This window comes from Choloepus didactylus, chromosome 2, assembly GCF_015220235.1.
Source record: "Choloepus didactylus isolate mChoDid1 chromosome 2, mChoDid1.pri, whole genome shotgun sequence".
Lineage (NCBI taxonomy): Eukaryota > Metazoa > Chordata > Mammalia > Pilosa > Megalonychidae > Choloepus > Choloepus didactylus.
In genome coordinates this window covers 125970091-126114269 of record NC_051308.1, presented here as the reverse complement: position 1 = coordinate 126114269, position 144179 = coordinate 125970091, and the positions used below count along the sequence as shown (strand labels likewise).

The 144179-nt window shown below is 45.7% G+C and overlaps 1 protein-coding gene across 3 annotated transcripts; it reads right to left on the bottom strand.

Annotated features, from left to right (window-relative positions):
* Positions 1–27905: 27905 nt before the first annotated feature.
* Positions 27906–90347, bottom strand: SYT6 (synaptotagmin 6). Of its 3 annotated transcripts, none has more exons than XM_037826315.1 (7): positions 90295–90347; positions 78904–79252; positions 77055–77613; positions 42357–42477; positions 37299–37470; positions 35995–36124; positions 27906–30645 (listed from the first exon to the last, which is right to left on the bottom strand). In XM_037826315.1, the coding sequence occupies exons 2-7, from the start codon at positions 79071–79073 to the stop codon at positions 30574–30576; spliced, it is 1224 nt and encodes a 407-aa protein (XP_037682243.1). In that variant the 5' UTR covers positions 79074–79252; positions 90295–90347; the 3' UTR covers positions 27906–30573. The 3 variants fall into 3 exon arrangements, with proteins under 3 accessions (XP_037682243.1, XP_037682244.1, XP_037682242.1); XM_037826316.1 differs by lacking the exon at positions 90295–90347 and adding an exon at positions 89807–90010 and having other exon boundaries at positions 35974–36124; XM_037826314.1 differs by lacking the exon at positions 27906–30645 and adding an exon at positions 34456–34745 and having other exon boundaries at positions 35974–36124.
* Between the last annotated feature and the right edge of the window lie 53832 nt (positions 90348–144179).

The following is a 144179-nucleotide window of genomic DNA, read 5'->3' as shown; positions in this document are numbered from 1 at the left end:
CATAGATAATCCTTTTTAGGTTTTAGTGTACTGGAACAGCTAGAAGTAAATACCTGAAACTATCAAACTGCAACCCAGTAGCCTTGATTCTTGAAGACAATTGTATAACTATGTAGCTTACATGGGGTGACAGTGTGATTGTGAAAACCCTTTATCCAGTGTATGGATGGATGAGTAGAAAAATGGGGACAAAAACTAAATGAAAAATTGGGTGGGATGGGAGGGTGGTGATTTGGGTGTTCTTTTTTACTTTTATTTTTTATTCTTTCTGGTGTAAATAAAATATTCAAAATAGATTGGGGTGATGATGGCACTCTGAACAGTTGATTGTACACCATGGCTGATTGTATGGTATGTGAACATATCTCAATAAAACTGAATTCAAAAAAATACCATGCAGTGTGTTGGTTTGAACAATGGGAATTTACTGGCTCACAGTTTTGAAGCTAGAAGTCCACAATCAAGGCATCATTAAGGTGATGCTTTCTCCTAGAAGACTGAACTGTTCTGGGGCTGGCTGCTGGCGATCTTTGGTCCTTGGCTTTTCTGTCACAATGCAATGCACACAGCAGCCTTTCCTGGCTTCTCTGGGTTCTGTTGACTTCCAGCGTCTTCCAAAGTCTTTCTCTCTGTGTCTGAATTTCATTCTGCTCATAAAGGATTCCAATAATAGGATTAAGATCCATCCTGACTCAGGTGGGCCACACCTTAAGTAAAGTAAGCTCATCAAATGGTCCTATTTACAATGGGGTCACACCAGCAGGAATGGATTAAGTTTAAGACCATGAGTTTTTCTGGGTTACATAGCTTCAAGCTACCACATAGCCTTTTTCTCATCAGATGATTGCCATGATGATGCAACAACAAAATGGTCAAGATCTTGCAATACAGTTGACTCTGAAGATGATTGTATAATCTCTGGACTGTGAAGATCCAGGATCTCTAGCTTTTCATTAATTAGTAAACCTCTCACAAGAGAGAGAATGACCAAAAGGAGGAACTGAGAGGCTGAATATACAAACAGACAACAACCAGAAAACTCTCACTCACATCAGCTGTAACCAGACCAGGAAAGTCTGGCCCACTACCTGCAACAATCAGTCCAGGAAGCTGGCCATTATCTACAGCAAACATTCCAGCAAGTCAAACCACAATCCTTGTAACAATCGACCCAAAATAGACAGAACTTGATTGATAACACAGCTTCCCTAATTTTTGCCCCTGCTTCAATTTCAGGACCAAATGGAGGAAGACAAATATTCTCCCCTAACCAATCAAGAAGGGAGGCCCCCTTCCAATTAACCTGCCTCCAGCTTCCCCAGGCCAGCAGACTCCAATCAGGACATACCTGAGGCCTCCCCTTTTTTTCAACTTTAAAGCTTTCCTACTCCTCTATTTTTTTTTTAATTTGTTTGCTTTTTTGGGCATAAACTTTATTCTATTTTCTGTATAACTTTAATGTACATAAATGTTTTATTTCCACAAGCCTCAGGAAATTAGAAGTCACAGGACAATCTCTCTCCCACTGAAAAAGTTTCTGCCTGCTTTTGAGTCTCTGCCAAATGCAAGTGATGGTGGCTGACTCCCTTGCTATAGCAAGCTCTGAATAAATAGACTTTGTTTGTTCTCTTTTGGGTGTTCTTCATATATTTACACAAATGTGTGGACCTAACCTGGATCCTGATTCAAACTAAACATAACTGTGAAAAGAGGTCTTTGGGATACGCTAGGAAATTTGAATATGGACTTAGTATTAGATGATGTTAAATAATTATTGTTAATTTTTAGTTGAGTGTGACAATAGCATGATTCTTAGGTTAAAAGAAAGTATAATAGTTAGAGATGCATAATGCAGAAGTGTTTATGGGTGGCATGCTATCATGTCTAGGTTTTGCTTTCAGATATTCCAGAAAAAAATAACTGGGAATTCATTATACTATGCTTCCTACTTTTGTGTATGTTTTTAAAAAATTGCATATTAAAGTTAGAAAAAATTAATCTGGCTGTTGTGTGGAGAATGGATTTCATGGGGCAAGAATGGGAGCAAAGAGACCAGTTAGGAGGACTTTGCAGTCATCTAGAGAGGAGAGAGATGATGGTGACTTGGAGTAGGGTGGAAGCATTGGGGATAGAGATGGAAATGAAGAGAGATATGTTTTAGAGATAAGGCTAACAGAGATTGCAGATTGGGTATGAGCAATGCGGTATCTTGGGTAAGACTAATATGAAAGTGGCTTTGGGGGCAATGTGGAAGCCCATTTTTCTACACCAGGGCTGGCATTCTCAAGTTAATTCCCACCAGACTGGGAAGAGGGAAATAGGGAGCAGAGGCTCTTCAAATTATGTATCAAGTCAAATTTATGTCCTTGCCATTGCAAATTGGCTGAGCCTTAGCAATGCAACTGTGGAAAGCTAGCAAGGAGGTAGAGGAGAACTAGAAGACTGGCTAAAGAGTTTGGAATAGCTGGAAATTCTGTAATTCTACAATGGGCACTTTCTACTAGGAGCTGCCTTTCCCAATCTTCAGACAAAACCTTTGATTGTTTTGGAATAAACTTTTTCTCATACTAGGTATATAACAGTGCATTTCAGCAATGGAGCCCAGAAACACAAATCTTAAATTTATTCTGGGTTAGATCAATTATGCAAACACCCATTTACCCGCTAGAACAACTGTGTCAGCATTTAGGGAGCTTTAATGCAGCACAGGAATTCCCAACTGCTTGAGATCTGCCCAGAGGCAATGGTTTTTGTTGGGAGCTGTTTTTTAGTGTTGCTATTTTCTTTTTCTTTCTGTACAACTGGTAATACAAATGGAGATGTGCACCTGTCACTATAGATCTATCAATGATTTGGGTTTGGGGGAAATAATCTAATTTTATGGAGTCAGGTCTTTTTTTTGCCTGAATTTTTTTTTTTTTTTTCCCTCTGTGTGAAGCATTCTTTGTTGCTAAAAGTGCTCTGATGTTCTGGCACTAAAAGTGTTCAAAATACAAAGTGCTCTTATCAATCATCAGGAGAGGAGGCTCTGGACGGTGGTTGGAATGCAGCTGGAATGAGCCATGGGAGATGGGCAGACCTCATCCCTCATCCCTCAGCCCTCATAGGGAGCAGCTGCTCAGTCTGTTCTGCATTCTGTCATTCTCCCTGACCCTAGATTTCCTCCCTCTGCTTGGCCTACCTTGTCATGTTGTTCTCCAGAAAATCAGGTCACTCTGTACCTAACTTCTCCCTGACCAATGATTTTTAGCAGCTTATTGAAGCTTGTTCTGTTGTAGCTAATCCTTGCTCAGTCCAGCCATGTGTGCTGCCATCAGGGAACACCATAAATCAGCACTTAAGGACCACAATATTAGCTGTGATGTTTGGAACACAAAATCACCCCCTCCCTTTTGTCCAAGTGGCAGTTGCAAGTTCCTAGAACAGGTCCCCCATTGTCTTCCCACCAGCTTCAGTATCTACTGAGTTTAGGGTCTCAGATCTCACTATTCATACCATATTTCTCTTTAGATCATTCTCTTTCTTGTGCTTTCTCTGCTATCAGAGACTGGCACCTGCTTCCCAGCTTCCGCTTATGGATTTCTACAACAGGAATCAGCCTACCCACTTGCCATTAGGCAAGTCACTTAATATATTTGAATCATACTTTCTTCTTAGGTAAATAAGAACAATAATCTTCCCTTTCTTCTTTCCTGATGTTGTCCCAAGTGCTGGAAGACTTTGTGGGGAGTTTGCTGGGATGATCAAATGACATGTGACTTGCAAGTGCCCTTTACAAAATATAAGGCTAGGAATCATTGTAACAACACAGAAGTATTTGTAGGAGGTGGGGAGATGAATCTATGGCAACAAACCTGTACTGAGTGTGTGCCAAGCACAACGATAAATAAGACAGAGTCCCTGCCTTTAAGGAACTTAAAATCTTGTGGTATATACAGATAATAAAACAGTCACTTACAATAGAGAGTGATAAGAACTATCATAATGCTAAGTCCCTTATGAGAGTATGTAGAAACACATCTAACCTAGATTAAAGGAGGCCACAGAAGAGGTGCTGGGCATGTGTAAAGGCTGAGCCAAAAGAGGGCTGGAAGATAGTGGTTTCTAGGAATCATTAATTGCTCAGTATGGCTTGCTCGAAGAGTGAAGACAAGCAGTGAGGCTGGAGAGGTAGGCAGAGGCCAGATTATGGAGGGTTTTGAAAATTTGGGGAACTATTGAAAAATTTTAAGCAGAGAGTGACAGGACCAGATTTGTCTGAATGCTGAGTGGGGAATGTTTTAGAGGGAGGAAAAACTGGATAAGGAAGATCAGTAAGAATGCTACTGGGGTAAACCAGGTTAGGGATTATTATCCATGATCTATGATAATGCTGGAGGGTTGAAAAGAAGCAGATGGATTCATGAGATATTTGGGAGGTAAAATCAATAAAAGTTGATTTTATGTTGGATATGGGGATGGAGGAAAAGAGATGGTCAAGGGTAATATCCTCATTTTTAGCTTGGAGAACTATATGGATAGTAGTGCCATTCACTGAGATCAGCAAGATGGAAGGAGGAGAACGGTTGGGGTGAAAAAAGATGATAATTTCAGTTTGGGTTGTGTGTTAGTCAGGGTTCTCCAGGGAAACAGAACCAACAGGAGATATCTGTAAATACTATGAGATTTTTGTAAGAATCGTCTCATGCAACTGCAGGGATGCACAAGTCCAAATTCTGTAGGGCAGGTCACAAGCTGGGAACTCCAGTGGAGGTTTTTGATGAATTCTCCAGAAGCAAGTGGCTGGTTGAAGTAGAGATGGAAATTCTCTCTTTGGACAGCTGAAATCTTCACTTCTCCTTTTAAAGCCTTCAAATGATTGGATGAGACTTCTCTCATTGTTGAAGGCCATCTCCTCAGTTGATTGTAGACATAATCAGCCATAGATGCAAGCAACTTGCTGATGATTTAAGTCTACAAAATATCCACACAGTAACAATCAGGCCAGTGCTTGCTTGACCAAACAACTGGATATCAAAACCTGGCCAAGTTGACACGTGAACTTAACCATCGTAGGTTGTGACTCATTTTCAGGGTCTATGGACTCCAGGTAGAGATGTACATACTACTTGGATAGTCTGCTATTTATGTTTCATGATGCTTGACTGCTCATGACTCCAGGAAGGGACAGAATTACAGACTATTTGATTCTCACATGATTGCCAATGCTGGAGGCAGGGCAAGATGGTGGAGTGGTGAGGTGTAGGTTTTAGTTACTTCTCCAGGGCAGTAGATAGAAAGCCAGGAACTGCATGGACCAGGCACCGGAAAGCAATTTGACTTTGGGCATACATCATACAACACTCACAAACATATGGAACAGTTGAGATCAGTGAAATCTTTAAGTTCTTGTGGCCAGGGGGCCCGCACCCTTCCCTGCCAGGCTCAGTCCCCTGGGAAGAGGGGCCATCAGTGCTGGGAACCAGGAGGGAAAACTGCAGTTGCAGCTCTGATTGAAAACTCACACTGCTGATCAAAAACTCCAAACATAGATAAACTAAGACCAGACACTGGAGAATCTGGGAGCAGTCAACCCAGCAGAGAGGAGATAGGGCTGGCAAAAACAGCAAAAAAAAGAAAAAAAACCCAAAAATAAAAACAGACTTTTTGGAGTTCTGGTGAACATAAAATGGAGAAGGGCAGGGCTCAAACAGAATCAGGCACATATGCAAATCCAGAGGGCGAGGACCCTTGTCTGAAGAGCTGGTTTCTCTGCATTCTTGATTGTTCTTTAATGGCCTAAACTCCCCGTCTCTTAGCATTTCAATAGCCCATTAGATATGCAAGGAGGGCCCTTCTTTTCCTTTTCTTTTTTTAAAATTTTTTTCTCTTTTTCTAAAACAATTACTCTAAGAAGCCCATTACAGAAAGCCTCAAAAACTTGCAATTTGGGTCCAGGCAGGAGCAGAGCTAAGATAGCTCTGAGGGACAAGGCAATAAGTCTAGTGGCTAAGAAAATTCGCTAAACACCATATCTTCCCAAGAAAAGGGAGGTCCTCCCATTACAGCCATCTTCCTGGTAGACTGGGAATGCTCCTACCCAGCAACAGCGCCACAGCCCAGAGTTGCCCCAAACAACCCAGTGCGATGGGAAGTGTTTCCAGCAACATGCGCACATGCCACAATATCTGGTGCGGACAATAGCCTTTCGCACACCTGCAGCTAATTGTCCTGGAGCTGGGAAGGTGAGGCTGTGTGAAAAGGGGGAAATTAACACACCCCATTCAGCCATCTTTTCAGCAGGCTAGGAACACCCCTACACAGCCCTGCAGCCCAGAACTTCCCTTGCGGGGTGGTGCTCACCTATGATGTAGCACAGTCTTCCCTCAGCAGAGGCCCCTAGGAGGGCACAACTTGGAAGAGGGACCCACGCACAAGTCCCAGGGACCATAGGCCAATACCAAGGACTTGAGGGTCAGCGGCAGAGACAAACTGTGGCAAGACTGAACTGAAGGATTAGACTATTGCAACAGCTTTAAATCTCCAGGAACACCTGGGAGATTTGATTATTAAAGCCACTCTCCCTCCCTAACCACTCAGACACACGCCCCACATTCAGGGCGGGCAGCACCAACTACACACGCAAACTTGGTGCACCAATTGGACCCCCACAAGACTCAGACCCCCAATCACCACAAAGACAAAGTTGGGGAGAACTGGCTTGAAGGGAATAGGTGGCTCGGGGATGCCACCTGCTAGTTAGTTAAAGTGTTCTCTACAAAGTTATAGATCTGACAAATTAGAAATAAGTGTTTGAATCAGTCTATATATCCTAAAAGAACCCTATCAAGTTAAGCAAATGCCAAGAGGCCAAAAACAACAGAAAATTTTAAAGCATGTGAAAAAACCAGGTGATATGGATAACCCAAACCCAAACACCCAAATCAAAAAATCAGAGGAGACACAGTACTTGGAGCAATTAATCAAAGAACTAAAGATAAACAACGAAAGCATGGCACAGGATATAAAGGACATGAAGAAGACCCTAGGAGAACATAAAGAAGAAATTTCGAGAGTAAATAAAAAAATAGACAACCTTATGGAAATAAAAGAAACTGTTGACCAAATTAAAAAGATTCTGGATACTCATAGTACAAGACTAGAGGAAGCTGAACAATGAGTCAGTGACCTTGAGGATGACAGAATGGAAAATGAAAGAACAAAAGAAAGAATGGGGGAAAAATTGAAAAAATCATAATGGACCTAGGGATATGATAGCTAATACCCAAATGTAAGAGTCATTGGTGTTCCAGAAGGGGAAGAGAAGGGTAAAGGTCTAGGAAGAGTATTCAAAAAAATTGTTGGGGGAAACTTCCCAAACCTTCTAGACAACATAAATACACAAATCACAAATGCCCAGTGAACTCCAAATAGAATAAATCCAAAGAAACCCTATCTGAGACATATTCTGATCAGATTGTCAAATACTGAAGAGAGGGAGCAAGTTCTGAAAGCAGCAAGAGAAAAGCAATTCACCACTTACAAAGGAAACAGCATAAGATTAAGTAGTGACTACTCAGCAGCCACCATGGAGGTGAGAAGGCAGTGGCATGACATATTTAAAATTCTGAGAGAGAAAAATTGCCAACCAAGAATTTTCTATCCAGCAAAACTCTCCTTCAAACTTCAGAGAGAGCTTAAATTTTTCACAGACAAACAAATGCTGAGAGAATTTGCTAACAAGAGACCCGCCCTACTTGAGGTCTAAAGGGAGCCCTACCGACAGAGAAACAAAGAAAGGAGAGAGATGGAGAAAGGTTCAGTACTAAAGAGATTCAGTATGGATTGCCAATGCTGACTAGACGTGGAATAGATACATGACACAAAGGTAGCAAATACGTTGGCTGGCCAGTGACTTTTCATGTATAGTCTGGCTCAAACAAATGAGTTATTCCAATCTGATCATGTCTCTGTAGAGTTTCAATCAAGCATTGAGTATTGTCAGTCAGTAATGGTCATTGGTGTGGGAAGTTTTTCCTGAAAGGCTGGGAAAGAGGGGAAGGTTGATGAAGAACTGGGAGACAATGTCACCACTCCTGAGAGAGTACAACCCATCGACAGAGACAGAGAAAGAGAAGATGCCTGGCTTATTCTCTAAATTTTCATTTCCAGTTTCCATGAGCCTGGCTGTACTTCCACTCTATCTACCCATATATCTGTACCTATATACTTATGTATTTATATTAAATTTTTCTTTTTGCTTTAGTTCTTTTGAATGTATAACCAAGAAAAGCCCTAATTAGGGTATCAATTGATACCAGGAGTGGGGTTTGACAGTATAGATCCTTAAAACCTGAGGCTAGCTTTGTTGTCATTGGGCTGAGAGACAATAAAAAAAAATTATTGCAGGATGGAAAAATTGCAGACTGTAATTTTTGGTGGAAATTAACTAATTAAGTAGTCATCTGCTATTCCTTGAGATCCAGACTATATCAGACCAATAATGAGGCTTTGGTAGGTTTTATGGCTGAATATAAGAATAGTAAAGCAGATTCTTTATTGTTTGTAACCTTAGATAAAGGCCAGCAGCAAAGAGGTAAGTTTCTATCCAGAATTTCCTGTCCATAAGCAAATAAGAAAGTCAGGGTGATTATGTAACTCTGGCATAGAAAGACTATTTTGCTTGCAGTTGGAGCTCTCTGATTACTTACAGTCAAGCCCAGAAACTAATGGGGCTTGGTAAATTATGGTCTCGTTTTAATTTTCTTTCTCATTGAGTTTGTAGTGTCAAAATTAAATCTTTGGTGGACCAAGATGGGGGAGAAGGAATTGGTGGGGAATATGACATTTGCACAAGCTTCTCTAAGGCATTTTTCTTTCTACCTTCCCCACGAAAGAAGAAATGCCTTCTCACTGAGAGGCAAGTCTCACAGCTAGGGTTGCAGTATGGATAAAGAAAGGCATTAGGAAAGACATAACTAAGACTTTCTCTACCATGAGAATCTCTTTATCAGCCATTAAGAGAAGACATATTGAAGGAACTAATCCTGAGTTCTGAACAACAGAAAATTTGTGGACCTGTCCTTCAGGATTGGCTGTCGCTTTTAAGGAAAGGCAGCCTCCCAAGCACACTGGCCTTACAGAGCCCACCAGGGCTCCCCTGTTGCTTCAGGATTTCATTCATGCTGGGACCAGGAGCCACTGCATGGCCGTATTCTTTCTTTCATCTCTTTTTCTAAGTAAATGATGCCCCCCCCCCCCCCGCTGCTGCCTGTTTTTTCCTCCATCATTGGATATCGGGGCTATGACAGAGATTAAATTTACCATTTAGTTTATAGATTGTAGGAAGGTGAGGAGCCACATTTGGACAGGATCTCACAGATCTAGCAGAAGAATGGACATAACCTGAATATTGTAGATTTTGGGGCAGGCAAGCAGTATCATTGAGATGGCCTCATGACACTGCCTCTGAATGAGGAGCAGAATATGAACTGTCAGCTGTTTTGTATGGGGAGATTATGTGTGATTTGTAGTTGTAAATGTGATCAAGTTAAGCGAGAATATCTTTGAAAATGTATGAACAGGAGAAAGGTTGTGTGTGCCAGACAGGCAAGCAGTAGAATAAAATCAACAGATTTTGTGATTTGCCCTATCTGGTGATGCTGGAAGATGTAGCTCTATGAGTCACGTGATCCCCTCTCTCTACAGGGCCGTAGCTGATTACACCTGGTGATCACCCAATTCTCGGCGGTCAGTTTTATGCTTTCTGTTCTCTGGTAGAGTGGACAGGCTTATCAATCAGACTCTTTCTTCCAAAATTTGAGCCCACTTGGAGTGGACTATGTAAATGGGACCTCTGTATTTGGGGCAGAGGAAGGTGGTGGGGTGAGAGGAGAACAGAGCAGACCCACGAAGCCAAACAATACAAGAGGTAGGTGGGTGGTCTCTGGGAAGGGGAGACAGAATTGCTGCTTCTGTTCTTAATGGGTTTCCCCGATTTAAATTTCGGCTCCACTCAGGTCTTATTTTATTTTCTGTCCTTGGAGTTAATTGGATTTCTGCCTTCTTACAATAAATCTTAAACTGTATCAGAAATCTAGAGTTCGGGAAAGATATCTGGGATGGATATCTGGTTTTTGGATCAACCTGCATTTCTAGGGAATTGAGACTCTGGGAGTGAATGAAATCACCCAAAGAGGATATAGAAGGAAGAAAAAAAAAAGTTGTTTTCTGATCATTATAAATACCTTACATTACACAGTGATTTACAAGACATCAAGTGTTTGTATACATTATTTTATTTACTCTTCCACTCAACTCTGTGGGGTAGCTATTATTCTTATCCTCATTTTACAATTAAGGAAAAGGTGACAAAAAGGGTTAAGTTGCTTTACCAAGGTCATCCAGTCTGTGGCAGTAACAGGGATGGGACCAGGACTTCTGTACTGAGTCTGTTTTCCAGCTCCATTAGGAAAGGATAGGCCTTGGAATCCACAGGGCAGAACTACCTGCCTGGACCAGAACCTGGGGGAAACAATTCTCCTCTTGGGGTGGGCACCATTTTGTAAACACAAAGATGAGTATTGGCTGATATTTGCAGAGAAGTTGGAAGGGCAGTAAACGAATGAACTGAGGGACATTTCTCCCCAGAGCCCCCTGTCTCCATTTGTGAGTTTTATCTGTCCCCCTCCCCCATGACTTGCCCTGCTGCTACAGCCACTGACTGTACAACAACTGACACCCCCATCCACCAGGCAGGGATGGACCTGGGAAGTTAGCCTCCCCAAGTGATATTCCCATCCCTCAGGGCTGTGTTTATTGCTCCAAATTTTACCAGTTGGGGGTAGAGTGTGGGGAGGGATGGTAAATGGTACTGTGTGGGAAAAGTATTGCATGAACAATCCAGTTTGGGAAATGCTGAGTTAAACACAAAAAGAGGTTTCTTTACCGCAGTTCTTCTCAGAGTATTAAACATGTTAATAACGTGCATCTCCCAGAGGAGAGCATTATGGGCAGAATATCCCAAACTTACTTGACCACAGAACAACTTCCCAACGTGGTAACATTTTAAGCAGTAACGGGGAAGGAGAGAAAGATACCGTGGCAGTGGGAGGTGGAGGCGGGAGGCTTACAAGAGCATCTCAAATCCACCTCAAGGGTTAGCAGCCACCTACTCTCTATTCTTAGCAACTGGCCTTGACTGAGAAGGCCTGTGTGTGTGCATGTGTGTCTGTGGTGTGAGCAATCATCTGTGTGCCCATGCACCCACGCACGTAGGCAAATTCCTGGCTATTAGCTCTAAGTCAGGGACCAGATTGATTTTTATCACTCAGCTCCTGAGGTCTCTCATCCCTTAATATTTGTTTGGGTGTCTTTGGGGACTCCCTGTTAAATAAGGCATCTCCTGGTTAAAGGCTGGGAAGGGCAAGGGTGGGGGTGGAGGGAGAACTGATTATCATTCTTAAAAGTCTAGCCAGGAGAAAGGAGACAAGTTAAGAGGATATTTGCGCCCTTGCTCCTGTCCCTGGACCCTTGAGGGCTTTCTCTCTCTGGCCTGCCCTATGTACTGAGGACTGCTAGAGGAGCCTTTGCAGGGAAACTTCTCTCAAATTGACATCCTTTGTTTATTTTTGCACCCTTAATTAGCCTTTCAATTTACACCGCAGTTTATTTTTAGAGGTTTCCCATCCACCTCATTATCAGCTTGTTAAAGCTCCTGTCTCATATTTCTACCATTTATACCCTTAATTAAACACAGTGGCCTTTGTTATATCAGAATACTGGTCTTGTTTGAATTTAAATGGGATGACTTAGCTATTGCCAAACTGAATTTTACTTATTCCTTCTCCTTCTTTGGATCCTTTTGTCTGCCACAGGGTTGTCTAGAGCCCTGGTCCCCCAGGGTTCTCTCTGCTCCCTTTGGTTCTCCTTTTCATAATCAAGAGCTGAGCATGTTGGGGAAGAAGGCTTAGGGTTCTGGCTGCTCTGTGTTTTGTTTTGTTGCTTTTTTGGCATCCCTGACCCCTTTCCTCCACCCACACCCAGATTTGCAAGGGGAGAGGTTGGTTGGGATATTTTTCTCAGCTTTGCCAATGTGTGAACAGAACAGTGGATACTTAATTATATGCTCACCAGGACTCAGATCCCTGATCTCACACCTGCTGATCCTCCCACCTCAACAGGAATACACTACCTAATTACCTCTCCCTGTTGGCCCAGTTTGTATTCAAACCTCCTTCGTGGGACTGGCCAAAATATTGAAAGCATCCATCATCAGAGGTGCCTGGTATCAGGTACCTGATGTCAGAGGGTGGAAGGCTGGCATGGGGCAGAAACAGCACCTATAGTCTGGTGACGCTTGGTGGCACGGGCCCAGGTTTCTAGGACAGCATAGAAAAACAAGGTCTAAACTCCCCCAAAGGAACCTGTGCAGTGTTTGGGGGGCCTGTGGGGTAACCTGCACTTCGGCCAGGACAGGGAAAGCTGCCAGTCGTGGTCTGGGCCCAATCTGCATTGTGGAGCTCACAGTCTCCCTGGCGAGGGATCAACCTGTCATCTGTGCTGATGTCTCAGAGAGAGCTGATGGGTATAGGCTGAGGTGGCCTGTGTGCTGTCCCTCCAAGGGCAGTTAGGGTTGGGCTCATCTAAGTTCGAATTGTGGCTCCTTCCCTTCTCTTAGCTTGTTTCTTCTGTATAATGAGATGTTACTAATAGAACTTGCCTTGTAGGGCAGATGTCAGCACTAAACCAGGTAATGCACGTAAAGAACCTGGTACAGTTCCTGGCACATCATAATCCTTTAATACATGATAGCTAGAAGTAATATTAATATTAGTATTATTGGAAGATAGTGGCCATTCTGGTCCTAAGTGGCAGGGGCAGTGGGAGAACTTAGAGAACCTTCCAAAGATGTATTCTCTTTAGCTTATTTCTCCCAGAAATGACCCTGTGCTCTGTGGATGGGGTAGGGTAATTCTGGGTCATGGCGATGGTGTTGATTTTAGCCTTCAGGAAAAGTCTTCTACTCATTCATTTACATTTCAATTTATCCAACAAACATTTATTGAGCACCTATTATGTGCTAGGCACTATGGAACATGTAGCGAGGACATCAGCTTTCAAGCAGCCTCTACTCTGGTCGGGGAGACCCTAACAATAAAATATAGCAGAATGAAATAGACACTAGAATAGAGATACAGGCATTGGACTTTCAGGAACAGAGAGGAAGGAGCCATTAATTTTGACCTAGGAGGTGCAAAACTTGGGGAAGACAAAGGAGGGACATTTGAGCAGGGCCATGAAGGAGGAGAAGGATTTCAAGGGGTAAGGGGGGAGAACTTAAGAACATTCCAGGAGAGGGAATAGCACTAGCAAAGTCATGGAGAAGTGAACATGCATAGGTGTTTGGGAAATGTAGCTTGTGTGGAGAGAGGATGTGAAAATGTGGGCCCAATAGCACCTGGGCTCAATCAGCACTTTAAGGAATCAGAGAGAATGGGGGCCCTTAGAAAAGTGATGTCAGACCAAGGTTTCAGAAACTGCAATGATAGGCTGGCAGGGGTCCACATCCCCTCCAGGAAGCCCCCTTCATTTCATTGCCCCATAGATCTCATAGTTTGATTTTGGCCATTTAAAAACCACATTTATTAATAGCCCATGTGGTTTTATTGAGGCAAATGTACAGTTTCCAGTAGTTCCTTTAAACACTGAAGACCCCTAGAGCCTTCAGAGTGCCAGGATGGGAGCCAAGTGGGTAGAAAGGTGGGAGAGCAGAGACCGGAGGACCCCCAGTTATCTGGGCCAGCAGTGATGAGAGCCTGAACTGAGGCAGGGGTGTGGTTTGGGAGAAGAGCTGTCAGTGTGAGACATTCTGTGGGTGGAATGGCCAGAACTCAGTGACTGACTGGCTGTGGGGGCTGAGGAGAGAGAGGAAGAGAAGATGATTCAGAGGCTCCGGGCCTGGGGACGGGAATATTAGTGTTGCCATCATTGAGAGGGGTCACAGGAGGACTGATGGTCTGGAGGAAGGAGAGGCCGTGGAGAGTGGGAGGCACTGAATTGGAGGACCCCACAACTGTCTACAGGGAGCTCTTCTGCAGGAAGTTGGGAGCTCAGGAGAGAGGTCGTTGCTTTTGGGCATCGCAGGCAGGGAAACGGAGTTCACTTGACCTTCCATCATCAGACTCAATGGACTGACGCCCTCCCAGGCATCCACCGCCTCTCTTCTTCTCTTCTTCTCCAATCACTCCCTAGTCATAGATGGCCTACTTCCTAAAATTCTCCTGTATCTTTCTATCAGAGCCTAGGCAATGCAAGTTGACGGTGAGAAGTAAAAGATTGGGAGCGGGGGTGGGTGAAGCGGCTCTGGACAGGGTTGCCCAGGGCTGCGGTCTGCCACTGCCTCCTGTCCCTGCTTGCCCCCAGCCTGTGGGCTGCCCGTTTTAGAGCAGATGCTCTCAGTCACGGTCAGCCTGTCTGCTCCTACTTTTGTTCTCTGGAGAACAGAGGCAGGGATGTGGTAATGGGGAGCAGACGACTTGTCCTGCTGTAGTGGGGACTGAATGACAATAGCTTTGGTTGGGGTGGGGGTGACCCATGGGGCACCAGGAAGAGTTTCCAGAGTGTGAACCAGAGTTTCCAGACTTGGCTTTTGCTGTCAACACTCCCTCTTGTTCAAGCTGACAGGGTGGGGCCCGTGGGGCTGCCAGACAGATGCCCAGGTATCCTCTGGGGGAACAGTCCCACCCCAAGACTGTCCATGAGCAGACCAGGGTAGCTCGGGGTAGATGCAGCCCTCCGTGACTTCCTGCTATGCAGAATTCAGAACGTATCACCCTATCAGTGGGCTGCAGGCTGGGGCCTTCTCTACTCGGGAATGTACCCAGGTAAAGCCAAAGCCCTAATTTAGAGACCAAATTAGAGACTGGACTTTACTGGGCACCAGAATCATCTACTAGCTTGGCTCCGACCCAGATCTAGAGCATCAGAATCTCTGTGGGTGGGCCCAGAAAGTTTGTATTTTTCATAGGCTCTCCAGGTGGTTCAAATGCATAGGCAAGTATGAGAGCCACTGCCAGAGATCGTCCTCAGTTACAGTAAGCTTGGTTTTCTACAACCCATTTTCTGAGACAGACATCTGGTATTCTGAACCCGGGCCCTTGACTCTGGTCTTGGCTTATGGGTCCTCCTCAACCCTGGCGGGAGACGGCAGACTCACCGTGATGGGGCAGTGGGAGGGAGCCGAGCAAGGAAAAGGCTCCTGTCCTGGTCGCTGGTGGAGGCCACAGCGTATGCACGAAAAGAAGAAATACAAGACAAGGCAGCGCATACCAGCATCTAATCAGGAAGAGTGCACAGCCGCTCCACGTCAGGAGTGCAGGGAGGGGAAATCCCTCTCTCCTTGCAGGGTCTGGGAAGGCTTTTCCAGGAGGAGAGGCTTGAGTTAGGCATTAAAGAATGGGTGGGATTTAGGTTTCCCAGGGAGGGGAGGGCACCTAAGGGTAGAGAATCAGCATAAGCAGTGCCTGATGGGAGGAGGGGATGGTGTTTGGCTATAATAACGGGTGATGAGATATCCGGGATGGTCAAGCGGCACAGCGTCTTGAATGTGTGGCTAATACACCATCAGTTTCATGTGAGGGAAAGTCCTCGGTAATTATCAAAGCTTTATGCAAAAACATTAATCATTCTTTTCCCCCTTGTGGGCAAAAGGGGAGTCAGCAAAATTTCTGAGTAATGATGGTTTGCATACGAAAGGTATTAGGGTGATTAAACTGCCAGGGAAGTGAAGAACGGCTTTTCAGGGATCATGAAGTAGTTGTCCAGGGGACAAATCTGATTAGTTTGCCCAACGCAGTTTTTTTTAAATTTTAGTTTGTATGTCTTTGGAGAGCATTTGCACCGCCCAGTTTCCATAATCTGCCACTCTACCTTTGTTTTACAGCCTCCCACATTTATGTTACCTGCTTGGCCCCTGAAGGTAGAATTTTCAACCCTTGGAATGGCATAGAAGGGGCTGTGGAGGTAGGAGTCTCAAGACAGAGAGACAACAGCCGTAGTCCAGGAAGGAAAGTAATGAGACAAAGGGCAGTGAGATTAAGAAGAAGAAGACAACAAAAAAGAAGAATAAATAAATATGGCAAATTGACTGAGGGAGAAACGGGAGTCAAAGATTAAACCAACGGGACAATGCTGCTGAAGCTCACTCAGGAGTCAGCTCTTGGAGGTGTTCCCTTTTGGACGTGTTGGGTTTAGCTGCAACTAAGGGCCTTGTCTAACAGCAGCTGGCAGATTGGCCTAGTGCTCAGGAGAACGGTGGGTGCTGGGGATGCAAACCAGCATGAACAGGGAAGCAGTTGGTGATGCGGAGAGGCATAAGATGTTCAGGGAGAGGATGGAGAGTTGGGGAAAGACCAAGGATGGGGCCTGGGAGCTGTCTTACTTCTAGAAGTGTGTGTATACGAGTTGGGGTGGCAGCCAAAGTGGATCCAAGGAAGGAGACCAGAGTCAGGTAAAGAGAAAACCTCAAGGAGGAGCTGATCAACTGCAGGAGGCACTCCAGGAGCCCTGAGGAAAATGGATTGGGGAAGCTTAGTTTAATAAGCCATAAGCTTTGTTTATTATTGGGAAGGTGGTGGAGGTGAGTGTTCTTGTAGTTTGGTGTTGCTTCTTAAATGGGGGCACACCTGGGTGGTAGAGCTCCTGGATATTGGGCTTCCCCTGGGGCTGGCACTGGACTCCCTGCACAAGCTGGCTATAAATTAGACAATGAAAGGATGGCCTCTCCCCTGACATGTCACTGTGTACTCTGTAAGCAGCTGTACTTGGACAAAGCTGAGCTGATAACATTTGTTCTGAGTTGGCTTACCCCGCCCTTCTCCCCCAGCAGCCTAGCACACCATGGTCCTTCTCAGTGCCTCAAACCAGAAGCTGCAGCCTGTAGATGAGCTGGAGTTGCTGGAACTTTGAAGACTGCCTGGGCGGCTTAGACTTCCAGGTTGGTTTGAACACTGCCAGGTTTTCATTTGGGCTTTAGCTGTTCCTCCTCCTTGCACCCCAGCATCCTGTAAAGTTGAAGAGAATGGCCAACTCAGCTGTGACTGAAAGTGGGGACACTCACTTCAGGGGGTAAGGAGTGGAGTTGGGAATGAAAACTGTTTGGTGCCGCTTGGCTTCACATTCTTCCCAGAAGTGAAAAGCCAGCTGGTTTTCCCCACCATTTTGCGTCTGAAGCTGTATCTGGTATTTATAGAGGACTGAACTAAGGTCCAATCAGCTCAGAGTGGAAAATCCTGAGCCTGGAGTTCTCTGGAGCAATCATCTCTTGGCTTTCTCTCTCCTGGAAGTTCAGCTAAGGTTTTCTCTTGAAATCTTGCAAGTTCTGAGAAGCTGGGAGAGGCACAAATGTGGAATCTACAATAAAACAAACTGACATTCTTTCTCTTGGTGTCTCTTGGTGTGTTTTTTATAGTTGATAGCAAGAAGATGGGTGAAGGACAAGGAGAACGTCTTCACAGGGGAGGCTGGAGGAGCAGCTGCAGCGTCCAGCTCTCTGCGGGTGAGGCTGGGAAGCCCACTGTCTCCTGTTCACAAAGCCCGAGGACCTTCCAAATTATGCGACCGTGCTAACCTACTGGTCGGAAACCAGAATTGGTGGTGGTTGTGAGCACAGGCCTTCCAGCTGCAAGGAAAAGGAACTGTGAAGTATTTCACATTTAAAAAGACAACTGGAATGAGTGAGATATCAACTGACACATTCATTAAATGTCAATGCTTTTGTTTCTTCTCAATGTTCAGTGCATAAGCTACTCTAAATTAATTACACAGCCACTTGATTTATTCCTTACACTGCCCTCCCTGCTCCCTTCCACCCTCTCCAGGCTTATTCCCTTTGTTCTCCAGTTGCCCAGCTGTGGAAGGTGAGCAGGGGCCTTCAAGGAAAGGGGAGCCTGTCCAGGCAGCTGCGCCACAGTATGTTTTCAGGGTGCAGGTCGGGAGCTGAGCCTGACCATTGCCTGTACAGATGAGGGAAACAAGGCTCAGAGAGGTTAAGTGGTCTGTCTGGGGGTGGACAGAAGTTTGGGCCGGAACTCAAACTTTGATCTTCTGGCTCTAAGTTCTTGGGTATACCAGATGTGTGGGTGTCAAAGAAATTATTCCATTCCCACATGGCAAATCTGGCAGGAATCAGCATCACGGGTCAGGTAGCCACTGGGGTTAAATAAGCCAGCAAATACATCCACCCCCAGTTTCATTGCCAGTGAGGGAGAGAGCCAGGAGCACTGGGGCAGCCACAGATGGAGTCCAGAAGAGACAGGAAGAATCTATCTGCATGGTAAGTCAGGCATATTTGGATCATCTGGGAAACGAACTTATTGGTAATTTAAAGAAGACTATCTGAAGCTTGTCTGGCTCTTTGATTTCACAATCCATTTTAACTGCTGTGTATCATTGCCGATAATTTCTCCAGGGAGATGAAAGACCAGGGTACAAAGGGCCATAGCCCTTTCAACTGTGATTAGCAAGTCCTCTGTCATCACAGAGACTCACATTTCCAAAAAACACTTAGAATTTCTAGCCACAGGTTTTCATTCCTATTGCCCCAGCCTGAAGCGTCCCCGCAAACTTGGCTCAGGCACAGACTGCAAAGGTGAAGTCACAGAGAAAAGAAGAAAGGTTGCATGCCTCAGGAAAGCCTGAGGCATCTGCCCACGGCAGTGCTCTGTGTCTCTCTGGATAATCCCTGATGTGTCACCAAACTTCCCCAATCTGTGCAGAAAAAAGAGCCACCTCATGGGAAAGAGTCAAATAGTCACACACACCCTTCTCTGTGAGTTTGTGGTCCTCAGCTGAGATCTCTGCAGGAGGAGATTCATGGCTCTGGTATTGAAAGAAAAGAAACACAAGAAGGCAAGAGAGCTGAGCTATCCAGTGTGAGTTCCTGAGCTTGTAGGTTTCCTCCGAGTCCTGTGAATTCTTCCCTCTGCCCTATCTGTTGGTGGCTCATCATCAGATTTCTATTTCCAAGTCTAATGGCACAAGCTTTGTTCGGAGTTGCATATTGTAGAGTGATGAGCCATCCTGCCTTCACTGAGCTTGACACTGGCTTTCCAGTTGAGCAGCTCAGTTGCAACAAGACTTCCACACTTCCTTGCTTTGCCCAGCATAGAACATGCCATGAGTGATTGGCTGGGGTCTGGTGCAATGGGTGTTCCTGGAGCAGTAACTCTGATGCAGGAGATCAAATTAGGATGCATCACAAGGAGACCATTGCAAAGCCGTCTCTGGGGAGGGATGAAACTCAGGTCTCAAAGAATACATTTTGGTGCACTTTAAGGAGGATATGCATAGATGGCTGGATTAGGTAACTCTTCTTAAAGGTGCTTTAAATCCCTGGCATATCTCTAGCATTGCCCTTGCCACATAATAATTCTTGGTTTATTTGTCTGTCTCCTTCTCAAATTATGAGCTCCTTGAAGAGATATGTTTTATTAAAAGGCAGTTTAATATGATGGTTAAGAATGTGAGCTCTGGGATCTAATTACTTGGGTTCAACTGTGTGACCTTGGACAAGTTCCTTATCTCTTAGAGTTGGAGGGAGAATTAAATGAGATAACATGTGTAAAAGTGCCTGGCATATGCTAAATGCTCAATGTATGTTAGTTACTGTTTTGGTTTGCTGAAGCTGCCAGAATGCAATATATTAGAAATGGGCTGGCTTTTAATAATGGGGATATATTAAGTTACAAGTTACATTTCTAAGGCTGTGGGCATCAATAAGAGGATACCTTCTCTGAAGAAAGGCTGCTGACATCCAGGGTTCCTCTGTCAGATAGCAAAGCACATGGTCGGCATCTGCTATTCCTTCACTCCCAGGTTTCATTGCTTTCAGCTTCTGATTCCAGTGGCTTTCTCTCTGAGCATCCTTGGGTCCTCTCTTAGCATCTCCAGGGCATTTCTCTCTAAGCTCTCTCTGATTATCTCTGTCTTTTATCCTCTCATAAAGGACCCCAATAAAGGATTAAGATCCACCTTGAATGGGCTAGGTCATATCTCAATTGAAACAAAGTAATCAAAAGGTCCCACCCACAATAGGTCTGCACTCACAAGAATGGATTAAAAGAACATGGCCTTTTCTGGGGTACATAACAGTTCCAAACTTCCACAGTGATTATTACTAATTTGTATATCTTCAGCCCTAGCATGTTACCTGGTATACACTAGGTGCTCAATACATGTTTGTTGAGTGAATTAATGAGTGACTACTTACGTGCATGCAGGAAAAGAGGTGAGCCTGTGTTTACAGGGCTAAGTCCAGCTGACGTTCTTGAGTGTGGTAGTAGTGATGGGGTGCTTTAAACTGGGGATAAGGCAGGGCAGGAAAGAGAAGAAGTTGAGATGCAGGGTGGAGTTTTGTTGACAGGTTGGGAGGTGGACCAGGAAATTTGCACTTGTGGGAAATGATTTTCAGAGGAAATTAGTGAGAACTGAGTTTGGTGTAAAAGGTCTGGTTAACTAGGTTTGATTTCCACTATGTGCTTGGTCCTGCCCTAAGAATCTCTAACACGTGTGTAGAGGAAGGGCCTCCAGGGATGAAGATGGGTTTATGGACAGAATGTCAGCAAATATACCTTGTGGGGTGATTATAGTGTCCTCAAGAGTTGGGCCCCTGCAAATGTGGATGAAAATAGACTTGTGAATCAAGTTATATATAAATAACTTGGATTAGCTTGTTATGAAGAATCATTTTATGAAGCCCCTGACTGATCTGTTTTTGTTAATCAGCATTTTCAGCAATCTACTTTGCTTGGGCACATTTCCATTATTATGCACACCACTTTCTTTTGCCTTGACCTCTACATGTTGATGGTTCCTGAAAAACTGCTCTTTGAGTCTCTCCTTGTCTACTTGCACCCAGTTAGAAGTGTCAGCCTCCTGTCTTCACATCTCATTTACTTTAGTTTTTAGCAATTTCATTGAGATATATTCACACACCATACAATCCATTCAGGGTGTACAATCAGTGGCTTTTAGTACAATTGCAGAGTTATGCATTCATCACCACAATCAATTTAAAACATTTTCATCGCTCCCCAAAGAAAAACTCCACACCCCTTAGCAGCCACCTTTCAATCCCTCTTTCCTTCCCCAGCCCTACATAACCACTAATCTAATTGTCTGTATAGATTTATTTATATTTAAAGAACACTAAAATACTACTGCTAACTATAGTCCATAGTTTGGATTAGGTGTATATTTTCCCATATACCAACCCTATTATTAACACCTTGTAATAATGATGTACATTTGTTCTAGTTCATGAAACAATATTCTTTCATTTGTACTACTCACCACAGATATCATCCAGCACAGGGTTCACTATGTTATACAATCCAATCCCATGTTTTATCCTCTAGTTTTTCTTCTAGTAACCTACACTACCTAAAACTACCCCTTTCATTCACATTCACACACATAATTCAGTGCTGTTAATTATACTCACAGTAATGTGCTATCATCACCTCTATCCATTTCCAAACATTAACAATCAGCCTAAATAGAAACTCTGCACAAATTAAGCATCAGCACCCCATTCTCTACCCCCATTCTATCTCCTAGAAACTTATATTCTAGATTCTAACTTTATGAGTTTGCTTATTGTACTTAGTTCATTGTCCTTTTGAGTCTGGCTTATTTTCCTCAACATAATGTCCTCAAGATTCACCCATGTTGTTGCATGCATCAAGACTTCATTCCTTCTTATTGTTGAATAATATTCCATAGTATGTATATAGCACATTTTGCTTCTCCCTTCATTGCTTGATGGATACGTGGGTTGCTTCCCTCTTTTGGAAATTGTGAATAATGCCACTATGAACATTGGTGTGCAAATGTCTGTTCATGACCCTGCTTTCCGTTGTTCTGGGTGTATACCTAGTAGCAGGATTGTCTGATCATATGGCAATTCCATACTTGGCTTCCTGAGGAACCACCAAACTCTTCAACAGTGGCTGTACCATTTTCCATTCCCACCAGCAGTGAATGAGTGTCCCTATTTCTCCACATCCTCTCCAACACTTGTAACTTTATAGTTTTTAAAATAGTAACCATTCTAGTAGATGTGAAATGATATCTCATTGTGGCTTTGATTTGCATTTTCCTAATAGCTAGTGATGTTGAGCATCTTTTTATGTGCTCTTCAGCCATTTGTATTTCCTCTTTGGAAAAATACCTACTCAAGACTTTTGCCCATTTTTTAATTGGGTTGTTTGTCTTTTTAATTGTTGAGCTGTAAGATTTCTTTAAATATTCTGGTTATTAAACCCTTATCAGATATGTGGTTTCCAAATATTTTCTCCCATTGAGTAGGCTGCCTTTTCACTTTCTTGACAAAGTCCTTTGAAGCACAGTTTTTAATTTTGAAGATGTCCCATTTATCTATTTTTTCTTTTGTTGCTTGTGCTTTGGGTGTAAAATCTAAGAAACCATTGCCTGCCACAAGATCTTAAAGATGTTTCCCTACATTTTCTTTTAAGAGTTGTATGCTCCTGGTTCTTAAAATTAAGTCTTTGATCCATTTTGAGTTAATTTTTGTATATAAGGTGTGAGGTAGGGGTCCTCTTTCATCCTTTTGGATATGGACATCCAGTTATCTCAGCACCATTTGTTGAAGAGACTATTCTGTTCCAGTTGAGTGGACTTGGCAGCCTTGTCAAAAATCAATTGGCCATAGACATGAGGGTCTATTTCTGAACTCTCAATTCAATTCCATTGGTCAGTATATTTATGTTTATGCCAATTCCATGCTGTTTGGACCACTGTAGCTTTGTGATATGCTTTACAGTCAGGAAGTGTGAGTCCTCTAAACTTGTTCTTCTTTTTCAATATGTTTTTGGCTATTTGGGGCTCCTTACCTTTCTAAATAAATTTGATAATTGGCTTTTCCAATTCTGCAGCGTAGGCTGTTGGAATTTTGATTAGGAATGCATTGAATCTGTAAATCAATTTGGGTAGAATTGACATCTTAACAATATTTAGTCTTCCAATCCATGAACAAGAAATGTCCTTCCATTTATTTAGGTCTTCTTTGATTTCTTTAAGCAATGTTTTGTAGTTTTCTGTGTACAGGTCCTTTACATCCTTGGTTAAATTTATTCCTAGATATTTTTTTCTTGATTTTCTCCTCAGATTGCTCATTACTAGTGTATAGAATCACTACTGATTTTTGCATGTTGATCTTGTATCCTGCCACTTTGCTGAACTCATTTATTAACTCCAGTAACTTAGTTGATGATTTTTCAGGATCATGTCATCTGCAAAGAGGGAAAGTTTTACTTCTTCCTTACTAATTTGGGTCTCTTTTATTTCTTTTTCTTGCCTAACTGTCTTAGCTAGAACTTCTAGCACAGTATTGAATAACAGCAGTGACATTGCGCATCCTTGTCTTGTTCCAGATCTTGGAGGGAAAGCTTTTAGTCTTTCACCATTGAGTACAACATTAGCTGTGGGTTTTTTATACATGCCTTCAACCATGTTGAGGAAACTTCCTTCTAGCCCTATCTTTCCAAGTGTTTTTATCAAGAAAAGATGCTGGATTTTGTCAAATGTCTTTTCTGCATCAACCAAGATGATCATGTGGTTTTTCCTCTTTGATTTGTTAATGGGATGTAGTATGTTAATTGAATTTCTTGTGTTGAAACATGCTTGCATGCCTGGGACAAAACTCACTTGATCATGGTGTACAATTCTTTTGATGTGTTGTGGTATTCGATTTGCAAGTACTTTGTTGAAGATTCTTGCATCTATATTTATTAGAGAAATTGGTCTGTAGTTTTCTTTTCTTGCAGTATATCTGGCTTTGGTATTAGGGTAATGTTGGCTTCATAGAATGAGTTAACTAGTGTTCCCTCCTCTTAAATTTTTGGGAAGAGTTTGAGCAGGATTGGTATTAATTCTTTTTGGAATGATTAGTAGAATTCATGTGTGAAGCCATTTGGTCCTGGGCTTTTCTTTCTTGGGAGGTTTTTGATGACTGATTCAATCTCTTTACTTGCAATTGGTCTACTGAGGTCTTCTGTTTCTTCTGGAGTCCATGTCGGTTGTTTGTGTGTTTCTAGAAATTTGTCCATTTCATCTAAGTTGTCTAATTTGTTGGTATACAGATGTTTATAGTATCCTCTTGTGATCCTTTTTATTTCCCCCTCTCATTTCTGATTTTATTTACTTGCATCTTCTCTCTTTTTTCTTTGTTTTATCTTCTTATTTACTGATCCTTTCTTCTGCCTGTTCAAATCGGCTGTTGTGTACTTCTAACGTATTTTTAATCTCTTTAATTGTGCCTTTCATTCCCATAAGTTCAGTTATGTTTCTTTGCATGCTTTCTAATTCTTCTTTATGCTAAACCAGTGTCTTCTTAATATCCTTTATCTCTTTATCCATATTTCCCTTCTTCTCTTTGAATTGATTTAGGAATTTTTTTTGAACATTTTTGATTAATTGTTCCAAATTTTGCATCTCCTATGACTTTTTAGATTTTCCTTTTACTGGGCCATATCTTCCTGGTCCTTAGCGTGGCTTGTAACTTTTTGCTGATGTCTAGGCATCTGATTATTTTGATGAGTTTACTATGATGGTCAGTTTTTCTCTTTTGCCTAGGGTTTTATTGTTGACTGACTTTGATTTAAGGCTTGTCTTTTACAACTTAGTCTAGATCTTTTGTAGTGCTCATGTTTAACTGATCAAAACATGGTCAGGGGCCCACAAAGGGGGCACAGACCAATTCCGAACGGCCCTGGGTAGAGGGTCAGGAAAGATGACAAAAAAGCCTTTTTTGTTGGCTCCCCAAAGCTGTGGTTTCCTGCCCTTCCCAGCAGATGGTGCTCTTCAGCAAACTATTCCCTTCAGCCTTAAGGAAAGAGTGTGTTTTCTCAAACTCCACAGGCTCCAACCCTGCTGGGGGTGCTGTTAGCACAATTATCACAAGAAACCCTGTTGGAGCAGGCTAGGACCCAGCATTCCCAATTTGCTGCTCAGAAGCCATTCTTTGCACTTGGCCTTGCCCCACCCCAACCCCAACCCCATTCCCACATCCCTCTCCATCTGCAGCGGCCAGCCACAGACCATACTGAAGTTGCATACCTTAAGGGTGGGGTATGGGCACCAGCCACTGCCACTGAGCAATTCACTCACAGTTTCTTTGCTGCAGCTTCTCAGTCTCCCTGTCCTGCTCTTTTCTGGATGCTGTACAGTGCTCCCCTGGCCCCTGGAGCCCTGGAACCTTTGTTTCAGATAGTGTCTGCTTGTCCACTAGCTGCTTGTAGAGGAGGAGTATGTCTTACAGATCCCTACTCCACATCTTCCCCAGTTCCCTCTTCACATCTCATTTTTGTGTATCAACTTTGTATAAGTTAACCTCTCATGCCCAACTCTCTGCTAAGCTACATCTTGAACTGCAGCTGTCTGCTAGGCATCCATCCAGCATCTCAAACTTAGTTTGGCCAAAACTGGACTCATCATTTTTATTTGTTCTGTTGAATTCCTGGTTTTTTATGGGAGGCATCATCACTCTTCTGGTTCCTCATATGTAAAACATACAACAGTTTTGAATCTTCCTTCACTCTCCTTGCCTTCCAGATCTGATCAGCAGCCAGCCCTGTTGCACTTTCCCTTTGTAATTGCCACCTCCGGTACAGGTACCCTATGCCCATGTGCACTGTCTGGGCCCTGGCTCAGGCTTCCCCTCTCTCGAGTGGATTACTGCAACCATCTACTGGCCTCTGCCTTTAGTCTTTCCTTGTGGCTCAGCCACAAGCCAGGCTGGCATTGCAGCTGTGAACTAGCTGAAGGAAAGGAAACAGGGAGAGGCAGGTCTTGTTCCCTCTTCTAGGGAATCAGACATCTGGATAGAAGAGAAGGGCATAGCACAAATCATAATGTCCCAAGAAGCTTCTGGCTGAGAAATAGCCTGGGGAGGTGAGGCTGGTTAAGTGAATGGGGTATGGTAGCTAGATGAATCCTCAAAATCAGACAAGTCTGCAGTTTCAGGTGATCAGCCCATTTTGGAACAGGAACCAAGCCAACAATGGAGGGAGGAGAAACAGGCCCAGTTCCCAGTGGAGGTGTTTGGCAAGAACTAGGCAGGGGCCAGGTCTATAACTTGGTGATATGGGGTTCAGGGCAGGGGAAATGGAGGGCTCTTTGGAGAGACCAGGCATTCTTCCTGGTCTGACCAGTAAGGGCAAGGTGGCAGTTGAGCTCAGAGGGTTCATTGTCTCCCTTAGATTCAGGGTACTTGACAGCCCCATAGAAATTCAAAACCCCGCCTCTGCTCTGAGCCTTCACTTGTAGGAATCCCTCGTCTTGGAATAGTCCTCTACTTGCAACTTCCACATATCCAAATGCCACCCATCTTCAAAGGCCTAAATCAAACCCCATCTCTTTTCTGAAGCCATCACTCAACCTGCCAAGCTGTGATATTCTTTCCTGGGCTTCTAAATCCTTTTATTTCACCTTCCTTTACTGCACTTTCTAACTTGGATTATTATTACTTATATTGCCATCTTATTTCCCTTATTAGACTAAAAGCTCTTTGTGGGTAAGATTCAAGTCTGAGTCATTTTCACAACCCCAGCACCTAGCACAGTGTCTGGCCCAGAGAGGGAGCTCATTATATAGTTCTTGATTTCATTCAACAATGAATAGAACATCTTGTTTTCCTGATTAGTTTCTCTGAATCAGCCATTCAGTAGCTCTAATAGTCATTAAAAGCACAGGTCTGTAGGTTCACTGAGGTCCTCATTAGTCCTATTAACCAACTATTTCCAGTGCTTCTTCTCCTGGACATGTGGTCTGATTGCACACCCTGAACCCCTTGGGTGTTGGGGAGACCATGTGAGTAGTAGCTCTTGGCGATGAACTGCGAAGGGACGTGATGTGATACTTCCAGCCTGAGCACTGATGCCGGTATGAGAGCATTCCGAGTGCTCTTTTCCCTTGGCCATGGAAACCAGCAGTGTTTGTGATGTTGGCCCGTCTTTCATCTTGGTCCCTGTGAGTAAATACAATGAGCAGAGTTCCCCCTGCTGACTTGTGGTGGACATTTGGCACAAATGAGAAATAAAAGCTTTTGTTGCTTCCAGACACTGAAGTCTGAAGGTTGGTTGGTTTGTTATTGCAGCAAAACATAGCCCATCCTGACAGATGCATTTACCCTGCTGGCTTATAGGCTCTAGATATGTCAGCATATCACTGAATCCTGCTGGCCGATCAGTGACCTGATGGAAAGGCACTAGCATAAGGAAGCCACATCTTCAGGCAGCAGAGTGCTTCTCTCAGCAGTTCAGTTCCCCCAGCATCTCACTGTGGAGTGTCGGTAATTTAGATGCAGATGTGCAGGAACGGCTAGTACCTTCTCCTCTCCTCTCTATGGGCTGCCTTCTAAATTAATTAAGAGCTGGGGGTGAGCAGAGAGGATATTCTATTAAGCTAGAATGTTCTTTTTTTAATTTTTGAGACTGCAATAGGATTTTCCCACCACTGTGCCAAGTTTTGTTTTATGAGAGCTAGCAGGTTTCCTCTCCTGGTGGGTGAAAGCATCATACTTTCCAGAGATAAGTGTGACCCACTTCCCTTGAGAAGCTTCAGCATCTGGAGGGGCTGCTCGTTGAGCTGAACAGCTGAGGAAACAGCCAAGCCATGCACACCAAATGCTGTGCAAGCCACGAGCCTGACAAAACACGGGTGGATTTGCAGCCTCCTGGGGCATGCAGGTATTCCTTCTTCAGAATGAAAAATAAACAAGCCCTTCTGTTGTACCTCTGATAGAAGGGAAGTCATCTGGGTGAAACAAAGATTACAAACAAAAGCTTTGCAGTGTCCGGTGCACGTGCTGACCGCTAAACCTCAGGAACATAAAATGACAAGAGAACTAAGCAAGAGACAGAGATTTAATTGAATAAAAACTCCAAGCTGTGACAGGGGTGGGAAGACAAGAAGCAGTAATTAACAACATAATATTTTAAATGACAATGCAATTAATTAACATCCTGGGTAAGCAGGGAGGAGGGAGGGCATCTTTCAGTCCAGAAACATAGCCGAGTAAAGAAGGAAACTTCGTGTCTTTTAAAAAACATCTATTGTGAGTAGTCCTAGTTATGGCGACTTGGGCAAAGCTCACAACGACCCCAGGGGCTTCTCATGCCAGAGGAAGCCAGCAAATGAATCACCTTTGTATGTCACTTTATTCTCATCTGGGAAGGAGAAATATTGGGCTAGATAATGAAGACGATTTCATTAGTGCTTCAGGCTGAGAACTAGCTTCCCGGTGGCTCCGGGGCTGCGGCGCCAGGAGCTAAAAGCCTCCCAAGGGTGGGCTCCCATGCCTGTAGAAATTTACCGAGACTGCAGGAGCTGCAATAGTGGCAGTTGGTTAGGGGGCTGACCATAATCTGCTCAGGAAACGATTTTCTGAAACCGTTTGGGCTACTTACTCACGGGAGATAGCTGCTTGGATATAAGGGGACTGTCGAGAGCAATAACCACCCTATGATTCAAACTGAGAACACTCCTTTCTCCAAAAGGTTGGGATGGCTCATCTCCACCTGCCGAAAGGTATAAAGATGACAGCTGGATGCTCATTCTGAGCTCACTTCCAGAAGGACCCCTCACACTAATGTCTGATCTCCTTGTGACTGAAGAAACTGAACTGGCCCCTTCGCAGTTGCAGGACCCCCAGCATCTGCTCAGTGACCGAGATGGCCAAGATGAGGCATCAAGCCAGAGTCAAGAAACAGAATGAAGTTCATCTCCTTGTGACCTCGGGTTTTTCCCTCATTCTCAAGTGAGCATCCAGCCGCAGGGCTGCCTGGCCATGCTCTATCAGCCACAAGACATTTGCAGAGAAAAATTACTTTTCACATCAGCCCCTGGCCTATGGCTCAGTCCAGGGTGAAGTTTTGGGGTTATCTACATATAATTTTCTGAGTTGAAAACTTCTTTTGCCACAATACCCTGTTACCTCGTGATAGATCTGGTCTGTTGTAAGACTAGAAAATACTACCCAAAGTTATATCAGTAGAGATTATCAGTGATAATCTGCCTGAAAATGAGAGTTTTTTTATGGAGTGGCTGCTCCTATAGAATGTGACACATATAAAGAAAAAGACACAAGATTGGTGAGTAGCTTTTATGTTCTTGACCCTCCACTGCTGAGAGAAAGGGTTCTTCAGCAGACACATCTCCTGGGAGTCATACACACACTTCTGGAAATTGACACTGTTTAGTCACAAGTTGAAGTGGAAACACACCTCCATGCACTTACCAGGGTTATACAAACTAAGACTGAGCAAATCAACCTTGTTATGGGGGTAGGTAGGAAGGCCACTATTAAGTCAACAGAATTGTGCTATTACAATACAGAATCGTTTAAACTTTTTCTTTTCCTAAGGTGAATTTGGCCTAAAGTAGAGATCTAAAGGAAAAAAAAAAGATCCACTAACACTGAAACAAAGAACACTGAAGTACTTAGTAATTATAGAACCAAAGTTCAAGGTGACTACTGTCCCAGAGTCAATAGGGCTGAAATAGGCGTAAGCTGCCTTGGTTGCAGTCAAGAAGATTCTCTTCATAAGCAAGATGGGCTCAAACTGTTACTTGGATTTTGAAACTACCCATTCTGAAAAGAACATTTTATCTAGGGTTTTGTTTGATTTGTTTAGGCATTTTAAACAGCTGCTTGATACTTCATGGAATTATAAAGCTATGTGTAACACAGAAATCATTTTGCAACATATGTGCCTCTCTTTCTTTACAATGGTTATTTTTGAGAACAAAGATCCTGTTTTCAAACAAATGTGATCATTAACGGTGGAGTGTCAGAAAACATACAGCATGTTTAGTTTCAGCAGAATCATTCCTAAAGAAAATGACTAAGTTCCCATGAGGAATCAATACATTTTCAATTCATGAGGAAAGCAAATGAGGAAAGGGAACAAGGAACCCTGCCCAACCAGCTGAAGGTTCACAAACAGCTCAAAGTGCTTGTGATTGCAACATGGGGCCAGGAGCCCACGTCTTGGTTTATGTCACACCAGTGAAGAGCTTCAAAGAGTCATAATCAGCCTCAGAAAGGCCCTTGGATTTGCACCATCCCTGCAGGACACTGGAAATGTAGCCAAAGCTCCATCCTCTTCCTTCTGCAGGATCAGGGAGCTTGGTAAAGACACAAAATTTCAGAAACTTGATCCACCTCCCCGGAAAAGTCTGCTATTTTACACTGTATTTTATAGAACCAACTTCTGGGCTCTCCACTCATCATTTTATCCTACTATATTTTTTTCCTCTTCTTTTCTTGACAGCAGATCCATAAAAAGTGAAAAACCACAAAAACATCACCTTGGGAGACAGAAAAGACTAAGACAGAACCAACTACATGACAAGTGTCTCGGCCTTAACCTACAGAGGATGGTTAAGACCCTGGAGTGAGAGACTTGCAGCTGCCGCTGCTGCCGCTGCTACTGCACGACATTGTGTTTAGACTGTTGAACAAGTGCGAAAAGAACGTTGCTGAGTCCCATTTGTGTTGCTCGGCCATGCGGCTCATGGTGTTGGAGGTGGTTTTGGAGAAGGGCACGAGCTTTCGCTGTCGAAGCTGGCAGCTCGGCCCTGCCACTGCGGAGAGGAGAAAGCCGATCATTGAATGCTGAGGGAATTTATATTACAACCTCCAAAACTTATCTGGCTCGTGCACTGAATTCACCTTTCCCAGCTTCTTGTAAGCTTTCTTGATTTTTGCTGTCAGCCATGCAAAAACTTAAGGAAAACATCTTTAGACTTTCCAGTTTTGGAATGTCTGATTTTTAAAGACCTACTCCAGAGATAAGTAAAGCTTTCTTCACTGAGTGGAGTGAGTGTGTGTGTGGGTGCATGTGCATGCATGCCTGTGTGTTTTAATGAGATGCTAAGGCTGGACCATTTCTGAGTGCTTCAGCCATTTTTCACACCGAAAATCAGATTACATTAGCAGTGAAAGAGGCAGTCTGCAGAGTGCACACTTACTGCCAAGAACCCATGATCATGAATTATTAGCAGTTTGTCTGGGAGCTGTTAGTACAGCTAAAAACCTGATATTGCTTTAGCTTTGGGCTCTCTTCCTCAATCTTAATGCTTCCTATGGGCTTTTGCACCCAACTTGTGAAGAGGTAGGGGGTGCAAGCAAGTGTCAGTCCCTTCCCCTTTCTGGCACCTCCAACCCCTTTCTTCTCTTCAGATCTCTTGGCTCACAGACTGTTTTCTCTCACTGTGATGGTAACCCTTCTGTGGGAGTGAGTGATGTCATGAGGCATAATGGACTGAAGGAGAGGATTGAGGATGAATGGACCTGTGTCTTGAGCAAGTCAACCCTTCTTAAATTGAAAAGCCAATCATAGCTAAAGTGGTGTCTTCTGGGCAAGTATCTGACCCACTGAATATTCTTGACTTGCCTGGGGGCTGTTTAACTTCAAAGCAAGTCAGTGTTCACTGCTCACCCATCCTTTTCGTGGGCTGAGGAGACCCAATACCCTCCCAGCTGCCTCCAGGAAAGGGCACCAGAGAGAGATTAGGTAAGTGGTTAGGATGACCTTCCTGAGCCCAAAGTGCAGCTCCTTCTGCTTCTCCTGAGCTTTAGGGGTCTCCATTGTGGAGTGATGGGGCCGAGCAGAGGCTGAAACAATGCAATTGTGTATAAATGGATGGGAGGACAGGTGGGGAGGATGCAGTCCCCCCTTAACACAGACATCTCTAGAGAGAGCTGAGCCACCTAAATAGACCATTTGCCAGCCAGCATCACCTATGGAATAGATGGGAAGCCCACAAAGCTGAGTAGAGACCCAGACCTACTGAACTAGCTTAACACTCCCAGTTCTGAGAGCCTGTGTTATCCTTCCCTTGGCTCCATAATTCATGGGATCCTTAGTACTTCCTGAACAACTTGAAGAGCTTTACCAATAACCAAGAGCTGGACAATCAGGGACAGTGATCACCATTGTGGGACGTAGACCTGAGCAATCTTAGCATGCCAGAACCTGATGAGAAAGCAAAGACTCAGAGAAGGCAAGCTATCGCTCAGTGTCACACAGCAAGCTGGGGGCAGAGCCAGGATCCAAAACCAAGTCTCCTAACTCTCAATTCAGTGCTCTTTCCATTCCATCCTGCTGTTATCTTAGCATCTGGCCACACTAGGGGAAGAAGAAGACACAAAATGTGATAACAAACCTAACCTCTGTGGGTCCACACCAGGTACTTACTCCTAACTCCGGGTGGCAGTCTCTCTGCTTGCAGCATCCACGAGAATGAAATCACAACCGAGGGTTTCCCTGGTGAAATATTTTAGATAAATAAATGCCTGGTTGCTGAGCCCATTGTGACTTCCGACTCAAGAGTTTCTTAACCAGAAGGTGACAGAAGACGATTACTAAGGCTTTTGTTTAACAGACCTTCATTTTCAGAGTTCTACTTTTTCTGTTACAACCTTTAATGTTGATGAAAGATACATTGTAATTACTGGCTCCTCCCCTGGGTAGGCATGCCACTTAAACAACCTGATTGATAGGCCAGGTCACAGAAGAGACAATGAAGTGGCAACACAGGGTACCTTCTTTTCCTTTATGTAACAGCCCAAAGTGTAGTCACACGGAGCTTAATTGTTTAGCAGGGACAAGGGAAGAAGGGACACTGGCTTCCCCGCTAGGCCCTGATTTCACCTATGAAGATAAACAAAGGGAGCAGATGGGGCTCGTGGACAATGGGAAGGAGAATGATGCCGGCAGGATTATCACAGTGGCTCTGACATAGCAGGGAACTGGTGCCGGGCACACAGGAAGATAATTGTTCCAGGGTGGCTGTGTTCCAGGAAAGGTCTTTTGTTGTTCTGAAACAGGTCACATTCCAACAGAGATCTCAAACCTCTGGTGGATGATCCAAACTTGGCCCTCCTAAGTAAAGACAGCTGGTCACTGGTCAACCTGGATTTTGTGTGTGTTGACGTCTATGACACACAACACCAGGCAGGAGTCCTGAGCGGGAAGAGGGCCGCAGCCACAGATGGGGAAGGGCACGAGCTATGGCTTAATTAATTTTTATTCAGGAGAAAATCCCAGCAGGGAAAAATGTCTTTTCAGTTAATTTGTTCCCCACAACCTCATTTTAAACTCCAAACAAGCAAGCAAGTATGGTGCTCTCTGTTCTCATTAATAAAAAAGGGATGATCACAGTGCTTGAAACTCCTCTTAGAAAGGTGCAGTATAAATACAGAGTGCTTTACAGATGCAAGGCCATTTATCTTCCTGGGAGCTGGAGAATAAGATTTTTCTCTGGATCAGACAAATGGGAGAAAAAAATTTCCAGGAGCAGAGCTCTTGCTCAATGTCCAGAACAGGACTGAAAAGAAGGCAGGTTGTGGGCTCTCAGGATGATTGAAAGGATATATGTTCAAGTATAATGCACCACATAAACACAAAGAGGGCTTAGATAATGTTATCTGCTTGGCGGTTAGACGCATTTTTTTTAAAGACACTTGAACTGTGGGTGTTCAGAATGTAGGCATTTTTTTTTTTTTTTTTTTTTTTTTTTACGAATTTGCACTGGTGAAATTCTAAGCTGCCAAGACGAATGTCATTTTCAGCTTCTTGATACAGAGAAATGATCAGCTGAGCAGCAAATGGTGGGAGAGTGAGTGGGGGAGGGAGTTGTCTCAGGCATTTGGTGTAAGAGGTCAAGAAAAGAGTAAACCCAAAGGATATGGATCAAGTTATTCTCTTTTTGTTTTCCATATACTGTAACTTTCCCTTTACTGTCTCATCAAATATTCATTTTCAAAAGCTTTACTTTATCTTTTATTCTTTTGCAGTCTAGAGGAGTGAGTTGGAGTTCTCAAAGAAATAGGACTTGAAATCAATTATTTGGCTTAATTAGTTGTATTCGTCATGAAGGAAAGTGATTCTGGGGCCAAGTCTCAACACCATCTCTGTGCTACTCAGCACTCCCAGTCCCAACTCCAGCCCCTGCTCTCTCATTTATTTCCAGTTTGCCATGGTCAGGCCAGTTTATTCAAGATTAGAAAGGCAGTCACAGTGCAAGGAGCAAGCAAATGCACCTAGTCATCATTTAGGGTCAGGGAGTCATAGAAAAGTAGAGAAGAGAAGGGATCATCTCACCTTAGAGATCATCTAGCCTACCCCCTCATGTTGCCAATGAGGAAACAGAAGACCAGAGTGGGACAGTGAATTGCCTGAGGACCCACAGCCTACCAGAGGGTCAGCCAGGTCTCTAGGCGTCTCCATTCCATGCCCTTGCCCCTACGCCATCCTAAACATTTTAGTATACTTATTCTACTCTTAAATATCACCAAAGGACTTAAAAAAAAAAAAAATAGAGGGTGGCACCCTTCCTGGGTGCTCAGTGAGGTGCCAGATGTTGTTTGCAGGTCCTCCAAGTCCTGCCAGTAGCTGCCTCCTGTGTAGGTGGAGGGTGGTCCGGTGTCCATCACCCACACGCTGCAGAGAGGGCCTCCTGGAAAAGAGCCTTTCCTACATGTGGGCAGAGGCACCCCAGCGGGAGGGGAGCCAGGGAGCTGAGAGACTGGTTCACTCATTAAAGCTCCACAGCTGTGGCAAAATCAAAGCAACCACCAGACAGAAACCTGAGGTCTCAGATCGACAGGAACTTTGCATCTGTGCCTTGGTCCTTGCTGCTGCCACACAGTATGAGAGCTCTGCGAAGCACACGTGCACCTGGGGAAGTGAGTCAATTAGCCTGGCTTCCCCAGGTGCTCTCTCTCTTGCCCCCACAAGATTCCATGTGTCCACCTCCTTCAGCTCTCCGTCTCTCCTGAGACCCCTGACACTGCTGGGAACAGGTGGAGATGGGCTCATCCACCCTGAGAAGGAAAGGGAGCCTGTGCTCCAATGGGTGTGCCGTCCACACCTCTTCTGCTTCACAGAGAGTGGGGAGGGGGTTGTTTTTAAGATGATTCTGCTCTACAGCTGAGGGCCATGTGGTGGAAGGGATGAAACTTTATTTTTCTTTTTAGTAGATTTTTCCAATATTACACAGCTATCTAGACTTACTAGGCTTGAAGGCTGTTAAAATGAGTGAACAATCTCAGGTTTTCTAAGCTATGGATGGGGGGATGAGATTGGTAAAAATGGGGTTTAAGGCTTGCCGGGTCACCCCCTCATCCCAATCCATTTGAGAAAAAGGAGTCCTGGGGACCACCAACGTGATAAATCACAGGATCCTAAAATGGTGGGGTTTGGGGGAGGGTAGGGCAGACTGTATATATCATTCACAGGATATTTTCTTTGCAATTGAGAAGAAAGAGATTGGCTCAAAGTTATGTAGCAAGTTGGGTGGGCCAGGATTGGAGCCCAAGTTCTTGGGACTCTAAACCCAGTGCTCTCTCTGTTTCATCTCTGTTAAACCAGTAAGTGTGTCACCGTGAGGCCACGCTACCTTCCCCAACAGTGGAAACCAACATTCATAAGAGGAGGCAACTTCTCTCTGTGCTCTGCACCCAAGCAGTGAAAACTAGCAAGTGGCTGACTGGCCTGAGCCTCAGAGAACTCACTGCTCCAACAGGGATAGAATTTCTTGCCAAGTTCTGATCTCACCCCACCTCTTGGGGCTTGCTCCTAAAGGAGGAACATGACCCAGGGGCTTTATGAAAGCACTCCGGGCTTGGTGTAGTGGAGCTGCTGGGCAGGCTTCTTCCAAGTTTCTTATTTTCCATTAAGGACTCAATTTTACTTTCAATATGCCCAACATCAGGGCTTTTTGTCAGGCAGCTCCCCACCTTCTCCCTCCATTTCCTGTCTGCTGGCCACACCCTGGGTGAGAAGCATGGGGCCTCCACTCCCCCCATCCCAGGAAAGGCTGAGAGTCTCGCAGAAGCCAATTGCCATTCTCCAGCCAACACAGCCATGCAGCAAACATGCTGGAGCCAAGCGTGACCTCACCCACCTCTTTGAAGGATTTCTTTACCTCCACCAAGGAGTGCCAGTGTGCGATGGGCTTCCGGGGGTACGCCAGCATCTCGTTCCAGTGGTCCCTGCCTAGGCCTTCGGCATTGATCCCCACGCGACAGACTCCTATGATCTCATTGTGGCCCACTCTGGGGGGAAACAGAGGGCCCAGCATTGGTGACCAGACATGTCTGCAGAAAGGGAGGTCCTGGGGCCCAGGACTCTACCCATTAGGTCCAAATCAGAACTCTGGGCTCTGAAGACGGATGCTTGGTAGGGCCTTGGAGGTCCAGCCTCCTTGGGTGGACATTGGACAGAGACAGATGAGCAAAAGGTTATAAACTTGCTTGGAATCTCAGGAAATGGTGGCCAGATGGCCTGACTTTGGGGGGTGGGAAAGTTTAAGTCTCTTCTTTTATTTCACTCAGCACATCACAAACTTGCTTAACACATCAGCCTTTGGAAATAAATCAACCTGCTTTGAGCAGCATTTCTCCATACCCCGGCGGCTGGGATGTGACTGAGTCACTCAGCAAGAACATCAATCATTACTCAAATACATTCACTAAGCACCTACTATGGCCAAGAACCTGTGCTAAAAGTCCAGGGTTAAAGCTCTACTGCATGGTTTCATTCTCTTTTACCTAAAGTGACAACTGGAGAGAAGGAGACATGGAGGCTGGAGTGGTTAGAGTGGTTGGAAAATGTTTTCGAGCCAGCCTTGATGGAGGAGCAAGATTTGGATATGCAGAAGAGAGGAAGTATATCTGAGGAAGCAGAAATCACGTTGGATGGATATGCCATGTCCAGGTAATAAAAGGCCTTGAGAGTCTGGGGGAAGAGCCCGGACAACAGGAGCCATTGCTGGTTCTTGAGGAGGGCAGGTCTTCTTGGAAGGTGTGTCCTTTGTATGTTGGCTGGATTGGGGCAGGGAGTGGCTGGAGGCAGGGAGCAGCTAAAAGGCTACATGGCCATCCCAGAGTGAGAATGACAGCAGCAGCAGAAATGGAGACAGATAGGCATTTTAAAGGACAGATCATAAGACTGAGTGCCAGGTGGAAGAATGAGGATCATCAGGGATGACTCCAGGGACTCCCATCCTGGGAGGCTAATGAGTGGATCAGCCCCTGATAGGAAATCGGCCAGCAGGGAAGGGAGCTTGAGCCCCTTTCTCCAACTCCTGTACCCTTCTTGGGTGGAGCCAGATTTGAGAACAATGTGCACCTGAGCTCTGAACCACACGGTCCAAGATCAAGGTATCCAGTACTGGATCGGAGTGGGGATGAGGCAGGGGAATCATGACCTTCTGCAACCCATACCTACCGGTCATAATCCATAACCGAGATGAGCAGGCTGACTTGATCCATGTTCTCCGGGGGAATGTCAAAGATGATGGCCTCATTGTAGACAGGATTGAGAGTGTTCTTCTTAATGGTGGTTTTCTTCTTCTTCAGCCTCCGCCCATCACAAAGCAGGGACACTTTGACATATGGATCTGTGCCAATGGGGGCATTGGAAAGGGAAGGGACTGTGTTAAATAGCTGTTCTCAAACATCATTTGCAGCAGAGGGACCGAAGCCCTAGATCTACTGTTGCTCATCAGATGGTATCAGTGGGTTGTTAAAATAACTAAATCACCTTGTATTTATGTAGCACACCTGTCTCTGAGGATGCTCAGGCTTAATAAACATAGAGTCTTTAGCTGCCTCAGTGTTCTTGGGAGAGAACTTAATGGACTTTCACTAATGGGGAAGCTGGCCCCAAATCAAACAGGACACCTGCCCATGGGTCCATGGCTTTAAATCTTGGCCCCTTGATGGCCGGCTGGCTCCAAAGGTGGTGAAGCTGAACAAAGGCTATTTCTTTCACCTACTTGGAATCTTTGCCTCTGGGTTGTTTTTTTTTTTTTTTTTTTTGCCCAGCATTATTAACCAAAGGATAAGGATGATAAAAATAGAACACAGTGATGCCCAAGGAGCAGCAATGTGCTGGGGTAAAATGAACAGTGACGATCATGCTGCTGTTCTTTGTCTTCCTCACCTGACAACATGATTACGAGGCTCATTGTCTCAACAAGCTCATTTCCACTTGGCATCAAGAAGGGGAGGAGTGACCCTGCTCTCTGCTTCCCTGGAAGCCATTTCTTCCCTGCTTCCAGGCAGTGGAGGAGGAAGGAGCTCTGGCCAGCGGGGAATGAAAGCAGATCTCATGAGATTCAGGGGCAGCTGGTTGACATTTCATTTCTCAGTGGGATCTTGGATTCTCTCCATCCAGAGAGACATTCAAAATAGGAGATGTCTTTTTACTGAACTCCCATATGCCTCCCCTCCTTGATTCTTCTTTAGTTTTCTGAACGGATATTTCATGGTCATCTTTCTACCCTGAAATTTTCTGCTCATCCAAGTGAACTGACACCTATTGTGCTCCATAGCACAGGTGTCTTGTTCACCACTGTAATTGCTATTTATGTTGTGCAGCTGAAGAAACGGGCGGGCAACTCACAGGTAATAATAGCTTTTGAGATGTTGATGGCCTGAGACACCTTCTTGCCCAGAAGCCAGGCCTCATGTGAATCTGTCAAAAGGTGCAGACTACAGCTGCCAGCTCCCCCCAGCTCTGTGATTCGGGGCAGATGGTTCTATTTCCTGGGCATTTGAGCCCCTCCTGACCCCTCATGCTCTCTGATCTTCATTCAGGTGGGGGATGAGGCACAGAAACTAGAGAGAACCACAGCACCTGATCAGAAACTCCATGCTGTAAAGGCTGTTTCATAGACATCTAAATGTGCTGCAGACTAACCAATGTGATGGTGGAAGCTGTGCCTGAACCATGGGGACACTTGGGTTTATGGGGAAACTGGGGAGATCGTCAGGTGTTTAATCAACCTGCTGTCTCTGACTGCACATTTGGAAGGGTGTTCTCTCAGGGGGATTTTCAGTGCAAAGAAAGGAGGATGTTTTTTGAGAACTGGTGTGAGACAGCTTTCTGGTTTTCCCACAGGCTCCATTCTCTGTGCATATACCCTAGGGCACTGCTCAGGTCCAAGCAGACAAGGGGGAGAAGCTAGCTCCAAGACCTGTCTTTAAGGTGGCAGCTTCTAAACTCCTTAAGGGTGTATGTTGCCTTGGAAAGCGTCTTCAAGCTTCAGGTTGCTCAAGTGCTACCTCATTCCCCCACCATGCCTATTTCCATACACTCCCACGTCAGAGCAAATTTTCATGTCATCAGGCTTGGAAAAATATAGGCAGAGGCGCCTGTCCTTTGGGTCACTGAGCAGATGCCTTATTACTGACTGGGAGATTCACAGCTTCCTTCTCCCACCTCCGTCCACCCCTGCAATACGGATCCAATTTATAAAGTTCAGGGGCTATGCTTCCCTTGCAGGAACTGAAGACATCACCATCATCCAAGAGGCTCAGCAAAGAGATGACTGTTCTCTAGGGTTCTCTGGGACAAAAGTTTGTGACTTCTGAGGCCCCTTCCCTCCCTAACAACCTGTGGTGCTCTATGCAGCTGGAGGCAGGGCACAAAGACCAGCAGCGTGTTTCATGAAAGCCATCAAAATTCATCATTTAGTATGTGCCAGGCAATATGCTAAGAGCTTTACATACATCATGCCGTTTAAACCTCACATCAACCCTAAAGAATATTTACTATAACCATCCCCATTTGATAGATGGGGAAAGTGAGGCTTAGAGAGATTTAAAAACTTGCCTAAGATTTGACTCCAGGTCTTTCTGACCCCACAGCTCACATTTCTAAACACTAGATTCAGTAGTGCAAACCAGATGTGACAGAAATGGATGGGTTTACTCATTCACCACCACTTTGTGGTATATTGATCCTTATTGTTATTTAGTATTATTTTTATTGCCATGTTTCCAGCAGAAAATCTTAGGGAGTTGATTCAGGGGTAGTTGAGACCAAGGAGAATAGGAAGGTTCTTGTTTTTAGAGGTCAGTGCTACATAAGCCAAGAACAGGCAATAAATAAGCTCCATTCACTCCCTAGTTTAGTCCAATGTCAAACCAGCCTGGGCTGAAGGTAACCTCCAAATCATTCTCAAAAACAGGAGATCCAGTGCAAGAGACCCAGAGCATGTCCATCCTCTGACCAGGTTCCTCTTGCTTCAAATTCATTCATTCTTTCTTCATTCAGTACATATTCATTGAGTGCCTGTCATGTGCCACACTGTTCCAGGCAAAATAGAAATCCCTGACAAAAATCCCTCACATTTTCAGAATCAAGCTAACATTTTACACCAGTTTTCAAACTCAGGTAGAAAAGAGGGGCAACCAGGAGAGGCAGGTTAGAACTTAACATGAAGAAAAGTCTCTCACCCCAAATCCTCTGATTTGGAGCAGCCTGTGATTACCTCAGTGACTTCACCATAAGCTCACTCTCTAGCACATCAATTTAATTACATCAGAGCAGATAGTGTGGGGACTTGGGCAGCAAAATCCTATTTCCCTCAGCATTCTTGAGAGTCCTCAGTGAGTTTCCATCCCTGGTACAAACTTATTTTGATATTAAAATGAAATCTACATTGGTTATATTTTGAGAGAAGCAGACTTGCTGCTGCATAAGAGCCTTTCACGTGTCAGAAGAGATTCTTTAAACTCTTCACCATGTCCCAGGGTGTGTTGGGAAGCTGCCCTGAGAGGAGAGGCATTAGGGAGGGCACGAGTTAGGGGAGGGCTTTTGGACTTGAAGGGGTGAGCATGACAGAGAGACAAAGGAGGTTGCGTGCAGAGGCTCCCAGGGACTCAAAGCTCAAATAAATATCTGTTGCTTCAGCATTTCCCAGCCACCTTTCCCTGAAACCTCAATTTCCAAGGCCTAATACCTCATCAGCTTCCAACTGCACCCAGTAGTGTCTGGGCCCAGATGTTTTCAGCTGGACCGTCACTTCTTTATGGCAACCGTGATTACACTAAGGAGCTTTTGAGAAAGTAAACAATTAATAAATAAAATGAAAAATCTCCAATATAATCCTATCCAAGTTCAGAGGCACTGCCTGGGTGGTTTTATTTTGATAATCTGAATGATCAGAAGAAGCTCTTGGAGCGAGGGGACTAGGGAAACTTTCCCCACATTTGCTATTCTGAATGCAGCCTAGACTGTTCTGTGCGCCTCTTCTTTGGGAGGCCTCACCTCATTTCACCTCTAGGGCAGTTTAAATCCCAGGACTCAGGCTATTTGTCTGCTATTTCCAAACTCAAATACCTTCTCCTACAATGACTTGCAGAATCCTAAGGGAGGGATCAGCCTCCAACAGCATGTCCAGCCTGCAGTTCTCTGTGCTGTACCCAAAGGAGCATTTCCTTTTTTGCTAGAATAGGAATACATTTCTCCTGCTGCACCCTACAGTCTTCTGGTGCTGAGGCTGAAACAAGGAGCCCTGCAGGAGATCTCAAATATGAGTACATTTGGCTTTTCAGAGAATTTGCTCCTTTGACTCAGCACACAGGCCTGCTGTAGGCTGCGTGGACTCACGTTTACACATTCAAAGCCGATATAACCCTGCTGGAGGTCTGGGGGCCTCCTATAAACTAGAGAGATTTTCTTTGCTTCTTATTCTCTTCTTCTTCTAAGAGAAAGGATGATAATGATAGCTGATATGTACAGAGGGCTTCTTACAGGTCAGACACAGTTCTAAGCACTTTACATGAATTAACTTGTTTACCCTTGTGATGGTTTGAAGCTGTACGGACCCCAGAAGGTTATGGTCTGAAAGCTGATCCATACCTATGGGTGTGGATTGTAAATAGGATCTTCCGGTGAGTAGGATCTTAACTTAAGCTAAGATAGGACCCACCTCATTCAGAGTGGGTCCTAATCTTCTTACTGGAGTCCTTTATAAGAGAATGAAATTCAGACAACGAAAAAGAAAGCCAGGGAAGCAGGAAGCTGAGGCAGCAAAACCCAGAAGAGAAGGGAGAGACCAGCAGACGTGCCTTGCCACATGGCAGAGGAGTCCAGGATCGCTGGCAGCCAGTCTTCGGGGAGAAAGCACCTTGATGGTGCTTTGATCTGGACATTTTCATGGCCACAGAACTGTACGCTTGTAAACTAATAAATTCCCACTGTTAAAAGCTGGCCTATTTCACAGTATCTGCATTTCAGCAGCCTAGCAAACTAGAACAACCTTAAAAACACCTGTGTAAAGAATTATCATTCCCATTTTTTTCAGATTGGGAATCCAAAGCATTTGCACAGCCAGGAAGGGGCAGAGCTAGAATTCAAATCCAGGCAGTTTACCTCCAGAGCTGGTATTCCTATCCTAAGAATTCTGCCCCCTTCTCTCCAAATGCCCCTCCAGATCCTAAAATCTAGGCTGCTGGGGGCCACCATGGGAGGGAGGTTGGGTGAGGGAGGTACCTGAATAGCCTGTGATGTCCATCGCCTTGAGGTTCCGACATTTGATCACTGTGAGGGTGAGCCTGCCTGCTGTGGGCAGGTAGCAGAGGGAGAACATGATCTCTCCCAAATCCACACTTTCCTGAAAAGAAGCAGACAAGAGGATGGATGACTCTTGCTCCCTGTGCAGCTGTCACAGGGGAAATCTGGGCCCGAGGAGAAGCTCTTTGAAGCCAAGAGCCATGTTTTTAAGACCCCAAGGTCTGGCCTCTGTTCTGGGAGTAACTGGGTAGAAAAGGCAAAGGTGGTAAAGTTGCCTCTTCAGTAGGATTTGTCTCCTTCAATATTTCCTCAGTTTTGCTCAGATTCTGGTCCTACTCCTCGCCACTCTGCATTGGCCTTGCTTGCCCTACATGCAGCCTTCAGATGACCATCCCCTTTTGTGGACCATTCCTGTTCCTCTCCAGCTCTCTCTTCTCAGTCGCTGACCCCTTTCCTTCCCTCTCCAGTCCTGGCATGAAAGCCATGCCAAAGTCCTGTACAAGACACATACTCTGGCCACTGGGTGTTCCCTCTCCTAGCAGATCTGCAATTCTTTTCTGCTTCTGTCCCTCAACTTAGTCATTTTTGGTCAATTTCTTTGCCTTGGTAACTTCCACACCTCAAGGTAGAAGCACAAGGAATCCATTACCTTGATCCGGACATGCTGCCAACCAAAGAGACATATGCTTCCCCTTCCCATGTTTGATGCCAGGTCTTGGATCCACTTTGTCCCTTTCCTTAAATGTGATCACCCTTCAAAAATAAACCAGCCTAACCTACACAGTGGGAGATGATATTTGGAAACCACGTATCAGATAAGGGTTTAATATCCCGAATATATAAAGGAATCCTGCATCTCACTAACAGAAAGACAAACAATTCAATTAAAAAATGGGCCAAGGACATGAACAGACATTTTTTCTGAAGAGGAAATACAAATGGCTCAAAAACATATGAAAAAATGCTCAACTTCACTGGCTATTAGGGAAATGCAAATCAAAACCACAATGAGATATCATCTCACACCTACCAGAATGGCCATTATCCAAAAAACAGAAAATGACAAGTGCTGGAGAGGATGTGGAGAAAGAGGCACACTTATTCATTGTTGGTGGGAATGTAGAATGGTGCAACCACTCTGGAAGACAGTGTGGAGGTTCCTCAGGAAGCTAAATATAGATTTGCCATATGACCCAGCTATTCCATTGCTAGGTATATACTCAGAGGAACTGAAACTTAAGACACAAACAGACATCTGTAAACCAATGTTTATTGCAGCATTATTCACAATTGCCAAGAGATGGAAACAGCCCAAATGTCCATCAAAGGACGAGTGGATAAACAAACTGTGGTATATACGCATGATGGAATATTATGCAGCTGTAAGACAGAACAAAGATATGGATCATGTAATAATGTGGATGAACCTTGAGGACATTATGTTGAGTGAAGTTAGCCAGAAACAAAAGGACAGATTCTGTATGGTCTCACTAATATGAACAGACATTAATGAACAAACTTTGGGAATTAAAAGCTGACAACACAAGCAACCAGGAGATAGAAAGAGGGCAGAGACCAGCCATTTGATGCTGAAGGACTACAGAATGTTTAGGATTGATTGCATAGATCCAGAAATAGATAGCATAATACTGTGTGATGGTAGCACAGTATTGTAAGTACACTGAACAAAGATGTCTGTGAGTAAAGCTGAAAGAGGTGGGATAGGAGAATGTATGACACCAGAGGTAAAGATAGATGATAAAGACTGGGACTGTATAACTTGGCAAAAACTGGAGTGGCCAATGACTGTTACTAAATATACAAATACAAAAATAAACCAGCCTGGAGCACACACTCTGCTGCTTTTCTGGCCCCCAAATCATCATGACCAGGAATTCCAAATCCCAGGAAGTTTCTGGGCAACAGAGAACAGGAAACCTTCAAAGATGGTGAGGATGTCCATCTGTTGTATTAAATAGCTCCTTGCCAGATTGCTTCCTCTCCCTCTTTCCGGCTCCCCACTTGGTGAAGGGGGTGCTGTCCTTGTGAAAGTTCCCTCTGCAGGCTTTGAGGTTGACTTGGGGCTCCAGAATATCAAGATGTTTCCTCCCAGGTTTAAGGAAGAAGAGGTCAGGGTCAAGGAGGCTCTTATTTCAGATTGAGCCATCAGCTCATTCATTCATTCAATCAGCCAGTCAACAAATATTGATTGAGCACCTGCTATGTGGTAGCAGATGTTTATCTGGTGCTGGGGATGTAGGAGAGAACAAAATAGACAAAAATCTATGCTCTCACAGAGATTAAATTTTACAAGGGAAATGGATAGTAAAAAATAAAATAAATTAAAAAAAAATATGTTAGATATTTTTACCAAGGAGTAAAAAGTATGGCAGGGGGAGGGATATGAAATGCCTGGGGAGGGCTATAGATATTCTCCCTGAGAAGGTGACTTCTGAGAAAGAAAGGAGTCAAGCATTTTTGTCCATTCTCCTTAGAAAGGACCACCATTTATGGCTGACTTCTAGAGATGTTCGGCCCATTAGGAGGGATAAGCCAAGGCTATCCCATTCCGCATCCCTCTGGAGCATGTGGTTCCAATGCTCTCCTCTAGATGGCGCTCATACCCATACTTTCCCTAATCCTAGATTTGTCTCTTTTATTCTCCCACCCCCACCCCCCCTTCACCCCACAATCAAATCCCAGAGGCAGCAGAAGTTGGACACCCCCAACCCCTACTCCCCAAGAAAGGGGTCTGGCTGGGGCCAGAGCTTGGCACTCTGTAAACCCCACCCCAACCCCCCATCCCAGCATGCAGAACCCCATGGCCTCCATGGAGCCAATGAGCCAAGATGAACATCTGTGGAGCTTCTGGGCTTTGCAAAATTCTTCCATCAACAGCATTTCCACCTCTGAGGCTCACAGCAACTCTGTGAGGCAGGGGTTCTTGTCATTATTCCCTCTGTTTCACGGAAGAAGAACTTGGGGCTGGCTCCTCGGCTGGCATAGCCAGTCGGAGAGGAAGCTGGCTCCCAACTCTTAGTAGAGTGCTCCTTGCTCTCCTTGGAGCAGCAGCTCTTCCAGCCACCACCCCCACCCCCCAACCGCAGACCACAGCTTCATCCATGTACTCATTTGTTTTCTGTTCGTATTCAGTGAGTGCCTACCAGAGGCACTGTTCTTTGTGTAATGGATGCAGTCAAAACACAGACAGGCAGTCTAGTGGGGCCAGAACCAGTTAAAAGAGACGAGAACAACAAAGAGCAGCAGGCGGCAGGCATTAGAATCCCCATCTCCTTCTAGTGCATCTTGGTCTTCCTAATGGATGATGTCAAGGGAGGGAGGCACAGGGAATTGCCCCAAGAGTTGGCATTGCAGGAGCCTGACTGCCCCTCCCACCCCCCACGCCACAGGGATCATATCAACTGTGCCTCTGCCTAAATCTCTGATAGAGGCGCCAAAGATGCAAGGGGAAGGCCAGCTCCTTTATTTCCCTTAATAACCGCCACAAGTTTCCATCATGCCCAAGGTTACAGAAACCCCTTCTGGGCTCTGTAAACGTAGCAATGAGGAGGGACACGTTGCATGTTACTATATGCTACTATACTCTGCTAAGTCCTTTGCTAATTTATCTCAGTGAGTTTTAACCACTACCCTGCAAGGTAGGTACTCATTATCCCCAGTGTACACAGCAGAAAAGTGAATGTTTAGTGAAGGTAAGTAATTTGCCCAAAGCTGCATGACTAGTGAGTGGCAAGGCCAGACTGTGAACCCCATGCTGCCAGGCTTTCATCCCTCACCTCTGCCAAAACACCCTCAGAGGCCTCCTGGCTTGGCTTCTGGAATCAAGGCCCATCTTCTTAGCTTGCATTCAGGGTGCTCAACTGTCGAGTCCCATCTTCCCTCCTCATCTGGTCCTCTCTCTGTCTCTGTTCCTCTCTGCCAACCCTCTTGTCCACAGGGTGGTAGATCTTTGGACCTTTTGCCAAAATGCCACTTCATCTTATTTTTGCTTGGACAATCCTACATATACTGTGGGGCCAGGGTCATGTCCCACCAGGGATGCTCACCCTGGGCCCAGCCCAGAGCACCTCTCCCCACATCCCTGAACACTTTCTGCCCTGGCACCACTCACAGCAGTTACCAAGTCCCCCTTTTGCTCTGCAGCGGTGCCTTTTCCATTGGAGTGTAGTGATGAGGTGAGAGGCCCCTTTGGCACAGGGGCTTTGCCTTGCACCTGCTTGTGTTTCAGAGGTGCCCAACAGTGCACAATAGAAGCTACACAAATCATGTAGAAAGAGATGATTACATTTTGGCCAAAAGGAATGGTTCTCAGTATTAGAATTATGATCAAGCCAGGGCCCCGGGGAAGGAAGGGTGAACAAAAGGCTGCAGTCACCTTTCCCCACTGGCAGGCTGGCATCCTGAGGGGGTGCTGAGGTCTGCAGTGCTGTGTGAAGCCCTGGCCCTGGCCCCCTGACACTGAATACCCAGACGGGGAAGGGACCCTTCCAGGAGCCCACCATGTCTTGGGGGCAGAGGGAAACCAGGAGCCAGGAAACCCGATACCCAGTCCCCGTGGCCTTCTGCTGAGGGCAAGTGGGTCTCATGGGGCTTGACAGCAAGTTGGCTGCTCTTGACCCAGTGGATGGAGGGTGATGTTGTTATTCCACCAACGCAGGCAGCAGAGGACTGGATTATTTGATAAAGGAAAATAAATAGGTTAATTTTGAGTAAATAGAGAGATGGGAGCTAAACAAACAGAAAGGGGCAGAATCTCCTGGTGACCACTCTCCCTCTCTGAAAAGCCTGACCCTGGCCTGACCCCTCGGCCTCCCCTGGCAGGTCATCTTTCTGCATTGCCCTCTTTCTCAGGAGGTCTTGGCCCCAGATCCCACATGCCTCCCTGATGCACTCACATGAGCCTTTTATCCTCATTAAGGATGCCTAAGACTTTGGGCTTTAATAAAACTGGGGGCTGCAGAGCAGTTGTGTGTTATTGCTTTCATCATCACCTGCTGTCGGGAGAGGCTGCCGTAGGGCCCCTGACTGGTAATGAGCTCCTTGCTGCTTGAGAGGTCACTCATGCCCAGAAAGTGGCAGGAACCAGCCTGGCATTCTCACCTCCTTTTAACCAAAGGACTGAGAGTGGATCCGAGCTCTGTAGCAGCTGGCTAAAAGAGTCTTGGCCAGTGCTTCAAGGGGCGTGTTGCTAGGGAAGGGGGAGCCAGGACATTGGCTGGATTTCCACCTGACCAGCTGACATTGCTGCCCAGGATATCAGTGCTCTCCACTGGCTGCAGTACCCAGTGCATCTGGGCCCATCCACTGCCCAGTGTGACTCTCTCTGGCTCTCCACTGGTCCATCTGCAACAGCTTGTTAAAGTGCTTTCCTTCCCTGATGCACTCACATAGCCCTAGGCAGAGAAAAGGAGCCCTATCTGTGGGCTGCCCAGGAAAGAGCAGTGACTCATAAGTCAGGAGACCCAGATTTTAGTCCCTCTCCCGCAACTGGCTGTGAGAACTTGAGCAAGTCATTTCCCAACTCTGGGCTTCAGCCTGTTAAACAAAGGAGTTGTACTAGATGATCTATCTTTAACGTCATGGCCAGGGACTCAAACGGGGAAAATCTGTCATCAGCTCTCACCCACTGAGACGGTCCAAGGATGCCCAACTGGTATCTATTGCCTGCCTCAAGCAATCTAGCAATTTCGTTTTGAAAACCAAATGTTCTCATTCCTTCAGCCCCCACTGCCCCAAAATGTTTTGTTCTTCTCCAGGGCCAGCCGTGCTTCCTCCTAAGTAGGCAATGAGTGGCATCGATGCCTCCATGACCGTCTTGGGAATCCAGGCTGAGTGGAGAAAGAACTATGCTGCCCCGTCTCTTAGAGGACACTTCTGGTCTCTTAATTGTGAAGTGGCTTGTCTGAATCTCTCATCATCAGCAAAGAAGCATCCGCTACACTTTCAGGAGAGCCATGGGAGACCTAAAAGGATCTCTGAAGAACTGGGCAGGAAGTACTATTAAGTTGCCCTGGGATAGGGGGGCCTGGATGAGAGAAGGGGATGAAGCCGATTTGGCACCAATGGGTAAAGAAACATCCAATGAGCAACCCCTCTGTGCAGGCCCAGGGCTTGGTATTGGAGGTGCAGAGACGAGTCAGACATGGAGACCTGACGGCTGGGGCTAGGTCAGCTCACCTGGTATCTGCTCCCCCAGCACCACTGACCTCGTCTTTGTAGCAGGTGCCACAGTCATAACTTTTACGTTGATTTGGAAGATTCTGTGATTAATGCTGGTGTTCCTTAAGAGATCATGGGCTCTTTAAGGGCAGGGAAGGGGTCTCGTTTCACTGCCATTATGGCTTCAACACCTAGCCCAGTGCTTGATGTATGGGAAGTGCTCAATAAAACCTTGCAGGTGAACAAATGGTTGAGAGCGTGGATTTTGGGTCAGGCAGCCCTGGGTCCAAGCTCCAGCTCTGACACTTATGAGTAGTGTGACTTTGGGCAAGTTATTTAACCTTTCATAGTCTCAGTTTCCTAACCTGTAAAATGAGGCTAATAATAGTTCCTAGCTCATAGGGTTGTTGCAAGGGTTACATGAAATAATTTGTGTAAAATGCTTAGCATAGTGCCTGGAAGTAAGTATTCGCTGCTATTATTATTACTATAGCTATTTTTATTGTTGTTATTAGAAAGAACTCACAGTCTTGGGGCAGGGGAGAGAAAGGCATATAAGTAAGAAATCTGGCTTGGCATGATTAGTGCTATAATGGAGGGGTGGATAAGATGTGGGAGAGAAGATGAGGAGACAACAAACTCTGCCAGGGGTTGCAGAGCAGGCTTCCTAGAGGAGGTAACATTTGAATAGGATTTAGAAAAACGAGTAAAAGGATGTGTGGCCAGAGGAATGGGGCAGGACGGTGGGGAGGGGAGGCTGGAGCAGCACAGATGAGGCAGGGAACAGGGGCAGGGCCAACCTGGCCTGCCTCGGGGCTCATCCTTAGGAGTTTGCCCTGATTCTGCAGGTGATGGGAGCCTCTCTCTATACCTGCCCTTCCTTCCTACTGCCCACTCAATCCACGGTGCCACCTTTTACCCAGACCCGAAGCCAGGGAACATCTCCATGTGTATCAGTCATTCATTAAGCATCTACTAAATGCTCAGGGATAAGAACAGATGGAGGTGAATAAGATAGATGAAATTCTAGTTCTCCAGGTGCTTGTATTTTAGGGCACGGGGACAAAAATAAACTAAGCAAGAGAGTGTCCCAGTGTGGTAAGTGAACCGGGGCCTGGAGAGAGGGCGACGAATGGGAAGGGGGGCACTTGAGACAGAGTGGTCAAGGAAGGCCACCTGAGACCTGAAGGTCAAAGATGAGTGTAGAAGAGCACTCGAGCAGAGTGGACGGCAAGGAGGAGACACAGGCCGGGCACACCTTCAGAGGGGACCTGAAAGGGGGCTGCTGTGGTTGGAGTGTGGCAGAAAAGTGTAAGAGAGTGGTCAAGGAAGGCAGGGCCAGATCTTGTAGGCCATGAAAGGCATCAGGACTTTATCCCAAGTATCAAGCAGAGCCATTGGAGGACTTGAAGCAGCTGGCTTACAAAGATAGTGAAAAGACAACCCACAGAATGGGAGAAAACATTTGGAAATCATATATCTGATAAGGGTTTAATATCCAGAATATATAAAGAACTCCTACAACTCAACAACAAAAAGACAAATCACCTTTGCCATTCCCTGCCCCCCCGCCCCCCAAAATGGGCAAAGGACTTGAATAGACACTTCCACAAAGGAGATACACAAACGGCCAAAATACACACAAAAAAGATGCTCAATATCAGTAGCATCTTTTTTACTACTCAAATCAAAACTACAATGACATACCACTTCACGCCAACTAGAATAACTTTATTTAATAAATGGAAAATAAGAAGTGCTGGAGAGGATATGGAAAAATCAGAACCCTCATGCATTGCTGATAGGAAAGCAAAGTGGTGCAGTAACTGTGGAAACAGTTTGGCAGTTCCTCAGAAGGTTATACATAGGACTAGCCTATGACCCAGCAATTCCATTTCTAGGTATATACCCAAAAGAATTGAAACCAGGGACTGAAAGATAATTGTACACCGATGTTCATAGCAGCATTATTCACAAGTGCCAAAAGGTGGAAGCAACCCACGTGTCCAACAACAGACGAATGGATAAACAAAATGTGGTCTATCTATATAATGGAATATTACTCAATATTCAGAACATTCTGATACATGCTACAAAATAGGTGAACCTTGAAGACATCATGCTGAGTGAAATAAGCCATAGACAAAACAACAAATATTGTATGAGTTCATTTATATGAAATACCTAGAATATGCAAATTCATAAAGACAGAAAGTAGATCACAAGTTACCTGGGGGTGGGGGTGGGGAGTGGGGAGTTATTGCTTAATGGGTACAAACTTCCTGTACAGGGTGTTGAAAAAATTTTGGAATGGATAGTAGTGATAGTAGCACAATACTGTCAGTGTAATTAATGCCATCAGATTGTTAAAATGGGAAATTCTATGATGATGGGGAAGAGTGGAAGTAAGAGTTATTCTTGATTTCTTTCCCTCCCTCAGCCTCTAGTTAGTTAGCGAGCCATGCAAATTCTTTCTCTAAGTATCCCCAGACTCAGGCCCACTCTTCTCCCTCCCCACTGTACCACCTTAGCTCTGATCCCCACCATCTCTGGTCCCCTCCCACTCTGTTCTCCTCCCTCAAATGCATCCTTGGCTGTAGCCAAAGGGTCGCTCTCTTGCTCAATTTCCCAAGAAATATCATCTGGAAATCCAACTACATACAACAGATGAAAAGTGGCTCAGAGGCAGGGCACCCAGAGCTCCTATCTTCAACCCTTCAGCCACCTCCTTTGAGCTTTTAGGACTCAGTTTGAAAATTGGTTATTCAACAGAATCAAATCCAAATTCCTCATCATGATTCAGACTTTGCCTCTCTTACCAGCCTCACTTTCCACTTAGCCATTTACTGAGTGCTTGCATGGCACTTGCCTTCCTGTCATAGTGCCTGTACGTATCAAGCCATATAATCTTCACAAAGGCCTTATGAGATGAGTACTATTATTATCCCCACTTTTCACATGGGGAAACCAAAGTGCAGAGAGGCTAGGCAACTGACCCAAGAACACACAGCCAGTAAGTGGCAAAGATGGAACGTGAACCCCGGCAGCCCAACTCAAGAGCTCAGACTTCACCACTACACCAGACCGCCTCTCTATGACTCCCATCCCCAAACTCTCCGGATTCTTTCTCATCTTCATGCCTCTCCCCTGTTCTCTCCCCTTCCTGAAATAACGTCTCCCTACCTTGGCTGGCCTGGACAACACTCTTCTCTCCAGGCCAGCCACCCTGTTACCTCCCCTGCTCTGACTTGGGGGTATGCTTCCAGCGCCCCGGGTGGTAAAGGCCTACCAACAAAGCAAAGGCAAGGCATTTCTGAGACAAAATTGGCCGGATCTGGTGACAACCTGAATGTGGGGGTAGAGGCAGAGGGGGTGGAGGCAGAGGGGAGGAGAGCAGAGAGGGCCCTTCTGTGCAGCTCCTGCACCCCCATGGGGGGCTGGCTCAGCTCCTTCCCCCTGCCCCTTCCCTGAATGCAGAGAGCGGTCTCCTGCTGTGAGCACCCGGCTTGGGTGATGTGGGCTGTTCCCTGCTTCTCCTCAGGCCTGGGCCCCCGGGGCTCCAGCAAGAATCTTGGGGGCGGCCGAGTTGGAAGGGCAGGATATATTTGTTGTGACATCCGGGACTTCCCGCTGGGTGCTGGAGCAAGTTGCACTTGTTTTGAGTTCTATGCCTGCTTTTTCTCTCAACTGCTTTTCTGCCCCATGGGCTTTGCAGTGTATTGAATAAATGATTGACCAGAATGGAGGCACTTTGAAGGAGTTCTAATATACTCCAGCTGCCTTTTGTGGTGTGGACCCTGAGAACTCAGGACCAGGCCTGTGTGGAGGAGAGAGAGACCCTCCAGCTTGTGAAGGGTGGAGGTGCAGGAGGAAGCGGGTGAGATCTTCGTGACTGGGTTTGGCCCTGGGGGACCAGTTGAGACACTAAAGCACGTCAGTGGGAGGCAAATGTTGCTGTAGCTGAACATCTTCAGGGAAACAGATGGTTTTATTTAGAAAACTTTTTCTCAGTCTCTCCTTTGTGAACCTACCCTTGAAAAGAGGTTTGGTGTTTCACATGCACCATTACATTTGGGCAACTATCCATGAGTCAGAATCACACTGGGAGATACAGATTTCTTCCTAGTGACTTTTAAAAAGGTGGGCGGAGAAGGGGAGGGTCCAAGAGGGGGTGGAAAGGAGCTTGAGAAGAGCTGAGTTTGGGAACTTATAGAAGTGATGGAGGCAATGTCTGGTCAAGCCAGAAAGCATGCTCCATGGGGTACTTGTCCATAAGAGAAACAAGGCCTTGGGCCTCACCCCGGATCTGGTCCTTCTACTTGGTGTTTTCATTAATGACAGAGAAGAAGGGAAGGGGGTGGGGGGCAGTAAATGGAACATTAATGAAGTTAACGATGAGGATCTGTCTTCATTCCTTGCCTCACATCCTCCTGTGTAGTTGTCAAACAGCTGTCAGTTTCCACCAGGGAGAGGGTAGGCATCTCAGCAGTAAGTAATCCCATGTCTGCCCCACTCAGGGCTGTGGTGGCAGGGGCTTCTCAGCAAGAAGGAAGATGCCCTGGTCCCAGTGGGGTGGTCTCCTGGGATAGCTGAGGACTGTTTAGCCTGGGGGACACCAAACAGGCAGGGCTTTGGTCTCCACCAAGGTCATGTATTTGAATTATCAGTGCTAGTGGCTTCAGCTTCATCTACTCTATGTCAAGAAGCACCCTGAAGATTTAGGTCTTCATCCATTTCCTGTTCCATATGCTCCTGGGTGGGACCAGGGTCTCTCAGTCTCATCATGGTGAGGCTTCCCTGTGAAGAGCCTCTTTGCAACCATTAAGAGAGTTGACCGTGCTCTTCTTGAAACACCCACTTCCTTTGGGTTCTCCTCTCACCTTGCTGGCTGCTCCTTCTCAGTCTCCTCCCGTCCCTGCCTCTGAGCAGTGGAGTTTGTCAGAACTCACATCTGGACTCTCTTCTCTTACTGTTAATGACCATCTAGTTCCATGCTCATGACTCCCAAATTCACAGCCCTTTCGCAGACCTCTTTTCTGGGTTCCAGACTCATATTCAACATGGCAGCTCTGTGGGATGGTCTCACAGAATTCAAAAACTTCTCAGATGCTCAGAAGTGAACTTTTGGTTTACATATATATTCTCCTCCTGTTTCCTCTGACTCAGTAAATGTTTCCTCCATCCATCCTGTTGCTCAGAAACAAGACTTCATCATTGTCACTTGTTTTCCTTCACATTTAGTTCATCATCAAGCCCTGCCAATTCTATCTCCAAAGTAGAACTCAATCCACCCATTTCTCTCCATCTTCAGGTCCACAACAGATAGCCAAATCATCACCTCTCAGCTGCCCTTGTGCAACTGCTTCCTAACTCACCTCCTGCTTCCCTTTGTTCTCCTGCCCCATTTTCCACACAGCAGCCAGAGTGATCTTTCAAAAATGTAAAATGGGTCATGTCACTCCTCTATTTACACCCTCCCATGGCCTTCCATTGCACTAGGAATAAAAAACAAAACCCTTACCAAAACCTACAGGGCCTACACGGTGGGGCCCTACTCACCAATCTCACCCCTTGCTGCAGCCCTTCTTACTACACTTCAGCCATGCAGGCTTTCTTTCAGCTCCTTAAATGTCCCAAGTTCTCCCTGCCCTGCCCCCAATCTTTGCACATTCTGCTCCCTCTGTTTGATCATTCTTTTCCCAGCTTTTCATGTAGGAGATGCTCACACATCTTTCAGGTCACTTCTTGAAGGACACTCTTACTCCAGACTGTGGGGTCCCAAGGACATGGACTGGGTCTGTCTTACCAGGGCTGGGACGAGGGTGAGGCAAGTGGGATGCCCTTGGCAGGCAAGTTAAGGAGATGCTCACTCCATGAGTTGCCTCCGGAGGCGCCTCCTTAAATTTTGTGCCCTAGTTTCCTCACTTCCCTTACCCTAGTCCCAGTCCTGTTTTTTACTCACCACTGTATTCCCAGTACTGAGTATAGCACCTTGTATTTAACACACTGTCGACACATACTTACTGAATTAATGAGATACTCATCTTTGTTGGGCTGCCCTGGTTAAGAAGATGGTGAAAAGGATTGGTGAGAGGAGTGGGTCCTTGCTTAACGTCAACCTTTGGAATGTCCAGGAGCACTGTTGTGGGTAATGAGATGGTTTCAGGACAGAGAAGATCAACAGAGATCCACGTAAGGCATTCCTCAAGGTGTGGTCTGAAGATCTCCTGGGTTGGAGTCACTTGGGGCAATGGGAACTTGATTCCTGAGCAGCACCCAAGATCTACTGAGTTGGAATCTGTGAGGTGGGGACAGGGTACGTGAACTACTGGCAAACTCCCCACATGGTTCTTTGTAGCCTCGGGTTTGAAACATAAGGCAAAAGAGGAGATTCTGAGGCTGTCCTGGGTCAAACCCTATTAGAATTTCTGTAATATGGCATGTATCCCAAAGCAACTGAGACCATGAAATATTAGAGCTGCCAAGCTAAAGTTACGATCATTAAAGGGTCTCTTCTCCTGGGATCCTGGGCTGGTCCTTGGCCCTCGTGGAGCAGTTTACTCCCCATTGCCCTTTGTCTTTTTCCTGTGCACTACAAGTTACCCTGGATAGCTAAATTTGGCAAGAAGATACCTCACCCCAATATAAAGGATTTAAGAGCACTGGATGGCAAGTAATGATAGTGTTTCATGGTGCCTTAGAGACGTCTAACATCATTCTGTAAATATTCTTTATCATTTTCAAGTGTGGTTCCCTCATCAGCAGCAACAGCGTCACTTGGAATTTATCAGAAATGCAAATTCTTGCCCACCCCCAGGCCTCCAGCTCGATTGACTCAGAAATCCATGGGATGGGACCCAGCAATCTGTGTTTTAACAAGCCCTCCTGAAGAGTCACAGGCACTGAAAACCGCGTCTTGTTGAGTTGGAAGAGCCAGTTGGGCTTATATGCAGCGGCTGGTAGCAGAATCTTAATGCTTCTTCCACTTTGAACCTACTTATTTTGGCAATCAAAGCCAAAGAGGAGAAGGGGCTAAGAGTTAAGGTACATCTACTGGTTAGGTAGGGACCAAGCTGGGCACTTAATATATATTAAGTTCATTTCATTCCTACAATATCCCTTGAAGGGTTATTGCCATTTTGTGGATAACAGAAGAGAAGTTCAGGGAGGTGAAGTAACCAAGGCCTCATAGTGATCAACCACGTTTGGATTTGGACTCAGATCTGTTGACTCAGAAGGTCTTGGTGTTCTCCACCATCCCACCCAGCCTCCTCTGGAATCATCTGTGGGCACCTGACTCCTACTCCAACCCCCCAACCCACCTCATTGTTGGGGACCAGGCAGAACCCCATGGTTTTTGAAGACAAAATTCTCAGAGTACTGGAAGCAAGAAGTACTGAATGGGAAACTTCTGAGATGTCAGAGTATTTACTTTGCTTCTGCCTACCCATGCCAGCCTCCTCTTGGAAGGAGACAAATGGATGGTGTCAGCCTGCATTACAGATTGTGGGAGGATCCAGCTCCTGCTCACTTTAACTAGCCAGTGCTGGCACCCTGGCCTCCGCCTGTCATTTCTCACAACAAGCACCTGTTATGTCATCATCTGGCTAAGTGCTAAATTGCTCCAGTGGACAAGCCTCATGGGAGAGTGTGGAGGCTAGGAAGCTGGGCCAGCTGGGGGCCAGAGGCTCTTCTCCCCAGGCAGCAGCTCAGTGGAAGGACCCTGGGTTCTCCCTGCATGGATCTTCCCATCTGAGCTTCTCCAGGGTGCAGCCATTAGGACTGGGAGGAGGAAACTCGTAGATGAAGAAATTTTGAGAAGATGAAGTGGTTCCCTCGTTCCTGCAGAGTTGGAGTGATTTTCCTCACTCTCATTTTCCTGCTTCCTTAGGTCTTACGTGGGGTGATGAGATGGTTGCAGTCCCTACAAGCTTCCTGGGAGTATTGAATGTGCCATATCCCAGGATGCTTTCCCTTTAAGGATCAGAGCAAGGCAACTCCAATCATATGTCTCTAGCAAGCAAGAGATCCCAAGTGATGGGTCAACTCATGCAGTCCCATCTTCCAAGCAGGACCACACTAAACCAATGGTTGATGCCTGTCTTTAAAAAAACTCACTTTTACCAGTGTTTCACCATCCTAGAACTCAGAAAGTTCTCCTTGATGTCTACCTCAAAACCTACTGGGGCTTCCCTCCTAGTTCCCACCTAGTGTTTCATCATAACTTAGACATTATGCTTCCAAAGACTGAAAGACTGAATCAGATTGTTTACCATCTTCCCTTCTCCAAGGCAGAAACTCAGTTTCCTTGGCCTTCCAATTTTTTCAAGCATTTGGTGGCTTTTATTTAGATCCATGATTAGGAGAACCATTAAACTTAGAGCTAGGAGGCCTGGATTCAAATCCCAATTCTGTCACTACCCAGCATAATGAGCTAGACACCACCTCTCCAAGCTGTAGTTTCCTTGGTTTTAAAATAAGAGGATTGTAGTCAATAATCTCACATCCTCATCCATAAAATGGGGGTTGAATATAAAGAGTAAATGAGTTTATGAACTTAAAACACCTTTCATGGTGTCTACTGCAGAGCAGGCTCTTAATTCATTTAATCAAAATTCCTGGCCCCTTCCAGCTTCATTCTGCTGTGGAGCTGCATTCTGCTGCCTGACTAGTGGGAGCTGGCTTCAGCCTCACCAAGCGGCATTCTGGCAATGCATCACTGGGAGATGCTAATGGTGTGGGAGAGGAGGCCAAGGGAGGAGGGAGCATGGCTCCACGACCCCTAAAGATCCCTGAGGAAATGCAGAGCTCTTTACTGGGAAGTTGCTCTGAACCAGGTCCCAGGCTTCCCTTCCCCCTCTGCTCACCGGGGAGCACAATGATGAAACACCAAATTAGCTCCATTGTTGTAACTCCTCCAAAAATTATAGGCCACATGTTCTGCCAGCGCCAGCTAATGGCTCCCACTGGTGAGCAGGTGACACTAATGGTTATTTCCTTTCATCCAGGCACCCAGTATAGAGTGGCAGAAACAGAGAATACGAGTTCAGGCTGGGAGGCAGCCTCAGAGGCGGGGAGAAGAGGGATGCTTGGAGAAGCCGGAGAAGCCAGAGAAGCTGGAGAAGCTGGAGAAGCTGAGGCTTCTGCCTGCCCCTTTATCAGAACTTGGCGACTCTGAAACCAACCAGAGTCACAGTAAGGAGGAGTGCCTGAACTGGAGAGCAGAACTTTCAGGTCCTTCCTTCCTTCTCCCTCCATCCCTCTCCTATTTTGGGTGGCCAAAAATACCGCTTTGCAATGGACATTGGAAAAGACCCAGGCTCAGGAACAGCTCAGCCTGGCATCAAGGCAAGGCCATACCCTATAAGCCACCCTATTGACACTCCTTTGCCTGAGTGTCCCCAGAGTTCCTGCTGGTACTGCTGCTGCTGAGGAGGGAGCTGCTGCTTCCTGGATTTCACCACATCTCAGGCTCCTTCTCCAAGTTGATGCCCAGCTTTTCCTGCCCTCCCACACAGCAGTCAGCATTTCCTCTCTCACCTCTTCCTCTCTGCCCTCCCCCATCTGCCTCTTCTCTTAAGCTTCAGAAAAAGCCACCTCCTGTGTCAGCTGAGGCCCCAAAGGGGAGTAGAAGTAGCCTATTCCCAGGCAGACCCAGGTCCCTTCTTGCCAGGCCTGGCAATGGGAAATCGCAGATTCCTGGTCTTGGGATGGCTCTGTAAACCTGGGTTCACTGCCAGCCACACACCCCATTGCTCTGCAAAGCACCTGACAGCCCTGTTCTAGCTCCGCCCACCACCTCCCTGGAATAAACAGGGCTGTGAAGGCACAGGGTGGGAACTGGGTCTGCCTAATGCTGGTCTGTTAGGAGTCCCAAAGAGAACCTTCTGCAGTTAGAAGTTTCTGAGTAAAGACATCTCTGTGATCTCTCAAGGGTCGTAAGAGATTAGAAAGCTCTCCTTCCATTTTACAGATGAGAAAACTGAGCCTTCGAAAGTCTGTGTGGCCCAGTTGGTGCTAGATGGAGTTTTCCAACTCCTAGATTGCCTTGGAATTTCTATTCTCTCATTTTCCAATTAAAATACATTCCACATGTATAAAATGAGTGCCTACAGATGGATGGCCAGGGTTCAGGGCTACAGGGAATACACAAAATGAACAAGACCAATGGGTGGCAGTGGAAAGCCGGGGGCCCTGGATTCTAGGGACTGCCTACCTCTACCACAGCAAGGATGGTCCTAAGGAGGAGCCTTAAAGATACTTCTAGCAGCCAGCATTCACTGAGCACATGCCATGTGCCAAGCAAGCTCATGTGCCAAGACCTTTGTGTGAATTCTCTCCTTTGATCCTCATAACGACTTTATAGGGTAGGGCTTATTCTCACCCACATTTTATGGATGATTTAACCAGCCCACTTAGTTAAAGAGGAGGGGGATGTGGCTGGAATCCAGGCAGCCAGAACCCAGGGCTCACCCTCTTAACCTCCATGTCAAGGTATCTTGGTTTCCTGAAAGATTGTCTTCGAGAATTGCATTCATTGTGCTCATTACCCAATGTTTTGGTTTCCCCTAATGCTTCTGGAGCCCTGAGTAAGTAATGTGCAGCAGTGCTTCTTTGCATATGTTATCTAAGTGACTTGACTTTTTAAATCTTTTCTGTTTTTTTTAAATCTCATTTATTCCTTACAACAAATTGATGAGCTGGGTTTTATTATTATCCCTCGGATGAATAAACTGAGGTTTACAGGTATTAATAAGGTTTCAGAATTCAAAGACCATGCTCTGAATTACCCCCCACAATGCTGTCTATTATATTATGCTTTTTCTGTATGACCCTCAGCAAACATTCCTTCCTGTCCTACATCCAGGAATAGCTTTGTTTTTCCTATGCACCTGGTTTGCTTTTACTTTATGGACACTGAATTCTGTGACTGTTTCCTTTTGCATTAGCTGCTAGAATGCTTAAAGTCAATGGTGTGGCCCACTTCTCCACAGTGCTTGGACAGCAGGGCATGTGTTTTGGACTCCATTTCACATTCTTTCACTTTTCCTTTTACTACATTTGCGTGACATTTTAAACTTATTTTTAATCTTGTTATATGTCTTATAAGCTAGCTTAAATCCCTTTTGGAGAAATATAAGTTGACAAATGAATAAATAAAATTTTTTATTATTTGTAATACTCCCTCAAAGAATGCACTTGTTGTCTCTTAGCTTAATTTTCTCTATCTGCAGAATTAGGATATTGCCCCCTATAAAAAGTTGTTTAGGGTGAAACTAGACAGTGTGTGTAAAAAGGCTCTGTAAGTTCAATAGTGCTATAGAAAGGAAAGGCGAATTCATATTCTTGTTATTAATAACAAGACAGGGTTCCTGCCCCTGGGGTGCCTGCACCATGAGTTGTCTGGACCCAGGGATTGGTACAGAGGGCCTGGCTGGCTGGGACCTAGTCCTACCTCACTGGGAAGACACTCAGTCTTGTGCAGCCTGAAGGAGCTGCTCATGGGCTTCTCGGAGCTGCCTGATGCTGCCCTGGTCAGGGGCAACAGAGCTCTGCCAGCTCATACTTCCCATGCCTGAGGCAGGGCTATGGTTGAGCCTGTGCCTGCTGCTCTCCCACTGGGGAGCCAAGTGGCTGAAGAGAGAGAAGTGGCATCTCCAGGGCCACTGCAGGCCCCCAGAGGAAGGTCAACAGTTCTCTGTGAGGTTGTAGGGCTCTCCAGAAAATCTTTAAGGATGTCTCAGCCTCATCATCTGGGAAGAAGAGAGCAGAGGCCCCTCCCAGTGATCACATCTTTTCACTCATTACAGATGAGCAATGGCCATGGCCTGTGGTGAGAAGGCACCGGGGGCCACCAGATCTCTGAGGGTGTCCTCATGGCCTGCACACTTAACATCCTCCTCCCTCCTCTTCTCCACACCATGTCATTCCCTTCTGTTCAGAGCTCTTCCAAAATCACTTAATCCCAGAAACTTCACAAATTAACCTGGCCAATTCATCAATCCACCTTCACAGTCTCCAGCTCACTCCTGCCCCTCAAGGCATCTGTATGATTTTCTAAGCAATAGGAAGACTCCGAGTCTCATCAAAATGTTAATGATGGTTATCTCAGGACAGTGGATTTATGGTGAATTGTATTTATTTCTTTGTGTGTGTGTATGGTTTTCTACATTTCCCAAAATATCTAAAGCAAGGATGGAATATTTTGTCTTGGGTCAATATATTACAGTAATATAGCTTTTAAAGGAAAGGATCTTGGTTTTGGTTCTCTGCTCAATCACTTTAAAACTGTGTAACTCTGGGAGAAAGTTTGTCAATTTTCCTCATCTACAAAATGGAAATGCTGCTTTCTCACTGTATTGAGGGGTTAAATACGATAGTGTACTTGGAAAGGGCTTTATAAACACATTAGATATTATTGTTGTTAGTTTGGGAATGATAAACTGTGCCAAGAATCTTGGAAGGCCCTTTCTCGCTGAGATTTTATTACAGCCTCACCTCAACCCTGTGAAATAGAGGTTATTTTCCATATTTTACAAATGAGAAGACCTAGAGGGGATGCGATTTGTCCGAGGCCACATGACAGACCTCCTGGCCACAGGACTTCTTGACGCCAGCTCCTGCTTACCCACAGGTTTCTTAGATGGGTGCCAAGTCTGACCTTGGATCCATGTCTCTTGCAGAGCCTCATGTTTCCGACTGATGGGTCGAGCTGACTGTGTGGCCTTGAATAGTTATATTGTCACTGCCTCAGCTTCCCCAGGAGTCAAATGAAGAGGTATCTTTATCTTCTCTTCTCAACGCTTGGGAGACAGAGCCTGACATGGAAGCCGTCATGGGTTTATTATAACCCTCCATATGAGTATGTGATAACCTGTGTAACCTTCAGGACACAAGGTCCTCCTGAGATGCTTTGTTCAAGTGTTGTTGCTCAGGGCAACCAGAAGAGTCCTTCTGGCTGGGTGGGGGCGGATGTTGGCTAAAAAGTCAATCAAACAAGCCTGAGTGAGAAATGAGAAGTAGGCTTCCTGCGGCTTCCCCAGGACACCCTGAGTATGAGAGGGGTCCAGAGGGTGAGGGGCTGCCTGGGGCTGGCTGCAAGAGTCGAGGTGGGCACCAGGGGACTCTGCTGAGATTCTTCTCGCCTATCTCATGCGAGAGGAAACAGGAGCTCAGCCAGTGTCTCTGGAGAACATTCCTCAATATGGTTGGGGGAATGTTTTTCCTTAGGGAACACTTATTCCCTAAAGGGAGCTGGGTGTCTGCCCAGTCTTGGATAGGATTTACTAATCCAAAAAAAAAGAAGAAAAAAAAAAAAGCCCTGTCAGCAGGAATTGGAATTACAAAGGGATTTGCTGCCTGCCTTTTTCTCTGGCCTGTTTTTCTCCTCAGACCTACCAGAATGGCCCAGAAGCAACAATAAAGTCTGGTCCCCATGTTTTCCCCCTTAAAAGCTCAGAGCCCTAACTCCCATATCTCCAAAATGCCAGCCCAGGGTCTGCCCTCCCCAGACAGCTTGCCAGCTCCAGCATTCGCCCGAACACTCTTCCTTTCCCCACTGCCCTCTAGGCACTCAAAACTTAGCAGTTTTAGGTATCTTTCTTCAGAGCCTGCTTTTTCACTTTCTAACTAACTTCAGTTAGTTGCTGGGGATGGCTAGTTAAAGTGTCACTCTAACAGGGCCCTTTGGGAGAGACTTAGCTGGAGATGGTTTCTGATAATGTGGGGGAGGCATTTTCTAGCAAGTGCCTCAAGTCACAAACCAGCTCTGTCCCCAACTTCTCAAGAAGGGAAGTGCTTATCTCTGAATTAAGTCATATTTTCATGACACACCATGAAAAGTTGTTTTTCTGTCTCTGGAAGTTGGTCTGTTCCTAGCACATGGCCCAATGTGTCACTACAGAGATGTGAGTCAACCAGAGACGCTGGGCGGGAAGGAACACACTCAGCGCTTTGGAGAAGAGCCCCAAGCCAGGGCTGTGCTAGTGGGCGGGGGGAGGGAGAACCTCTCCCCAGTCCCACCCCACAAAGGGGTGGCTTCCCTATTCAAGCAAAGTAGGGACCCTGCCTGGGGGCAGCAGAGAGGGGATCCAGACAAGGCTTGCCAGGTGGGGAAGGAGGTTGAAACGGTGTCCTCATCTCCCCCTTCCCCACAAGTTTTCCCTTTCTTTTCCTTCTAGGTTTTCTCTGTGGTTCTAGCTGCCTGTGGTGGTTTGGAGCATGAAAAACATGTTCTTAAACTTAATCCGTTCTGGTGGGTGTGAACTCTTGTAAATAGGATCTTTTGATAAGGTTACTCTGGTTAAGGTGTGGCCCAGCTGATTCAGGATAGGTCTTAATCCTATTACTGAATGCCTTTTGGGAAGGTCACAGAGAAATGGATAAAGCTGAAGGGAGCAACCAGAAGCTGAAAGTCAATGGAACCGGAAGAGAAGGGAGAGGCCAGGAGAGACCGCCACGTGCATTGCGTTGTAACAGAGGAGCCCAGGACCAGAGATCAGCAGCAGCCAGCCCTAGAGCTCTGGTCCTTAGGAAGTAAGCATCACCTTGATGACACCTTGATTTGGAGTTCTGGTTTCAAAACTAGGAGCCAATTTTTAAGCCAACCCATTGCATGGTATTTGCTTTAGCAATGAGGAAACTAAAACACTGCCTGACTACACTCTGGTCCTGCGCTGTCTTTAAAACTCCAACCAAAGTACAGACCCAAATCCTACCCCTGGTTCCTGCAGCACCCCTGAAATAGCTTGACAGTGTAAACATAACTTCTCTAAATACTAAGGGCAAACCAAAGGAAATCAACACAGATGGTGCAGATGTTTGACAGAAAGCCTTTGGATTCCTTAATTGCTGGACTCTGGCCCCAAAGGAGTAGGATGACTTCATAGGCCCCACCCCGCGCTTTTTACCTGACAGCTCTTTGCTCATTTCCGTGGAGCAGGATCCTCTCTTTTCTTGATATTTATCTGTGGTCTCCTAAACAACCTGTCTCCTTCATGGCTGAGACCCCCATCCAATCTTCCCACTCAGCTGGGACCTCCTTCTCAGGCCTCATTTTAGTTGGGAAAAACTGGTTCATTCTCAGCCATTGGCCTCATCTTTCTTAAGTAACAGAAAAAAAAAAAAAAAACAAAACATTTAAAACCACAGTTGCCATCTATGGTGTGGGGATCCTGTTAATGGCAATATAACAATCACCGTGTCCCTGCTGCTCTTGGAGAAGATGGCTTGGTTGTTCCATTGAATACCTTTGCTGGGTTTTTAATGTGTGAAGATGGGGCTGGAACTGAGCCTGGGTATAGGAACTGGAGAGAACTAAATTTCTTGGTACCAAAGAGGGGTGTTGCTTTCTTATTTGTTCATGTTTTGAGGTATGAACCTAGGGAGATGATGGAGAGGAGCCAATAGGAAGATGGGAGCCAGCACTATATAGCAAGGCATGGCCAGGAGGACCCTGGTGGCAGGTGCCCAGAGGGCTTTCAAGGATAGGCATGTCTATGGTGCCACACAAACTGTTCCCTGCACAGGGAGGGTAAATACCCATTTCCCCATGACTGTGACAACAAACCTTCAGCCAGCCATCTCTAGCACTTTGTGTTGCTTGGGGTGGGGTGGAGCTGGGGATGTATTCTCTGATTGGGTCAACGAAGGAAAAGTCAATACAAGAAGAGAGGATGACATCTCAGAAGAGGCAGAAAAATGGAACCATAGGGAACCATGAAAACATATTCTCTTCCCACTCCAAGAATAGGCAGGAATCTTGGGAAGAGCCCGTTGGATCCAGCTCTCAAGAGGCAGTTTAGAGGAGGGCTAGGCGCACATACTGTGGAGCCAATGTGCCTGGGTTCAGCTCCTGGCTCTGCCACCCACTAACCTTGTGACCTTGAGCAAGTCACCTGAGTCTCCTCATCTGTAAACTACCTCCTCTGCAGGGTGGTTGCAAGAATTAAATGTAAGCTAAGGCACTTAGAATAAAACCTGGCACACACAACTCCAAGAAACCCTGGCTAATGTCCTGCTTATGCCTGCAACAGCAATTCTGCACATACATTATAATATCAGTCTTATTCCCTCACTACTTCCCCACCTTACCTCCAGACCCTCTGTGTTAGTTTGAACAAAAGGCATGTTTTTAATCCTCATCCACGTCCCTGTGGGTGTGAACCCATTTGCAAAGAGGACCCTTTGGAGATGTATTATCAGTTAAAGTGTGGACTCATTTGTGCATAGGCTATTCTAAAATCCTCAGGATGGGCCTTAACCCAGATTACTGTTGTTCTTAAAGAGAGAAGACAGAAACCAGAGAAAGTCACAGGAGGATATCAAGGATATCACCATGTGATGGACGACTGCAATCATCAGAATACTACCACCGACTCTGGGAGAAAGCATGGCCTTGCCAACATCTTGATTTTGGATTCTAGCCTTCTAAACTCTGAGGCAATAGATGCTTCTTGTTTAAGCTTCTGTGTCGTATTTACCATAGCAGCGATGGCAGACTAAGACACCTTCCCGGCCTATACACAGTCACCCACACGCTTTCTGATGACAATACAAGAGTCCCAGAGAAACCAGCCCCATGGTCAAGGATGTTGGTACCCTCCCTGAACTCTAAGCTGTGACAAGTCCAGACCATCGGTAGAATTAAAACTCAAAAATGACAGACATTGGAAGCCTTGTGAAGCAATCATTGGTATTTCTCAGGCCACCATTGAAGGCAACACTAGCTGCACTGACCAGAGGTGAATGTTTAAACATCCTGCCCCAGCCCCTCTCATCACAGGGGCTGCCCCTCTCCTCTAATTCACTCTTCCCAAGGTCAAGTGGACTCCATGGAAAGCTCTCCAGCCCAGGTCTCCCTGCAGCCCTGGAGAGATCCTCAAGGTCTTAGGGACTTTGTCCAGAATGGAAGGCATTAAATATTCATGGAGAATGAGTAGGTGTCAATTCAGACTCAAGAGGAACGACTGATGAGGATGAATGAGAGACAGATGGGCACAGGGTTGGGGGTGGGGGGCTGGCTGCTGTACAAGTCACATTTTTCTACATTGTTGTAGACACTAAAACACCATAAAAATATGCTAGCAACAGGATGCAGGTTGACCTAAGCCCCACCTTTTCTCCTTCATTCTCCAAGGTATAAATAAGTACAATGGGGAAGCTTTGAGGGTGGGGGTTATCTGGCTCGGGGTTCGAGGCACTTTGATAAATGATCTCATCTTTCCTCCTTGGTTTTCCTGCTGATGTTGCTTGTTGGTTTGCCTGTTTCCAGAATCTTACTAGATTCTCCTTGCATGGAAGAGACTAACACTTGGCAGAGGGGATGTAGTCTTTGCTCTGTGCCCCTTAACACTTCACGCCTTGGGCTCCAGGTCCTCCCCTTCCTGCTCCTTCTCCCTATGGCCTAGAGAGGCTCATAGAGCACAACGAAGGCAGTGAATGGGCAGAGGGGAGGGAAGCAAAGAGGGGAGGAATAAGTGAAAGAAAGAAAAAAAAAACAGGGCAAGAGAATTCTATGACATCTATAAAAACCTAGGGACAAGGCAGGCAGTAGGAAGTGCACAGGAGTGGGTCTCATGAGACCTGGGTTTGGGATCCAGATTTGCACCACTCCCTGAGCCACCCTGGGCAAGCTGAGGGACTTTTCTTGTCTTCAGCTTGCTTCTCTGTAGCAGGAGGAGGTTGGGCCAGTTCATCTCTGGGGTCTTCTCCAGCTCTGATCTTCCCCAAAGGCAGGAGAGCATGGAGTCACAACACCATGTTTTGTAGGAAAATTACAACCCCCTCACAGACTGCCCCAGTTCTCCCAAGCCAGTTGCTATTCTGGTCTTACTTACACCCATTACCCCAGTCTCTCTGAATTGCTGCTGATCTCCAGGACCCAGTGCAGCCCCATCTCCACGAATGAATCCTGGAGTGCGTGCATTCGTGACAGTGTCCAGAGGGGATGCTTGGCTCTTGCTTCCCTCATGACCAAATAATCTCTCTCTCCAGGAGAAAATGTCACTGTGGGTTATCAGGTGATGGAAGCAACAAGACAAGAGCATATGCTCTGTGCAGCAAGGTGGGGGCAAGCACAAGAAGTGCACCCATGTTGGAGGAATAGATTTCTGTTGATGCATGAGCTTGTTGCCAAATGATTTCCCACTCATTCTTTCGTAAGGGAACATTTAGATATTTATACCGTTGAGATGCACAGCATACTAATGAGGGGCACGTTGGGCTGGGAGCAGGGCAGGGTCTGCCTGGCCAGCCAGCCAGCTCCACGCTGTAGCAGGCAGCGGGAGGAGGACGGGTAAAACAGGGCTGCGCTCTGGTTGCCCGTGGGTGCTGGGATCTGCAGGAAGCTAGCCGGAGTGGGCAGGGGGACTGTCTGGATGGTGGGGAATATAACAAGGATGAAAGTAGAACTGTCTTCACTGTTCTGAGCCTCCAGCAGCTCCTTAAGGCCATTTCCTCTGAAGCTGCAGGGAAGGACCTATTGTCAAAGGCAACTTAAAAATGAGAACACTCAAGGCCAGCAGAGCCTTTATTGAGCAAAACTGCTTACAGCCAGGTCAGAGCCCTGTCTGGACCAATTAACTTTGTTTTCCAGCACCACATGGGAAACCTTTAACCCTTTGTACCCAAGAACGGTCACTGGTCCCAGTTGGCCCAAGTGAGAGGGTATGGGAGGGTCAGCACACGTCCATCACCTCTGCAGGAAGAACTCACAGACTTGGAGCACTCATCTTTGGTGGAGCAGCCCGGACTCCTGGGCCCAGCCCATGAGCTGGAGTTTGCACCTCACACCCCTCCCCTTTCTCTTTCCAGGTTCTTGATGGATTGCCGACAGTCCTTTTCTAGGGGACCTTGGCCCTTGGGCAGCCCCAACAAAGTCAAGGTCCCATTTTCTTGAGAACCTGGGGTTCAGTAGAGTGAGCACATTCTCGGGACCTGAGCTTTGACCATGGAGGGACCCTAGGTGCAACAACCCCCACCTCACACCTGCCCCCCATATGCTCCAGTCTCTATAGGATATGAGCTCTGAGTACAGGGCTGCAGTTATTATTAGTTTGGATCAGAAAAAGCTGCTCCTGGCTTTGACGTTCCCATCTCACCAGGTCCCTCCAACCTCCCCTTCTCAGTGAAGAGAGCAAAGGAATGGACCTGCAGAGCTGCCCTCAGCATTGGCAGGGGTGGAAGGAATAATTGCGGGCGGGAGGTGGACTGGACATTTCTGCCCACCAGCCTGAGGTAGGGGCTGTTGGAGGAGAGCTCGGCATCCAGAAAATAATGAGCATAATGAGGCCAGGCCCCAGGGAGTGTGGGGGCAAATGAACATCCAGCAAAGACAATCAGGCAGTGATGCAACTCTCGCTGAGCAGCAAGTAAACAAGGGAGCTTTAGGACCCCCTCCGGCAACCCAGGCGGCTTCTGACTCAGGCGGGCCAGGGGTCAGGCAGCCAAGAGGGCCACAGCCGGGCTCACTCGGTGGCTCAAAGTATGGGGCAGGGCTGGCTGTCTTCATACATTATTCAGAGCAGCTCAGGCTGCAGGGCTCTAAGAGCAAGGCTTCACTGGCTTGGGCAGGCAGCCCAGGCACAGGCAGCCTTGCTCCCTTCATACTCTGGGGCTTTCGAATGACCCTAATTTGCTCTGCAGGCCTCTTTTGGAAAACTGTCCCCTATTGCTTCAATCCTGGCTCGGTCCTGCATGCAAGAGTCTAGACGCTGGGGAATTTCAGGAAGAATTCTAAGGATACTGAGCCCTGACTGCAAAATCCTGCTGAAATATGTTGTTTTGAGTGGGCTGGGGCTGCTCACTTAGACCCCCCTCCTACCCCCCCAGCTTTCCTCCAAGGTATGGCCCATGCACGGAACCAGCCTGCTGGCACACTGCAAAACCAACTTCCCTGGCCCTTTAAATCTTATTTCAAGACCTACTCCCTCCAGAAAGTTTCCCTAAAAGAATGCCACCCATGTCCCAGTCTTCCACAAATGATCTACCCCAAACAGGCTGGAACAGAATGGCTTTTCTCAAGGCTGACCATGATCTCCTTGGGCTGAATGAAATAGTCAATTCTCAGCCCTCATCTTGCTTGATTGGTCACAGCATCTGATACAGTTGATCCTTCCCCCTCTTCTCCTGGAAACACTTTCTTCATTTCCCAGGATACCACACCCTCCTGGGTTTCCTCTTATTTCACTGGCTGCTTCTCCGTTGCTAATTTTTCCTCATGGCCCCCATGGTTACACGTCAGAGACCCCTAAGATTCAGTTCTCCATCCTCTTTCTTCTCTATCTAAATTTACTCCCATTGGGATTCCATAAGTCTCATATCGCGTAACACCATTTATATGCTGATATCTACCAAGTTTATATCACTAGCCAGTGCCTCTCTCCAGGACTCTAGACTCTATATCCAACTTCCTACTCAACATCTCCACTTGGATGTCTAAAAGGCATCTCAGACACAGCATGCCCAAATCTGAACTCCTGGTCTTCTCCAAATTGGTTCTTCCTCCAGGATTCCCCAACTCAAGGAATAGCAATTCCATCCTGAGGTGTTCAGGCTGAAAACCTTGATTCTTTTCCTGGTCTATACCCTAGACCCTACACCCAATCTGTCAGCCAATACTGCTGGTTCCACTTTCAAAATATAGCCAGAAGCTAGCCACATCTGACATCATCACCAGCATCCTTGTTCAAGCCACCACCATCTCTCTCTCTCTTTTTTTTCAATGGCAATAACTTCCCAGCTAATTTCCTTGCTCTTGCTCTGGTTGTATTGTCTATTCCCAACCCATCAGCTACAGTGATCCTTTTAAAATTTTGGCTGTAGAACCTCATTAACCTTTCCTGCCCCTTTATCTCTCACTTCATCATCTTTACTCCCCACCTCTCAGCTTAGCTCCATTTCTGCTCCAGCCACACTGGCCCCTTGCTATTCCTTGAATAAGACAGGCACCCTTGCATCTCAGGGTCTTTGTGTTCGCTTTTTCTTTTTTTCTCCCTGAACCTCTTCCTTCAAATATCTGAATGGTTCCCTCACTTCCATTTTTCAGGTCTGCCAAGATGCTACCCTCTTAGGGACGTCACCCCTAACCACCATGGTTTACTCTGCTATCTTCCCTTCACCATCATGCCCCCTCCCAACCCAAACACTATCTATCACACTTCCCTACTTTATTTTCTCCATCCCACTCATCACTATCTGCTGTACTATTTATCTTACTGATTCACTTGTTTGTTGTATGTCTCCCCTATTAGCGCATACTGTTCCATGAGAGCAGGGATTTTATTATTGCAACCCCAATGTCTAGGACTGTGCTTGGTACTTAGCAGGTGCTTCAACAGACAATTGTTGAATGAGTAGTTCCCCTAGTCATTCATTGCTCCTTTGACTTCCTCAGTTCTCTTTTCTCTTGGATTTCCTCCTACGTGGTAACTTTCGCTGCCCCCTCTTCCAAATGATGGCATTTTTACTTGCTCTGACACCCCTGTTAAGCTGTAAGCTCTTTAAAAGCAAGGATTGTTTGTTTTTTCAATACCCAGTTGTTCTAGTATCCAAGCACATCCTTGAGGGCTCGTTGAAGACGTGTTGAATGGACGAAGATTCATTATGTTCTGGCCAAGAAGTACCTGGGAACCCAAGATCCAAGGCTGAGGCTTGGAAGAAATTGCATCAAGATGCTGATTAATGAGGAAACTGAGGCACAGATTAGATAATGTCCTCAAAGTCACAAAGCTTCATCCCAGGGTGATTTAACAATTCACAGCAGGTCAATCAGCTGATTATTTAGTTCTACTTGAAAAATTCTTTGTAGCCACTCTGGGGTTTCATTCTGCTGAGTATGAGGGCATGAGAAAGGGATGCAATTGAACTTTTTTCTGGCAATGGAGGCAATATCATCCCAGGAGGCCAGCTTTTCCTCACAGTGGCTGGGCCAGTGAGGACCTACTTACCCCCAGGACAGTTCAGAGCTGCTTTCCTGCCTCCCCCACTAGAATCTACGAGGCCTTGGGGACAGGGCTGGTGTTGGAGTCATCTGTGCTGCCTGGTGCCTGGTACATAGTGATTACACTGTAAGTAGTTATTGGATGAAGAAAAGAAACTGCCTACCAGTTCTCTCTAGGTACTTCCTCCAATCCAAAGGAAATAAAGAAATACTGTCCTGTTTCTGACTCCCTCTTACATCACTTTCTGGCTCTTGATGCTCTCAAACCCTGACCTAAAACTTTTCTTTTCTAGAAAATTTTTCAGATCAGATCATCTGATTCTGATTTCTTTTCTCCGTCTCTCAACATTTCTGCATGTGGCTTGCAGTATAGCCACTTATGTAATTTTTCTGTAAGAATTTTGAATTGGTCTGTCCCCATGTATGGGCCCTGTGGTGGTGGTGGTAGGGAGCTGGGGACCATGGGGTACACTCTAGGTTCACATTACCCTGAGACTTCTGAAGTGATGGGTTCTTTCTTTGTCATCCTTTCTCTCCCCATAGCTCAGACCAAGATTCTGTGTCCAAGAAGTACTCAGTGATGCAGTTGGTGCACATAGTTGCTGCTCAGTAAATGTTTGCTGAATGAAGGAGGGATGAATGTCAAACTCAATGCCCACAGGAAGCAATACTGGGAAAAAAAGCAAAGGAATCCAAGTGACAGCACAAAAGCTGTCCCTGAATTGACTAAATTTTAAGAGGAATGAGCACCTAATCAACCAACAAAGAAGAAACACCACCATTCTTCCTAATCCCTTGAAGAGCTGCAGGATGTCTGGCTCTCTCTTCAGTTCCGAGGAGCAATGTAATGTCCCCTTCTGGCCACGCAAAGATCATGCACTCTGTTGAAGACCTGGGCTTGAATCTGAGTTCTCCTACTTTCTCTCTGTGTGACATCAGGTAAGTTACTTAGCTTCAGAAACTTTGTTTCTTTATTTACATATAAGGGCTGTGGTGAGGATGAAATGTGATAAAGTAGTCCTTATTCTTCTCACACAGTAGAAACCAATAAATGATAATCCTCATATCCCCACTAAATGGGGGATCTGAAAGTTGATGCATGGGGATGAATAAGCTTGGCAAAGGACTGGCCTCATGGGAAAAGGAGGAAGAAGGCACGCTGAAGGGGATCTCCTCTCCAGCAGGGACCTCTGAGAGGCCATTTCCCAGGGGCTGTAGAAGGCATGATTCTCACTGACAGTTAAGGAAGGAGAGGGCATGTCTGGAAATTCTGTCCAGGAACCTATCATCCTGGGGTTAAGGCCTCTACTATGGAGACCACCCTCCCAGGAACCTTGTATCTTTGCTCTGTGAAAGTAAGAGAGCCAAGATCTTCTCTGCAAGAGAAGCCAAGAATCTGAGAAGCTCAGAAATTTGAAGCTGGTTTAACACTTAAGAGAACTGCAGCCCAGAGAGGGGAAGTAACTTTTCCAAGGTTACACAGAAAATGCATGGCTAAGGTAAGAAATAAAATAGGAATAAAATAACTACCAACCCAGTCAGATCAGGAGTCTAGACTGAAGTGGAGGGTTGGGCCTGGGGTGTGGTACAAACAGTGATCTACTGGCTGAGCCTGAAGGGAAGGGAAGGCACCGTGAGAATGGGCTCAGGAGGCTGCTCTGTGCCCAAAGTGCCATCCTCGGCATCTTGCATATTTTACTTCATTAAATCCGTGTAATACCACTATGAACTATGTATGATTGTTATCCCCATGTGGCTGATTAGGAAATTGAGGCACAGATTAGATAATGTCCTCAAAGTTGCAAAGCCAGAAAGTGGTGACGTGGACTCCAACACAGGTTTGTTCCTGTGTGGTGTCTAACCCAGGTGGAACACTGAGGCTTCTTGTATACAGTTCTGCTCGTTCCCAGGCTAGAGGCTGTTTCATTAAATGAGGCATCCCTTCCTCCCTGCAGACCCTGAGTCCAGGCTCCCTGGAAGTATATGGAGCACCCCACGACCCCAAAACCACACTCATGCACATGCACATCTGCACACATTACACACACACACACATGCACACTCTGGCCTGGCAGGGACCTGACCAGGCAGGAACATGGCCAAGTCCATTAGCGCCACCAAGCACAATGCATATTTATGGCTCCAATTACAAGCCTTCACCTCCTGTCGCTGCAAAGGTGTGGGAATAGCAACAGGAATAGTTGTATGCAGTGGGGTCTGAGCCTCTGGAGCAATAACTACAGGATTACAAAGATGTTAGCAAACCCCAGTGATGGTGGCTCTATTATAATGATAAATCTACAGTTTTATATAGAAATAATTAGACTGGGGGCAGAGGATGGGGGAAGGGATGAGCTGCATGATTTCAGCCAATCTGAGCTCTGGATGGAGAGAAAGTGAGAAACACCCAGGAATGCCCAGGAGACCACCAGGGGAGCTCAGTCGAGCCAGGCAGGAGGGAGGACAGCCTGAGAGGTCCCGGACAGCCATGCACAGGGCTGGAATGGATTTGATGAAATCCCGTGATTTCCTTCCCATGCCTGAGCTTCTTACTGGGGGAACACGAGAAGCCTCCAACTGCCCTGGTGTGTCCAGTTTGCCTGCTTCTCACCCTCCAGTCCAGTGGGGATGGGCTCTAAATACCTGCTCTGCTGCCCAAGCTTCCCCTTCCTAACAACCTAGGGGTGGTGAGGTGGATGTTCCCTGCAGTTTAAGATCTACAATTAACAAAGAGCTAGAAATCCCCGGTTGTGTACTTAGCCTTTGCTAATATTGAAGCTTGATATTCAGAGGCTGTGAGAAAATGGCACAAATGTTCCAGGCTTTGCTACTTCAAACCAACTTGAGCACTGGGTCAGGGGCTGGAAAAGGGACCTGCCCAGTTCCACCTGACCCCCTGATACAAATGTGAGCTGCCACACAGGGACAGCATTCAGGTGTGACACTCCAAGCAGCCTCCCGAGCCCCCGTTGTCATGGGGCTCCTTCAGCTAAGCCTATGGTCACTGACCTTCTTCTTGGATCCTTCTGCTTGGATCCAGACTACCTGATATGACTGGTTCATCTCTTTGCCCCTCAGAAATAAACCATTAACCTGAATTATTCCTCTGAATGTCTGCACAGATTGATGTCTCCCCTCCCAATCCTGGCTCTACTCATTCTCAAAATATTACTTATAGTTCTCCTCCAGGAAGTCTTCCCAGGTTAACTCCACCCAAATCCAATGCTCTGTCCCTTGTGCACCATTATCTAGAGTTTTAATCGAATTAACTTAACTAAGCCATTAGTCAATCAACAAGAATGTTCTGGGCTATCACTGTTTGTGTAAAATAACATGCTTAGCCCCAAGGTGAAATACAAGAGTGTGGGAGGCAAGCCATTCTTGAGCCATAGGGAAGACTTTACAAGGCAGGATATGATTCAGGATAACTGAGGGATACAGAGAGTAAGTTTGGAGGGGATAACTTCTGTGAGACTGGGAGGCCAGGTGCAGGAGGGCTTCAGGTAGGCTTTGAAAGGTGTTGGTTTGGGCCAGGCAGAGAAGCAGTGGAAGGCCAGACAAGAGGGACCCACGTGAGCAAAGGCAGAGGCAGGAGGCAGGAATGACTAGGCATGTTAGGGAACAGCCTGGCTGGGGCAGAGTAGCTGCCACGGGTTCCTGGACAGAGCAGCTCTGGCTCAAAGTGGAGCTCTAGGAGCAGAATCTGGCAGGCAGGATAGATGGCAGCGGGCTATTGGCTGCCCTCATCTGTACCCATCTCCCACCTTGCTAGCTACAGGACTTCATATACACTGAGTGCTCAATCATTCCCAGAGTTGGCTGACTTGGGCCTCCCAGGCCCCCAAATAATTGGAATTTTAGAGTCAGCACAAAATCAGGGAAGAGTGTCTGCCTTTTTTCTCTCTTCCCCTTCCTTTGTCTGAGTCCTCTTCTACCTCCCGCAACACAGCCAGGGTGACTAGCTGGTGAGGCTGTGGGCCAGAGAGCCTGAGGGGCTCATCTGAGATGGAGCCTCTACCTCAGACCAACTGCAAGCCAAGAGGAGGGGTGTGAGCACGGTCACCCATTCTTGGGCTTTGTAAGCTCCTGGGCCTGGACTCCCCCAAGGCCTCTGATCCTGCCTAGAATGCTTTCCCCTTCCACTTTGCCTATCAGTTTATACCAGCCCTTCTCAACCCAGTTTAATTTTTCCTCTCCAGGAAACCATTCCTGCCTGTCCTAACTTGCAGGGATCTTGCACGCTGAAGCAGTATATATTATTTGCTACCTTGCTTTGCTATCTACTTCATGGACATTTCTTGTCTCTGCAATTAGATTACAAATTTCTGTAGGTCAAAGAGGCGGTCTTCTATCCCAGCCCCATCCTCATGTCCCAGTGCCTGGCACAGAGTTCTGCTTAGGAAGAGGAGAGGGAGAAGGACTCTAATGATACTGACTGAGGAGGATGAGGAGTCGGATAAAGATGGTAAGGATGGTGATGATTTGTCCAGTGCCCTTTGCAGTGATCTGCCCGTTTCTGAAGCTCAGTTGGGGAAGCGGGGATACAAAGATGGCAGGAATAGCCATGAAGTTCCAAGATCTGGGATGTCAGCACTGAGGAAAGCAGTATGCTTGGGCACGGGTGGCCTACTCCAGGACAGAGGCTTCCACTTATGCCTGGAGCTGAAGACACAGAGAAGGGAGGTGGGGACTGTGGTGAGGAGCAGAGGAGGCCCCTCAGAGAGCTGAGCTGAGCTCTGTTCCCCTAATCCCCTGACCCACCCCTTCCCTCTCTCTTGGCCCCTCTCCCCTGGGCTGTGGCCTCACATGTGGAGGACAGAGCTGCTTTTCTCTACCTGTTCGGTCACCATAATGAAGCTGCTGCCTTTGGAGACCACAAGGGAGGAGATGCACCAGATGTAAACTTCAGAGTGATTTATAGATCAGAGCTCCTGGGCCCGGGGCCGGCCCACAGCTGCTGTTCCGTCCCGCCCCGTCTGCCCGCCCCGTCTGCCAGCCTCGCTGTTTGTGCTGTTCTTGGGGATGACATTTCAGGAAAACAAAGGTACAGGAAGCTTTGGGACATCTGACTGGATTGATGAAAGGCAGCACTGTCTATGAGAATGGGATGCCCCAGATACCTTCTTCCCTGGGGCAGAAGCAGAGCTCACTGTGCTTTCCCTTTTGTAACAAATCAAGATTCCTACCCCTTCCCCACCAGGCTGGGGCTGATTTTCTCAGCCTCTTCTGTCACAAATTCAACCCAAAGATATTGAGTATTGACTGTCCAAAGGGAGGGTCTGCAGACTAAGTGGGGACACTCCTGCCTCAGAGAGATGTTATAAGAAAATCCAGGGGCCACTCAAGCACTTACTACTCAAGACACCAGATGAAGGCCATTGGTGCTTGGTGAAATGCCCCTGGAGGGTTCTTCCCAGGTGTGGTTAGAGAGGGGCACAGCACCCACACCTGCAGGATGTAATTACACAGCTTCCCCAGCACCCCACCCAGAGGACTGGAGACACATCGTCCACACTGGACCAAAGGGCTCTGAGACACATCGTCCATACTGGACCAATGCCCTCTCTAATTCTCTGTGCTGAACTTTGTCTTCCCTTCGCTTAAAACCGTACTTGAACCTGAGACCTGAAACCATCCCTGTGAACAGCTCAGCACCTCTCTCTCATGTGTGGGTTAGCTTGGTGTCCCTTCAGCCTGCCTCCCCCTACCCTAGACTGGAATGGGAAGAGCAGGACTCCAAGAGAAGGGCTCTAAAAGAAAGACTGTGTGTGGTGGTCACTAGTGTTGTGCATTAAGTAATTCCAGTTCTTCTGGGCACATGGCAGGATCATTTTGCCCTGCCCCCTTGTGTTAGGAGTTGCCATATATCCTGCTTTGGTTACTGAAATGTGAGTATAAGTGACATATGTCACTCTGTGTGGAAATTTTAAGGACTAGCATATGATTTGCCACATCCTCTTCCTCCTGATGTGGTAGCTGTGGGAACACATGTCAAGGTGGAGCCTCTATTGGAACAAGGTAGAGTAGAGCCCCCAGCCAAGCTGCAACACACACGTAACATGAACAAAAAATAAGCCTCTGTTGTCTTAACCACTAAAATCCTGGGGGTGGTTATTACTGCAGCACAACCTGATTCATCCTGATTGATATAGCTTGTCCTTGATTGCTTATTCCAAGCTCCTAACACATATCAGCATCCTCCTTAGATGCTCCTGTTTGATTCAGTCTGTGGGCCTGGGCCAATCCTTATCCATGATCAAAAGGACAAAAAACAACACTTTAGAGTTAGTAAACCTGAGACTAAGCAGGTAGAGAGAACCACCCTGGAGCATGCAATCAGAAGCAATAAATAAGAATTCACTTCTCTTCCCACCCACTTGGGGGATGCTGCCCACCCCCAACCTGGAGCAGAGTACAAGGACTTCTCCAAAGCAGGCTAGGTCTTTGGGTAGTTTCCAGAGGCCCCCTGCATATCTTGATGGGCAACGGTGCATTTGTCTCTGGGGGAGAAATGTCCCACTCAACCTAGAACTGCTGAGGGAGCAGGATGTACTCACACTTGTAGCATACTGGATGTCCTTCCAGATGGAAGTTTCCTGGGACAGGTCGGAGACCTCAAAGAGGTTCTCCAGGATGACCTCCCCAATCATGTCATGGCGGGAGAAGCGGTCGAAGTCGAAAACACTGAGATGCAGCTTGCGGTCAGCCAGCTCCTCATAGGGCACGGGGAAGTGGAAGTTCTCATCGAAGGTGGGGTTTAGGGTCTTGCGGTGCACCCGTGTCTGCAGCTTGCATTTGCGGTCAGGCAAGAGGTAGATCTTGACGTAAGGGTCAGAGCTGCCGCAAAAGTCCTTGGCAGGGAGGTCGAAGGCCTTCAGGATGCGCACGATCAAGGTCTCACTCTCGTAGTCATAGCGTAGGCTGAAGTTGATCTTCCCACAGCTCTTGGCAGCCTCAGACTTGGCCTCGTCCCCATCCACCGACTTCTGCTTGTAGAGCTCAGGCTTGATGCGGCCAATGCTGGTGGGCTGCTCTGCCGCTGGCGGGAGCTCATTGCCATAGTCTACACTGGAGACGTGCATTTGTCGCGGTAAGTGGCGCTTGAAGGAGGTGTGCCTGGTGGTGGACAAGAGAGGACTGAGAGTGTGGTCAGGGCTCAGGAAAAAGAGGATACAGGTAGACACACATGGCGGCCCTGGATCATCCTGCCTCTTGTTTTGACCCCACTTTTCCTCTGCTCAAACCTTCTGCACAGGTTTGAGGATTACATGTCTTAATATTTGTAAAGTACTTGGAATGGTGCCTGGTATATGGCAAGCTCAATAAACATTAGCCATTGTTATCACTGTCATTATTCCTGCTTTTCTGTTGCCTGCTTTCTAGGTTTTTCCTAGTAGACATGACTCTGGTCCTTCCATTAAACGATGAGACCCCTTAAGAGAAGGCCCTCCTTTCTTATCCTCAATGTGATGTTCCCTTCTTATTCTTCTTCATCATCATCATCATCACCATCACCACCACCACCACCAACAACAACACAGTTAACATTTATTGAGCATTTACTGTATGCCAGGCACTGGAGCAGTTAAGAGCATGGGCTCTGGAGCCAGACCACAGAGATTAATTTTGGCTCTGCCTCTTTCTAACTACTCAACTTTGGATAGTTTATTTAACCTCTCTGTGCTATAAAATGAGGATAATAAAGGTGGCAATTGCCCAGAACTGCTGTGAGGAGGAAGTGAATTAAAACCTCTAAAGTTCTTAGCACGGGGTGATATGTGTGTTAGCTCTCATTGTTACATGGAGACCTTCACTGGCTCCTCACCACAACCCTATGAGAACTGCTAGTTGGGAAAAGTGAGGCTTAGAGGTGGGTGGCTTTCTCAAGGTCAAAGGACAAACCACATATGTCAATGTGAACTCCAGTACCTCCATCCCTGACCTCCTCTCTGAGGACCAGGCCTTCTTCTTTCTGGCTGGTCCCCTGGGAGACTGGGGAGCCACTGCAGGAATCCACAAGAGCCCTAAGTCTTGAATAAAAACAATACCTCACACATTGTATTGCACTGTATCTTTTAAACGTGTCTCTGAAGTCAGACTACATATTTATCATTGTATGTATGCGTGTGTGTTTTCCAGTTTAAGGATGCCAATATGCCATCGCTGTCAAGGAGAACTCTGTGGAAGGTTTGAAAGGGACCCTCATTCTCCAAAGGTTAGAAACCCCTTTTGTGGAGTCTTTGCCTGTATCCACCTCCACTCTGCGGAGCTCGTCTGATACATTCCCCATCAAAGCACCTGTGTCATTACTGGTCTGTCTTCCTCCCAGGTGGAATCTCCCTGATGTACTGAAGTAGTAGGGGGATGTGGACATGTGGGGCGGGGAAGGGAGGGCCCTACCCTCACCTGGTGGACGACGCTGGCTCCGTGGTCTGCCGCTGCAGTCGCGTGTGACGCATGATGTGCTCCTTGACCGACATCTGCACCTCGGCCGGGATATCTGGGGATGTGTGGCTGATCTTCACAGCCGCCTCCAGGAAGCCCAGGGTGTTGGGATCTTTTAGCTTGTCTGCCATGTTGCCTTTGGAGCTGGGGCTCTGGAGGACCTCCAAGGGGGGGTTAGCAGACGAGGGACTGGAGGCCTCCTTGTTCCTCCAGGGTTTCCAGCACAGCTTCCAAAAGAGAAAGAGAAAAACTGCCACCAGGGCCACACCACATACAATAACTACAACTGCGAGGAGGCTGACAGAGGCATCTGCCCTCAGCATGAGCCGGCAGGGAGGGACAGAGACAGACAGAGGCGGGGAGAAGCGGGTGAGGGTGTTGGAAGAGGGGGCACACAGGAGGGACAAAGACGGAAGAAGAGAAAAGAGTGGTCATGAGAAAACTGCCATTGTCAGAGTAAGAGATGATTTTAGGGTTGACTCTCGAATGTTCTCTCTGTGAAATCATCTGCAGCCACGTGTTTACCTCAGGCTAACTTCTCCATTCCCTCCCCCCCACCCCCACCCCTCAGCTTGGAGAGCACTTGGACTGTCTCGCCCACAGCCTACTGGCGAGTGCACGGGGAAGGGAAAGTAATTTAAATAGCAGCCTTAGCAAAATGTGCAAATTCTTATATCGTTCCACATTTGGATGCTGTTTGAATTTTTATTAGCGCTGTTACTACGGCCAGACCTATAACCGAGCCATTTTTGAATACAGCTCTCTTCCTCAGCAGGGGAGGAGAGGCTCTGCTAATGCATCCTCTCCTCTCCCCGTCCTCCAAAGTGGGAGCTCCGTAAGTGTTTACTGAGCTGTCTTGAAGTAAGTGAGATTGAACATAGCCTCCTTGAGGGCAGAGTTTAGGTCTAATGCTTTTTCCATACTCCCAGAACTCTGCACATAGTAGGCTCAATAAACACTTGTATTAATTTGGAATCTGATCCACACAATATAACTCTTACAGCTGCCATTATTTCCATTCCTGTGGATATACGAGAGCTTTGCTCTAAAACCAGTGTTTTCCGTTGTTATGGAGGGTGGAAGGAGACTGCATTCTTGCAAACCGGCACTAGCTCCCCCCACACTCCTGGTTCCAGGAGGTGACCCATTATTCCAGGACAGCTGTGAGGGATGTCTGCTTTGGGGAGAAATTATTAAGCAGACCTCCCACTCTACTCCCCTCCCCAAATCCGGGAATGAACTTCAGGCCCAAGGCCCCTTCTTGTTCTGGTAGAGAGATCAGAGGGTCACTTGTGGACAAGCCTACAGGAGAGTTTTGTTTGGCTTGCACTATGATTGAAAAGTTGAGGAATTCCATCATCATCATCATGAGAGAATCCTGGCTTCTCTTGTAAAGGCCGACGGCCTGTGCTCCTGCATGGTAGGAACTGGCCATTTCCTTTGGAGGGGTGTGTGCTCACCAGCTCTCCCCCCTAAATCCCTGATGTCTTATGCCCACATTCCACCACCTGTCCGTCTCCTGCAGGTGTGCGAGTTTGTGGCCTCTGGGTTAATCTGGCCCAAAGCCTTAAGAATCTCAGGATTCAAGGTGAGAAATAACTTCAGAAGTACTGAGGCCAGACTCTTTTTATAGATGGGAGCAGTGGTCCAGAGAAGGGACTCACTTGGAGTCACACGGTCAGTCAGAGACAGAACCTGGACTATGGCCCAGTTGTCTACCTGGTGCTCTTTCCACTGTTCCAGCCTGTCTGACCCTGATAGAAATGCAGGTTAGTGTGACCCAGCACTTTTCATATTTGTGTGACTCAGGGCCTAGCCCAGAAACGGGCCCATGGGAATGAATGAGTGAATGAATGAATGGTAGATGAAAGGGCTGCAATCATCTCTCATTTCAATTAAGTTCAACCAGCATTTACTGCACACTTGCCATGTGCCAGGTTCTGTGCTAGGCTCGGGGTACGAAGATGCCCAGGCCCTCCCTGGGGGGACCTGTGTACTCTCACAGCACACAGGCCCCAGGGGAGGCTGTCCCATGTGCAGAGGAATCTGAAACGGAGGTGAGAACATCAGTCAACCTCTCTGCACTGCCTTCTGGCCCCCTTGCTGTGGATTACGCATCTTGATTAGCTACCAGCTCCGTAAACTAGGGAAGAACGGCAGAGGATCAAGTCCTTACACACCTCCCCCCAACCCTAAGCCCCCTTCACGGAGACACTGGAGCCTTTCCCTGGCCAAAGGAGCCGAGGTTAGTCCTTCATACAGAGATGGCCAGGGACCTGGAAAGCAGATCCTAAGTAACTTTTGAAGGTCTCCAATGTGACATGCATGTACCCCTGGAGGCACAAGGGAAAAAATATCAAATCATTTCAATATTTATTTACTCTCTTAAAAATAAGCAATCAAAATTTTAATATGCAGGTTGATAGTCATAGAAATAATAGTATTGTATTATTGAATTTAGTCAATTTATTGAATGTTACTCTGCCCAAGTGACAAAATGTTTTTTTTATGTAGTCACCCATTTAATCTTCCCCTATGAATTAGGGGCAGTTATACCCATTTTGCAGATGTGGAAAGTGAGACACAAGGGGTTAGATAAATTGCCCAATCACACAGCTAGTAAGTGGTGGATCTGGGATGCAGCCCAGGTAGTCTAGCTCAGCAATACTACCTCTGTGATACACAACTTGGGAACAAATAATACGTATATTGGAGGTACTAGATTGGGTTTTTTGTTTTTGTTTTTCCTGTTATGAATTCATGCTCAAAAAAATTTGGAGATTGTTATGTTAGGCTCTTCACCCACTAGAGTGCACCAGAAAATCTACCATAAATACATGTCCTTATTCTAAGTTTGTGGGTATCTCTAGACCCTTCACATCTGCTCCCTTACAGCTGTTCTTGATTCATTCTCTGCAATATGAGTCACCTTAAAACAAAAGGTACTTCTAGGGCTTTGCTTTCCTTTGATCTTACATCTTACTTGTTCTGGTAATAATTAGAATTTTAAAGAGAAGTGGGTGAGGGAGAATGAGGGGAACCCAGAGAGCATAGAGTGCATTTATATGTTCAGCATGACAAAAAACTGAATTCAGAAATGAAAAGAGAGGTAGGGGAGGGGATGGGCTGGGGGAATCAATTTTTCCTCCGTGTGGTTGCTATTTTGATTGCTTCTCCACGTGACCCCCAGCTGCTGTTCCCTCTGAGCTGTGATTAGAGGAGGCAGAGGGTATGGATTATTGGGAATCAGCACCCAGTGCTCAGTACTGGTTATGTAAGACAAGGAGGCCCTTCCTCTGCCCAGAGAATCTTCTTCCGGGATTAGAAAAGTCTGAGCTTTTGACGTTGCACAGGCAGGCAGTGCAAGGAGAATCGGGTCCCCTGGCTGAGTGGATTCACTCCTGCTGGGGTACAGGGCAGCAACAAGGCTGCAAAGAGCAGAATCGGGCCAGTGTGTATAGGTGGGTGGGTGGGTGATTGTAAAGGATATAAGACCTACATAAAGACAGGTATAAAATCACTGATATATGTCTTTGAACTCAGCCAGCCCTTTCCTTCCACCTTGGTGAAATGTGCTTTGAGGCTAGGAAGGGATGTAGCCTCCTGTGTGGTCCAAGGTCTGCCCAAAGGCCTAAATGACCTCAAAAATGTGCCCTCTGATCCCAGGTCCAGCTGGGGCTAACCCACTGGGACACTCTGCCCTCTGGGGAATGGCAGGTGCTCAATAAGCCTTCGAAGCCCTTTCCCCACTCAGGTTGTTTGACTCTCGACCCTGAGAGGCAAGAAAGAACTTTGATGGGCAACTCAGCCACCTTATAGAATCCTGATCCAGGGCTCTTCCTTTTTATACCAGGAACGAGCTTCAAAAAAGAGAAAGTACTTCCTAAGTATTCGTATTCTTCCCTCTCTTCTTCCTTTTTTTTCCCTTTCAGCCTGGAAAGAAAGAAGCATTGCCTGGAGTCAGACTGGAATCATTCATGCCCACCTCCACTGCTTTTTAACTGTGTGACTTTGGCAAGCTACTTAATCTCTTTCAGCCTTTCCTCATCTGCAAAATAGGGATAGTAATAGAATCTACTGCACAGGAAAGGTTTAAATGGGATCAAAAGTGTAATCAAAGTACTGAGAGACAGCATCTGATATATAGTAAGAAATACAATAAATATTAGCTATTTTTATTAGGTATCTATACCCAGCTACATCCTTTAGTTTTAGAACTTGTTCAGTGGGGACAACATCTGCAAGCCATGAACACTAATAAATAGAGATAACTTTTTATCATGACAAACCCAGGAACAAACTTACTAGCAGAAATCATATGACTATTTCATACATAGCCAGATCTCACTATATTTCAAAATATATTACATACTATATTCAAGATCTCAAATCTCCAAGTTTCTCTGTTGATATTCATTTGCTTGCTGCTTGTCCAAATTGTTTTATTGTTACTATCACTGGCCACCTGGTGAACAGCAGCAAGTTTCCAAGGAGTAAGAAGAAAACCATGGAAGAAAAATCTACAGTCAAGAACACCCTATACTTTTGCAAGTGTTTCTTGGTAATTGGGAAAAAGTAGTCTATTACTGAATATTAGGTGTGAAATACCTTTGTTCAGGTATCAGAGGCTCTCCAGTATTCCATTGGAACCTGGTTTGGGAAACGATAGTAGTCAATTACCTAAAAGCCTCTGGTAGAGAAAAGAACTTTGGGACAAGGCTTTGGAAACACACCCCAGTGACTTGGAATTGTGCAGGGGTACATGGCCTCTGGCCTGGCTGGGGAACTGGAATTCACCAGGTGCACAGACACCTCAGGTGTCAGGGTAGATGTCTCAGGTGGGCACAGCACCAGAATGACCTCAGAGCACATTCTGTCCACAGTGCTTTCTAATTGTGTGACCTTGAGCAAGTTCCTTAACCTCTCCAAACTTGGTTTCCTTTTATTTAATAGGGATTTTAATTATCCCTACCTCACAAAATTGTTGTGAATATTAAATAAGTTAAGACTTGGAGCACAGTGCCTGAACTTGGTCAATGCCCCCAAAATGTAAGCTGCTATTATTCTTTAGGCTTTGTTTTTTTAGCAGAAGATAATAGATTACTGGGTACAGAACAGACCCAAAGCTAAGCCCTCGGAGGCAGGAAGGGGATGCTATACGTTCTCACGCCACCAGAAGCCAAAGCATCTGAGAGACCTCAGGTCCCTCTTCTCTTCTGGGAAGTTGACATCCCCCTGAAGGCTAACAAGGCAGGACCTATTTGTCACCTGAAGTGAGTCTGTCCGGTCAGGACAGTGGCTCATGGCCTCCCTCCTCTCCCTGGGAAATGCTGGGTTATTGATTCACAGCCCAGGGCTTTCTTACCTCCCCCACTGACACTTCTTTCTCCAAAGACAAAGCCCTGGAGCCCCCTGGCCTTCTCTCCACCCATAGTGTTAGGATTCATCAGCAGTTCTTATCGCTTGCTTTTGTTCCCATTTTTCTAATAGGCTTCCACATCAGGAAAATCCATTTGTAAAAGTAACAGGCATTCTGGCTAGCAGATTGCAATCGAAAAGATAAACCGGGGAAAGGAAGCAAGAAGAAAGTACCGTTTTCCTTGCTCACCCTAAAGCCAGAGAGGTTTGGCTTTAGGGCTTGGGATTGCTGGTGGACCCTCAGAAATGGTAAATGCAGAGCAGGCTCTGCCTCATCTGAGGAGTCAGCCATCTTTCAGTGATAGACGGAGACACAGACCAGGCACAGTCCTGAGACCAGAGCGCAAAAGACGTGGAGGCTCGAGAGTCTAAAGAGAAGAGCACCTCGTCTGGGTAGGGCAGACGCCAGGCAGAACAATTAATATCAATACTAGTAACGTTTGCTATGTATTTCTATATGGTTAGCAGTGCGCCCTTTACATTATCTCATTTAGTCTTTACTTACGGCTGCCCTAAGAAATTAGTATTCATCTCTCAAAGATGAACAAACTAAATTTAGAGATGCTGAGTAACTTGTTCAAGTGAACATTGCACTAAGCAGAAGAGGTGGGATTTGAACCTAGGACTTTTTGATGCCGAAGTCCAGGCATCTTTGAGGGGCCTGTTGGCTGAGCTGAAGAACTGTAGCCAAAGGCTGGCCGGAGAAGGTGGGGAGGCATTTCTCATTTGTAAGCAGGGGGAGTTCTCTGCTCAGCGGCCTGACCCTCCAAACCTAGGCAGAGCCCTGGAGACTCAGATGACCACTGGCCCACTCACACACATACACCCCACCCCCCTTCAGATCTCTGTCTTCTTTCTTGGAAAGTGCAGGTTTCCCACCAGTCACCAGGCAAATAACCAATGGTCTCCGGAAAAGTCCCATCCAGAGATGTATCTGAGAAGCAGCTGAATGTGTGTGTGTGTGTGTGTGTGTGTGTGTTGGGGCAACAAGGGCTGTTCGGTGCTGAGGCTCACAGACTCGGTCCATAAATAAAAGCTCTGCCATTTGGCTTGTAAATTTACTCGGAGAACCTGGTGTAATTAAAATTGGGGGTTGCGGGGAGGGACAGTGGAGGGCCTTTGCTTCCTTTCCTTCTCTTGGAGATCCAGGCCGCTGAGCTACCTATGGGGATAATTAGCAGAGTCCAAACAGAGAAGGAATTAGTGCTCCTGGAAAAGCTGTGATGAGGAGAGACAATGCTGGGCTAATTATGACTGCACCAAGCTTTATGACTGGGCACCCGCTTCGACCATCATTAGGGGATTCAGAGATAAATTGGAGATTAATGTGGAGCGTTAAAGCTAACAGAGCATTGGCTCTAATTTAGCAATTATTAGTATTATTGTTTTAGCAGATGACAACTGTACCTTTCTGCCTGATCAATCGGGCATGCAGCCCCTCTGAACGGGGGTATCAAGGCTGGGCTGATGGAGGGGAGGGGCACGTGGAGAGCCAGAGAGCTTCTTTTCCCTCAGTGCTCCTCTCCTCATCCAAAACTGTAATGAAGGGGAGGAAAGGGTAGCCTGCATACACACAGAGCAAGAAAAACTGTTGAGAGAGAGAAAAGAATGAGGAGGTAGGGCCATTATACCTGGGAGCCTCCCAAGCTGGATGATCTGCTCACCTCCACTTTCAAAGGCCCCTCTCATTTCAGTTCCTAAGTGTGGCCCAGTCCTGAGATGCTTCTTTTCCTAAGTAGGACCAGCAAGGGCTCTACCAACCTCAGCCAGGCCCTTCTCTTATCTTGCTTTTCCCAACTCCAGACAACCCTACGTATCTCCTAAAGAAACCTGGCCTGATCCGGATGCCTCAATCCAAGTCTGAATTATTTACAGCCACATGTTCACCCTCAATTCTGAGGGCAGAGAAGACAGAGTAAAGTGAGAACAGTTAATAGAGAATATGTCTTTTCTAGAGAGCTTGGAGGGATGGAACATTCTGAATCTACCATCTCCACTCTTGGAGTTCCCACAGTCAGAGGAAGAAGAGAACTTCTAGAACTGTAAGTCAAAGAGCTCTACAGCACCTAGTTACTGGATCCTTGTTCTAGAATCCTAAAGCTCAAAATACACTAGAGTCAGAATATCATGGCCATGGGCTCTAAAGGATCATTCATTGCAGCTTTCCTCAAAGAAGGCAGAATCCACAGAATTCTTCCAGCAAGAAGTGAGAGAGTGGCTGATGATCAGTTATAGAAATGGGACTTTTGCGTTTTTAATGAAATGCTGTTCATTTAATTTGCCGTGACAGGCAGGAAAAAATCCTCCGTGCTGCAAAAGGCCAACTTCAAAGCCAGGTGACTGAGTTGCAGAATATCTCCAGAATCATTAGAGAAGCGGACAAACCTCACATATATCTCATGGCCACAGGTAAATGAGAATAACCATTCCCAACTACTGGCCTGGGAGGGGCAGGGTTTCTGCATTTTCTGGAACATCTCTGGACCTCCACTCACTGCCTCAAGTTCAGAACCCATACTTTGCATGTGCAGCCCTTTGCAACTTAGCCCATGGGAAACATTTATCGGCAAGGCAGATGACAGGGAACCATAGAGAGCTGTCTTTCAGTGTCCACTCGTGGTGAGGGTGGGGGTGGGGATGTATTTTAGAGAAAAGCAGACCCTTTGTCTTTAGACTTTTTAAAGAAAAAGGGCAAGTTGACTTTAGCTGAGACAGTTTATGTAGAATTATTTCCAAGTCAGGGCTTGATTAACTGAGATATCCTGTATAATTCCTAGCACAGTCCCTGGCATATAGAATGGTCTCAACAAATGACAGTGGAGTCTGAATATCAACTGCTGAATGTCAGGGTGTTACTAGAAATTCCATGAGCTAGAGTCTTAGAACAGGAGGAAGGTAGGGGAAAACATGAAATGATACAAGAAACTGGGCATGGTCTAGCTACTTGCATTTTTTCATGAAACTGCAAATGAACAGGTCCAATATTCCTCTGGCTGGAGAATCTGGACCCAGGAAGTGGCTCTAGGATGCAGGGAGCAGGCTGGGAGATAGCACACTTGGGCGCCTGGTCCTGAACTCCACAACATCTCCCTAGACTCCAATCTCACCTAAACCTCCAAAGCTCCAAAGCCATTCTCAACCACTTTCTTTTGCTATGATCAAGAGTCTCTTTCTGCCTCCCCATCTCTTTCAGCCCCCAAGCTTGGCCCCAGGGATTCCTGAGTTTCATGACTCAGCAACCAAAGTTAAAGTTCCCCAGGGCTGACAACTCAAACTCACTTTCTGAAGCATCCTGCAGAGAAAGCATACTGATTCATCTGGGCCAGCTAGCTGCCACCCTTCAGCCTTCTCTCACCTTCAGTCTGGCAGTCCAGGAGCTTGTCACTCCAGACTACAAGGTGTCCTCTAGAGTCAGAACTAGTGCCTCCCTCCAATAAGATATGCTACCACCACCATCCTAGCACTTCACTCCTACATTCCTGCCCTAGACAGACAGGAGAGGCAACTTCCATCCCAGGTGGAACTGTACAGGTGTATTCTTTCTTTGGATTATCTCCTCTAGAGTCAGGAACAAACAGCATTAAGGGCCCTACTGGAACTGGATCATTTGAGGAAAGGATGGAAGGGAGCTGGGGAGTGGGGAAGGCAGGAAGACAATCCCTGACTTGGGGAAAATTGTTCTGTTTGTGGGTATGAGTTGGGTGGTGTAAGAAGTGATAACACCAGAGAATCAAAGTCTAATAATACTTGTTGGGCCTAATCTATTTGGGAGAATCTCTAAGAAGGATAATCAACCTCCCCAGCCTCCATCATTGTACTTCTAGAAGTTCTTCCTTATGTCTAACCTTAGTCCCTTCTGCTGCAGTAATCAACCTAATGATTAAACATTGCTAGGGCTAAAAGAAAGCAGTGGCCCCCACCACTCATTCAAGGCTGAAGTGGGCTCCACTCACCGCAAGGCGGAACACAATACCCAAACATACACACCCAAACATCCCCTTGGCCCACTGCCCCCGTCCAGCGGCCTTGCTTCTAACCCGGAAACAACTGGCTGCCTCCGACCTTTGACCCGACGTGAAAACAGGCCACTGGCACCTGCAGCCTCTGGAGAGCTGATTTCACCTGTACCTGCTCCAGTTACGGGCTCCCAGTCCCTGGAAAAGCGCGTGGGGACGAAATTCCCGCCTTCGTGCCCCCTTCCTCCCCTTCAGGCGCCAGCGGTGCTCAGCCGCCGGGCGACCCCGTGCACCCCCAGGTTCCGCGCTCCTGGAGTCGGAGAAAGGGGACAGGGATGACAGTATCTGCGGAGCCTCCGGGAACTCTGGCGCCTCGGTCCTTGCAGGGTCTCCCCCCCTCCCCCCCCGCATTCTCTCGAGGCCCCGCACTGCCCAGCCACCCCCTAAAACCCCTCCTGGAGCAGACTCGACTCCGCATCCCCTCCCGTCCGGGACCCTCCAGACGTCTGGATCAGGACAAAGGAGCCCCGTTGCAGCCGGCGAGTGTGGCCGCAGGGCGGCTGGTGCTGCAGGTAAATACCCAGAGCCGACCCGCCGCCAAGCCGCCGACCGGCCCGCGGCATCCGCCGCCAGGGCGCGACAGGCCATTCCCGCTGTCGCGACTCCCCGGAGATGCCGCAGCTGCGCGCCGGGCCCCGACACCTCAGGGCTCGGGCTCGGAACTCACCGGCTCGGGCGAGCTCGGCTTGGCTGGCGCACCCCCTTCGGCTCGGCGGCTGCCGGGGGCTGCGTCCGACGCAGGGTCCGCGCCTCTGGGGCAGGAGGCGCCCGCTTGGCAAAGTCGGCGAGAGGCAACGGCTCAGTCGCGCACCGGCCCCGAGTCCGAGTGAGTCAGAGAGAGACCGAGGGAGCGGGTTATAGGGGTGGGGGTGGGGGTGGGGGACACGCGGCGACACCCTCCCCCACCCCGCCTCCCACCCCCCAGCGGAGACGCAGAAAGCCTCTCGCAGCCGGAGAGGCACCCGGACGTAAAGACCTCCTGCCAGCCGCAGACCCAAGTGTCTCCTTGAAAGACTCACGGGGCTCGGGCAGCGTCCCCCCGAGAGAACAAACAGAAGCACAGACTGACAGAAGGATCCTGGGACCGCGATATCCCCGCGGAGACGAGCTTCCTTCCTTATCTTCTCCTGCTTGCTCCACCCGTTCCTACCTTGGCAGATCGCCCTCAGGGCTAGCGGAGAGACGCGAGGGAAACTGAGGCCACGAGGGGCGTCGCGTCCCAGGAGCCTGGCTTCCCGCGGGGTCTCCTGTTGCAGCCACACGGGATGGGGCAGGGGAATTCTTCTCCTCTTGGGTCCCCTTCGTATCTCTCCGTTTGCCCTGCGGGGGATTGGCTAGGGGACCCAAATCCCGAATCCCGAGCTGGACTTCTCTCTCTAGGTTCCAGGGCGAGTCTCCAGGAAGGGAGAAGGCTCTGGGTCTCTCGTTACCTGCGTCGGCTGCGCTCGGACTACGCTCCGGTGGCTGCAGCTCCAAGCTTCGACAAGTCTCCACGTCCAGCCCGAGAGGGGGCGGCCGGGCCCTGCACAGCGAGGCAAGGACCGCGAGCGCTTCCTGGCACCGAGGCCCCCCGGGCCCCCACACCCCACTCATGCCCCGGACAGCCTAGCCTGCAGAGCAGCCTCCTGAACCCGCGCTGCGACCGGCCTGGGGCGGGGCAAGGCGGTCCCAGGAAGACCCTCCCCGCAGCGGCCCCCTGCGGCTCCGTTCGGCTTTTAATCACTTCTCCGCAGGGTCCCCGCCCCTCACGTGGCATCCCGCGGCAGCTGGCAAGTCTGGCACCTCACCGCCTCCCCCTCTACACTCAAGGACCGGCCGGAGTCCGAGCCGGTGAGAGGTGGGAGAGCCCGGCTATCCAGCATCTTGGAAGGTACAAGGCCGGAGAAAGGGCTCGGGATCAGGCTTCGGCATACACTACCTCGTGTGACTTTGGGCTTCTTTGGGTCTCAATATTCTTTTCTGTGAAAAGGGTATAATGGTAACAGGTGCTTCACGGGCCGCCTGGGGGTTATAAAAATAGTGTTTGTGAAAGCACTGGGTAAACTGCCACACGTCATACAAGTGTCAGCGAAATAGATAAACCCGTAAAAGAAAGAGGGATGACCCTGCCAGGGGTGGGAGGTTCGCAAAAGGTCCTTGGCGGATGTTCCCAACGGGAGAAGTTACTCAGACTTGCTCCAGGGCCCGGCTTCGGAGGCAGAACTGCGAGTAGACTTTCAGAGACCCGCAATCTTGCGGTCCGCGGTACCCTCAGGTTGCTATGGCGACGGGAGGCAGCGGCCGTCTCTCTCCATGGCAACGGGAGGGGGAAGTTTCTAGCGAATAGAAATGGGGGTGTTTCCAAAAGGGCGCTCAGTTCGCGCCAGGCCCATCACCCCACATCGGTGCAACATCACTGGAGATAGTGTATCTTTCTATTAAATATAATAGGCACCCGAAAGACCTAAAAGTAACTGGGAGAATTGAGGCTAGAAAAGAGGTAGATCTTCCCTCCAGGAAATGTGGGGTGAGGCCCAGGAGCAGGTTGGCTGGAGGCTCTGAGGAACCTCACTCAGCACTGGAGAGTCTGGACAGCTGCCGGGCACGGCCAGGGGAAGGAATTCAGTCACGGGAGTCTCGTGTCCTCGGCTCGTAGGCGGGTGAGCCTCCTTCTGTGTGGGACTCACTCGAAGCTCCAGACTCGGATTCTTTGCTTTCCCGGCGCTGGGAAGGAAACTTTCCCTGGAACCTGCGGACGTCGTGGGGCTGGTGTGGGACGGTTGGGGGAGGAGGGTCTTTCCTCCTAATTAACACGCTAATTGGAAGTGGCTCAGACAGTGACTCACGTTCCGAAGGAAGGAGATTCGGAGCACCAGCTTCTGGCGGTGTCCACAGCGCACTAGCTGCGCCAGCCGCGCCAGCCGGCCCTTGGATTCGCGAGCCCGGGACAGCCCTTGCTCCCGGTACCGCTGGCCAAGCCGAGGCCTGAGACGACCCCGGCCCAACCCGGAGGTTTCTGCGCCCAGTACGTGCGCCTGCCTCTGTCCGTGGTGCTGAAATCCCAGTTGGTGCAGCGATCGCGTGGGCACAAGGATGGGACTGGAGGTGGGGGTAAGGGCAATTGCACCGGGTTCGCAGCTTCCACCCTGAACCCTGGCACCTGCTAGAGAGGGGTGAGGGGTGGGGGACGAGGAATTCAGGCGGGAGGGATACGGTACGCAGGACCCCGGCGACATTATGCAATCCAGGTCGCCTTCCTGCGGGAGGTGCTCGGTTGCTGTTCCAAGCACAAGTGAGGCTGTGGCGTCCCCATTCGCTTTCCCGGTGCTTGTAGAACCCACCTGTGAATTCCCGAGGCCCCTTCACCTTCCCCTCCCCCATCCGAAGCAGAGCTCGGCACCAGGGAGAAACAGCAGCTCGGAGGCCCCTTGGCTACCCGCTCATTAGCATTTTCCCGGGCGGCAGGTTTGTGTTTATGTAAAATACAAATGGAAACGAACTGCTCTCTGCTAGTGTTTATGGCAACTCTGTCACTCCGCGGCGACTTCTCCCTCCCCCTTCCGAGTTCCCAGGGAAATTCGCAGAACAAAGCGCCTTGTTTTGCCTTTGCAGGGAATGAGAAAACACAGGACCGTTCCAAGGGCCCAGGCCTGTGATGCAGGGAAATCAATATTTTGCTTACAATGAGTGGGGGAATTTGCATCTTAACTGAAGGCAAAGGAGCCTGTTCGGAGCAGAGCAGGTGGCAAAAGCCAAGAATTAACAGAAAATTTCTCATTGTTCCGAATTCAGCCTCCATACTCGGCAGGCGGTTCTGCAGCAACTGTCTCTGGCGCCCAGCAGCAGCTCCGGACCTGGCATATTCTCAGCCTAACGGGGAGAAAGAGGTTCTTTTCTGACAAGGCTACGGAAAGAACTGGGGTTCTCCGGTCAGTCAGCAACTACTGAATTTGGAGTGCACTAGTAAGCGTGTATGTGAAAGAAACAGAGAGAAAGAAACAGATAGAGACAGAGACAGGCTGAGGATAGATCAGAGACATATAGAAGGACAGAGATAAGAGATACAGAATGAGATCCAGGGATACTAAGAAACAGACACACAGAGAAGGACAGAGAAGCTCATATTCAGAAAGAGAGATAAAAAAGACAAGTATTTTATTCTTCCATTAAGAAAAAACCCTACCCTCATGGTCCTCCTTATGCACCCCCCATCCCACATCAATTGCTGATGCCATTGTAGCCACACAACAAGCCACAAAGCAGAGAAGCATCCTCATGTAAAGATGGGAACTTTTCTTTTCCAAAACCCCTTTCCCTCACAAGCCCATTCCCAAAACATATCTATGCTCCTTCCCAGATGAGGAGACCAAGTTTGGACTCTCAGGGTCCCACCAAAACCCGAGAGGAAGGAGGTAGAAAGAAGCAGACAGTTGGCAAAATGGCAAGTGAGGCAGAGGGCAGGCACCAGGTGTATGGGTTCTGGGACTGGAGCACCCAAACAGCCATAGGTCAATCAAGTCCCCTGTCTGGGACTCAGTTTCTTTATCTACAAGATGATGAAATTGGATTAGGAGCTCTTGGAGGCTCCTTCTAGCACTGATGCTCTAGAATTCTATATGAGGGGAAAGGAGGAGGTTGAGTACAGGAAGGAAGAAGGGAGGGAGTGCAACTAAAGAGCAGTTTTTCCTGGTTCTGAAGAAGGTGGCAGTGCTTCAGATATTCAAACTTACTTTGGATTTCCCCTTTCCCATTTTTCTCATCTCATCTGAAGCAAAGACTGGGGCATCCTGAGTCTGTAGCCCCCTCAGGCCAGACTGCTCAGAAGCAAGAATGAGGGCTGGAGATGGGGCGGGAAGTGGAATGAGAGGAGATTTGAAGCAGAAACCAGGGGCCTCCCACTCATATATATCCCCTCTCCTTAGAAATAGCCAAAAAGCACCCCCCAAAAGTCTCTTAGACAGTGGCCTGACTGCCCTTGGGCTGGCTCCCACCCTGCTCTGACCACTAGTGTCCTATTGAGTTGTGCTACAAATAAAATGAATTAAAGGCAAATAATATATTTTTAAAAATTAGACCGTGGTAGGTCTAATTGCTAATGCTGTAGGTGGGAAGAATGAGCTCCTTTGACATGAGCCGATGTGTCATATTGTCTTTCCATCTCAATGCAATTTCTAAATAGGGAGCCCTTTCCCCATTCCCTCCTCCCTGCCAAGCCCCAAGCAGAGATGTAAAGGGAACAGTCTGACGTTCATAGCTAGATTGTCTGACGTGCAGGGAGAGACACAGAGGAACAGACACATACAAGCTGAGCCAACTCTCTGCTTTGCCAAATGGATCAGAGTAAAGTTTCTGACCCAAACTTGAGGGGCCCTAACCTTCTCTCCTTGCTTTCTGTATTCTGTGCTTAGAGGCATGTGGCCACTTTCTGCAAAGGTTTTACATTTACTCTAAGAAAACACACATCAGTTGAAGCTGGTCTACCACCAGTGGAGAATTAGGTTGATGTAGAACATCAGGAGGTGGGGGAGTAAATATATACCTTTTTTTGGAACAAACTCTGCTATGCAATCCCTGTGGGGGTTCTGCCAGAACATCTTTATCAGTATTTCCAGCAGATGTCACCCTCTGTACCCACCCTCCACCCAATACTCACACCAACATAGCAACTCTAGCTAAAGCTGGATGACTTCTGCAAACCATGCCATTCCAAGCCATCAGAAGAGCTTTCAGGGATTCCTCCTTGCCAAGGAATGATGCAGGAGACACTGAAGAGCCCTGAGCCAATGCCCAGGTGCTTTTTGAGAGCCTGGTCTTGCTTTTTATCCAGGAAAAATCCTTGGCAATTCAAACTTCCTGAGCCAGGGATATATTTGTCTCTCTCCCATTTCTCCCCCATTTCAGAGGTCTCATCTCCATTCTGCTTTCTCTGTCCAAGAATATAGTATTCCAGATCAGACCTGGGAAAACTGGACAGGGTTTGATGATTCCAGCCTGGCTTTGTGGGCTAAAAGAGCCAGGGATCTGGGGATGAAGAGACAGGTTCAAGGTCAGAAGACAGCATCATCCCTGAAATAGTTTTAGGGCTGGACCTAACCGTGGTGGGTCCAGGGCTCTCTCTGCTTAATTTGAGAAATGAAAATGATGTTGGAGGGTAGGGCTAGGAAGGAAGCCAAGTGCATTCATCTCCTCAATGACCTTGTGTAGAAGAAAGAGCACAGGTTTTGGAGTCAGTCAGACCTGTGCTCAAACCCTGGGTCTATCACTTACCATCTGTGCCACTTTAGGCACTATACTTGAACTCTCTCAACCTCAGCTTCCTCATCTGTAAAGTGGGAAATATAAGGCCTGCTTCACAGTATACAAGGGTTGTATGAGTTCAATTAAATGCCTAATGTACTGTTACTGACTCATAGCAGGTGTTAAATAAATGATAGTTCCTATCTCCTTTCTTCCTTCTGTCAGATTGTAGAGGAACATCTAGCTCACACACTCTCCAAAGGGTAACCTATACTCTTCCATGGGGCAAGTCCCTGAAGATTCTTAAAAAGGAATTTATCTCACTTAATCCTTCTGAGAACCCTGAGAAACAGAACGGGTGGATACTAACAGTCCATTTGGTGGATGAGGAAATTAAGTGACTGGCCCATGGTCACACAAGCTGGGAGGCAGCAGAGAACTGGAATCCAGACCTTTTGACCCCCAAGTCGGTGCCCCTTTCTTCTATACCCTGCTGGGTGGGGTAGGACAGTGGGGATATAAATAATTTTTCTTCTTTTCTTAAAGGGGTTATAATATTTATAATTGATTTTATAATAAATTTAAAAATTAGAAATATATTGCAGAGCAGTAAAAAATTTATTCCTGTGCCTCTTTGCAAAGCTCTTGACCCTTTGACTCTAGCCTTTCCAATTGTCTCTTGGACCCAAGCTTGGGCAGCTTGCTGGTCTACAGGAAAGATCATGTCATCGATAAAATGCAGGACTGGGGCCAGGCAGCTTCACGGCTCAGGACATGCTTGGTTGCTTCACTCTTGACAGAGATAGGGAGTGCAGCACTCAGTGTCGCTGCTGTGCCTGGGTTGTGTCCTGCAGACAGAGAGCAGCTTCCAGGAAAAGGCCAAGCCAAGATTCTTGTAAGACCAGGGCCTCAGAGACTGGAATTCTCCCCAAGGAGTCTGGAGAAAGTTTGTAATCTCAGGACTCTGACTGTTCCACTAATGAAAAGAAACCAGATAAAATGTCAAAACTAATTAAAGTGACAAATCCAAAAAGGCCCTGTCAAAACCAGGAAGTCTTAATCCTTGATTTCAACAGAATTTAAGCGGGAAGAATCAGCAGAGGATGTTATGGGTCAGGGGTCTGAAACCCCCTGTGGAATCATGGAGCTGGAGCCTCTGGAGACAACAAATCTGCTAAAATCTAGCCTCCACCCGTTCAGTGGAATAAAAATCTTTTCCTATCCCAGCCTCCAAGACTTATCTACATTCCTGCAGTTTGCTAGAGATACAGTAAATGGTTTTAGTGAGTCAGTCCCCAACCTTTATTAATAATCCCATACATTTGTAAAGCATGGTACAGTTTACACAACACGCTCACATATGTTATTTCATTTCAGACTCAAAACAACCCTGGTGAGGTCCCAGACAGGTTAAAAATAACTGGCTTGGGATCCTGCAGCTAGCAAGTGGCAGAGCCAGAGCTCGAGCCTGTCTTTTCATGTCTTTCATTCATTTGTTTATTAATTCATCCATTTAGCATTTATTGAGGTCCTGTCAAGCCCAGTTCTGTGCCAGGCACAGGTCCTGTGTTGCTTCCCATACCTTCAACCACACAGCATTTGGTTGGGGAGAGAGGCCCAAATTGATTTAAAATGAGTTCATTGACCTCTCTGCTGCATAGTTGCCCGTGCCCACATCAACTGTGAAGTTCTCTTCTGTGACTTGATTCTCTCGGATTTCTCTTCCTTCCTGATTCTTTCACTCTCTCCTCTGCCTCCTCCCAACCCTTCCATATTCTCCAGGGTTCAGCTCTCATCCCTTCTTTCTTCTATCTCTGCACATGCTCTCTGAGTGATCTTATCCACTCCTAGGGCTTTGGATGGTGAATAATACTAATATACATAGTGGGAGCACTAAACATTTACTGAGCATTTAATCTGTTCCAGGCTGTATGCTACTTGTGTCAAATGGGGTATAGGACTTAATGCTCACAACATACTATTATCTGCAGTTTATGGGCACTAAGTGAAAGAGCCAGAATTTGAACCCAGGTGGTCTCACTCCACAGCTCACACCCTAAAGCTTCTCCAATTCTGTATCTCTGACTCATCTCTCTCTCATTGGCTCTCTACATAAATTTCTAAATTCCTGTTTTGAATTCATGCTTCCTTCCCAAACCTGCTCTGCCTCCTTAAAGAAGGACATAACTAACCAAGCTAGCTGATTGAACTGAAAATTTCAGAGCCCTCCTTGATGATTCCCTTTCCCTTATCCACCCATATTTAGTCAGTCACAGAGTCCTCTTGTTTTTATCTCTAAACTATTTTGAACCACTGCAATCCCATCCTTGCACCTACTGTCACTGCCCAGGCTCAGGCACTCAAATCCTTCTCCTGGATCATGGCAGTCATCTTACGGGAAAATGTGATTATGCCACCCTCTCACTTGAAATCCTGCATAGGCTTCTCAGGGCCTTCAGGATGAAGTTGACACTCTCCAGTGTGACATACACGGCCCTTCCAAACCTGGCCTCTGTCCACCTTTGCAGCCTCCTCTCCAGACACTCTTGGTGTCCCCCAAGGCTGCCTGTGCTGTGGCCATGCACTGATAAGTCCCATCTCTCCTCCTCACTCCCACCTCACCTTCTGTACTTTTGCTTAGTATGTTCTTGCAGTTTTATGCTCCTTCACTCTCTAGATTTTGGAACTTTGCAACTAACTGCTTATCCTTTGCCCTGCACACCTTTCCTATTTTCATCATCACCTCAAGATGTAGTAGGGCATAGAGGTTAAGAGTGTGGGCTTTGGGGCCAGGCTGCCTGGGTTGAAATCTTGGCTCTGCCATTCAGTAGCTGGGTGACCTTGGGCTTAGTAACCTCTTTGGGCCTCAGTTTTCTTGCCCATAATATGGAGATAATAATAGTAGTATCTCTCCCATCAGTTTACTGGGAGGTTTAAATGATTTGATACACATGAAGCACTCAGAACAATCCCTTCCCTGACTTCCAAGGTAGACTCAGATGCCTCCTTTCTTATCAGCCCATTGCAGCCAATACTTAACCTTTGTCACAGAGTTTAGCAAAACATGCTGTTGATATGTTGCTAGACAAGCTGGAGTCTGTCTCTTATTTTTCTCTGTACCCTCAGTAGGTGGCCTCACACCCAGTCCACATTCAGTGACTATCAATTCTTTTGAAGAGAGCTGAGACGTGACCAAATGCCGGAGGAAGACCCTCTTCTTGCCCTCAAGAAGGTAGTAATGAAGCCACAGAAAGCAGGGAGCTCAAAACCAGCTCAAAACTCCTCTGTGAATACACCAGAGTTGGGGTCATGAGAAGTTTCTTTCATGAGACAAAATTGCTCATTTTTCTCAAGTGTCAAGCCATTGCTGTGAAGCAAGTGTGTGTCTGCTGGGGCAGCTGACTGCTTTCCAGGATAAATTTCTGATAATAACATGAAGTCATTACTGTGCAATTAGCTCTGCTAATGGGGAATGCAAAGTTCCCTTCCCACTCCTTCCCTTCCTCCCCCCTCCCTTTTTACCTCTCTCAGCTCTTCCTCTCCCCTTCACACACTTCTCATTCTTATCAGATCCTTCTCTCCCAAACACGTTGCTGGTGGGGTGAAGGATGGTTCAAAGGGGAGCATATGGAGCTGAGAATGGGGCAGAAAACAAAGGGGTGAGAGTAAAGGGGAGGGGGAGATTGGCCTCTGATGAGAGCATCTGTGAAATTAAAAAGTAAGGGGCTCAGTAATCTGCATCCTAGAGCCTCTGTCTAATGTCCTGGTATTAGGGGAATTTGCCCTTGGCAGTGGGAGACAGCCCAGTATCGAGACCAGGTGGTGGGGCAGTGGGAGGGTGACACTGTTTGTCTGCTGGTAGGAGCAGCAGTTAAGCTTAATGGGAAAATATTTTGTTTCATTCTGAGTAATTATTTTCCCTACGCACACACACAGGCACTTAGATACACACAAATAGGCCACATTCAGACACCCCCCCCCCCCCGCCGGGAGGGGGGTGGTTCAGCCCTGCCCCTGAAAGTGCCTGACACACTCTGAAATGCTCTCCCTTTGGGTGGCGATTCAGCTTTTAGGAAACCTCAGCAGCTTTTGTAGCTTGGGGAGGGGCAAGTTTTAAAACTGCTGAGAAAATTACACAGGGGAGGCTCAGAGCCCACTGAGGCCTCTGTTTCTGAGTGGGCTACTTAAGGTGGGGCTGGAGAGCCGCCCAGTGAGCTGGCGAGGAGAAACCAGCAGTGGCTCGTGGAGCCTGAAACCTCCCTGCCCACGGGTCAAGAGAGTGAACAGAAAATGCAGAGAAGGAAGGCAGGAGAATAGGGAAGAAAATGATTAAGCTTCTGCTGTGAGGAATCAGGGACAAGGGGCCTGGATGCAGAGGAAAATTCCAGGGTGAGCAGGCACGGGGGTGGCAGCCAGGCCACAGCTTCACAGCTCGGGGGAAGCCACCAAGAGGGAGACTGACTTCAGCCCCAGCAGGAGGTGGATTGGATGGCCTGGCTTGTCTCATATCCAATGCTTTATGATTCTCGTGCATGAAAATTGCCAAAAACCAATCGTTTTCCTCACAGCTGTGCTCACCTGGGGTGGGGGGTTGTAGGGAGGGCAGCGGGGTTGCTTTTCTTTATTCATTGGATTAATCTGTTAGAGCCAAACAGCACAACAAAGGAAAGCCAGTCGCTTCTTCTGAGAGTCATTGTAATTGTCAGCTGAGCTGGTGGGTGAGATGTTGTCCTAGGAGGCTCATGGCCATGCTGCCTTTGGGTTGGTGGGCAGAACTCGGGCAATGCTTTCCTGCTTCCCCTTTGGACATCCTCACACTCTGCTAAGACAGTTCCTTGGCTGAGTAAGCACCTCCCATTAGCTGCCCTCAATTCTGGCTACTCTCTCCTTCCCCCACAAGGCTGGGCCCTGAGACTCAAATGGTGAGCCTTTCCTTGTCTTGAGCTTCTTCTTTGGGAGGACGCCCAGCCCCCTAATCTGGGTTAGACTCCCACAGAACCCTCGCTTGTGCAATAACAGAGATACCAAGGCTAAAGGCCATCCAGGACCAGAGGTGGGAGCCAGGGTCTCAGCTGCAGATCCAGAATGGCATAGGCCAGCAGGGATGGGGCCAACACAAAGCAGGTCATAAACACCAGGGCAATTGTCATGAACACTTGTGAATGTTCAAAACTTGCCTTTATGGGCTGGCAGTGGTATGCTGTGTGGCTGAGTGACTTGAGCAAGGTTAAAGGATTTGGGGCAGGACAGAAAACCTCCCTTCCTTCTAGCCACTTCCATTCTCTTTAATGCATCATAAAAGAAGATCACAGTGAACTGTCAGAGAGTTGGGTGACCCTCATTTGCAACTAAAAACAATTGTCATTTGGCACGATTCAGAGGAGGTTAAGAGCATTGCAGTTAGAGTTGAATATAAATCCTGACTGTGTAATTTATTTACTGTATATAACCTCATTTTCCTTATCTGTGAAATGGGGATACTATGAACGCCTATCTCTTAGTCTAGAGAATTAAATGTGATAATGCCTAAAAAAGACCTAGCATATAGTAAGTGTTTAATAAGTGGTAGCTCTGTGATTATTATTTGAACATGGTAAGGGATAACTGAGTGACCTCAAATACAAAGGTATGGCCTTGGTAAAGTCCCCTATTACAGGTCACCAGCTGAACACCCTAACCACATGAGAACAAGGTATTAGTTTCCTAGGGTTGCTGTAACAAAGTACCACAAACTGGATGGCTTAAAACAAAAGAAATTTATTGTTTTAACCGTTCTGGGGGCTAGAAGTCTAAAATCAAGATGCCAATAAGGCCACACTTCCTCTGAAACCTGTAGGGTAGAATCCTTCCTTGCCTTTTCTAACATCTGGTGTTTGTTGGCAATCTTTGGCGTACCTTGGCTTATAGATGCATCTATCACTCCATTCTCTTGCTCCATCTTCACATGGCCTGTAGTTGTGTCTCTTCTCTTTTTCTAAGGACACCTACCAAGTATGGCCCCATCCTAACTTGCTTATATCTGGAAAGAACCTATTTCTAAATAAGGTCACATTTACAAGCACACTGGGGGTTAGGACTTCAACATATCTTTTTGGAACACTGTTCAACCCATACAAACAGTATAATGGCCACACAACAAAACTTTCCCTCAGCTCCAGAGGATGATCTGCACTCATGTAAGGTAGACAGCGGTCTTCACTGGTCCAGAAACTTTCAGGTGGCCCTTTCCCTCATTGCTGAGGTGGGTAGTAGTGGAGGAGGGGCTGATGGTTAAACTGAGCTGGTTAGCCATAAATTATGAATCAGTAACCTTTTTTAGCTTAATTACTCCCACTGCTGGGTGGTCTCGACTCTGACTCTAGGCCCCGGGGGGGAGTTCTGCTCACAGCCAACAGAGTCCAGGGCCCCGAGCTTCAGCTTTCATCCGCCCTGGCTCCTGTGGCTATTTCTGCTGCAGGAAAATGATCCCTCTGAAATGAAGGTCATGCCCTAATCCAGGGGCGGGCCCCCTTTGGGCTCTCCTAATCCCTCTGACCTTTGTGGAATCACCTTATCTTTCTTTCAAGCTTGTTGACATCATCTCCAGCTTTTTTTAAAAATTGAGCCTGAGAGTTATTAATAAAGCCATCATAATGATAGATCTGTGGGTTCATATTGAACTGATATGTTGGCACAAACACATTCAGACAAACCTGGAGCACAGGGCACTTGAAGGGATGACCCTCTGGGTACTGAAGGGGATACTGTTACTTTGCAAGCTGGGCATGGGAGAAACCACGAGTTTGACTTTTTTTTAAAAAGTGAGATTTTCAAACATATACAAAAGTAGAGAGAGTAGTAAAATGAAATCCCATGTGCCTGTCACCTAGCTTCAAAAATTATCACCATTCTCCCAATCTTAGTCATCCCTTCTCCCATCTTCACCTTTGTGTCCCTAGAGGATTTTAAAGCAAATCCCAAATACTATATCATTTCACCTGTCAATTATTCAGCAGGCACTTCTAACTGACAAAATGTTAAATATATATCTAAATGTGACTTTATATATATATAAACATTATCACCCCAGACAAAACTAATAGCATAACAATTCTCTAATATTACCTGGTCCGTATTCAAATTGCTCCAGTTGTTTGAAAAAAAAAAATGTCTTTTTTACAAGTTGGGTCATTTCAATTAGAATCCAAAAGTGGTCGGTTTTTAATGCTAGCTTCAAGCTTTCCCATCCAATGCTGGTGATGCAGGGGAATGACCTAGAAAACAGCCAGGCATGGGCAGCACTGGTGTAGGGGTGGGGGCGGGAGACACGGGGAGAAACTTACATTTTCCCAAAACAGGTCTGAACCTCAGAAAATTCTGTTTTGAGCTTGGGCTTCTTGGGGTTGTGCCTTGGAGCTGTGGGTACAGAGGTATCACTTTGAGTTATTGTAACAGTCATCCTCTGGGATAGGTCTCACACGATCACTATGAGACCCGGGTAAAGTTCCTGCTGGGCTTGGGGCTTGGCTAGAGTCTTTATGCACCTCTGTCTCAGAAGTTATAGTTGTCTGTCCATTCATGGAGTTAAGGAAAAAAAATTTTATGCCTATTGGGCACCTGTTCTGAACAATGAGCTAGGGGAACAGAGAAGGAATGAACATAGTCTGGATGCTCCAGGAGTGTGCTGCAAGAATGTATCTTTAAGCCCCTTTTCAAAAGTATGTGCCAAGAGCAGCAGGAACCAAAGGAGGGAGCCACTGAGTCTTCTGGGAGCTAGGGAAGGCTCCCAAAGAGGTGCCATTTTGAACTGATGTTGGAGGTGTTGAGGCTTCTGAGGGGGCCAAGTTGCATCTCCAGATTCTGAAAAGAAGCAGATGTGGGAATTGGAAAGGGATCAAATGTCTGCTTCATTACTAGTGAAGCTGAATTGGAGAAGACAGCTTGGATCCAAGGCCCAAATAGGCTCCCTGCTCCTCATCATGTGTGATTTTAAATTAAATACAGTGGGGTGCATATAGGATAGAAACAACAGAATGACACATTAAACAAATACCAGACTGTAAAATGTTATTGTGAAGAGATCAGAGCTTCGTTAGAGTGGACTCAGTGAAGCTGAGAAGTTTGTCTTAGACAGAGTGGGCCAGGAGAAGCTGTGGGTAGCCCAAGAGGGCTCACATGTGAAGGGAGAGGAGAGCTTTCTATTCAGTCTGCGGCCTCCATGTCCTTGCTCAAGGTGTCCTCCTGGGTTGGGGTCCCTGCCCAAATCCTCTCAGCCAAACCATGTCCCTCACACACTTTTCTTCAGTAAATCTCCTCTTCTATCCTTTGCGGAACCCATCTGCCCACACCACACCCAAACACCCCACCCACAAACACCGTACACAAACACCTGGCATTGAGCCTCCAGCACCTGCCACAGGCCCTTTCACATTACAGAAATACTTGTGGAAAACGTGGATAAGTTATCTCCTATGAACTTCTAGATGGCTAACCCTGTCTTGGATTTCTTTTGTATCCCTACCATACCTACCACAGGCAAGAGTCTTCTTAAGTCATTCATTTGTACGTTCCTTCAGTTAATGGATAAATCACCACCAAAACATAAGAGACATAGTAGTGAGCAAAACCCAACTGTCTGCCCTCATGGAACTACTTAATGGGGGATATGGACGATGAACAAATGAACAAGTATACACATTATGTCAGGTAGTAATAAATGCCAAAGAGAAAAATTAAACGTGGGAAAGAAGATGGAGAGTGGTAACTGATGCCTTTCATTTGTTTAGGGTGCTCAGAGAAACTGCTGAGGAGATGGCATGTGATATGAGGGAGAGAGATGTGAATATCTAGGAGAGGCAAATCCCAGGCTGAGACAAGAGCAAGGGCAAAGACCATAAGGTGGGAATTCAAGGAGCAGCAAGAAGACAAGTATGTCTGGAACTGAGTAAGCCAGGGGAAGAATAGGAGGCAAAATTAGAGAGCTTGTATAGACTGTTCTATCCAGCATGGCAGTCATGAGCCATGTGTGGTTATTTAAATTTAAGTGAACTAAAATTGTGTAAAAATTTTAAAATCAGTTTCTCAGTTGCAGCAGCAAACATTTCAAGTTCTCAGTCACTACATGTGTCTGGTGGATACTGCATTGGGCAGTGTAAGTGTAGAACAGTTCCTTCATTGCAGAAAGTTCTCTTGGACAGAGCTGATACGGTCTTGTAGACCTTGAGGACCTTGGATTTTATCCTGAGGGTAATAGATAGCTCTGGGAGGGTTTGGGGCAAGGGTGTGGCATGATCTGATTTACATTTTAAAGATCATTCTGGCTACTGTGTGGAGAATACAGTGTAGCAGTATGTATTAGTCAGGGTTCTCTAGGAAAACAGAGCCAACAGGAGATATCTGTAAATACGAGATTTTATTAAAGTGTCTCATGCAACTGTGGAGATGCATGAGTCCAAGTTCTGTAGGGCAGGGTGCAGGAGTCCAAATTCCATAGGGCAGGCTGCGAGCTGGCAACTCCAATGAAGGTCTTCAATGAACTCCCCAAGAAAGGTTGGCTGGCTAAAGCAGAAGTGAAAGTTCACTCTTCTCCCTTAAAAGTCTTCAGCTGATTGGATTAAATCCAACTGAATGGATTCTCTCATTGCAGAAGACACTCCCTTAGTTGATCATAAATGTAATCAGCCACAGATGCAATCAACTGACTGATGATTTAATAAATCAGACTTCTAGTTTATTAACCAGCCACCAAATGTCCTTGGAGTAAAGGTTAGGCCAGTGCTTTATTGATGAGACAACTGGGCACCATTACCTCACCCAGTTGACACATGAACCTAACCATCGCAAAGTACAAAGGTGAAAGTGGAGAGCGCAGTTAGAAGACTGCTGCAATAATCCAAGAGATGATGGTGTCTTAGACCAGGGTGGTAGTGGTGAGAACTAGATGGATTTTGGATACATTTTGCAGGTAGAACTGAAAGAATTTGCTGATGGATTAGTTGTGGGGAATGTGTGAGAGAAAGGAATCAGCAATGATTTGCAGATGTTTGATCTGAGAAATTGGGTGAATTTACTGAGCTGGAAATACCTGGGGAACAGACTTTCTTGGGAGTGAGAGTGGAATAAAAATGATGCATTCAGTTTGTACTTGTCAAGTGTGAGATGCCTAATAGACTTTGATGTGTAGTTGTAAGGAACCAGTTGAATAATGAAATTCAGAGTCCAGAGGGAGTTCAGAGCTGGGGATAAAAATCTGGGAGATTTAATGAAAAAAATTTGGTAATGGATGGTGGTGATGGTAGCACAACATTGTGAGTGAAATTAATGCCGCTGAATTGTGGCTAAAATGGGAAATTTTGAGTTGCATATATGTTACCACAATAAAAGTTTTAAAAACTTTTTGGGGGAATGCTCTTTAAAGCTGTGAGACTGGATGGGCTCATCCAGGGAGACAGTGAAGATAGAGAGGAGAAGTCCAAGAATGAGGCCCGAGGCTTGCACCATTTAGATGCTGGGAAGAACTGCAGGATTCGCAAAAGTAACTGGGAAGTTGCAGCTAGTAAGGAAACAGGAGAAGAGGAGAGTGTGGTGCCTGGAAGCCAACAGAAAAATTGTTTCAAGAAGGATCGACTGTACCAAATGCAGCTAAGAGGTCCAGTAATATGAGATCTGTGAGCTGCCCACTGGATTTGGCAATTTGGAGACCCCTGGGGACCTCAACAATGGTTCTATCAAGAGGGATACAGGTTGGGAGAAAAACATGACTATTTAAGAGAGAATAGTAGGTGAATTTGTGGAGGTTGCAAGTATGGCCTCATTTTTCAAGGAGTTTTGACATAAAGGAGCATAGAGAAATGAGGCAGTTACTGGAGAAGATTGTGGGGTCAAGAGATTACTTTATTTTTAAGATGAGAGATAGTAGAGCATGTTTGTGTCCAGTAAAGAGGGAAGAAGTGATGATGCAGAAGAAAGAGGAGTTAGTGCATTAGCCATGACCTTGAGTAGCGGAGAGGAGAGGAGACCCACTGCGTAGGCAGAGGGTGTGGCTTTCCATGGGGGCAGGGACTAAGCATCCTTGTAACAGGAGGGAGGTGGACTCTGGGTTCAGCGCACAGGCAGGTTGACGGATATGGTGGTGGGAATGGCTGTTTTCTCAGTGCAATAAGATGCGAGATCATCAGGTGAGCGTAGGAGGGGATCAAGGTTATAGAGAGTTTGAGGAGAGAGGAGAAGGTATGGATCAAGGCTCCTAGAGAGTAGGAGAGTGAATTAACTAGGTGGATGTAGAAGGACTGCCTAACAGTGCTGAGGACTCACTTGAGGTTTTTGGTCATGAATTTTAAATGAGACGAACCAACATGGTTGTGTATTTTTCTCCAGTCACGATGGCAGGTGAGGAGTGTGCAGAGAATTGGATTTGATCAGAATTGGAATTTTGCCAGGCAAATACCAAGAATGTCAGTTGATTATAATGATGCAAGGCAGGGAATATATTGATGGATGTGGGAATCTAAACTGGGTAAGGAAGGAAGTAGGGTGTGAGCATAGGGAATGGATAGTAAAAGGATGGCAGAGTCGATGGTTTGAGGTCCTGATTATGTGTCTAACGACTTTATAAGTAATGACAAATGGGAGTGGGTGGCTGAGGAAGAGGACAGGATCAGGGGCTGTGATCAAGTCAAGGAACTGAAAGGCCAGGGATGTTTGTATGGATATGGAAGGCATGACAGGTAGAGAGAGAAACAGTAAGCCAGCCGATAAAACAGTGAATAGGAGGACAGCAGATACTGCCAAAAGGGAGGATACTGGATGGTATAATCTGATAGGTTGTGCTTCAAAGGAGCTAAGGAATTCTAGGGAGGAAGGAGAAAAAATAGTTGGTAAGTGGCAAAGAGGAGTAAGGGCACTGACATCTGCCAGGCGCAGAGAGTGGTAAGTGGGCTGTGATGGAAACACAGCTGTTGCTAGTACGGGAAATGAGCTGTGAAGCAGACAAACGAGGACCCTGATCTTACAGAGATTCTATCTTAGTTGAGGAAGATAGATAATATACCAGTAAACAAATAAATATACAAGATGATATCAGATAACGAGAAGTGCAATGAAGAAAATGAAAAAGGTGATGCCATCGAGAGTGTCTGGCCACGGGAATGGGGGTGGAGCTGTTTTAGTTTGGGCGGTCTGAATGAGTTGACCAAGGGGTCTGGATACCCCTGGCAGAGAGAAAAGCAAGTGCAAAGGCAAATTCAGAAACATGTTAGGCTTGAAGCAAGATTACGAAAGATCAGGATTCCTCCAGAATCAGGGCTCCAAGTTAGAAAGGAGACCTTTGCTAAACAAAGTCTCCAGGAAACGGAGCTGCACTGTAACTGCAGACAATGTCTAAAATGTATTAAAACTGAAAATAATATTCTAGATGAATCCCTTTGTGTTGCTCAGAAATGTGACAGTAGTTACAATACCTGCTTTCTATAAATTTCCACAATGTTTTGTGGGTTTTTTTTTTTTTTTTTTTTGGCCTTAACCAAATTCTTTTCCCTTTGTCTAAAATCGGAGAATATTTTTATTCTGTTTGCATTGTTGGCTGAATGTTAAAATTGCATTATTGGTTTTCTCTCTCACTTGTTCTCATTTTCTGTTTTATTGTTATTCAGTGCAAAACAAAAAGCTGTGATCAGGAAAAGACAATAGAGGGATGGCTTGTCGAAATAACCTCCTGTTTAGCAGTTTTGCTTCTACGCATCCTTAAGACTTTCGTATGCATAAAAAGGCCAGAAATTTATCACAAATGGCATAAAATTGCATTCCATTAATTTCAGAGCCTTTGGCTCTGACAGTTCAATCTTCAAGAGTGGTTGCTTCTAGGATGTTCAAGAAAACAGAGTACACCATAATAAAAGCTATTTTGTTTATCTGCTTTCATATTTTAGAAGAATCTTGGCACTACACATTATCCAAAGAGATTTTGCTCGGAATCTCATCAGTTTATTGGTGTCGGCTTGCCTGCATAAGCTCTTGACTTCAGCTTGTAGACAAAAGTTTAGAAACTGTGGATGTGGTTGTTGAAAGGGAATCTCTTACAGGAAGCAAATTAAGAAAAGTGGAATGCTTTTCAAAATGAACTGAGAATTACTTGAGAAGCAGAAACTGAAGAGAAAACTCAGAATCTTAGAATTGCACTACTCCCACTATAACCCTGATATGTATTAATTCTGCCTCTGCTTGAATTTCTTTAGTGACAAGAAACTCACTACCTACCATGACAGACCATTCCATTTTTTAGCATTTTGAATGGGGAGAAAGCTCTCCCTTTGGAAGAGGAGAGACTGACTCCCTGTAACATGACCCCACTTCCACCTGCCTTCACACAATTCTTCATATATCATAAGGCAATCTTCCCATCTCCCTTGGACTCAACATCCCAAATTGATTCTTCTTGGGATTGATCCCTTCAAACAGCTCTTCTGCTGCATATGGCCTTGGTAGGACTCCAAGTTTGCTACTCAAATTCAGACATGTTTTTATCCCATTGTATTTGGAAAGTGTTCAGCAGAGTGACAGAAGCTAAATGGCACGAAGGAGACTGTCCACCACTCAGTCTCTCCAGCTTCTTCAGCAGGTGGCTGGTACTGTCCTGCAAAACCAGAACTTATTCTCCCATCTCTTTTCCTCTGCTAGGGCCATGGTCAAACGACACATGAGCACATGCATTTCCTATGCTTTTGGGGGTCACTTTGAAAGCTGATAAAAGCTGTGAGTGCTCTCTCCCAAAAAATGAACATACACATAAAATATTGCATTCAGTTTCACCAGATTTACATACCCTACCCTGAATCTCATGCATGAACTGCACCCCACCTCTCTCACTGAGTCCTTGCTCCCCAGGTTGAGTCCCTGCTATAACCGAAGCCTGCACTGCCTAGCTCTAAGTCCTCTATGGTACTTCAAAAGAGGTTTCAGCTGAGGGCTTGAAATGAGTTATTCTATCCACTCATCTTTTCAGTCAAATTTATGGAGTAAGCATTATGCATCACCCACCAGGGACTTGGCACTGAACATGATACACTCTCTATTCTCCGGGAGTCTAGTGGGCAGAGAGAAAGTGAGAACTCATGCTTACACAGTGACCCTATTGTAGTGACCGTGCTGTAATAGATACATGAACAGGCTCCATGCTAGCACAGAAGTGAGGCACCTAACCCCGCCTTGAGCGTAGCAGTAGATGTCTTAAAGGATGTCCTGAAAAAGTTTCATTTTAGATTAAAAAAAATTCCCAGCTTGGGTACTAATTCCGTTGGTCAAACTGGCCACACTCTTGGCACAACCCAACTTCTCACAGCGAAGACTTCCTTGCAGTTCATCTGGCCCTGAGAATGCCACCTCTTAGCCTCACAGGAAATACTCCAAGAATCACGCCCCACCCGGCCCCTCCTTGCCCATCATGTTGTCTCCACCTGGGCACGCCATGGTGATTTCCCACAGCTGCTGCTCCTTGCAAATATCCCCGCCCCCAGGCAGGTGAAATTGGAACACGACTGGCTGCTAATGAAGAGATGATGTTCCTTTAATGAAAACAGGACATGGTGCTGGGAGCCCACTACGGATGAATAATTACAGCCTAATTAAACACTGCTTTTTGTTTCCCACTCATTTATTCAGTATTAAATGTGAATGAAGTTTGCTTCATGCAAGACTCAGCTCTGACACGTTCCTATGGAGGCACCAAGCAATTATTTCTCTCATGGTGTTTATTATATAGCACTGGGTGCTCTTTTTAAAAATCAAGATGTATATATAGCTTTAGTAGGTGGTAAAAGTTCCCATTGTAACTCTGGATTCTCGTCAGAAAGATGATTTGCACTGGGAATTCTTTTTTTCTTCTTCTTCAGAACAAGCCTTGCTTTCAGGTTCTCCTTGGCATGAATCTCCCCAGTGATTCAATCCATTCTTCAGTGTGATAATGACTGACTTTTTTTTTACTCTTCATGGTCATTGCAGCCAGGAAGGGAAGGGTAAGAAGAAGTCTCCTTAGCTCAGCTCTTGGCATAAGTTTAAGAGGGGATGGCTGGCATTTCCCGGCACAGAATAGGGCTGACTTGGGAGAACCGGGCTATTTAAGTCCTTGCAGGTTATTTCATCATAGTTTGTCTTTGTCATCTGTGTAGAAGCTTTTGCAATGTCTCAGATATTAGAAACCTTCATATTCAAATGCATTTCAAAGCCCAGTCAGGATTTTTCTGGGCCAAACAGGCGTATCTAGACAGCTCCCTCTGAAGTGGAGAGTCAAAAACTCTTCTGTATTCTGCAATAATCACGACCAGAGATAGGCAGAAGACGGCATCACTGGTGAAAGAGACCCGGATGGGACCCAGGAGTCGTGGGAGGCATAAGAGAGGGTGGCGCTTCTTGGTTTCTCTGTATTTGGGTCTGTGTGGTTAGTTTGGGCTGATGACTTATAAACAAAAGAAACCTGTGACACTTTCAAACTAGAGCATTCAGTTGCTGGTGTGAGAGCCTCCAGAGCCTTGGCGCTGGTGGCAGCTCCATCACCTTGGGTCCCTGGATAACTATGATGAGTAGACTTCCTCCCCCTAGGTATATGGATGTGTTTATTTATAAATTATGTACCTGCACTGCCATCATTAAGTCATACCTCAAGGTTCTCAGGGTGAGGTTCATCACCAATAAAAATGAATGCAAATCCACAGTTCAAAGAGTGTTTCTGATTATTTTTTCTTCTTCTTCTTTAGCCAATGTCTTGTCATATCTGATTAGATCACCATTGTTTTTACGGCAGATGCAGATGCAGAATTCAGATCAGGAGTAGAAATATCAGCTCTGCCTCTTATGGTTCACCCAGGCGTACATTATTAGTGTTATCTGCAAACCATAGGAATCCTTTTAAGCCATTTGTCTATTTTATGAGAGTTAGTTTAGTTAAGACTAGATAACATAATTTCTAACCCATTAAAAACCAAAAAATATTGGAATACAAAAACACATTAATTGACAAGCGAGGATACCACATCAACTCCCCTGGGTGTGGGGCTCCCACTCTTGCTTCTGGGTCTCTCTGGACCATTTGCAGCTCAGAATCATCTGACATGTGGGTCAAAGAAGGACTCTGGTCTCTGGCCATAACATTCAATGTTGTAATTTTCTTTCCTGTTTTTTAAATTATAAAATACCAATACTGCATTTTATTGATTCAAAGACATGCACTTTTTCACATTTTAATGTCTCTGAAATTAGGAAGCATCTTACAATCAATAGCATGTCATAGTTTAATTGGTAGCTTTTTAAAAACTTTCTTAATGGAACATAAAATAATGGTGCATCTTACAATCAGTGGCAACTTCAGTAAATGATATATGGTAAATAGAAATTCCAGAATCTTCTTCTCTGGATTGTTCTGTGATCACTTTCAGAGACCACTGCTCTAGAGCCTTACTACTCAAGTGTGTGGTTTTTTTGGACCAGCATGGGGAGCATCACCTGGGAGCTTGTTAGAAAGGCAAAAATCTCAGCTGCCACTCCAGATCTGAATCAGATCTACAGTTTAACAAGATTCATGTACAAATTAAGGCTTGAGAAGCTCTGTTCTAGAGGTGGTGGAGTTGGGCCGTGTCCTCTGGGAACATACACTCTACCCGGTGAGAGCAGGCATACTTCAAAGGCAGAGACCTTATCCCGGTAGTTAATGTTTACCCTTTAGGACCCATCTCTGGGGGCACCTACTCCATGGTGTGTTGAGAAATGCTTAACAACTAACTCTCTGGAAAAGAAACAAAACCTGATTTGTAGAATTCACCAGTTTCCATGGTATAAAATATTCCTCCCATGGCTGATTTCAAGACACCAGTGGTTCTCTCAGCTAGGAAAATTCCTGGAAATTTGACAGTTGGCTCTCTAGAGCCAGCATGAGTCAGCTCTAGCATGTCACTCACTGCACGTCCTCCAGAAAGGTCCTTCCTGAATCCATCTTCTCCCTTTCCTAGGGATGGGTTAGAAGCCCTACCTGTGTTATGTAGAACTTGAATATGTAAGACAGAAAAAAGTGGCACCAATAGTTTTTCCCTGCTCAGCCTGTCCCCTCCTCTGGGGCCTCCATATCTGGCACCCTGAATTCAGAGAGGCACCCTAGAACACCCAGCAGGAGGGTGCTTGCTGCAGCAGAGGACAGGTAGGACCTAGAAAACAGGATGCTGTGTATGGAAGGTCCGGACAAGAGCAGGCAGGGGGACAGCGTGGCCCACAAGCGAGGGTCACCCTTGGGGACCAGTTGAATAGATGAGAAGCCATGAGAGGCCACTGGGACCCAAGGTATCTGCCTCATCACAGCAAATTGGCCCAGGGCACAGTCAGGTGGAGCCAAGGTCCAGAAATACCGACTGGACAGGAGGAGGAAGACAGACGCAGAGTCCAAACACCCAGAAAGAGCTCAGACGGGGCAAAAGGGAACAGCAGGCCTGAATGTTTCGTTCCCATCCACTTGTCTCTCTATTCCAGATTCCAAGTCCAGGAGGGGAGAGTCTACTTGGCCTCACTTGGGGCCCATGATCCCACCTTCCCTTGGCTGGGGGAGAACAGGTCAACTCCATGTACAGTCCTACCAAAACTGTACCCAGAGGGGCAGTGATAGTTCCTCTAAAGGAAATCAAGGTGCTGCTGGGAATGGACAGCCAAGAAAACAAAATATGTGTGTTATGGACTGGTGGTGTTGTCCCCATTTTCCACAAGAGGTGTTGCAGCTCAAGTTGGTTAGAAAACTTGCCCCACATCTGCATAGATCCTAAGTGCTGGCCCTGGGGTTTGTATCAGGTGATCTGATGCCAAAGGATGGCACATTGTATGGTAAGAGTCTAGTTCCTGGGTCTGAGACATACGGGTGGGGCAAGATCCATAGCATGGCCACGGGTGGGGGCCACTCAGGAGCCCCTGGGTGCCTCCTGCCCAGGACACAACTGGGGCTGAGCCTATGGTTGAGGGCTTGTAGGGGACAGGAAGGAGGAGGAGCCAGGCAAGTCAGCTCAAGAAGGGGAGGACAGTGCATACCACCAGGTACCCCTGTTGATCCCAACCAGGACTGCCATCCCTCCATCCCTGTTTAAGTCCCCTTCTTGGTGCCAGGAGAAAATTACGGTCTGGTGTATGCAACTCCCTGACTCAAGGCAGATCTGTATACATGAGGCGTGTTTTTCCCAGAAGCTTTTGGAGCATCTACTGTGTGCCTGGCACTGAATTCCAGTTCTCAGAACCACAGGCTGGTGAGGGAGAAAGACTTGTAAATGGGCTTTTAGTGTCCTGCCAGATGCAGTTTAGCACAGTGGTTAAGAGCACAGAATCTGCAACCAGACTGCCTGGGTTCAAATTCTAGGCTCTGCCACTTACAAGCTGTGTGATCTTATACAAGTTGCCTAGCCTCTCAGTGTCTCTCTAAAATAGCTGTAATAATAGCAACTTGCACCTCATTGGTTGATGTGAGGATTAAATGAGTAAGTATGTCTAAAATTGCTTAGCAAGTGCTATCTATGTGTTTGTTAAATCAAACCATTAAAAGTAAACCCAAATTAATTGTGGTGATGAATGCACAACTATGTGATGATACTGTGAGCCATTGATTGTATACTTTGGATGGATTGTATGGCATGTAAAGATAGGTCAATAAAATTGCATTTAAAAAAAAAAGAAAAGTAAACCCAGGCTGCTGAGGAGAGGTATCTAACCCAGGCTTAGAAGGCTTAGGGGACAGTAGGGAAGATTTTTGGAGTCTACAGCAGGTTTAGCCTGATGGATTCTGTGGAGGACAATGAAAGTCAGGGTTCTCTGTGGGGCAGGTATAGATAGCTAGTCATTTAAGAAGGTGTGAGGGTGGTGAGGTGGGGGCTTCAGCTCCCCTGGAATGCGTTCTCCCTCTCCCAGGCATGGGTGGGGGCGGGGGAGGCTGGCTCAGGTCCGCCACAGTCACTTGGAAGGGGAAATAGCAACAAAAACAGCCCAGCCCAGTCTGAGCCCCTGTGAAGCCTTCTTACTGCCTGGCAATATGATTGGCCTCTCTCTTCTCAGCACACAAGTTAGTTGCAAGATTTTAAGCCAAGTCCTGCTACCTGTGTACATCTAAGTTGCCTCTATTTATGACTTTGTGCATATCCAAGGGATAAAGAAAATTTAATAAGCCAATAATGATTCAAAAGGCAAATCCAACCCTCCTTTAACTCCATCCCAACACTACTCCCCCACCAAAATTGTTTTTAATCATCTCACAGACTTTCTATAGTCATCCAGACATTTCTAGATAAACTGCAGTTTTAATACTTGCCCAGGCCCCAAGGACCCCACCCGGAAGGGCATGGATAATTAAAGGCAACCTAATTCCTACAAATTGCAACTAGAGCCACCTTTGATGTTAGCCTCCCATGCGTTAATGAGCTCTTTTGCTGACAAGGGGAGAGAAGGCCGCAGACAGGAGTCAAAGGCTCCGCCTGCAAAACAGGAGGACCAGCAATGGCAAACGCTGTTTTAAAGGCTCCTCTCTGGTATCTGCAATCAGAAACCGAAGCTGGGAGCTCACATATGACCACGCCAAACTGGATCCCTTGGTCCAATTGCAGGGCCCTTGTCACTTCTCTCTTCCCAAGTGCTCTGGGGAGTATCGATTCCATATTGAGAGCTCTCATTATTTCCATTTCTTGGCATGTTTGGATTGTTTTCTTCTTTGTAGAGAGAATGACATCAAGGAGGGGGCTAACAGAGACAGTGACCCCCACTGGGGCCTCCATCCATTATTTTCAAGGAGGTGACACACACTGAGAAGGGCCTGTCAGCCTGGAGGTTATTTCCCCTTGAGATATCACATGTACTACAGGCCTTAATGAGGCTGATGTGCAGTGAATAAGAAAATTAGTTTCTTGCCAGGTGCCATTATTGGTGAATGCTTGCCTATTGATACATCGAAACTGCAACAGAGCAGCCCATTATGTGGCTTAGACTGGGAGAGTAACCACACTGTCTAAGATGGGGTGTTGGGCAGTTGGGTGGGAATCAAATTTGCCAGCCTATTGGAATCCCTAAACATGATGCTGGAGTTGCTGTCTCCTTGTCATTCATCCCAGAGAAGAGCAGGCAATGTACCGGAGAGTGAAATGGAATTGCATTAAAGTAACGATGCAAAAAATTTTGTGGCTTAGCATTCCCTCTCTCCTTTGGGAGTAAGCTCCTGCCTAACGTCTTACCTGTGCTCTGACTGAAGCAGACTCGAGGGCTGGGGCAGAAAGGAAGAGGGCAAGGGGGAGACAGGATCTCAGCGAGAGGTGGTACAAGATCGCAGTGGCTGGGAAACGTTTCTTGAGCCCTTCCTCAGGATAGTCCGTGTGGTAAGCACAGACCCCTGGGGAACATCGTTCTTCCTCTCCGCTGACCGCTTCTCTCTCCAGAATCCCAGCCATAATAAAAAATGGTGCCAGATACCATAAAAGAACAGAACCAGAATTTTCTGTTTTCTGGAATTTTGGGTTTGTACTTTTTTTTTTCTTTTTTTTAATGGAGTATGCTGGATGTCTCTATAATTTTGTTCAGATGACTGCAGACCCTGGAAAATCTATTGCTGTTATAGATGCATAACATATTGCTATCTGTCTTTATATACATATATATATATGTATATGTATACATATAATTTGAATCTTTGAAAACATTAGCTGTGCTGTCAACTTTGGAAAAAGTATTCCAGTTTTAATGTGTTGAGTTGGCATAATATGGAAATTAACGGTCATATTGGTCTAGAAACGTTAAACTTAATTTTTTTCCCATTCATACAGTAGTAATGCACTGAATTAAATGCATAAGGTCTTCTCTACATGGGTTTGATTACAGAAACTAATAAAGTATTCTCTAAATAATGAAGAAAAACAAAAAACAAGAATCCCAGCCATGATAGTCATTTCTTTTCAGAGTGGGAAAGGGGGAAAAATCTAGCCAGCCACGCCCAAAGGTTCTGTTTCAGGCTGCAGGGGAGCTGGTGGACCCCTACACTTTAATTTTGTTCTAACACATGTACATCATGATGTTTTGATTTAATCTTCACAGCAACACTAAGGGGTAGAAGCTATTATTCCCAATTAACATAGGAAGGAACTGACACTAGAACAAGTTAAAGGATTGGATTAACAGCTGGTAAAGGGTAGGGCTTGGATTGTTGATGTCCACTGAGTCTAAGGGGCCCTGCTCTGTGTCACACCTCAGGTCATTTTCATAACCCTGGGAGGTAGCAGAGCAGGATCAGGTAGAGCACTCAGTGATGACGGAGGATGAATTTTTCATTAGTCCAGTGGGTTGGAAGCTCAGATTTGGAATCAATTTGATTTTAGGAAAATATGATAACATGATGGTTCTTGCACAGCCAAATTTGAATTTAAGTTCTTACCCATTGAACTTTATAACTTATGAACCACAGAAATCTCTTTAAATGCATACAACTTTTGGCAACTGTTGGCCATTGAAAAGCATTTTGGGAAATTCTGACATCAGAGCATTTGCTTCCACATCTATGACTTAACCTCCCAGGAATAATGGGGGCAACCAGACCAGGTAAGAAGGACAAGAGGGGTGGAGAGAAGAAGAGGAAAGTAGGAAAGCAAGAAGGACAAGGAAGAGGGAGAAAGCAAGGGAGTGGAAGGGGGTAGAGCAGGATTGAGCTAGAGAGTGATGGGCAGAAAGGGACAGGCAGAGGAAGAGAGGGAAAGAGCAGAGGAAAAGGGAGAGAGAGGGAGAATCTACTGTGGGAGCAGGTGGGGACTTGGCCTGGTTGCTCAGACACCTGGGACAGGGCAGTACCCCACCTGTCCATGAGTAAAGCAGAACCTAGAGGATAACAACATGAGATGGGGCCCCTTTGTGAGAGAAGAGAAGGCTGGATATGAGGCTGAGAATAGGCCCAGCTCAATTTGAGGGCAAAATCCTTTCAGGAAGTCACCCTAGGACTGACAGAGTCCATATGGACTGAGAAATTCCTCTACCTAGAGCAGAGTATCTAGATCTGGAGGCTTAACTAAGGGCTGAGACCTTGAGAACATAAGACAAGTTGAGTCTGGATTTTCTCTGCTTGTCCAAAAGGTGAAGCTGACAGCATGTGCCTTCTGTGAGTCCACCTTCATTTCTGCCCTTTTCCTTCTTCAGAATCACTCCTCTCATTCACATCCAATCCTGTTTTGGTTTGTTAATGCTGCCATTAAGCAAAATACCAGAAATGGATTGGCTTTTATAAAGGGGGCTTATTTGGTTATAAAGTTACAATCTTAAGACCATAAAGTGTCCAAGGTAAGGGGGTACCTTCACTAAAGGATGGCCAATGGTGTCCCAAAAACCTGTTAGCTGGGAAGCCATGTGGCTGGTGTCTGCTCCAGAGTTCCTGGTTTCAAAATGGCTTTCTCCCAGGATGCTCCTCTCCAGGCTGCAGCTCCTCAAAAATGTCACTCTTGGTTGCTCTTGGGGCATTTGTCCTCTCTTAGCTTCTCCAGAGCAAAAATCTGCTTTCAAAGGCCATCTCCAAAATGTCTCTGTAAGCTGTAGCTCCTCTCTCAGCTCCTGTGCGTTCTTCAAAGTGTCCCTCTTGGCTGTAGCTCCTCTTCAAAATGTCACTCTCAGCTGCACTGAGTTCCCTCTCCCTGTCAGCTCATTTATATGGCTCCACTGATCAAGGCCCACCCTCAATGGGTGGGGCCACACCTCCATGGAACTATCTCATCAGAGTTATCACCTACAGTTGGGTGGGGCGCATTTTCATGCAAATCTAATCAGCACCAAAATGTCTGCCCCACAAGACTGCATCAAAGAATATGGCTTTTTCTGGGGGACATAATACATTCAAACTGGCACAAATCCCTTCCAGGTACTTTCAGAGAAGATAGCTGGTAAACCCATCCTCCCTAAGGTATGAGTGTCTTAATCTGTTTTCCCTCCTGAAATATGAGAATGTGGGGAAAGTGCAAGGAAAATATCTCTGATTGTGGGATTTTCATATACAGTGTCTAGGCAATGAGATATATGCTTAGGAAGGAAGGGGTTTGGGCATTTGACCCAAATTTGCTATAATTTTTCTTAGGGTTACATAGATGACTAAGCTAAAAATGCAAACTCTGACCATGGAGCAGAATGGCAAAGTGAACTGGGAATCAGGAAACCAGGTAGAGACCTGCCTATGCCAATTGACTGTGTGACCTGGGGCTGGTCATTTGCTCAATGTACCTTCTGTCCACAAAGGAATGGAACTAAAGTGTTCAATCCAGACATTTCCTTCTATTGGGTACCTCCCAGCTCTTAAAATCTAATGATCCATAAATGGAGTTTAATACAAAAATTAACTAAAACTTAACAATCCAATTAACCCAGCACAGATCTGGGATGTCCACGGTTGTCTCTGAATTACATAAATAAATGGTTGGAAGTTCATTTAAAGAGCTATACTCAGCCTTCCCTAACCCTATCCAACCTCAAAGCCCTTTAACAGGCATTATTCCCACAACAACCATGCTTATGAATGTCAGAATACCAACACAAAGTAGTTTAACAAAAAAGGACTATTGCTCAGATAACTGGGATATCCAAGGATGCATCTGCTTTCAGACATGGTCAGAACCAGGGGCCCAAATAACTTCATTAAGTCACTCTCTTTCTTTCTTTAACCTCTACTTATTTCTGGTTGGCTTCATTCTTTCCATGTGGTAGGATAGATGGCTACTCATACTCCTAGACTCAAATCCCCCATTTGGAAACTCCAGCTCTATAGAATCTGTCTTTCTCATTAGCCCCATCAGAAATAGGGGAATGAAATACTCTGCTTGGACCTGGGCCACATGCCTGCCCTGTGACTGGTAGGATGAAGTGGGGGTCAGTCCCACTTGAACCCCATGGAATAGGTTGCCTACAGGAAAGAATGGGTTCTGTTATCTGAAAAAGGGGGAAGAGAAGGTGTACTAGACAGATGAAAGCATTGTTTTAAAGTCTATTCATTTTATAGATGAGAAAATTGAGGAACCTAAATTTTCTAAAGGGTTCTAAGACCCGTTGGAAGTAAGCATGACAGTGAACCCCTCTCTGGTGAGACACATGGCAAAAGACTAGTAAGCCACAGAACTTGAATTTGAAGTCACATTTCTCTGCCCCTAAAGTACATGTTGTTAACAACTATAACCTACTTGCTAAACTGTCCCAGCATCCCCAGGAGCCCCATTATCTCAACTCTGAATCTTGGGGCTTGTCATTTGGGGATCCCATAGTTGCTGAAGTTGCAAGGGGCCTGGCAGTAAGTTAGAGACCCCCAAACCTTCAAAGAGCTTGCTGTTCTGTTCTGTGCCTCCTCTTCTACCTTTCTCCAGTTGGAAGGAAGGAACTGGGGAACCACAAACGCATCCTCATCACCCCTTCCATGGCTGAACACAAATGTAGGTGGAATAGACTGAATGTCACCATTTAAGGCAAACGTTCTCAACCACCATACGGCCATGTTGGTGCGGTAGATCATATGTGAGGTGTGTTGCAAGTAATTTGTTTCATTAATAGTTAAAATACTGGAGTTTGAAAATGATTCACCTTTTAAAGAAAATCTGAGAAAATTCAAGGTTATCCTTATAATAGCATCCATTGCATTCACTTGTATTTTTATATGCTTTCATGACTAGGAGAGACAGAGGGAAGTTAAAGCATGCAGGTATGAATTTGTCATTACCCTGGTTATAGCCATGGGAGATTCTTGCTTGTGTGTCCTACTGGAAAAAGGATTGGGAGTTATTGATTTAAGGGAGGACTTCTGCCCACAGACACCTTCTCAATACCTATTTTCAATTCCACCAAGCAAAGATATATTGGTGTTAAAAGCTAAAACTGGATAGGGGAGTGTTCAACAGTCACACACGTATTAGTGTGAATTATAGGATACCGTTGTCCAAGAATAAAGTATTCTATATCTCCCAGATGAATGGAGAAATTTCTGAGTACTTTCAGATAATAAAACCATCTGAAGGATTAAAAAAAAAAACACCAAACTTTAAAGTGAAGCTTTAAATAGAGTTGAAAGCTCTGAGTTAATAGATAATTTTATGCAAAATAACTTTCACACTAGCAAGCAGCTTCCAACATGATTTTTTCAAAGTAAGCAGTGGAGTTTTTGCCATTGTGACAAAGTGGAGCTTTAACCTTTCAGTTCTTTTTGCCTGGTGGGTATTTTTAATGTAGTTGTAGTATAAGGAAGAGCCAGAAAACCAGGGCTGAGTTAGTCAGTCATTTGACAAAACAAAAAGAGAGGGGAGGTGGTAACTCATCCCAGAATCTAATTCTAAGACCCTTTGGAAGTAAACATGACAGTGAACCCCTCTCTGGTGAGATACATGGCAAAAGAAAAGTCTACATGGAATAATGTGTTTCAAAATAAACACTCAGAAGCAGGGAGAATAAGGCAAGAGGATGAGAAAAGGGGATACCGAGAAATAAGCTGAACTTGCAGTCTAAAAAAAGGAATTATTTTCAATAGTGCCACAGAAAGAAAACCATATAGCAATGTGGTATATGGAACTGTACAGAGTATAAAAGTGTTGACCCAGCAGTTACAAAACCCCTGGAAGAGAGAGATGCTGTGACCAATAAAAACAAAAGCTTAAAGCCACCAATCACAATGGTGAGGGTTTTGGTGTATAAACAGATTGCTCTCCTCACACCTAGCAAAAAGAAAATACAGTGGAGATAAGGAGTAATTTGAAGTCATGGAACCCTATGAAGATGATTGGGCCAACACAAGGGGTTTTGGATAGTTTGTGGAGACAAGAGTAAGGGGAGCATTATTGGCAGGCTAGAGAAAGTAGGGGCAGGGCATTGAAAGGAAGGTGAAAAGACTGCCAAGGACAGATTTTACCGGTAGAAAAAAATTTTCCCAAATTTGGTTCTTGCCTTCCCCCTTCCTGGAAATGAAATAGTTTTTACTTAAACTTTATTGGCCCCTGCCTTCCTCCTCCCTCCCACCCCACAGACGCTGGAGGGGTGAGACAAGTAAAGACAAACATGCCGTGGGGAGCTGGCTCAGTGGCCAGGCTGGAGGCTCCAAAGGATTGCCCAAGGCTGGCTGCAAGGCACGAGCAGGAGTGTGCTGGGTTCTTGATGTCATGAGGCAGTATACACAAAGGCAGCCTGCTGGGAATTCTGTCACACAGATGCCTAAAAGAAAGCCAGCGTGGCCAGCCTCCATATGCAGTGTCATTTTAACGTGCAGCCCTCGTGACCTGGGAGGAGGCTGACTAAGACAGCGTTATTTGCCCCACCCACTCTGGACACCAGGATTTTGGGTCAGCAGTAGTTAGATGGAACTCTCCTAGCCAGATTCCATTTATGAAAATACTTGGAAATATTTTTAGTTTAGACTACAATAAAGATAAGGCGGAGGTTAATTGAGAATGACTGAGCCTCACGTGATGTAATGAGAACTACCTAAGATTTACTCTACTGATAACTTGGGAACATTGCAAACATTTTGCAGCTGGGTTCTGATCTTGATTTCCACTCCTTCCAAACTAAGGAACTGGTGAAAATGTTGATTTTATATTGTCCAGGTCTAGCTGATCTGCTTCTTTCATTCCATCTAATCCTCACACCAGTCTGGTCCAGGTGGATTTTTTTTCCTTGTATCAAAGCTCTTGTTACTAATTGCAGAGAATTCTCAATCTTTAGATCCGTAATTCTGAAAGTTCAGATTTTAAATAGCAATAGATATCAATTGATATCTAGGGAGGCTGCAAATTCCAATGTGTTCTGGAAAATGCCTACTGGCAGTTATTTATAACCCACAAGTGGCTCCTTTCTCTACTAGGAATGTGCTGTTCGGCTCCATCATTGGCATCTGCTTGCCTCTGCTCAGCCGCCTCTATGGTAGGTTAGGTTTGGTAACTGGCTCCTTTTGGCAGCAAGAATTACTTCCAGACTGAATCTGAGCTTCCTCCTTTGGAAAGAAATATAGATTCTAAGACACTTCTTGAATGACCCCATTCGATATCCCCCTTTGGCTTTCAGCTGGTTAGGGCTTTACTTTTCAAGTATTTCACCTTTGAAGATGAGAACAAGGAAGAACTTGAAGACCACACCACTGTGTATGGATGTGAATTTATACACTATGCAAAGGTGCCCAGCCAAGAAGGCAAGCAGGACTGAATTTCAGTCCTTCAGGGAAGGATGTCTTTTCTTCACACAAAGGCACTAGCTTTCCACCAAGCCAAGCCCCGCAGAGTGGGTATCCTTTTCAAATTTACACAGACACTCTATAGGCTGGCAGGATTCTCCCCTCAAGCAGATGCTGCAAGATGGCGAAACAAACACCACAGAGTGGCCAATAGCCCCACAGACATGCCTACTTGTCCAGTGGAGCAACTCAGGACTGATTATCTTCAGCCACAGGTGAAGGTGTAAGGGGGTCAAACACACCAGGCAAACATGCCTGCAAAGGACAGATCTGTTCAGTGTGGTGGTGCCTGCGCCCAAGTCCCGCTTCACCAGGCATCTCTTTCATTCCATCATCTTTTGCACATCTTCCCTTACTGCTCATGTTCAGCATTCTGGAATTCTCACTGCCCCCCAGACATGGTGGTTTGATTTGATTGATGCTCTTTCTTCTTCACGTAAGTGGAGTACTGCTGAACAGAATAATTAACTCTTTTGCCAACTCTAGTCATTCCTTTAGTCGCCACCTTCACAGCTCAGGTGTAGCAGCAAAGGCAGGAACAAATATTTTTGAGCACTGACTATATGCTACACATGATACATGTTTCTAGGCCCTGGGAATATAATGGTGATCAAAATCCCTGCTCACATGGTATGTACATTCTAGAGGGGTGTGTAGTGGGGTGAAGGTAGACAATAAACCAAATATATAAGTAGTATATATAGTATGCCAGATGGTGACAAGTGTTCAAGAGACAAATAATGCAGTAGTGTGTCAAGGTGGGGGGTGTGTATGCCATTTTCATGGGGTAGCCAAGAAAGCTCTTAGCAAGAACATGACATTTGATTAAAGATCCAAAAGAATTGAATGAAACTTGACAATATCTGGGGAAAGAACTCCCAGTAATTTTTCTTTTTTTTTTAAGTTCTTAATCTTCTGATTGACTGCACTGGCTTTATATTTTATTCATGTTCTACTTAACAATTATATTAGTTATCAGTTGCTGTGTAATAAATCACCCCAAAACTTAGTGGTTTAAAATGAGAAAATTTATTATTTCACAGTTACTGTGGGTCAGGAATCTGGGTGTGGCTTATACGGTGTCTCTGGTTTAGGGTATCTCAGAGCCATAATCAAGATGTTGGCCAGGGCTGAAAACATCCCAAGGCTCAACTGGAGAAAAATCTACTTCCAAGCTCACTCATATGGCTGCTGGCCAGCCTCAGAGTCTTCACTGTTGCTGGCTGGAGCTATCACATCCCTGCCACTTGGACCTCTCTATAAGGCAGTGCACATCAGAACAAGTCAGCTAGACAGTGAGCAAGACAGAAGTCAGAGTCCTTCTGTAAGCTAATCTGACAAGCGACATCCCATCATTTTTGAGGTGGAAATGTGTCCCCAGGTCCAGTCCACATTCAAGGGAAAGAGATTACATAAGACTGTGAACACACAAGACAATCAAGGCTTTCTTAGAGGTTGCCACTACTCCAGGAATAGAACAAAGATAGGCATGCCTTTTAAGAGTCACCCGGGAGTCTGTGTCCATATCCTGAGTCCTGGCCTCTCGCCTTACTCCCCAGACAACATGAGCTTCACCACCCGCTCCACCACCTTCTCCACCAACTACTGATCCCTGGGCTTGGTCCAGTTGCCCAGCCATCGGGTCCAGCCGGCCAGCAGCGTGGCCAGCGTCTATGTGGGTGCCGGGAGTTCGGTCTCCCAGATCTCCATGTCCTGCTCCTCTAGCTCCCGGGCAGCTGGGGGTCTGGGGGCCTGGCCAGCGGAATGGCCGGTGATATGGCCAGGGGTCTGGTGGAAATGGGGGGCATCCAGGGTGAGAAGAAGACCATGCGACCCCTGAACGACTGCCTGGCCTCCTACCTGGACAGGGTGAAGAGCCTGGAGGCTGAGAATAGAAGACTGGAGGGCAAAATTCGGGAATGCCTGGAGAAAAAGGGACCCCAGGTCAGGGACTGGATCCACTACTTCAAGCTCATTGAGGAACTGAGGGCTCAGATCTTTGAAATTTCTGTGGAAACACCTGCATCGTTCTGCAGATTGACCATGCCTGGCTGGCTGCTGATGACTTCAGAGTCAAGTACGAGACTGCCATGTGCCAGTCTGTGGAGAGCAACACCCATGCACTCCGCAAGTCCACGGATGACACCAAGGTCACTCGGCTGCAGATGGAGATGGAGATCGAAGCTCTCATGGAGGAGCTGCTCTTCATAAAGAAGAACCATGAGGAGGAAGTAAAAGGGCCTACAAGCCCCAAATGCCAGCTCTGGGCTGACCATGGAGGTGGATGCCCCCAAGTCTCAGGACCTCAGCAAGATCATGGCAGACATCTGAGCCCAGTATGATGAGTTGGTTCAGAAGAACTGAGAGTAGCTGGACAAGTACTGGTCTCAGCAGATTGAAGAGAGCACCACAGTGGTCACCTCTCAGCCCACTGAGATAGGAGCTGCTGAGATGACACTCACGGAGCTGAGACGTACTGTCCAGTCCTTGGAAATTGACCTGGACTCCATGAGAAACCTGAAAGTCAGCCTGGAGAACAGCCTGTAGGAGGTGGAAGCCCGCTATGTCCTGCAGATGGAGCAGCTCAACGGGGTCCTGCTGCACCTGGAGTCGGAGCTGGCATAGACCCAGGCAGAGGGGCAGCGCCAGGCCCAAGAGTACGAGGCCCTGCTGAACATCAAGGTCAAGCTGGAGACCGAGATTGCCACCTATCACTGCCTGCTAGAAGACGGAGAGGACTTCAGTCTCAGCGAAGCCCTAGGCAGCAGCAATCCCATGCAAACCATCCACAAAAACACCACCCGCAGGATCAAGGACAGCAAAGTGGTATCTGAGACCAATGCACCAAAGTTCTGAGGCACTGAGGCAACAGAAGCAGGGGAATGGGTGACCAATAAAAACTTTCGCATCTTAAAAAAAAAAAGTCACCCAGACTACACCTCCTAGTTTTAAAACATAGGCAAGAGCATATCACTTACTTCTGCAAATCCTATATAACATCTTATAACCACAGCTGCACTGCATGATCTGGCCTCTGCCTAGTTCTCCCACCTCTTATCCCACCACCCACTTGTCTCACCTTGCTCTTGCTCGAATATGCCAAACTCACCCCCATCCTTTGTACTAGCTCTTCCTCCCACCTAGAAACACTCCTCTCAGTTGTCTACACAGCCCGCTTCCTTCCCCATCACTCAGGTCTCTGCTCAGCTGCCACCTGTTCTGAACATCCCCCGCAATCCAAAACACCCCCCTGCACCTCACCCTTCTTTCCCTTTACTCTGCTTTATTTTCCTTGTGCCACTCATCACTATTCAGAATTGTATATTATTTTTTATTTGTTTCTGTCTATCTCCCAACCTAGAATGTAAGATCCTTGAGGGCAGGTGTTTTTGCTGTGTTCCTAGTGCCTGGGACTTACCAGATTCTTGGTAAATGTTTCCAGAATTAACAAATGGATGAATGAATGGCATTTGGATGTATATAAAGATGAAATCATCTCTAACACAGTTATAATAATACTACTTCTACTTGGGGGGGGGGGTTATTATGTCCTGGGCAATTTACAAATGTAATTTCATTTAATCCTCGCAGACACCCCATGAGGTGGGTGCTATCAATTATCCTCATTTAACAGGCAAGGAAACTGAGGTTTGGCAAGGTTAGGAAATGTACATGAAGTCATAAAGGAAATGGAAGAGCTGAAATTTATGTCTAGGGTTCTGTGACTCTACAGCCCACATTGTTATCCACAAAGGTGTATAGTCTCCCAGCAATAAAGTAACTAAAGCAAGTGGCTTTCAGTGTTGGCGATGCACCAGAGCCTCTGTGGGCATGGGCCCTGCCACCACAGTATGAGTGACTGTGAGACTATTTCTAAAACTGCTCCCTAGCTAATTTTGATGTACAACCTGGGGTAAGAACTGTTTCTCTAAAGAATCATATCTCATGCTTCACAGTGTAGTGAAAAAGAGTAATTCAGTCCCTACCTCAGTCTATCATTGAACAGAAGCCTTTAATCCCAAGCCAGCTTTAGGCAAAACTGTGGCAATTAGCTTGGGGCTACCCAGAGACCCTGCTGAGACTTGGGCAGCCCCAGGTTTCTGCCCTCACCACCGTGCCCATACTAACCTATGCCATGTCCTCCTCCCCCAGACTTCTGAGCTGTCCCTCAGGGACTGGTGAGGCTAGGGCTGTCCCCCAGTGCTGAGAGCTCCCAGCCTCCACTGCTAGAGCCCGTGCACACATGAGGTTCCCACCCTTTGATTTGCCTTCACCTCTCTTCTCAGTACAGTCGACCGGCCCTCTGGAATCTCTTTCAGTCCTTGAGCTTGCCAATATCCCTCACCTCCTGGCTTAGTTCATGCTCATCCTTCTACCTGGAACAGTCTTTCCCTCTGAGCACCTGGTTAACACCTATTCATGCTTCAGATCTCAGTGTAATTATCATTCTCTCCAGGAAGACTTCCCTAAGCAGCTCACTCCTTGCCTGGATTAGGTACTTCTCTGTTCTCCTGGCACCAAGAGCTTCCTCTCTAACAGGGAATAGCACCTAGGATTCGTAAGTACTTGATACATACAGGCTCCCTGAGATCCGGGACCATGTCTGTTGGATATCCACTGTATGCAGCCCAGCATTCATTCCCCCTCCTCTAGGAAACAGTTTACCAGATTTCCTTTGGGAAACCACCTTCCTACTCATTTCAGCCATGCGGTTTGTGCAGGATTGATACACGTGCCCAATTCCAGTTGTGGAGCTCTAATCAGATCCCCCACCTCTGTTCTCCTGTCACCATGATTGGATCAGGGTTGACATGTGACTTGGGCTGGTCCAGACTGAAAATGGAAGTGAGAAGCCCTGGACTCTTCCTCCTTTACTGGACATGCAGCCTCCTGGGATACAGGAAGCCACCCAGGCATGTTGGGGGTGGAGGTTGGGCTGGTAGGGTCCTGCCAGTAATGGAGCCAAGCAGAGCCAAGAATGGAGAGAGAGAAATGGAGTCCTCATTACACTATTTGGGCCCCTAGATCAAGCATTGCCTGATACTAGAACTACCTCTGGACTTGTCAGTTACATAGACCAAGAAATTCCCTTGATATTTAAACCAGTGTGAGGTTTTCTGTTTGTTTGTTTTTTGGTTACTTACAACCAAGAACCATCCTAATTTTTAATTCTGCCTTATTCACCACTGTATCCTCAGCCCTTAGCCTAGTGCTTGCACATAGTTGTGGCTGAATGAAGGCTTTTATTTGCTCTGGAATAAGAAATCTGGGGTTTAACAATTCTATCAGGGCTGGCATAGCACAGGCACATGGAGCACTCAGCTTTCTCCCATCTGGTACCTGGAAGACTGATTCTACTTTTTCCTCTCCTGTTCCTACATAAGAGCTAGTCAGAGAGCTCTCACTCAGCTCTCCTGGATCCTGAAGACCCAGAAGCTCTTCTGTCTCGCTGCTAAGACACAGCCTCCAACACCTGGTGTCTCAGTCAGGGTTCTCCAGAGAAACAGAACCAACAGGATGTGTATGTGAACGCATGTATGCATAAAGAGCTTTTTTAAAAAGAATTAGCTCAACGAATTGGGGGGCCAGCAAGTCTGAATTCCATAGAACAGGCTGAGATTGAAAATTCCAGTAAGAGTGATGCTGAAGTCTTTAGTCTGAGTCTGAAGGGGAGGACAGGGAGGAGAGGAAGGTATAGTCTCAAGGCAGAATTCCTTCTAATTCATGAAACCCTCAGTCCTCATTTTAAGACTTGCAATTCATTGGATGGGACCCACCCACATCTCTGAGGATAATCTTTACTTAAAATCAATTGATCATAGATGCTAATCCCATCTACAAAATACCTCCGCAATAACAACTAGGCCAGCATTTGACCAAACCACTGGATACCATAACCTAGCTAAGTTGACACATGAAATTAACCATCACGCCTTGTTCCATGTACAGAATCATCCCTGACTAGCTTCATTCAATCACCCAACCTGCCTTTAGTAGTCCAGGGTAACTCAGTGGTGGTTATGGAGCCAAGGATCCTCAAATCACATATTTAGGGCACTGTCAACTTACCTTTTTGAAAAAATCCAGGCTGTGACTGGTTCTTCTTACTCACATTCAAAATAAATCCTGTGCCCTGCCTTGTGTCAATGGAATCATAGAATTTGAGAGAGAAATGTAGTGGTCATCTAGTTCAACCCCACTCCCAGGAAGGTGCCACCATCATTGCATCTCTGATTTGGGTCTATCCTGCCTTGGTTTGAACACGATCAGGGACCGGCTGCTCCATCCTTTGCAGGCGTATTGTCAGACAGCTCAGTTGTTAGAAAGTTCTTCCTGAAAATGAGCTGGAATCTGCTTCCTTGTCATTCCACCTAGTCCTGGATCTGCCATCTGGAGTCCCTGGCATCCATCTGATCCTTCCCCCACATGGCAGCCATTGGGATATTTGAGGACAGCACCAATGTCCCTAAAGTCTGCTTGACTTCAGGCAAAGCATCCCTCTGCCTTCACCCAGTCCTCATATGACTCAGCTTCCCAATGTTGCACTGGCACATCACCCTTTGGATGTGCTCCAATTTGTTGTTGCTTTTCTGACGATATGGTTCCTTGAAGGATCGCAACAGTCTAGATCTGATCTGTTCAGCACCTAGTAAAACAGAACCACCCTATACCTTGTCCTGGACTCACTACACCTATTAACGATGACATTAAATTTTCAATGCCATTTTTTACAGCCTCATCATACTATTAATTTGATGTAATCTTAGAGAAAATGAAAACCCTTCTGTTGGATTTTCCATATTTGAACATTTGGTGTATGTGGTTCTACAATGATTTATCTTAAATATTATCTTGCATGTTTTAGACTGGGCAGAATTACTAAGGCAACTATATAATATGTCATCCAAATTCGGTCACTTTTGAGAATGAAAGAGGGTATTATTAGTGCTAATAGCGATTGTATTGAGACTACAGGCATACCCAGGAGTGTCCCAGACAAACCTGGATACAGGGATACCATAAGCATAGTGGTTTGGACCATATGGTCTGGGTTCAAATCCCCAGGTTAACACATACTAGCTCTGTGCTCAATCTCTCTAAGTTTATGTTTCCCCATCTTGGAAAAAGAGATAATATCTCTCTATGATTAGATTATTGGAAACATTAAACAAGATAATGTATGGAAAACATTTAACCCCAGAGCCTGTCTTACATTAAGTGCTTAGGAAATATTACCTGTTATTTTTAGCTTTGGGGATCATTTTGAATTTGACCAGCTATCCTCTTCAGCATTCTGTCATCTTTAAATCTGATAAGTATTGCTTCCCAGCTTTACCTGAATTATTGCCTAAAATAACTGGTATCAGCATCAAAGACAGAGCCGTGTGGTGTGCCATGAGTGTTTTCTTTCCAAGATGATGTTGACGCACTGATCACTAATCTTTGGATGTGGTTAAACCAGCTAACTGAATACACTGACATTAGAGAAGATGGTTATTAAGGGACCCAATGATGATTCAGAGGTTTAACAGATACACAAGTTTATTTCTCTTACACATAACAGTCCAGAGACTTCCCGCTTTGGCAGGAGACTGTCCTTCCATAGAGAATGAGGGACCAGGCTGATGGCAGTTCTTCTGTCTTCTCTGCTCATCACCATTCGAACCTGTAAGAAGAGGGAGAAGAGCATGAAGGAGCAAGCATGGGTTATGGGCCAGACCTGGAAGTAACACATATCCCTTCTGCTCACTTTTAGGTGGAGAAAATGTAGACGCAAAGGTGCACCTTACTGTCCAGAAGGTGAGAAAGGTAGTGAAGCTGGGTAACTGGGCCTATGAAAGAAGGGGAGATGGGATTTTGGTGAACAGCTAGCAGTTTCCACCTCTCCCATCTACCTAAGGCATTGTCATTCAGCCCATATTTTCTATTTCTTCCTCAAGGAAATAATGTGAGACTCACCAAATGCCTTATGAAATCAAAGGCTTCCAGCATTCTGCTTTACTACTTGCCCTATCACAAAATAAAATCATTCCCAGAGTCTTGTAAGAAGATGGCACACAGGCAGTCTGCATTGTCTCTGAAAAAATAGTGTCACATTTTGGGCAGTAAAAGTCATTTAATCCTTCCATTAATCTGTGTGAGGAAGAAACAAAAAGGAGAAAGCAGGGACACAGGGGAGTTTAAAAAATGAAATTCCAGGTGTGGAAGCTCTTTGGAAAAGTAAAGGAGAAAAGGAATTCTACATAAAAATAAAAATTATCTTATGGATTTCTTGATAGTCCTCTTTGACCAGTCCTGCAATCTTCAAAATAGGTTACAGAACCCAGATTTCTGAGGCAAGTGACATAAGCATAATGAACAGCTATTAAACCCCAGCTTGTATTGATTATAGTCAGGCATCTCTTCTGAGAGAGCTCATTTATTATTTCAACAAACATGTATGGAAGATGGTGGAGCAGGGAGCTATAGGACTCACTCTTCCTCCAGAAAAACAGCTAGTGGATAGAGAGAAACTGTCTGAAACAACTGTTCTGGGGTTCTGGAGGCTGGGGGACACTTTACAGCATCCAGAGATGAGCAGGATAAAGAGACTGAGAAACTGCAGTTAAAAAACCTGTAACCCACTCCACAGCAGCAGGTGGCACCCATCCGCTGTTCTCCACCCTTGAGGTGAGTGACCTCAGGTCCAGTCCCTGGCTGGCTGCTGTGGTTGGAGAGGGATGTGGAAGCCCTTCTCCCCAAGAACAGGGGTGGAGCATGGCTGAGTACTGATCATGACTTTTGATCAGTGAATTTAGATTGCTGGGACATGGCTCTGAACTGTGGCATTAGCCTGCCCCAGAGGAGAACTGCTGCGGCCATTGTTTCAACACTGCTCCAACAGGAGCAAAGCTGAAGGAGATTGAAAGACATGCTGCCTACTTAGGGCTGTGGAGAACAGTTTGCCAAAGAGTGCCATCTACTGGGCAGGCCAGGAAAGTGCAGCTTCAGGGACTTGACAAAAAGGCTTTTTCGTTTCTTTCCTGACCCTTTCTCAGGGCTCTTTAAAACTGGTGTGCATCCACATCGTGGGTCCCTAGCCATGTCTAGGCTGATAAATACTGACTTGGGAAAGTCCTCTCCAGAGGGACTCTCCACCCAGAATTTGCCCTCCAGGGAAAATCAGCTAGAGACAATGAAAGGAGAATAAAAAATGAAATAAAATAAAATAAACTATAGAGGGAAAGCAAAAACAAACAAAAAAGATCAAGATTCCTGGAGAAGGAATACAGGAAAGGAAGCTTTCTCTGGGGGTGATACAATTGTACAAACAGAGAAATCTCAAAAATTGTACCACATACCCAGGGCAAGAATCAGATGTAGAAGAGTTGAATAGATATGATCAGGTAAACATGGCCAGTTCTAAAGGTCTGGAATAAATTGAACCAAATGCCAAAGAAGAGCCTTAACACAAATCCAATCAACAACAAAACCCTAGACAAGAAAGGAAAACTGATCTTCAGAGTTAAATCACAAGACAATCAGATGCCTAGACATCAGCAAAAAATTACAAGCCATACCAAGAAACAGAGATATGGCCCAGTTGAAAGAACAAATTTAAAAGTCAGAGGAGACATAGATTTTGGAACAACTAATCAGAGATGTTCAACAGATCTCCCAAATCAATTCAAGGAGTTGAAGGAAAATATAGCTAAAGAGACAAAGTATATTAAGAAGACATGGGGTGATGAAATACCTAGGTCCCAATCTGAGACTCTATTAAAGTTTCACTCATTAAATTTATTTTTCAGAAACTTAAATCCACCAGAGTGTTCCTATGCCAGACAAGTCCTAAAACCTAGAGGCAACAGCCTCTTTATGAACATCAACCAGATGCAGCCCCCTTCCCCATAATGTTGACACCCTTTTTTAATATGGACAAGTTAGGATGGCCACTGCCTAGACACCCCCTGAAGATTGAGAAAGTGGTTAAATAAAAGGAAGGGGGAGCAGCAGACAAAATAGGATTTATCAAAGGATTATGAATACTGAAAATATATATGTTAAATGCTAGGGTATTACAAGAGCTAGAAGGAAATAGCTGAAATGGTAGAACTGTAACTCATAACATTTTTTTGAAATTTGCTCTATAGCTACTCATTAAACTGTACTTTGAAAGTTATCACCTTTCTGCATTTATCTCTTTTTAATTTTTATTTTGAAATAAATTCAAACTTAAAATAACAGTTGCAAAAATAATACAAACCCCATACACAGAACTCCAGCATACCCCAACACCCCTCCACGGATACCCTGATCTACCAACTTTAATATTTTGTCATTTTACCACTTCTTTCTTTCCCTCCCTGTCTATCATCCATCATCTATTGCTCTGTCTTCTGAACATATGAGAGCAAGTTGCATACAACCTTGAACAAATAATATAATTCACATATACTTATCCTATGAACAAGAATATTCACTTATGTAATCACATTAAGTGTAGTTAAGAAGTTCAAGAAATTTAACATTGATATAAAGCTTACATTCTATATTTCATTTTTTTCTTATGTCCCAACTGTGTCCTTTTGAGTTTTGGTGGCGTACACCTTCTCTAACTAACCAGCAAATGGCATCCATGAGTCACCTATTCCCCTCAAGTCAGTTCTCCCCAACTTTGTCTTTGTGGTGTGTGGGGGTCTGGTTCTTGTGGGGCCCAATTGATGCACCAAGTTTGGGTGTATTGTTGGTGCTGTCCGCCCTGAATGTGAGTGTGTGTCTGAGCAGTTAGGGAGGCAGGGCAGCTTTAATAATCAAACCTCCCAAGTGTTCCTGGAGACTTAAGGCTGTTGCAAGAGTCTAAACCTTCATTTCAGTCTTGCCACAGATTGTTTCTGCCACTGACCCACAAGTCCTTGGTATTGGCATAGGGTCCCTGGGATCTCCGGGTGGGTCCCTCTTCCCAGCCATGACCTTCTAGGGCCTCTGCTAAGGGAAGGCTGTGCTACATCACAGGTGTGCACCATCACTCATGGGAAGCCCTGGGCCACCCGGCCATGCAGGGAAGTTCCTAGCCTGCTGTAAAGATGGCTGAATGGGGCATGTTAATCTCCCCCTTTTTGCACAGCTCTGCCTTCCCAGTTCTGGGACAATTAGCTGTGGATGCGTGGAAGGCTATTGTCCACAGCCGGTACTGTGGATGCATGCAGTGTTGCTGGAAACACTTCCCATCATACAGGTCCCTTGGCACAGCTCTGGGCTGTGGCTCCAGCTACAGGCAGGAGCATTCCCAGCCTGCCAGGAAGATGGCTGCAGGGGGTGGTTTTTTTCCCCTTTTGGCTCACCTCTGCCCTCCTCGCTCTGAGACAACTAGCAGTGGGTGTGTGAAAAGTTATCTTCCATGCCAGATATTGAGGTGTTTGCACAGCCCTTTCCCGCCATGCTTCACTGTGTGGTTCTCACTGCCATATCTGCAGCTGCTTTGGGTTTTTTTTTTTTTTTTTTAAAACTAGTCTGCCTCCAAATGGCAACCCATGGTTTCCCCACACTGCAGCATGGCTGCCGGACATTCAGCAGGTTCGCTCACTCATTTCAGAATGCAGACTCCTGGTTTCACCAAGTAAATGGTCCTTGTGGATTTAGCAGACCTTGTCCAGCTGGTGCATCACTGGAACTGGTGTTCTGGGTCACTTTCTGGCCTCTATCTAGTATTTTTCACAGAGGTGTTTTTTTGCCCTGTCTCTCCTTGCCGCCATCTTAGGTTCTCCTCTGTATATATCTTATATTTCACAATAAGGAAATAAATGAAATTGTGCAACTATAACCCATAACATTCTTTGAAATTTGCTCTCTACTTGTTAAATTGTACTTTGAAAGTCATCACTTCTGTATATATGCTAAATTTCACAATAAAAATGTATTCAGAAAAGAAGACACTGGATGAACATAAAAAAGAATTTGAAAATATGAAAAGGAAAGAAATATAACAGGGCTTATGGGAATGAAAGGCAAATAGAAGAGATTAAAAATGCACTAGAGGCACACAACAGCAGATTTGAACAGCAGAAGAATCAGTGAACTACAAAATAGGACATTCAAAATATTACAGAGAGAAGAACAAATAGAGAAAGGAATGGAAAAAAATTGAGCAGGATGTCAGGGAATTGGATGACAGTACAAAGTGCACAAGCATATGCATCATGGGTGTCCCAGAATGAGAAGACAAGTGAAAAAGGGCAGAAAGAATATTTGAGGAAATAATGGCCCCAAATCCCTAAACTCTTATTAGAGACTTAAACACACATGTCCAAGAAGCACAATGTACTCTAAACAGAATAAATCCTAATAGACCTACTTTGAGACACATACTAATCAGAATGTCAAATACCAAAGATAAAGAAAGAATCCTGAAAACAGCAAGAGAAAAGTGATTCATCACATACAAGGGAACAGTAACAAGACCAAGTACTGATTTCTCTTCAGAAACCATGGATGCATGAAGGCAGTAGTATGATATATTTAAGGTACTGAAAGAGAAAATCTGCCAACCTAGAATTCTTTATCCTGCAAACTGCCTTCAAACGTATGGGAGAGTTTAAAATATTCAGATAAACAGAAATGGAGACAGTAGACAATTGCTCTACAAGAAATACTAGAGGGAGTTCTGCAGGCTGAAAGGAAAAGACAGAAGGGAGAGATTTGGAGGACAGTGTAGAAATGAAGATTATCAGTAAAGGTAAAAAGAGAGACGAAAGTAAGATATGACATATAAAAACCAAAGGTAAAATGGTTGAAGTAAATACTGCCTTTACAGTAATATCATTGAATGTTAATGGATTAAACTCCCAGTCAAAAGAAACAGATTGGCAGGATGGATGAAAAAATGTGATCCATTTATATGCTATCTACAAGAGACTCACTTTAAACCTAGAACACAAATAGGTTGAAAGTGAAAGGTTGGAAAAAGATATTCCATGCAAACAGTAACCAAAAGAGAGCTAAGGTAGCTATACTAAAATCAGAAAAAATAGACTTTAAATACAAAACTGTTACAAGAGACAAAGAAGGACACTATATATTAATAAAGGGGCAATCCACCAAGAAGATATAACAAACATAAATATTTATGCATCTAACCAGGTGTCTCAAAATACATCAGGCAAACACTAGGCAAAACTGAAAGGAGAAATAGAACATCTCTATAGTAGTAGCTGGAGACTTCAATGCACCACCCTCATCAACAGATAGAACATCTAGGCAGAGGATCAATAAGAAAACAGAGAACTTGAATAATGATAAGTGAACTAGACCTAACAGACATATATGGAACATTGCACCCCAAAACAACAAGATATACATTATTTTCTAGCACTCATAAATCATTCTGTAGGATAGACCATATGTTGGGTCACAAAACAAGTGTCAATAAATTTTAAAAGATTGTAATTATACAAAGCACTTTCCCTGAAAACAATGGAATGAAGTTGAATATCAATACCAGGCAAAGAACTGGAAAATTCACATATATGGAAGTTAAACAACATACTCTTTAAAAGGCCAGAAGAAGAAATTGCAAGAGAAATCAATAAATATCTCAAGACAAATGAAAACAGGAACACAGCATATAAAAACTTATGGGATGCAGTGAAAGCATTGCTGAGAGGGAAATTTAGAACCCTAAATGCCTTCCTTGAAAAGGAAGAAAGAGCTAAAATCAAAGTCCTAACTGCACACTTAGAGGAACTAGGCAAAGAACAGCAAACTAATCCCCAAACAAAAAGAAAATAAATAACAAAGATTAGAGCAGAAGTTAATGAAACTGAGAATTAAAAAACAATAGAGAGAGTCAACAAAACCAAAAGTTGGTTTTTTAGAAGATCCATAGAAATGACAAACCATCAGCTACAGTGACAAAGAAAAAATAAAGAAGATGCAAATTAATTTAATCAGAAATGAGAGGGGAAGCATTACTACTGACCCCACAAAAATATAAAGGATCATAAGAGGATACTGTGAACAACTGTTTGCCAACAAATTAGACAACTTAGATAAAATGGAAAAATTCCTAGAAAGACACAATCAACCTACACTGAATCTAGAAGAAATAGAAGACCTCAATAGACCAATTACAAGAAAAGAGATTGAATCAGTCATCAAAAACCTCCCAAGAAAGAAAAGTCCAGGACCAGATGGCTTCACAGGTGAATTCTACAATTCATTCCAAGAAGAATAAATACCAATCCTGCTCAAACTCTTCCAAAAAATGAAGAGGAGGGAACACTACCCAGCTCATTCTATAAGATACTACAGTATACAATATACTACAAGAAAAGACCAATTTCTCCAGCTAATATAAACACAAAAATTCTCCACAAAATGCCTGCAAATCGAATTCAACAGCACATTAAAAGAAGTGTACACAATGATCAAGAGGGTTTTATTCCAGGTATGCAAGGGTGATTCAACACAAGAAATTCTATTAATGTAATACACAACATTAATGAACCAAAAGGGAGAAAACCATCAACTTGATTGATGAAGAAAAGGCATTTTGAAAAAATCCAGTATCTTTTCTTGATACATACATATAATATATATATATATATAGAGTATATATATATATATATATATATATATATATATATATATATATTAAAATATATATATATATATACACCATATGTTGGGTCACAAAACAAATGATATATGTATCTTTCTTTTCCTTGGAAAAAAGCTTCCTCAACATGATTAAGAGCAGGTATGAAAAACCCATAGCTAACATTATACTCAATGGTGAAAGACTGAAGGTTTTCCCTCTAAGATCTGGAAGAAGACAAGGATGCTCACTGTCACTATTGTTAGTCAATATTGTGCTGGATGTTCTAGCTAGGGCAGTTAGGCAAGAGAAAGAAATAAAAGGCATCCAAATTGGAAAGGAAGAAATAAAACTTTCACTGTTTGCAAATGACATGATCCTATAGATAGAAAGTCCTGAAAAATCAACAAGAAAGCTACTAGAGCAAATAAACAAGTTTAGAAAAGTGGTAGGATAGAAGATCAACATGCAAAAATCAATAGTGTTTTTATATACTAGTAATGAGCAATTCGAGGAGGAAATCAAGAAAAAATTCCATTTATCATTGCAACTAAAATAAATATCTAGGAATAAATTTAACTAAGGATGTAAAGGACCTGTATGTAGAAAACTACAAAACATTCTGGGACATTCTGGGTTCATGGATTGGAAGACTAAATATTGTTAAGATGTCAATTCTACCCAAATTGATTTACAGATTCCACTCAATCCCAATCAAAATTCCAACAGTCTTCTTTGCAGAAATGGAAAAGCCAATTATCAGATCTCATTGGAAGGGTAAGGGGCCCCAAATAGCCAAAATATCTTGAAAAAGAACAAAGTTGAAAGACTCACACTTCCTGACTTTAAAACATATTACAAAGCTACAGTGGTCAAAACAGCATGGTACTGACATAAAGATAGATATATTGACCAATGGAATTGGACTGAGAGTTCAGAAATAAACCCTCAGATTTATTGTCAATTGATTTTTGACAAAGCTGCCAAGTTCACTTAACTGGGAGAGAAAAATCTCTTCAACGAATGGTACTGGGAGAATTGGTCATGTGCAAAAGAATGAAAAAGGACCCTACCTCATACTTTATACAAAAATTAACTCAAAATGGATCAAAGACCTAAATATAATAGCCAGGACCATAAAACTCCTAGGAGAAACATAAAACTTCTAGGGAAACATCGTCAAGATCTTGTGGTAGGCAATAGTTTCATGGACTTTATGCCCAAAGCACAAGCAATGAAAGAAAAAATAGATAAATGGGACCTCCTCAAAATTAAAAACTTTTGCTCTTCAAAGGACTTTGTCAAGAAAGTGAAAAGGCAGCCTATGCAATAGGAGAAACCACATATCTGATAAAGGTTTGATATCCAGAATATATAAAGAAATTATACAACTCAACAATAAAGACAAACAACCTAGTTTAAAAATGGGCAGAAGACTTGATCTTTGGATAAAAAGCACATGAAAAGATGCTCAACATCACTAGCTATTAGGGAAATTCAAATAAAAAACCACAATGAGATATCATTGCACACCTGCTGGAATGGCCACTATTAAACAAACAAAGCTACAAGTGTTGGATTGGATGTGGAGAAATAGTAACACTTGTTCATTGTTGGTGGGAAGGTAACATGGTGAGGCCACTGTGAAAGACATTTGGTGTTAACTCAGGAAGCTAAGTATAGAGCTGCCATATGATTCAGCAATCCCACAACTAGGTATATACCCAGAAGAACTGGAAGCAGGAATGCAAATAGACATTTGCACACTGATGTTCACAGTGGCATTATTCTCAATTGCCAAAAGATGGAAACAACTCAAGAGTCCATCAACCAATAAATAGATAAACAAAATGTGTTATATACATGTGATGGAATATTATTTAGCAGTCAGAAGGAATGAAGTCCTGTTGCATGCAACAACATGGATGAACCTTGAGGACATCATGTTGAGTGAAATAAGCCAGACTCAAAAGGGCAAATATTATATGATCTGACTTACATGAACTAATTATAATAAGAAAACTCTTATTAGAGTTAGAATCTAGAATATAAGTTACCAGGAGATGGAATGGGGACAAAGAATGGGGAGCTGAGGCTTAATTAGTGCAGAATTTTTAACCAGATTGACTGTAAATGTTTGGAAATGGATAGAGGTGATGGTAGCACTTTATTGTGAGTATAATTAACAGTGCTGTATTATGTGTGTGAATGTGGTTGAAAGAGGGAGTAAAGGGTCACGTATGTCACTAGAAGGAAAGCTAGAAGATGAAACATGGGACTTGTATAACACAGTGAACCCTGTAGTGGATGATGACTGTGGTTACTTGTACAAATGTAAGAATGTTCTTTCATAAACTAGAACAAATGTACCTAAATATTATAAGGTGCTAATAATAGGGTGGTGTGATGGTTAGGTTCATGTGTCAACTTGGCCAGGTGATGGTACCCAGGTGTCTGGTCAAGCAAATGCTGGCCTAAACATCACTGCAAAGACATTTGTGGTTGGTTAATAAACCAAAAGGCTGGTTTATTAAATTATCAGTCAATTGGCTGCAGCTGTGACTGATTATATCAATGAAGGGCGTCTTCCGCTATGAGAGAATGCAATCAGCTGGATTTAATCCAATCAATTGAAGACTTTTAAGTGAGACAATAGAGGACCTTCACTTCTTCTTTGGCTAACCAGCAAAGCATTTCCTAAGGAGTTCATCAAAGTTGCCAGTTCATTCCTGAGGAGTTCATCGAACACATTCTTTGGAGTTGCCAGTTTGCTGCCTGCAATACAGAATTTGGACCCATGCATACCCACAATTGCGTGAGACACTCTTATAAAATCTTATGTTTATAGATATCTCTTATTGGTTTTGTTTCCCTAGAGAACCCTAACTAATACAGGTGGTATATGGGAAAAACACACCTAATGGAAACTATGGTCTATAGTTAACAGTAATATTTTAATACTCTTCCATCAATTGCAACAAAGGTACCACACCAATGCTAAGTGTCAATAATAGAGGGTATAAAGGATACGGGTTTTTCTTTTCAGAGTAATAAAAATGTTCTAAAATTGGTTGTGGTGATGAATGCACAATCTTGTAAATACACTGATAGCTATAGATTGTAAACTCTGGATGGATTGTATGATGTATGAATATATCCCAATAAAACTGCTTAAAAAAACATGTATAAGAAGCTGCCTGGTGCCAGGCACTGCACTGAGAATAAAGAGATGAATAAGCTGTGCCCCTTGCTCTTGACGGTCTTTCAGAATAATAGATATTTATGAGTCAAGGTTCCTAACTGCAAAAATTAAAAATCAACTCTGACTACTTTAAGCTGAAAATGAATTTATTAAAGAATATTTGTTAAATCACAAAGTCTTGGAAGCTACATAGCTGGGAATAACACTCCAAAACACATTGCAGAGTTTGTCCAGGGGAGATACAACTGATCCCACTGCTTGGCACAGACATGCAGCTTGTCCTGGCAACACTGCTGATGCAGGACCTTGATCCCATCATCAGAATCTTCTGCCACTGCTGCTTCTGAGATGGAGGTAGGTCCCAGTCCCCTCTGCCAGAATTCATTCCTGACAGTTCTCGCTGTTTTTATCACTAGCTTCTGTTTTGGAGTCTGATGCAGGTCCATGTGGTCAGTAGGTCTAAATTACATGCTTTGCACTAGCTGCAAGGAAGGCTGGGAGAGTGAGCATCTGCCTTCTAAAGGAGGATGTGAGAATTCATAAAACAGAATTCCCCCAATGTGAGAAGGATGTATAAAAGGTCCTTGACATGGCCAAACAATTGGAAGATGTCCATTATTAAGTGAAAAAAAATTTGCAAATATATACATAAATATGGAATGAATGTGTTATGAACTATGAACTAAGAGTTGCAGAAACAGAAAGGACAGAGGAACAAAATCTTACTGGGCAGGTCAGCGAAGACTTTGCCAAGGCAGTTTGTTGAAGCCAGGTCACAAAAGATGAGCAGGAACTTTCTGGGGAAAGATTTTGGGGAAGAGCGCTGCACCCAGAGGAAAAGCATGTGAAAGGGCATAGAAGAGGGAAAGGCTTGGTATGTCTGCTGGGAGGTTAGAGGTGGCAAAGAAGAGGGAAGCGTGACAGCAGTGAGGGGTCATTGTACTGAGAGGAGCAGGCTGGGGTCAGGTCATGAAAAGCCTTGTATGGCAGGGTGGAGAACGTGGACCTAATTCTGAAGAAAAAGAGTCATTGGAGGTATTTGAGATGGCAGTGATGTGATCTGTTTGTTTTTATGAAGTAAACTGGTATAACATAGAGGGTAGATTTGAAAATGAAAGATAATGAGGATAGGGAAAGAGATCAGGGGCTGGCCCAAAAAACCGAGTAAGAATGATGTAAAACTGAATCAGTGACAGCAGGAAAGAAGGGAAAGATGGATACGAGAAATTCTTGTGAAGTGGAGATACTCGATGGGTCTGGAGACATAGATTTGGGAATCGTTAGCTTTTATACAGTAGTTGATACAATGAGAGAGGCAACGGGGATGAAGAGAAGATGACCAAGGCCAGAACCCCCAGGGAACTCTCACATTTAAGCATTAGGATGCTCTAAGCAAGTTTCCCAGTCCTAGCACCATCCCAAAAGCAGGGTGTGCCCAAGGCATTGGGTGCCCCACTGAGTATAAGCAGGAAGAGGGAGGAGACCCTGACCCAAGCTTCCAGGAGCTCATTGTCATGCTGAAGTGTGTAGAGGGTAATCTGTTTTGCTACCCAGAATCAATTCTCCTTTTCTTCATTCTAATAGTGCCTGATTTTTTTGTGTGTGGGGGGGGATATTATCTCTCATCCATTGTGTGCAGTCTAAGTGGTGTCATTCAAGGTGCCCTGTCCACTTCTTGGGTAGGAAAGAGGTAGGCAGGGAACCTAAGCCAGGGCAATCAGACTCTTTCCAAGAACCCTGCATCTTGAGCTGAGTGAAGCAAGTTTTGAAAAAAGAGTTTGGGGTTGGTTCAACCCAGGAACACCTCCCTAGAAGACCATGCATTAGCTCCCGCTCCATGGGATCCTGAGCTGCTCTAGCTCGATCCTTCTTTAAGCCTTCCTTTCCAGACTTTCTTTCAATTTTCTGAACTCTGTGAGACCCCTCAATTGGATTTCTTTTCTGCTTAAGGGGAGTGTGGGTACAGTCTGTGGCTTGCAATCAAAGAACCACAACTGACTCACAGTGAATGACAGTGAGTGAATGACATTATGTGATTGAAACATAGGGAACCTTAAAAACCAACCTCCCAACAGAAGCAAAGCAATCATACAAAAGGAATGAGGTTCTCATGTACACCAGAACAAGAATCAGGAGGCTTAGATTCTAGCTATGACTCCATCTTCACTTGTGGAGCGGTGTCTTCTCTGGGCCTTAGTGTTCTCATTTGCAAATCACACTGCTGAGTTGAATGATACTTGGTGTCCTGTGGTGTGCTGGTAAACTAGATCTCCCCACCAAAAAGGGGGCTTAATTTATAGCATTTAATGATTTCCATGATGCAAAAACTCTCATCATGGCTGGTTTCAAGCTACCAATGGTTTAATAAACTTTGTTTTAAAACTTCTGAAAATTTTTCTCTTCCTAACAGGTACAAGTCAGCTCTGGCACACCACCACTGGTGTCCCTTCTAGGGCTGACTTTCGATCTGTGCCTCTCTACATTTGAAATCTACAAGACAAGGCCTCTGGCTCTTGTTGAAAGGAGAGAGTGTAAGGCAGTATTTCTCAAACTCTCTGGGGTGTGAGAATCATCTAGGGAAATGTTAAAATGCTAGTATCCAAGGACACTGTGAAGCAGCATGGGTCAGGCATAGGGGAACCCTTGCAAATCTGCATTGTTAACCATCTCCCAAGGTGATTTTAATGCAGGTGATGTGAGGTCCGTACTCTGAGACGCACTGGTTTGGAAAGTGGAAGGGAATAGGAAGATGAAATAGGGTGAGAGTGGTGGTGGAAAATGGAGTGAGGCAAGGGGAGAGAGAAGGGTTGTAGAGGAAACGACAACCCAGACCATTAACATTACTGGAATGTGGAGGCTGAGAGGGAGAGGAAATAGTCACAGCTAAACCTCCAGACACAGAGTGCTCTGCAGAACACCATGTACCAGAGGGCTTTTAACAAGATTTAATGGTGATGATGATGATGATGACGGTGATGATGGAGGGCAGTAGGTTTTGTTAACCAACCTTACAGGGCTGGTAGGAAGCAGAGCCATCTGGTGCATATTCAGTACATTACAGAATCTATTTTGCTTTCACTAGTGCTGCTCAGCCAAATTTATATCTGTTTCTGGCTGCAAAACTTGCCTGGTATTGGACTAAGCCCTGAGCTCTGAGCAGGAAGAATTCTGTGCCAAGGACGTGATCAGTTTTTGCCGAGCTCAGGGCAAGGCTGAATTTCTAAGCCTTCCTAGAATTCTAGTCTTTTGTTCTCCAGGGAGGTAGGAATATAGGAATCATTAATTTGAAAACGTTTTCAAATTAATGATTGAAAGCTCCAAAGGAATCTATGCCCACATCACCAAACTCTCTGTCTCCACCCACAGGAGGGGGCAGCTTTGGCCACAACCTCACTGCTTTTTTGATCCTCATGTCCCATAGTCTCTGGCTTCTCACAGGCAGGGGCTGGGTCCTGTTCATCTTTTCAGGCCAGGGCCTGGTCTATGGGAGCTACTTAATGAGCATCTGTTAGGGTAGATGGAAGGATGGTTGCAGGCAGACGATGGGAGGTTCCTTAGGGCCTATGGGCTGAGACAGATACAGAGAGAAGAAGAGTAATTGGTAGTGGTAGGCAGGGGGTGGCTGAAGATGAGAGATCCAAATATCCTGAGATTTACCCCAACTGAGGAGGAAGATGAGTCTGCTTAAAGCTACACAGCAAATTAATACTAATAAAAAAGGTGCTTCCTGCCACCATCACTCTCCCAAAACAAAACAAGGTAATGTTTTGTTGGAGTGGGGAAGGCAGAAGAGGCTCTAGGGACAGAGTTGAGCATGCAAGTCTTCTTAGTTGTTCACCTTGTTCCCTGCCCCAACTGTTCTAAGGCACACAGGCAGAATTTTCCTTCGCTGAGCTGGAACACAGGACATCACTAAACCTCTCTTTGGATTCTGGAATAATGCTTCAGGTTTCATGCGCCTGCTCTGACTTTCCCCACATTAAATTCTACATCTGAAATCCTTCCTTCCACTCTGACGTCCCAGACACGACTCTCAGCTCTTCAGCCCTGCTTGCCTTGCATCCCCACAGCTCAGCTCAGACAGATGAAATGCAGGATAAAACCTCTCGGGCCACGGGGCAGGGACCTTGTCTTTGTGTTTCATAAAATGCTGTGTATACCTGCAGTGCTTTGTAAATAATAAATGGCCATAATGAAGAAGCTGCCTCTTTGGGGTCAGGGGTACATGTTTGCACGTCTGGCTCTGCCTGGTGTGGCTGTTGCCAGAGGCCCGGGATGCATTGCATGGAGATTTCCAAAGGGATGCTGACCTGAAAACTTAGGGTTTCAAAGATAATAAAATGCATGATGCCAGGATTTCTTGGCCAGGGGAGGTCAGACTGCAACCTGCTGACACACTATGTACTTCAGAAATAAATGCACCATGGAAATGCAAGATGTTATTATGATTACTTCAAGTTTTATTGTTTTGCTTAATCTGGCCTTTACAAATTGCAGCAGCACAGGCCCTTTTAGCCAAGTACATAATAATAATTTTCTACTGAAAGAGAGATTGACTGGTAATAACAGGTATTATTACTGCAATAATGGCTTGCCTATTTAGCATAGGGGAGAGGGGAG

Bases quoted from the DNA above. Each gene is read 5' to 3' on its own strand.
- SYT6 (XM_037826316.1), bottom strand. From the start codon at position 89,969: ATGAGTGGGGTGTGGGGGCCCGGGGGGCCTCGGTGCCAGGAAGCGCTC. The intron at 42,478-77,054 runs GTGAGTACATCC...GCTTCTTTTCAG, and splicing joins ACATCCAGTATGCTACAAGT to GAAAGTGTGGATTTGGGAGA. The intron at 37,471-42,356 runs GTACCTCCCTCA...CCATTGGCACAG, and splicing joins GGACATCACAGGCTATTCAG to ATCCATATGTCAAAGTGTCC.